Source organism: Oncorhynchus nerka, linkage group LG7 (genome assembly GCF_034236695.1).
Source record: "Oncorhynchus nerka isolate Pitt River linkage group LG7, Oner_Uvic_2.0, whole genome shotgun sequence".
In the NCBI taxonomy this organism is placed as follows: Eukaryota; Metazoa; Chordata; class Actinopteri; order Salmoniformes; family Salmonidae; genus Oncorhynchus; species Oncorhynchus nerka.
Window position 1 is genome coordinate 31,744,495 of NC_088402.1, and position 144,179 is coordinate 31,888,673.

The 144,179-nt window shown below is 44.6% G+C and overlaps 3 protein-coding genes, 1 long non-coding RNA gene and 1 pseudogene across 4 annotated transcripts in view; 1 reads left to right on the forward strand and 4 right to left on the reverse strand.

Annotated features, from left to right (window-relative positions):
• Positions 1 to 8,136: 8,136 nt before the first annotated feature.
• On the reverse strand, positions 8,137 to 20,770 carry LOC115131464 (palmitoyltransferase ZDHHC18-B-like). The gene is made up of 10 exons (XM_065020429.1): positions 19,582 to 20,770; positions 18,084 to 18,244; positions 16,594 to 16,743; positions 16,089 to 16,226; positions 15,914 to 15,965; positions 15,584 to 15,686; positions 14,805 to 14,917; positions 14,479 to 14,572; positions 12,665 to 12,775; positions 8,137 to 10,978 (listed from the first exon to the last, which is right to left on the reverse strand). Exons 1-10 carry the CDS (start codon positions 19,827 to 19,829, stop codon positions 10,556 to 10,558), a joined length of 1,593 nt encoding a protein of 530 aa, XP_064876501.1. The 5' UTR covers positions 19,830 to 20,770; the 3' UTR covers positions 8,137 to 10,555.
• On the forward strand, positions 19,931 to 29,285 carry LOC135572441 (uncharacterized). The gene is made up of 2 exons (XR_010464301.1): positions 19,931 to 20,006; positions 28,934 to 29,285. It is a non-coding gene; the product is annotated as an uncharacterized LOC135572441 (long non-coding RNA).
• Positions 29,286 to 31,512: 2,227 nt separating this feature from the next.
• LOC115131465 (AT-rich interactive domain-containing protein 1A-like) lies at positions 31,513 to 84,280 on the reverse strand (annotated as a pseudogene).
• A 35,460-nt stretch (positions 84,281 to 119,740) lies between these two features.
• LOC115132719 (T-box transcription factor T-A) lies at positions 119,741 to 123,453 on the reverse strand. Its single transcript, XM_029665444.1, has 8 exons — positions 123,272 to 123,453; positions 122,558 to 122,822; positions 122,095 to 122,229; positions 121,908 to 121,969; positions 121,747 to 121,808; positions 121,292 to 121,465; positions 120,939 to 121,062; positions 119,741 to 120,480 (listed from the first exon to the last, which is right to left on the reverse strand). Exons 1-8 carry the CDS (start codon positions 123,451 to 123,453, stop codon positions 120,216 to 120,218), a joined length of 1,269 nt encoding a protein of 422 aa, XP_029521304.1. The 3' UTR covers positions 119,741 to 120,215.
• Positions 123,454 to 137,489: 14,036 nt separating this feature from the next.
• Positions 137,490 to 144,179, reverse strand: part of LOC115131466 (nuclear migration protein nudC-like) — a 9,319-nt gene continuing 2,629 nt past the window's right edge. Inside the window, exons 4-9 of the mRNA XM_029663213.2 lie at positions 143,849 to 143,947; positions 143,531 to 143,644; positions 142,924 to 143,118; positions 140,489 to 140,572; positions 139,839 to 139,957; positions 137,490 to 137,923 (exon numbers count right to left, since the gene is read on the reverse strand). Of these exons, the coding sequence (XP_029519073.1) occupies positions 137,872 to 137,923; positions 139,839 to 139,957; positions 140,489 to 140,572; positions 142,924 to 143,118; positions 143,531 to 143,644; positions 143,849 to 143,947 (663 nt within the window). The 3' untranslated portion in view covers positions 137,490 to 137,871. The remainder of the gene's footprint in view (positions 137,924 to 139,838; positions 139,958 to 140,488; positions 140,573 to 142,923; positions 143,119 to 143,530; positions 143,645 to 143,848; positions 143,948 to 144,179) is intronic.

Here is a 144,179-nt window from a genome sequence, read left to right on the forward strand (position 1 = left end):
GAAGCAACACCTTTACCACTTACATGGTAAAACAGGAGAGTCAAATATTATTTCATCTTTCTCTTACTGTACCTTGTGACCGGTCTTTCATAGCAGAGCAGACGTTGGAAGCCTCTCTTAACAGACAAACATGAAATCAGTCAACTACCCCCCATAGACGACATGCTCGCAGTCAAACCCCTTTCTTTACTGCCCTCCCTGGTACCAGACCACACAACCAACACATGATAAATGTTATCGATAAAAAGTCCTGCTCTTGGTTTCCTGCTTTATTATAGACTGGATATAAAATCTCAGCTTCCATTTTGGTATTTACTGTAAATAAAATGGGAAAAGAGTAATGATTTTTGGAGCTGAATCAAGACATGGCAGGCATTGCACGGTATTGATATTTTCTGAAATGCTATTGCTTTCACTGGCTTTCTTCGCTGTTATAAGTTTTAGGAGAGCTGACTACTGTTGGGCTAACCAGTAGGACAGGCAGCAAGGCATCGCAAACAGCTGAAATGACAACTGGACACTTTGGTATCGAACGCAGTTTGGGTTGTACTGCGTCCTCTAATTGAGTAGTGTTATCTGACACGTCAAATAGTGGAACAGGTACAACCCAAATGTCGTTTGATACTTGGACAGGTCGTTTGATACTTGGACGGGTCATTTGATACTTGGACAGGTCGTTTGATACTTGGACGGGTCGTTTGATACTTGAACAGGTCGTTTGATACTTGGACGGGTCCTCGTGGACGGGAGCTGTCCCTCCTAGTCTACATGTGTATGACCATGACTAACTCTAACCTCCAGGCCTACATGTATAAGATTACTGTACAATTAAGATACAGTGTATACAGTAGGCAGATGAGCAGGGGTCTATACTAGCCTATTTCCCCTCCATCCGATAGCAGGGACTGACTGGCTAGTCTCGTCATCTCCTTACTCCTCCATGCACCCTCTGGGACTTCCAGGAAGATTTTAACCCACTTAACCACAATTTGTTTCCAAGTTGTCACCGTAAAGCCCTAATTATTTTCATTTCTGATGATTCCAATTTATTTCATGTGATTAGTGATTCATTTATGACCCTTGTTTTAAGGTCAACTCTGTTACATGAACTGAACTATCGTTTTAATCAAAAGAAACATTGGACATCTGATAGTCAAATCATAGTGTAAAAGCAGGTGATCTGGTTCCACTCTTTTTGGTCATCTTCTGGTGTTTAGTGGTGGGAAACGGGCAGAAGACGTCAACCTCGTTACCAATAGATAGAATGGATAGAAATGTTGAATATTCTCCCTGTCACAAGGGGATTTATTTCTGATTTAAGATGAAATTGTCAACCCTGTTACTTTATTTGGCACTTGATAGGCATTTACTAGTCTTTTTTTCTCCCCACTTTTTATGAATAAAAAAATGCTTTAAGTGGAACATTGGCTCTTTATGACAGAATGTTAAAATGAGTGAAATAAAAATCTGCAAGTTACACATCTCAAAAGGCACCGAAGTGGTGGAAGGACCCTAATGTATGTGATACTGTGTGATTCTGTAGCAGCGGAGGCTGTGACTTCCTACAAAACTCTCAAGCTGGTGTTCACGAAACATTCGCTGCTGTGTGATTAACATTGTCTCTGCTTTTGTTCTGGAGGTGTCTCTCTGTTGCAACTTATAATAAACCGGATAGATCCCCTTTACAATGCTCCATGCATGTTTAGTACACAAACACAGGCCTTGTCTAGACTTGACAGTTCATGCAGCTTTTGTATTCTGATCATGGAGTTCTGATCACGGAATTCCTCAAACATAATGCTTCTACACCTACATTTAAATGTGTCTACCATGTCCATATTGTGTTTACGACTCCCTTTTCAGTGCTATATTCAAATGCCAGAATGCATTCTGATGGTGGAACACGCCAAATCTGATAATAACACAACAACAACTTGGTGGCAGTTGCCTAACTAACCAGCTTACCTCTGTAACTAGCCAGAGTTTTTCTTCATAAGCTATCGTGCTAGCTAGCATTTATGAAGCCAGCAAACACATTCCTCACACGGTAGGAACATAGTTCCTCCAAGTTTAATGAAAAAAGGTGCCTCGCTCACAAAACACAAGTTTTCTTGAGACTTGTAGGCAGAGTGCTGATGACATCGCCCATTGTATGCGCATTCGGTGCCACTTCATTTGTGTGCATATTCATTTGTGCCATTCTGTTGGCTGGTTTCTTGAAAACTACCCTACAGGGCGCACTACCTAAGTGTAGTGATGATGAATTGTCCCATTGTCAGTCTTACAGGAGACACATTTCCAGTCGTTCAGCCGGTATCATCTTGTCTCCAACTATACAATAGTTATTATCATTTGGCCTCTGTATGGTGAGCTTCTGTTTATACCACCACACGGTAATGCAGCACAAATTTTAAATATTGAACATAAGCGGTACACAGAACACACCAGAGCCTAGTGTGGCATCCTAACCATAGCGTTGCGGAATGCTCTCCATTGACAATGCATGACTTCCGCCAGAACGCTAAGAGTTTGATGCAGCTGGTGGACATAAAGCTTCAAGAGGAGAAATCTGCACACAATGTGTCCCTGGCTGGGTGTACGCTTGACACTTACATGCGACTTCTGCAACCAGAATAAGAAGATCGCATTAAAAAGACAGGTCACATTGAAATCCACACACAATACATCCCTGACCACCTCCTGAAGTGGTCAGCCAGATCTGAAGACAATGCGGCCTGTCTTTTCAATGTGATCTTCCTATTCTGATAACGCATGTAAGTGTCAAGTGTAGACACAGCCAGGGACACGTGCAGATTTTTCCTCAGTCTGGATGGATTTCACTCAGTCTGGATGGATTTCTCCTCAGTCTGGATGGATTTCCCCTCAGTCTGGATGGATTTCTCCTCAGTCTGGATGGATTTCTCCTCAGTCTGGATGGATTTCTCCTCAGTCTGGATGGATTTCCCCTCAGTCTGGATGGATTTCCCCTCAGTCTGGATGGATTTCTCCTCAGTCTGGATGGATTTCCCCTCAGTCTGGATGGATTTCCCCTCAGTCTGGATGGATTTCTCCTCAGTCTGGATGGATTTCTCTTCAGTCTGGATAGATTTCTCCTCAGTCTGGATGGATTTCACTCAGTCTGGATGGATTTCCCCTCAGTCTGGATGGATTTCTCCTCAGTCTGGATGGATTTCTCCTCAGTCTGGATGGATTTCTCCTCAGTCTGGATGGATTTCTCCTCAGTCTGGATGGATTTCCTCTCAGTCTGGATGGATTTCTCCTCAGTCTGGATGGATTTCTCCTCAGTCTAGATAGATTTCTCCTCAGTCTGGATAGATTTCTCCTCAGTCTGGATAGATTTCTCCTCAGTCTGGATGGGTTTCTCCTCAGTCTGGATGGGTTTCTCCTCAGTCTGGACACAGGCTACTGAAAGCACATACAATGGGCGATGTCATCAGGCCACAAGTCTCCAGAAAATCTGTGTTTTGAGAGCGAGAGGAACATTTTTTATTAAGGAAATATGTTCCTAGCGTGTGAGGAACGTGTTTGCTGCCTTTATAAATGCTAGCCAGTTAGCTGGCTTATTTAGATGACTTATGCTAACCTGTTTGCAATCCCTTTAGCTTTGCTAGCTAGCTTGGTGACTAGTTACAGAGGTTAGCTGGCTAGTTAGGCTACTGCCATTAAGTTGTTGTTTTATCAGATTTAGCGTGTTCCAGAGTTTGCAGAATGCATACTAGCATGAATAAAAAATAATAATACATTTGAATATAGCGCGGGAAAGGGGAATCCAGAAACAATGTGGACACGATAGATTTAGGTGTAGAAGCATTACATGTTCGGAATTCCATGATCAGAAAAAAAAGCTATATGAAGTGCCAAGTCTAGGCCCCTGATGACCTGAAGTAATCAGACAGATCATCTGAACAGATCCGACCACAATGCGATCTTCCTATTCTAATAACAGAAGTTGTATGTACAGTGTAGACACAGATGTGTCTATGTAGAAGTTGCTGGTCACAATCCCATCAATATTCCCCATTGTGCTTGTGGACATGATAACCAGCCTCACTTTGTAAACAAACAAAATAAAATACAAAATTAGTTGTGGCAAGTATTTTGAAAAAAATGGTCAAACTGAAATCATACTCAAAGACGCCTGTTTCCAATGAGCTTTTATCTTTCTCAACAAAATCAAATTGTTTAGTTTTCAATGAGCTACAATTAATAAAGGACTGGGAGTAAATCAAAGAAAATGGCCGTGTAATCAATGATCCAACTCCTTGTGACTTGGCAACCATACAGGAAGTACTATTTGAGGAACAAGAAATAGGGTAAGTAGAATCAGCGTTAAGCTCTTGATCTGCAGTGAAGGAAAGTGACGACAGGACAAGAGCAGGTTCCTCAGGGGACTAAGTGGATCACAGACACTTTCTTCTTTGGTGGATTAGCTACTCATCCTGCTGGGCCGCCCTGGCGAAACCAGACCAAGTAGGTATTAACACAGTGACACAGTTCCTCTCAGCTCTTCTCCACTCAGCCTGTCTCCACTGGCTTACCAGTAGATAAACTATACACACTCCTGCTCACAAAAACAGCACTTGGTCTCCACGAGTCCATGAGTGAGTTTTAATAAACATTGTGAACAAGTCAACAGCCTACAGCTGTTATTTTGCTCTGTGTTTACTTTACATATCTGCATGTGTATTAGTTTGTCAGTGTGTGAAAGGTACTGAGCCCCTGTGTGTGTGTGTGTGTGCATGCGTGTGTTCCAACACCCCACACAATGGAACTGTAAACATTAGGCAGTATTTTATGACTGGCAGTGGTTCATGCAATGCAGAAATGCAGAATAGTGTGCAGAAGTACAAGAATGGCCATGCATGGTTCTTCCAGCAGTACTACTCTTCTCTTGGCTGTGGGCTAGAAGTGAATATGGCCAAGCAGGCTTTTGTGTCCTTGCACTGGAAAGGCCTTGTCCCTGTCCCCTCTCTACTCTGCTCTGTAAATCCTTGGCACTGGGTTCCCAGCACTTATCAATGTGCTACGAGTACTAGGGAAAGGAGTGGAGAAGGTCAAATAGGGAGCTTGCAAAGAACCGCAGTTTGTTCACAGACAGGCCTAGAGACAGAGACAGAAACAGAGAGTGAGCGAGGGAGAGCGACAGAGAGAGAGAACATTGTGGCCATGCAGGGACTGGTGAAGGGAGAGACAGAGGGATGTGGGTCAGAGAAAGGACCAGGAGACGACGGAGGAGGAAGAATGGAAGAGAGAGAAAGGAAAAGAGAAGAGTGAGCCATGCTGGACAGTGAGGTAAAGAGTTCCTGCCAACAAGAAATAAGGACGATGGAGAGGTGTATAATTTTACAGCACCGAGCACAAAAAAACAAAGATGAAAAGACAAAACAAAGTACAACTCCTCCTAGTTTCCACACTAACCGTTTGTGGACACATGAACAGTATATGTTTACGCTGTATGCGTTTGTATATACAGGGTGTGTGCATGTGTCTGTCTGACAAGCACTTGCTTAATAGGGATTAATCCATTGAGTAGACAGAACATGGGTGGGGTACATAACTTTTATCCCTAACATGGCCGCTATAGCCACTACATCTCTGAGAGACAAATACATTCATTCATATTTCTGAATGATGTCATCTCTGCCATCCAAAACGCTTTGCCCTGTAATTAACAATTTTCTGGCTATATTACAGTAGTTGGCTGCAGTAAATGCTGGGGGAAAAGATGGCAGCGTGGAGAGGTAACACAAGGTCTATATGGCCACAGGAGCTGACTGGTTTATAGTTCATCTCAGCCCAAATCAGTTTAAAAGGACAGCTGGATGAACCGATTATACGGCCATTAAAAAGGCATGTTGCTCAAGTCATATTCAGTTGCCAATTCATTGGCATGGTATAACATGGCAAACACTGTAAGACTGACAGCTACAGTGTCAGAGTCATTTGGATACAAGCAGGTTCGTTCCATTCATGTGGAAATGGTTTGGTGAACCACACTTGCGTGATGAGTAACCTTGCTTGAGAGTAAAGTCCCCAAGCTCATACTTAGGCTTCAGCTCAACAGGCTAGCACAGTCTTGTGTAATGCAGGAGACCTGGGTTCAGGTCCTTTAATGATAATGATACTATAGCGAACCCAGGTCGCTGGAGTGAAAGGCAAACACCATACACATCGTGCCAATAGGGTTAACCCACTTGGTGGGAATTGTAACATGGTTCATATAACCAGGATCAGTACATTTCCCTCTCCGAATGTCAAGGCACGTCCCCGTGCTTCAACTAACCTCAGCCCCCTCACACGTCCCCATGCTTCAACAAACCTCAGCCCCCTCACACGTCCCCATGCTTCAACAAACCTCAGCCCCCTCACACGTCCCCGTGCTTCAACTAACCTCAGCCCCCTCACACGTCCCCGTGCTTCAACTAACCTCAGCCCCCTCACACGTCCCCGTGCTTCAACTAACCTCAGCCCCCTCACACGTCCCCGTGCTTCAACAAACCTCAGCCCCCTCACACGTCCCCGTGCTTCAACTAACCTCAGCCCCCTCACACGTCCCCGTGCTTCAACTAACTTCAGCCCCCTCACACGTCTCGGACTGTATTTTCCGATTGGCCCCACGGCCGCCATCCCACTTCTGACACCAATGTGGCGTTAGAGGGTCCACTCCTCAGCCAGTTAGCTAACTAGAAGAATGAGGAGATGATAGCTCAAGATGAACCGGGGAACCAGGTTTAAACGGCTTCGAAATACAGGCTAACAGAGGGTTAGAAGGGTCGCCCAAAACAATAAACTTATCTGGCTCACTGTATAACTTGGTGGAACTCAGAGATGTTATTGCGATCCATACAGTCTCGGTCTGTCTCGCTCTGACCCCCTTCAACCCCCAAAACTTGTGGCCTATCAGCTATCTGAACTATGGGTAACTCCTCCCCCCATACTCTTGTGTTATCAGGTGTGCGTGTGTGTGAGAGAGAGAGAGATCAGGAGTGGATAATTAGAGTGTTTTGCCAATAATCACCCATCAGGATCCTCCAGTGAAGAGGCACTTATTTACTGCTATGCTTGAAATAGGACAGCAGCACTGAATGGTACTCTGTATTTGTAGCATGGTCCATCATGGGAATCACTGTGATTGTCTGCAATCATTCTCTCCAGAACCAATTGACGTGGCCACATCATCACTGAAATAGGAGAGAGATTATCATCGTCGTTACAGACACAGTAACCTGTTATTAGGCTTGGTCGGCAATAACCTGTCATCAAAAGTTGTCCCTTTATGCATATCCTGATTGAAAATCAGACCTATTTGACCAAATAATTGATTGTATAATATCAAACCCGAGGCATGACCCCATGCCAGAGAGATTTTATATGAAATAGTTTGAAGTTGTGACCTGCAGCCAAACACTAAGATAAAGACCCTCTCATCATCAGCTGGAGTGGGGATCTCCCTGCCTACATCCCTGACAACTCTTTCTTTATGTCATGGTACTGTAATATATGGACTGGGGATGAAAATAAGCCATTATGGTGCTAGGGTTTGGGTTCAATTCCCTCAGGAATCACATACAAATGTATACACTCCCTGTGCTGCAGGACGCTTAGGAAGAAAGTGTGTATTAAGCAGTACATATTGTATCTGATCCTAGCTGCTGTCTTTCTTTAAAACGTCTGTTCTTCTTAAACAAGACAGACTTCCATGGCTTTAGGCTACTAACTCAACACTACCTGATATTCCAAGGGATACACACCGTGGACACACACCGTGGACACACAGGGAGAGGGTAAGGGTAGCCTCAATCATACGCACAGCACCTGCCCTGTGTAACCCTCAACATCATTCAGACAGCACAGGCAAGCTACAATTAAGGGACATGCAGGGGCCTGTTGATGAAGGAAGAAGAAATATCATTGAGTTCATCTTTTATTGTGCAATATTCCCCACGATTCAGTTGGCCTACATTAGATGTATTTATTTTTTACGAATATAAGCACTGACCATCTGTTTGAATTGCTTAATAATGGCAAAACCCTGTTATACTATAAACATCTAAAGGGAGACTCGTCCACATGTTTGGGCCATTTTTGTCAGTAAATAAAAACAAACACAAAAGATAAACATATTGCCTGAGAGCCTTTGTTTATGTAACTACTTGACTGAACAAACATTGGATTATTTCTGGGAAGAGAGCTCTTTTGAAAGTGTGTGAACATGGTGTGAAAATCTCCATTTAGTTGTAACCATCGCCATCTGGTGGCCTTGGTGTGTAATACGCAGACAGAGAGCATCAATTCCAGTTACTGTGCGGAGACAAGCGTATCAGTCAGGTTATAAACACACAACTGTTGTTATGGTTTTTCCATAAAGAATCAACAATGTTGAACATAAATAAGCACAGAGGTCAACAGACCAATCATTCTGGATCCATGACTGACATGAAATAGACCATTATAAAGTCAGTGCTTTTCATTTTGAGGAATATTGGCTGAAATAACAGGAAATGCCCTTTAGAATCTAATTTGAAATGCATTGTGGATGACCACTGATCTACAGTATGTCCAAGTTGTTGTGATGAAGGGAAACACTTTTTGAAATACAAAATGTGCAGTGAATTCACTTCTCTGCTCTAGTGAATGCGAATGCCGTAGGTCCAAGTGGACAATAAGGAATATCATTTTATTTGTATGAAACGGACTGTCAAGTGTTAAGTGATCTTTGTGTGTCCCTACGACTCAGTGTGCTCACGTTTCATGCTCAGTGGCAGTTCATTGCGTTTTCTGTGCAAATGACTGCAGGGGTAGGCGTAACGAAGTAGATCAACGTGAACTTTCACAGTTATCTTGTATATCAAATAACTAAGCCTATAACACAAAGACTGGTTTCAGATTGAGAACCTCACTGAATTCTTCCTATTCAGATGCCCTGGTTCAGTGGGCCTTCTCATATCACACAGTACCTTATTAGATTTGTCAAACCGCACAAAGAACAAAAAGGTTCAAATGAACAAGAGGCTAATTTTGGTCTAGTATCACTGCTCAAAATCAAGGAAGGGATCAGATTCACACATCTAATATGTGGATTATGGAATAGCAATTAGTGCTGGGGATCCTGTCTGGACTAATAGTGCAAGCGACTCAAGGAGGAAGGAGTATTTGGACATGGCATGAGGCAACCACATGCGACGCAAGATACTGCTAACATGTCTCAGGTACATAGCAGTATTATAGAGGTGTATATGAATCATGGGAAACACTGCTTTAGTAAGAACACATTCCTGTGTGAGGTGAAGCATTTCTGAGGTATGCTGTAAGGGTGTCTTGGGTCGTTACTGTTGAATGAATGGTTGGTTTTGAACCGTAAAATAGCAGTTAGGATTTTCAAGACGTCCTCATCTGCCAGTGCATTTCAGTCATGTCCGTGTTGTGCATACTAGTCACTCTTACTACTGTCCTTGGGTCTAGGGCTAAGTACGAGAGCTACTCTTATCGATGTGGGGGGGGGGGGGGGGTCTCTTCAAGTTCAGAGACCTTGATATATAGAAAGCTCTATGTACTAATGCTAGCCTATCACATACTAACTCAAGCTCATCCATCCGGTTCTGCTTTTAGATAAAAAAAAGGATTTGGGTTGTTTGGCACTCACACAGCCAGGTTTTTGGGCCTCAAGCCAACTACTCTAATAATCTGAGCCATCCCAAATCAGTAGGTAGGTATCCCCAAAGTGTATCAAGCCTTAAGCCAGACTGAACGCTGCACTCATAGCGACATCAGTTTGGATGCTAGGCTAGTTTTTGGCCACCCAGAAAAATAACAGTCTGTATGAGGCCCTGTAGTGCTGGCTAGGTCTCTTCAGCTGGAGTGTGTCAACAGAAGAATGTATGGTTCACTGAGTAGCTACACAAGTTTGCCCCACAAAATACCAGCTCTTTTGTTGTGCTTTTCGCTGTAAACAAAGGGGCTATTCAGTTCAATTACATTTGGAGGTTTGTCTGTGTGTCCTATAAGTGTTCACATGTACCACTCTCACTGCAGGTAGTGCCCTCTTCTGATAGGAAGCTGTAATGTATCTCTAGAAGGGCTCTCCATTCATTTGCAGTCTAATAAAGGCCCAAGCAGGCTATACAAATTGGTAGTAGATGTGATAGGCCTAGCTAGTGAAAGCTGGCCACCGTGCAATGACTTCTCCAGACGGTCACACCCCCCCACAGCTATCCTCAGTAATACATCCTTAAGCTCCAAAGTAACAGTCACACATCCTTGTCCCCAACCACCACATAGGCCCAGGATGTAAAGAGGGTGCTGGTGATGCTTCAGTCATGTCCCACCTCTCCCAGAGGACTTGTGGACTTACATAGATTATAAAAGCTACCACCTGACTGCATCCAGTGTGATTGACTGTAGTCTCTTCCTATAGCCGTGCGCCATGAGTCTGGCAAGTAGGACTAAACTGTTGTACAGCATGCAGAGCGTAGAGCTGTGGAAGGCAGCAAGGCGCAGGTCCATTCACTCAGAGGAAGTGAAGAGTTTGCTTGACTCAGTGCAATGTGGCAAAGCGGTCCCTTACGTGCTCCTCTGCCCCTGTGCCATGACTAGGCCCAAGGCCTGGAGAGGTGGGGGGGCTGAGGCTGACGTTGTATGCCGGGTTGGAGATGTGGAGAGCAGCCCGCTTGCTGCTGCTCCGTGCCGACCGCGTCTTGTGGTGCCGGTTATGGTGGTGGTGCAGCTGGCGGGGTTCGTCCGGAGGACTGGTGGTGTGGCTGTGGTGGCGGCCTCCGCATTTCAGAGAGGGCACCGCAACAGGGTCAGGGTCAGAGGTTACATCAGGGTTAAAGGTCACCGCCGGGTCAGCTGGGTCGATGCTTTCGGGACAGGAAGTAGAGACGGTCTGGGGTTTCCCTGTCTGGGGACAGGGAGAGCGAGATGCCGACTCCAACAGATCTTTAGTTCCCTGTGTGCACTGGGTGGGAGAAGGAGAGAGGGAGGGTGGCGGAGAGAAAGAGATGAGACAAGGGCAGCAGAAAAGAACCACCAAGAACAGTTAGCCCAGCTGAAAATAAAACAGAAGTCCCCCAGGGGAGAAGAGAGATCACTCAGACAGCTATGCAGAACAAAACTATGGGTCAACGGTCAAGCTATAAGTAATTGAGGTGGTGCAAGGACATGCAGGTATTCTGATGCGTGGTAGCAGACAGTCATTTTGGTGAGGGGTAACCATGCAGATGATAAAAATGCAACTTGGAAGCACAAAGTAACACAGTGCTGTTGTATCAATCTTGCCACGGTATTTCCACAGCACCAGAGATCACATCAAATTCTCGTTGGAGTAATGTAAGACCCATACACGGTAAGGGGACAAGGCTATTGCTTTAAAGAATGGTCCTTTGAGGGTTTTATTCTCGCTTGCAAAAGTGACAGATAAATTAAAGTTACTTGAAAGATGAAGTAACAAAGGTCAACAAAAACCCACCAGAGCATAAACATTGTAGTGTGGAGATGATTGCATGTCTGACTGCTTAAGTAGAGAAGAGAGAGATGCTCTTATGATGTTATATAAAGGACTGGCGTAGCTGTCAGCGCACATTTAGCACATGCAGAACCTGACCACCGATGGGAATTTAGAAGTGTTTGCATTTTCGCCTCTGTGGAACAATTTTCATTTATGCTTCCAAAGAGAAAATAAGAAGCAGTTGTAAAGACTGAAGGGATATAAACTATTAACAAGTCTACTGCTTGAAAAGGTTTTGATCATTGTCTGGTGTGTACATATACCGTGAGCTCAAAGTATTGGGACAGTGATATTTCTTGTTATGCCTCTGTACTCCAGCACTAGATTTGAAATGAAACGATGGCTATGAAGTAGGTTAAAGTGCAGACTAAACTTTCATCCATAAATCATTTAGAAAAATACTGCACTTTCCACCCCATTTCAGGGGACCAAAACAAACAGCAAATGCTGTAATCATTGTGTACTAGGAATATGGGTCCAAATACTCAACTTTTGACTACTTTAATACACAAGTGAATTTGTCCCAATACTTTTATTCCACTAAAGCTGACAGTCTGCACTTTTACCTCCATCATTGTATCATTTCATCCAAAGCGCTGGAGTACAGAGCCAAAACAAAACACTCACAGTCCCAATACTTTTGGGGGTCACTATCTGTGCATTTAAGCATGCATGAGTGTATCTGAGGCATAGCTGACAAGAAAACACAAATATATTAAAGTACAACAAATGTGCCATTATCCTTTCCTCGGTTTGACGGTCTGATATTCCAAACCTCACAGGTCTGGACCTTGAGTTTAGAGAGGCTGACTGTGTGTGATGGGATCCAGCCTGACGTGGTTGAAATCAGCCATGTTAAAGGAAAAGCATAGTAGCACTGGGAGAGAAGCCAGCCAGGCAGGCAGAAAAATAAAGCAGACAGCAACCAGCCACAGAGAGGGGGCCCCCTAGAAAACCTTCCTTCTGCACCAGGGTTGGCCTCTATTGAGTTTTCAACTCAGTACTTCCAAATAAGTGAATTGGCATTCAATTGACGAAGATGTAGACACAGTAGCCACAGAGACGGGTAAGGCCAGCCAAACACTCTTACTGCACTCTACCTGGGGTCATCTCACCAACCTGTCTGTCTCCACTAACCTTGCTCATCAGCCAGCACAGGACAGAGCAAAGTCCAGACAGCTGTCCTCCTAGTGGGGGGTGGTGATGGGCCATACACACAAATACGGAGAGACACAATACCAGTTGACACTACGGAATAGGCACACAGGGGTAAGGCTTAGTGACAATGATGACATCGGGACTGTTCACACGTATGATTATGCTACATCTTAACTGTAACACACAGGTGAGAATTAAAAAAGGAATGCACGTCTATTAAACTCATTTGGAAATAAAAACGTATTTATTTCATTGTTAAAATGGAATATTTATTACTGTACATTTCAGATTAACATAATTTATTCCAAAATGACGTATAAATATTTAGATGACCAAAATAAACAAAAAGACAAAATAATAAGATTGTAATATAAAACATATTTTAAAAAGCATAAGAAAACAGTAAGAGGGAGATGATTTGGACTGTCTTGAGGCAGGCAGGTAGCCTAGTGTCAGGCCAGCATCGGATTCGCTGGTTCGAATCGCCGAGCCGGCTAGGTGAAAAATCTGCCAATGTGATATTGAGCAAGGCACTGAACCCTAATCGCTCCTGTAAGTCGCTCTGTATAAGAGTGTCTGCTAAATTACTGAAAACATTTCAAAATGTAAATGCAGGTAGCTTTTATGTCACGTTTAACATGACCATTACATTATGGTATGACACACAAAACTCAACACACACACACGCCAATACACAGAGTCACGTCAGAGACAAATGCAGACAACAAGAACATTGAGGGAAGACAAATAAGTGTTTTCACACTCTGTAAACAAAGATAATTCCATGTGCATAAATAGAATACCTCTTCCATGCTTTCTCAGCAGACCCACTGAATATCAGTGAGGGAGGGTGTCCAGATTGAGACAAATGAAAACAGCACTTGGGTACAGATGTATTTGTGACCGGTAAATTCCCAGCAGTAACCGCTTCCATTACCAGCATGTGGTTGCTAAAAGTATAAATACTGAACCAATACTGTGCTTGGTCTCTCTCTCTGATCTAACTCCTTATGTGCAAATACATTCTAATCCGCAAACTTCCAGCAGACATGACAGTGCCCTTGTATCCTTAAAGTAAACCGAGGTTAGGTTAGCTTGTCCCTATTGCTTGAATGTAAACAGAAGGTCTAGTCTGAACGGTTGGAGAGTGCCACTGCGGTCAGACTGAACTAAAAACCCAGTGGCAGTCGTACTTTGTAAACAAACATATTTTAAAGAAAACTCCTAGCACCGACATTTCTCCTCAACTGCAAAACAAGGGCAAAACATTTAACCCAGCTGGGAAGCAGATGAATCATATGTAGGCTGTTCCCTTTTTCACTGAAATGAAATACATAAATGACACTGAGTTGCCTGATTATAAGATTAGGGAATGGAATGGCGTGAGTAACTAACGGTTGAGCTACACCCAGGTCAAACATGGCCTAGCAGACAGTTTCACTTCCTCTTTCCAGCCAGAGACAGTCTTTTACTGTCAACTGTAAACAATGAACAGTCTGGTGTAGACTGGATTACCAGGACCAGACAACAACATATTTAATGACCACACCAGGATCCTGGACCCTTAGCAATAGTACTACAGTACTCTGGTATGAGGGACTAAGTCATGAGGGGGTGACCCCATACACAACAGCCAGTCAGGCAACAGTCAAAGGGGGTTCGGTTGGAAAAGGCAACTAAACTGGAGTCTGCAAGTCAGGCTGATGGTGGTTTGGGGTTGCAGGTAGCGGTATAGGGGAGGGGGGAACCTGCAATGCACAAGGGGGCAGCTGGGACGGCGTGGGCCCTCCTACCACGTTTATCTCGTTCTTAGCGGCCAGCTCTATCTCCGTGGCAACTGTCTGGGACGACTCCTCCACTGGCATGAAGCCTCGCCTGTCAATCAAACTGAACACGGGACAACATGGAGGAAACAGGTTAGTCAAATAGTTCAGGCTTCAGGTCAATTCAGTTTCCTTCTTAGTCAAATCAAGGAGTGATTAGAAATTAAATTCATGCATTGGAGAAAATCCTCGGAAAACAATGGGGCATTTTTAAACACTTCCTAAATAGACGGATTTGGAGAAAGAACTGACTCAACCCCTATCAAAGATCCATTATAAACCAGGCTGAGTCTCACCTGGGAGGCATGGGTCCACAGAGTACAGAGCAGCAGTTAGTAATGATGTTGTTATAGCTGTAGGGGTTACCGGTGTCCTCCGTCCCACTCTTCCCCGACCACGAGCCTTTGATCTGGGACCAAGAGAGATTGACCATCAGTCCTTGTCCAAGACTAGTTTTAGTTTATTTGTCAGGGACCAGGCACAACAAACATGACACCATGTTAAGCTACATGGCTACTTTCCTACTGCAGTCTGCACATACCGGAAGGGTCACTTAACTGTTTAAAGCGTAAAATCTGCAGTCAGTCAAACATTTGATTTTCCTGGGTTTTATATACATTTCCACACTATAAGGTTGGAGTAATAATATGACATTTTGAAAATGCCCTCATAGTGTAAGAGCCGTTTGAAAAGCCCATCTGAAATGTTTCCATTTTGGTGGGATGGGGTTTTGGCCTTCCATGGTAGCATCAATATGTGGTAAATTAGTTTATAATCCAATAAGAGCTCCAAACCTCTTTGCTATTAACAGATAATTGTCCATTTCCCCCTCACCACTCAGACCACTCCCAGACAGTCCTAGCTAAACTCTTACTTGAGAAATTGCCCTTTGCTAAGATGCCTTTGTTTCTTTTTGACCATTTTAATTGAAAAACAATCATAGTAAAGATACTTAATGATTTGATATTGAGATAAAAAGAGCTGCATTGAACCTTTAAAGTGTATAATACCTATATGTATATTATACATATCCCAGAAGAGACAAGAGATATCACACTCATTGGCATTTACTCACATCTTCATTTGTTGTCAGGTTAGAAGCAACCAGATAGGTATGGAAGCCTGAGAGGCCCAAGATGGACCAAACTGAAAAGAAGCAAATCACCAGCTCCACAGCAGTGCAGGAAGAAAAGTCAAGGACAACAGGTATGGTTTGAGTATCTAAATACCACCAGAGATGTCAGCTGGACAGATTGAGAGACCCATTCGTATTCTGCAATATGGCCAATAAGCTGAAGTGAATGACAGTTTAGGTGCCCTAACACCAGACTACTCGAGGCAGGGAGTGGTATTATGAGGAGATCTGATTGGTTACACTAGACACACAGTATTGGTAAAAGGATATCTGGCTGGACTCTCCTGAAGAGCAAACATCAGGCCTCTCCCTCCTTGTGCCCCTGAGGACAGAACCATTGAAAGTTGATACAGAAAACCATGACAGGATGATAAATCAGGATCTACGCAAAGGTTCCATACAAAAATCACAAGCCCGGACAGTGTCTTCTGCGTAGACTACGTACTCAGTGCTAGATGTGTGGCGACACAGCCAAAGATGAAGACTGTCAGGAAGGACAGAGAGACGATGAAGGTGTAGAAGAAACGATAGTTCCTCTTCCCAACACAGTTCCCCACCCAGGGACAATGGTGGTCGAATCGCTCTGGAGGACAGGAAGAAAGATTGAGGAAGAAGAACATTTACAAATATCTACATCTCATTGACACGAAGGCCAAGCTCTCAAGCCCCTTTCAACAGTCAAATAAATGTGAATTAAATGTAGAAAAGTCAAAAAAAAAAAAAAAATTAAAGAAGGTCTGCTTTCAAAGTTGATCAACATCTTTACGGAGGAGACCAACACTAATAAATACTCTTTATAAGACTGTTTTGTATGAACAGTCTTTATTTATCAATCTCAGTAACAGGCTGTGTAGTATAGTCTAAATCACTCAGTCTCAGTCTAATAAATGGCAGTGTGTCCCTCTGTCTACGTTCCGTGTTGAACGGCCACCTCTGTCACCAGTCCTTACCCACACAGTTGTCACAGAGGGAGCAGTGGGAGGTGCGCGGTGGCCGGAACATCTTGCAGGTGAAACAGTACTTGAGCTTCACTACCTGCTGGTTGATCATCACCTCCTTGGTGCGGGGAGGGGGTCGGTAGGTGGAAGAGCCAGAGTTATCTGAGGAGGAGAGAAAGACAGGGAGGACATATCAGGAGATATAGTACACAAGGTGTGTGTGTGTATATTACTATTCTCTTGGGTACCGGAAATTCCCCACAAGGATAGTAAAAACAAGGGAAATTCTCTTATTTCAGGCTTAGGTATTAGGGTTAGAATTAGAGGTCAGGGAAAATAGGATTTTGAATGGAAATCTATTTTTGGCCCCCCACTAGGGTAGTAAAACCTATGCTTTGTGTGCATGTGTCCATGTTGTGATCCAGGCAGTAGTAGCTTTAGGCCTAATTGCTGGCGGAGTGGTGTCCATTAAGGCGGCTTCATGGGGGAGGCAATCAATCAACACAGGCTCTGTGTAATGTATGAAAGTGTGCTGCCTGCCTGGCAGTCCCATATGCTGAGTTTAGACAGGCAGTCGGATTCTGATCTTTTTGTTTCAGTTGAGTATCAGGTTTCAGTTGAGTGATGATTTGATGTATTAGACTGGCTCTATCACTACATGGCATGAGCTCATTAATAAATAGTAAAGTGTAAGGTACGTTCAAGATAACAACGGAGTCACAATGTTTGATAGACAGCTGAATATTTGGCAGCTAGTCAGAACTAAGCAGGATACTGTTGATATCTTTCTGGAAGTATTCATCTGGTTTAGGGAAATAGGACTAACCAGCAGATATGCACAACTTAGGCCTAAACCATGTTGCAGAAAGCTGAGTGGACATCACGCTCTGTCATCCTAACAGAGACACGTCACAAGAGCATGAGAATATCACTCAATAACTTATTTTTATACTTTTGGTGCCACACAATGAAATTACTCCATTTAAAACCACAACTCCCTCGACGTGAAGTGAGTTTCCACTCTACAAAAAAACAGAGAGAGAGATGAAGAGAAAATGAGGGAGGGGGAGCGAGAGAGAGATGTTAGTGGCAACCCACTGCAATGGGGCCAGTGTCTTAATTTTTCACAAAATTAAACAGCAGAGTTAACTACCCACACAGTAGACTGACCACCCACACAGAAACAAGCAGTGCCACTAACAGTTCAAAGACCTCTATCCATCCATCCCTCCCTCCCTACATGCCCGGTCAGAAGAGACTGTGTGTGTGGTTCAACCATTTGTTGGCTGAATAATGCATTGCTTCAAACAAAAAAGGCAGGAAACTACCATATATGTTGCTACTACTGTGTCTCAAAAACCAGTGCAAACAAACTGGTGATAAAAGCTCAAAAGGAGACCAGAATATGGAGCAGGAAAACAAATGGTGAACGTCTACACAAAGCTGTGAAAGTGAGTGGGAAAGGAAGAATGTTCTTTCAGGTGTGTATGTGTTGCCCTTACCGATCTGCTTCTCAATGTCTGCGGCCTCGTCCGGTGTAGCCCGGGGAAGGATGCCAGGGTCAGTGAAGCTGGTCTGCAGGAGGGAGATGACTACAAACACAAACAGCACTCCTCCAATTGCTGGGATGAACACGGTCAGGTGCTTCAACAGGAAGGGACAGCTGTGGTGACAGGACAAAGAAAAAAAAGAGGACTATATTCAGCAACAATTAAAGTGGACTGTCTTATATGTTAAAACTAAGGGTGTGTTTATACTGGAAGCCCAATTCTGATATTTTGCCCAATTAAAGAGCTGACCTGATGAATCAAAAGACCAATGACCCCTTTTCTGCGTTTGCAAACTGCCACAAGAGGGCGATGTGCGTGCAATTTGCAGAATCCCCTCCCTGCTAATATGTAAACTGCTAGTTACAAATGCAGTAAATCCGTGTGGAGCGCAAATGGTGATCTTAAGCATTCGTTTTTCACAATCTATTCAGAATATTACTGTGCATTATCTGCATACGATCGGGAGCGCTTCTTCAGGAAAATCTCATGAAGCAATACTCGCTTAAAAAGCCTTATTTACATGTTGTTTATGAGTGTATTTCACAATACTTTTGGATTATAAATTGAATTGTGAGTCGTGCATAAATGCTCTGCTTAATATAAAGTTTGTGTCATCCTCGCCAATCAAATTCATTATACTTCAAAAACACGCAAACCAGTAAAATGGCTCTTTGGCTAGCTTTGCTACAAGCCTGTCAATGAGCGTTAGCATTCTAACTAACAACTGCTGAATCCAAAACAGGTATTTTGCAAATATCACAACCAAATATAATCTTAGTGACTGTTCAAGCAATAATCAAAACAACATTGTAAGCCTAGGAGAACCCCCCAAAAAATGATAATATCTTATTTCAGTGGGTGATAATACATGCGCGCTGACTGACAATGTGTGGTTATTCCAGCTTCATTTCTGCAACCACAAATCATGCGCATAACGTAACGTTCGTGTGTCGGGTACTGAAAATAAAAATCAGAATTTGGCTGACTGTTAAATGCAGCCTAAAGTGTTTGGTGTAGCCTGGCTTCATTAAGGTCTTTTTTTGTTAAATCACCAGGACAACTAAAGAGGACAAGATTGATTGCAGAGCACTGCAGCGACAATCAGGACCCTGACTAACCACATGAAGGACTAGTTCTCATTTTCAACAGTTTCTCACCCACCAGGATCTGGTTTTAATCAACTTTCACTTTTTAATTACTACTGGTAGCATAGTCTCAGGAGATGTAACACACATTTCAGCAAGACACTTGTAAGAATATGTAATGACATGTTCTGGTATTAAAACTATTCCTCTATTGTTGTTACCAGAATCTACTGTATTGGTTAAACTGCTAGACACACAAGCAAACTTACCATGGTTTGTTGAAACCTGTGTGGCATAATTTTAATGGCTAGGGCAAACATTTTTGTGTCAAAGCAATGCAAAAGAAAACGAGAACTTGTACTTACTCGAAAACAAAGAACAGTACAGTGGTGACCAAAATGAGGCCGAGGGTGAGTGGTAGGACACCACTTTGCTGAGCCACTATGATCCGTCCATCACAGTAGAAGCGATTCTTGCCGGGGAAAACTTCCCATTTTCTCCGTGCGGTTTCCCCCTTCTTCTCTTCCTGAACAGCAGCGTGTTGCGGCGGCAGGGTCGGTGTTGGCGTTGAAAGTGCCTGCGGGTCGATTTGCTGGTATTCGCAATGTTTCATGATTTACGAAATTTTGGCGCTTCCCGAATAGAAGAGCTGTCTTGTGCTTGCCACCGCTATCTACATAGGCAGCAACTTGCTAATTCTCTAGCTAATGTTTGCTAACTAACGTTACCTAACAATAACATCGACTAGCGTGTTGCCAGGAACGTCAGCTACAAACATGTTCCAGTACCGGTAAGTTAGTGGTGCATGTCGTCATTGAATCAACGTCACCAAGCGTATCCAGTGTATGCAAACAGTGTCCCCAAAAATCTACACTCCATGAGGAGAACAATTCGACTATGATATTATCCATCATATCCGTATATCAACCTGAAGAACAGCAGTGTGTGTGACCCATTGCATTCGTATGACCGCTTAGCTGGCTAGGCTAACGCTCTAGCTAGGCTAACGCTACCTAGTTAGCCCAAAAATCAGTGAACAGACTAACGTTAGTGAATAGTAGCTAGGTAGAAAGCATATCCTATGCACAGCATAAAAATAGGTATCAATACCATACCAGGGTTCTGTTTGATACGGACGGTTCAATATGATCCTATTTGAAACCACCAACTCCTACACTTTCAGCCAGGCAGAAACAAAGTGATGTTGGAATTTCCCGGTGGTGATGTAGAGGAGGGCTTTCGTCGGGAGTTTTCGTAGCTACAAATCGACGCTAACCAACTGCAGTCCGTCTGTTATACTAATAAACATCATAATCGAAATTCTCATTTATGTTAATCTCGTGTAGTCTATTACATTCAGGAAAGCGTACAGGTCAGGCGCACTTCTCTCTATCATCCAGCGTTATGACCGAGAGGAAGCGGCGAAGCGAGAGGATTTACTCCACCCAAAATCTATCCGCGTGAAAATAAGCCCCTTTTTTTTCCAACTGACATCACATGTATTTCCATTTCTATTGTAAAAGCGGTCCCTTGTCAATATAATATATAATATTTGGTTATGTTCACTATGGAATGTTTACGACACATTAAAATGTTGTACGGCGTTCATGATTTGCTGGCAAGGAATTACGACAAACGTGGAAACCTTTAGTGGGTTAGTCAACAATTTTTCTCCTTCCCCCTTCTGACACCCAGGTGGCGACACGCATCTCTGCTTCCTTAAGCTCAACCCCGATAAGACCGAACTGCTCTTCTTCCCCAGGAAAGTCTGCCTGCTAACATACCTCTCCATCGGGGTTGACAACTCCACAGTGTCACCCTCCCAGAGTGCAAAGACCCTTGGCTTGACCCTGGACAACACCCTGTCTTTCTATGCAAACATCAAAGCGGTGACCCGCTCCTGCAGCAGGTTCATGCTCTACAACATCTGTAGAGTACAACCCTACCTCACACAGGAAGCGGTGCAGGTCCTAATCCAAGCACTTGTCCTCTCCTGTCTGGACTACTGCAACTCGCTGTTGGCTGGGCTTCCCGCTTTTGCCGAACCCCTGCAATTTATCCAGAATGCAGCAGCCCGTCTGGTTTTCAACCTTCCCAAGTTCTCTCATGTCACCCCACTCCTCTGCACACTCCACTGGCTTCCAGTAGCTTGCATCCACTATAAGACCATGGTGCTTACCTACGGAACTGCCCCTCCCTACCTTCAGTCTATGCTCAAACCCTACACCCCAACCCGAGCACTCCGTTCTGCCACCTCAAATCTCTTGGCCTTCCCACCGCTACACTCAACCCAGTCCAAGCTCTTCTCTGTCCTGGCACCGCAATGGTGGAACCAGGTTCAGAGTCCCTGCCCATCTTCCAAAGACATCTAAAACCCTACCTCTTCAAACATTATCTTAAATAATCCTCCTCACCTTGACACACCCCCCTTCTAGCTCTGACTCAGCTACGTTATTGAGGGAAAAAATGTACTTTTTATGCCTGTGATACGTGGTTGTCCCCCCTTGCTATCTTAAGATGAATGCACTAACTGTATGTCGCTCTGGATAACAGCATCTGCTAAATGACTAAAATGTAAATTAAGTTACCAGTATCTTTGCTTACACCTCAAAAGGCAAAATCCAGATAGTCTACTTTGTTTTATGATCATATTAACCATATTAAATCATGAACAAGTGACCCAATAATGTCAATGCAAAATTACTTTTATTAAACATAGATATTTAGAAGACTAAGTTTCTGCATTTCCATTAGTTGACTGTTGTCACTACTGTTCCTTTGGGGGGTGGGGGGGGCTTGGGCTGGTGTTGCTACTGGATGACATGAAGTCTGGGGAATCCCGCTGGAAGAGTTTACACAAGAGTTTAATCTCAGAGGCTGCCAGGGATGTGTTTGAGGTGGCTGCAGAGGGGCTTGGAGGCTCGCTGAACAAACTGTTGTTGCTCTTGACTGGACAACCCAGCAGAGCCACCATCCCACTGCTTCTACTAGTGGTCCTGGAAATGTCCAAGTCCATGGAGTTGACCACCCTTTTAGAGAATAAGGGAAGAAAATATAACTTTATTCGTCCATTTTGCACAGGACATTCAAAATGTTCTCTGAAACCACCAGCCCTTTAGTTGCAATTTCAGTTCCCACGTTTTCATTGCCCTGCCCGGGATTTGAACCAGTGACCTTCTGGCTATAGGTCTGTCTCTAACCTTTGGGATACTTTCCTCTTGGCAGCCTGGAGAAGTTTGATTTTCCTCCTGCTGTCCTCTTGGACAGGCTTATTATCCGTCTGGCTGTTAGTGTGGGTGGGGCGAGGAGGGGATTGGCACCAGTGTTCTGGTATTCCTACCAAACTTCACAGCCGAAGCTCTGCTTTCCTTTGTATCCGTGGAAAGAAAAATACATCAGGATTTTATGAAATAATATACGGTAGTCTATAGCATATTTAGCACCAAATTCAATCTAATATGAGGTGTTATGAATATCATACAGGATCGATAAAGGTATTCAGGACTCCTACCCGAGACTGCATCAACTGGAACCTGAAAAGCTCTATCCAGAGACAAGGAGCTAATGATGGATTTGGTCATCAGTATACACAGCATACTAATCAGCTCCACCCATTTCAGTTTGCTTCACGGCAAGAGCTCGGAAGGACTCAGCAGTGAATCTCCTCTGAATACTGTGGCCTATGCAGGTTCTCTGTAATAGAAGAGAGAGTGATTTTATTTACAATTAGGAAACATTGCATAGTATCAATAGCGCCAAAGGCTGAATTATTTGTTTTATTATACATTTCATAATAAAAATACCATGGACTATATGGTAATTGTACTTCAAGTACAATTGATAGGACTGGATTAAACTCTTTAAAGTATTATTGTGGTAGAAGTTTAAAAAGTTTGACTTTAAATCCGTTTTAAAGTACGTATGGTTTGGGAAAACGTTATAGTAGTGGTAGTGTCTGCAGTAGTAACGGTGGTGACTGGTTATAGTTGAGAAATGTAGAATGGCCTGAACATATGAAAGTTGGTACGGTGTATCTAGCTTGAACACTTCAAGAGTTACTGTTGGTGGGTTAGGTTATGCAAACGTGTGCACATTGGTTGGGTGTATGTAGCTGGAATGGTTTGAGAGTTACTGTTGGTGGGTTAGGTTATGCAAACGTGTGCACATTGGTTGGGTGTATGTAGCTGGAATGGTTTGAGAGTTACTGTTGGTGGGTTAGGTTATGCAAACGTGTGCACATTTATATACTTATTAGTTAATACAATTTTCATTTGATTTACACAACATGCCTACCACTTTGAAGATGCAAAATATTTTTTATTGTAAAACAAACAAGAGATAACACAAAAAAACGGAACACTTGAGCGTGAATAACTATTCACCCCCCCCCAAAAGTCAATACTTTGTAGAGACACCTTTTGCTGAAATTACAGCTACACGTCTCTTGGGGTATGTCTCTATAAGCTTGGCACATCTAACCACTGGGATTTTTGACCATTATTCAAGGCAAAACTGCTCCAGCTCCTTCAAGTTGGATGGGTTCTGCTGGTGTACAGCAATATTTAAGTCATACCACACATTCTCAATTGGATTGAGGTCTGGGCTTTTAGGCCATTCCAAGACATTTAAATGTTTCCCCTTAAACCACTTGAGTGTTGCTTTAGCAGTATGATGAGATCATGTGACAGATCATATAACACTTTATTTAACTAATTATGTGACTTCTGAAGGTAATTGGTTGCACCATATCTTATTTAGGGGCTTCATAGCAAAATGGGTGAATACATATGCATGGCCCACTTTTCCATTTTATTTTGTGTATGTCCATTACATGAAATCCAAATAAAAATCATTTTAAATTACAGGTTGTAATGCAACAAAATAGGAAAAACGCCAAAGGGGATGAATACTTTTCCAAGGCACTGTATCTGCCCCTTTATTTATCCTAAGGCTCTGACTTGGTGTACACGGCCCATGTTCTGAATTCTGTTGGTGTACATTTCAAAAGTGCCAAACAAATAGTTATATTCACTATGTCCGTCCTAGCTCGCTCATTAATGTCTTAATCAAAATTACGGATTGCCTCTTATACGCTTGTCGTCCCCTTATGCCATAGTTTGTACATCTCAATTGTCATTAGAAACCACATTTGTTTAAGCAAGTCAGCCATATCAGGTGTGTTTTTTTAAAGCGCAGTAAATAAGGCTGAATGAACTGTTTCACTGCCAGACAAGGCTTCGCTGATAGCCAGGTGTAGCAGTGGTAAGATGTTGGGACTCTGCTGTTGGGACAGCTTTATGTCGGCCCTAATAGTTTGTGGGCACCCTTGTCACCGTTATAGTGCAATGTATTGTTTAGTGTTGTGTTGTGTAGCTGCTTTGCTGGCATGCATCCCACTTCTTCTTTTTTTTTGTCCCACCAAGATTTACATGCTAAAATCGCCACTGATAATAATACTGTTTCATTATTTCTCATGGATCAGAAAAGTTTATGTCTCGTTTGTGCACAGCATTCTCTGTAAAGGAGCGAGGTCGAATTTCAAAAGTGAAACATTGTTTGCGAGGTCAGACAGGCTGACAGCAAGGGTTATACAAACCATCACTGTTGGAAATCAAATGCAAGTTTAGAAGCTAGATTAAATAATGTGTTAATAAATGTCTTATTGCTTATAACATTGGTTGCGTGTCAGAGATAGAATGTTGGTTGCATGTTGTGTTTGGCCTTAAGATGTACAATCACTCCATGCATCTATTAGCCTCTAACTGTGGCTGAGCTCCCTGCCATCCAAGACCTCTATATCAGGTGGTATTTTGCATCTTCAAAGTGGTAGACATGTTGTGTAAATTAAATCTAATTTTATTTTTCACATACACATGGTTAGCAGATGTTAATGCGAGTGTAGCGAAATGCTTGTGCTTCTACTTCCGATAATGCAGTAATAACCAACGAGTAATCTAACCTAACAATTCCAGAACAACTACCTTATACACACAAGTGTAAAGGGATGAAGAATATGTACATACAAATATATGAATGAGTGATGGTACAGAACGGCATAGGCAAGATGCAGTAGATGGTATAGAGTACAGTATATACATATGAGATGAGTAATGTAGGGTATGTAAACATAAAAGTGGCATTGTTTAAAGTGGCTAGTGATACATGTATTACATAAAGATGGCAAGATGCAGTAGATGGTATAGGGTACAGTATATACATATGAGATGAGTAATGTAGGGTATGTAAACATTATATTAAATGGCATTGTTTAAAGTGGCTAGTGATACATTTTTACATCAATTTGTCCATTATTAAAGTGGCTGGAGTTGAGTGAGTATGTTGGTAGCATCCACTCAATGTTAGTGTTGGCTGTTTAACAGTCTAATGGCCTTGAGATAGAAACTATTTTTCAGTCACTCGGTCCCTACTTTGATGCACCTGTACTGACCTCAACTTCTGGATGATAGGGGGTGAACAGGCAGTGGCTTGGGTGGTTGTTGTCCTTGATTATCATTATGGCCTTCCTGTGACATCGGGTGGTGTAGGTGTCCTGGAGGGCAGGTAGTTTGCCCCTGGTGATGCGTTGTGCAGACCTCACTACCCTCTGGAGAGCCTTACGGTTGTGGGCGGAGCAGTTGCCGTACCAGACGGTGATGCAGCCCGACAGGATGCTCTCGATTGTGCATCTGTAGAAGTTTGTGAGTGCTTTTGGTGACATGCCGAATTTCTTCAGCCTCCTGAGGTTGAAGAGGCGCTGCTGCGCCTTCTTCACGACGCTGTCTGTGTGGGTGGACCAATTCAGTTTGTCTGTGATGTGTACGCCGAGGAACTTAAAACTTACTACTCAGTGGGTTTTGTCCAACATGTCTCTGGACCTACTCACTGTCACAGTCATACTCTGAACCTAGTTTTGTCCCATGGATCTTAATGTTTTTCCTCATAATCCTGGACTATCGGACCACCATTTTATTACGTTTGCAATCGCAACAAATAATCTGCTCTGAACCCAACAAAGGAGCATCAAAAGTTGTGCTATAAATTCTCAATCAAAATATTCCTTTATGCACTTCCAGACTCCCTCTGCCTACCCAAGGACGTCAGAGGACAAAAATCAGTTAACCACCTAACTGAGGAACTCAATTTAACCTTGCGCAATACCCTAGATGCAGTTGCACCCCTAAAAACTAAAAACATTTGTCATAAGAAACTAGCTCCCTGGTATACAGAAAATACCCGAGCTCTGAAGCAAGCTTCCAGAAAATTGGAACGTAAATGGCGCCACACCAAACTGGAAGTCTTCCGACTAACTTGGAAGGACAGTACCGTGCAGTATCGAAGAGCCCTCACTACTGCTCGATCAACCTATTTTTCCAACTTAATTGAGGAAATTAAGAACAATCCTACATTTCTTTTTGATACTGTCGCAGAGCTAACTAAAAAGCAGCATCCCCAAGAGAGGATGGCTTTCACTTCAGCAGTAATAAATTCATTAACTTCTTTGAGGAAAAGATCATGATCATTAGAAAGCAAATTACAGACTCCTCTTTAAATCTGCGTATTCCTCCAAAGCTCAGTTGTCCTGAGTCTTCACACCTCTGCCAGGACCTAGGATAAAGAGAGACACTCAACTGTTTTTATCTCTTGACACAATGATGAAAATAATCATGGCCTCTAAACCTTCAAGCTGCATACTGGACCTTATTCCAACTAAACTACTGAAAGAGCTGCTTCCTGTGCTTGGCCCTCCTATGTTGAACATAATAAATGGCTCTCTATCCACCGGATGTGTAACAAACTCACTAAAAGTGGCAGTAATTAAAGCCTCTCTTGAAAAAGCCAAACCTTGACCCAGAAAATATTTTAAAAACTAATCGGCCTATATCGAATCTTCCATTCCTCTCACAAATTTTAGAAAAAGCTGTTGCGTCTTCCTGAAGACAAACAGTGTATACGAAGTGCTTCAGTCTGGTTTTAGACCCCATCATAGCACTGAGACTGCACTTGTGAAGGTGGTAAATGACCTTTTAATGGCATCAGACCGAGGCTCTGCATCTATCCTCGTGCTCCTAGACCTTAGTGCTGCTTTTGATACCATCGATCACCACATTCTTTTGGAGAGATTGGAAACCCAAACTGGTCTTCACGGACGTGTTCTGGCCTGGTTTAGATCTTATCTGTCAGAAAGATATCAGTTTGTCTCTGTGAATGGTTTGTCCTCTGACAAATCAACTGTACATTTCAGTGTTCCTCAAGGTTCCGTTTTAGGACCACTATTGTTTTCACTATATGTTTTACCTCTTGGGGATGTCATTCGAAAACATAATGTTAACTTTCACTGCTATGCGGATGACAAACAGCTGTACATTTCAATGAAACATGGTGAAGCCCCAAAATTGCCCTCACTAGAAGCATGTGTTTCAGACATAAGGAAGTGGATGGCTACAAACTTTCTACTTTTAAACTCAGACAAAACAGAGATGCTTGTTATAGGTCCCAAGAAACAAAGAGATCTTCTGTTGAATCTGACAATTAATCTTGATGGTTGTACAGTCGTCTCAAATAAAACTGTGAAGGACCTCGGCGTTACTCTGGACCCTGATCTCTCTTTTGACAAACATATCAAGACTGTTTCAAGGACATCTTTTTTCCATCTACGTAACATTGAACAAATCAGAAACTTTCTGTCCAAAAATGATGCAGAAAAATGTATACATTTTTATCTATTTATCCATAAAGCACTAAATAAACTTCAGTTAGTGCTAAATACGGCTGCTAGATTCCTGACTATAACCAAAAGATTTGATCATATTACTCCAGTGCTAGCCTCCCTACACTGGCTTCCTGTTAAGGCAAGGGCTGATTTCAAGGTTTTACTGCTAACCTACAAAGCATCACATGGGCTTGCTCCTACCTATCTTTCCGATTTGGTCCTGCCATACATACCTACACGTACCCTACGGTCACAAGACGCAGGCCTCCTAATTTTCCCTAGAATTTCTAAGCAAACAGCTGTAGGCAGGGCTTTCTCCTATAGAGCTCCATTTATATGGAATGGTCTGCCTACCCATGTGAGAGACGCAGACTCGGTCTCAACCTTTTAAGTCATTACTGAAGACTCATCTCTTCAGTGGGTCATATGATTGAGTGTAGTCTGGCCCAGGAGTGTGAAGGTGAACGGAAAGGCTCTGGAGCAACGAACCACCCTTGCTGTCTCTGCCTGGCTGGTTCCCCTCTCTCCACTGTGATTCTCTGCCTCTAACCCTATTACAGGGGCTGAGTCACTGGCTTACTGGTGCTCTTCCATGCCGTCCCTAGGAAGGGTGCCTCACTTGAGTGGGTTGAGTCACTGATGTGATCTTACTGTCTGGGTTGGGTCCCCGCTTGGGTTGTGCCGTGGCAGAGATCTTTGTGGGCTATACTTGGCCTTGTCTCAGGATGGTAAGTTGGTGGTTGAAGATATCCCTCTAGTGGTGTGGGTGGGGGCTGTGCTTTGGCAAAGTGGGTGGGGTTATATCCTGCCTGTCTGGGGGTATCATCAGATGGGGCCACAGTGTCTCCTGACCCCTCCTGTCTCAGCCTCCAGTATTTATGCTGCAGTAGTTTGTGTCGGCGGGGGCCTAATTATATCTGGAGTACTTCTTATACTGTCTTATCCGGTGTCCTGTGTGAATTTAAGTATGCTCTCTCTAATTCTCTCTTTCTTTCTCTCTCTCGGAGGACCTGAGCCCTAGGACCATGCCTCAGGACTACCTGGCATAATGACTCCTTGCTGTCCGCAGTCCACCTGGCCGTGCTGCTGCTCCAGTTTCAACTGTTCTGCCTGCGGCTATGTTCTGTTATAATCTCCACCCGGCACAGTCAGGAGAGGACTGGCCACCCCTCATAGCCTGGTTCCTCTCTAGATTTCTTCCTAGGTTTTGGCCTTTCTAGGGAGTTTTTCCTAGCCACCGTGCTTCTACACCTTCATTGCTTGCTGTTTGGGGTTTTAGGCTGGGTTTCTGTACAGCACTTTGAGATATCAGCTGATGTAAGAAGGGCTGTATAAATAAATTTGATTTGAAGCATGGGGCTCAACTTCTCTTCTTTTTTGGTCCCCTGGCTACAACGCTGTGAAGCAAACCTGTGAAGCACATGCGCAGATACCATGTGAGAGTGAAGTCACACTACAGTATGAAGATAGGCAGAAACTGCTTCTCCAATAGAAATCCCCAATCACACTTGTCGGCGATATCATGGAGATGTTGGCTAATCTAAACTCATGCGTAGGAACACGTCATCGACTCTAACTGTTAAGATAAATAACACATTTGAAGACAATCATGGTAGCAATAATGTATTCTAATACACCAGATGTGTCCTTGAACCGATTATTTTAAATCACACACAGAAGAGGTTATAAGAATAGTTTAGTTGCTAATGGCAGCCTGCAATACCCCAGTTGGCATTGAACTTACATTTGTCAATGAGAGGGGGCAGCACTGAGCAAGCCTGCAATGTCACTTCCTGGAGTAGTTCAAACTGCAAAAGTTGTCTCCATGAGACACCATCTTAACCAACTTCATTTGGCTTCAATATGCTGTTGAGTCTTCACATAGGAATGGTGTCACGTGATCAATGGTCCATTCATATACATAGTTATTGCTCTTCATCCTGCATCCATCTCCTGCATTGTGGGAGGCTCTATTGTCAACCAATCATTAGGGTGTTGTTTGACCCACGCAAATGTGACCAAAGACCTGATTGAAACTGGAACCAACTGTGGAATGCTGTGTTTGGTTTTCACCAGGCATAATGGGACCCATGTCATGCAAAAAGTTATTTTGACCAGGGGCACAACTTTGGTTTAGAAGTGGGAAGGATATATCTAATGTTTGTTTTTCTTCAGTCAGATAAACACTCCAAACAGCAGTCAAGCATGGTGGTGGTAGTGTGATGGTTTGGGGATGTTTTGCTGCCTCAGGACCTGGACGACTTGCCTTAATAGAAGGAACCATGCATTCTGCTCTGTATCAGAGAATTCTACAGGAGATTGTCAGGCCATCGGTCTGAGCTGAAGCTGAAGCGCAGCTGGATCATGCAGCAAAGACAATGATACAAAACACACAATCAAGTGTACATGAAAATGGTTCAAGTCCAGACCTAATCCCAATTGAGATGTGGCAGGCCTTGAAATGAACAGTTCCTGCTTGAAAACCCACAGATGTCGCTAAGTAAGAGCAGTTCTGCACACAAGAGCGGGCCAAAATTCCTCCACAGCGATGTGAGACTGATCAACAACTACAGGAAACATTTGGTTGCAGTCATTACCGCTAAAGGTGGCACAACCAGTTGAGTGTAAGGGGGGGAATTACTTCTTTTTTTTTTACACAGGGAAATTTGGCATTTCATAACTTTAATTAAATTAAAATAAGTATTTTTTGTTATTTGTAAACTCAGGTTCACTATCTAATATTATGTTTTGGTTGAAGATCTTAACATTCAGTATCAAGACTAAAATCAGAAAGGGGGCAAATACTTCTCCCCGGCACAGTATATGTATAAATTAATGTGATACTGGAGGCGCTCTCACTAATTCATTGTACAATGTACACACATGTATTCAGTTTGTGAGTGTGATATGTGGAGACATGTTAATTTCGACAATATAAAGAACAACTTTTATAAACAATGTCAACACTGCCATGTTGCACTGAGCCTTGCTATTGGAAAATCACATCAGTGTCCGATTTTCAGCTGTCGCAGATGCACTTCCCCCGATTTCAGTGCTCGACTTTTGTCTAGTCAGTTGCACAGATTTACCACTCAATAACAAGCTCAATATCGCCGGTGCTGCTCATGGAAACGTCAGTTCAGTCTACTTTTAAGCAATGTACTGGCCTCTACGGTACTAGAACCTGGCTGAACCCAATTTGAGGTAGCTAACAAAAGCCTTATGAGTTGAAGGTAGATAGAACTGTACATACAGGAAGTGTGCTATGCTCAATCTCATAACACACTATCAGCAACCTCTAGGAGATTATCAACTATACACATGGTAGAGATCAGTAGCATTGTAAAAATATATATATATATATGCCTCAACTTGACTACAGCAGAGATCCTAACATCCAAAAGACGTGTGGCACACTGTAGCAAAATGCTTTGTAACGGAAAACGCTTTGTACAAAATGAGAGTTTCTGCCCTGTTCCGGCCCGTTCGGATCCTAGTGAATACACCTGTGGTGTATGACTGCAGGGCCACCAATAACAGACACATTCAAAAGCCCATAGTAAATAAAACCATCAAACGTCTTACGAAGATTTAATGTACATTTATTCGTAACACGTGGAACATATAGTATAAAGATTTCATAATGAAGAAATTATATTCATTAAGCCAAGAAAAGGGAAAAAAATAGGAATTTACATCAAGTCTTTAGCTACATCGTCTGAAATACAAATATGCAGAATCCATATCACTGGAAAAACAAATGAACAAAATTCAAACGGTTTATTTCTTCATCAGGGGTCTTGCTTTGCTTTGATGTAGGAGCTGAAATGGAACTGTAGCAGACATGGTTTCTGTCATGTTAGACTCAGCGGTACTGGAGACAAACCTGATCAGTGTGTGTCGTGGGGGTGTGTGTGGGAGTGGGATGAGACGTTGCGAGGGAGTCGCAGCAGCGGAGTCCCTGTAGCGAGAGACAGGCGGGTGGTTCAGGGGTGAGGGTTCAAAGGTAATTCCATGGCGAACTTGATGCAGGGAATTTCACTTGAGTGTAACCTTTAATTCATCTAAGATTAAAAATGGTGAAGAGCAACAGAAAGGTTAGAGAGAAAGAGAGAGGTGTAATGTACAACATCATATATACACAGCAGTCGGGACTGAGTCTAAAGTAGAGGAGCAGTCCTAAAAGGTGACTTATTTTATAAGGGTCAAGTCATACAATCGAGGGACAAAGAAGAGGTCGGGGTGTTGTAAGGTTCACGATACTTTGGGGGGAAAGCCTTTTGTCATCTCTCTCAGTTCAACATTTAACTAAAATCATTTTTAAAAACTACAGTTTGCTGCCAAGCCAGCGTATCTCAGTGTGAAACAGTATTATTACAGTATGTTTACAGTTGTTTTTAAGGTGTACAGTACAGGGGGGGAAAAGTCCTACAATCTACTGCACAGGCCTCCCCGTTGAAGATGTCCGTCTGTCTGTTCACAGCTGATAACCTGGGTCGTGTAGGGCTGAATAGAGAGCGTCCAAGTTACAGCAGTATACCAAACCAGAGTCCAGGAGTCTGTTTCACCGTACATTAACCAAAAACAGCTTTTCCCTGTCCATGCCCGCCCTGCTCACCACCAACTCCAAGGGAGGAGAACCCGGGCACATATATCCCCCAAACTCACTGTAAACGAGACAGCAACTTTGGTTACAGTTTTTATGTTTTATTTTTTTGTGTCAATTTTTTAAAATCTTTTCATTAAAAAAGTTGTTTCCCGCCGGGCAGCGCTCTCCCTCCCTCCCAAGCCAGGGTCCCATTTAATCTGTTTTATCACATATCCACGTTAGTTTCTCAGTTTCCGTGTTCCAGAATGTTTAACTCCACCGCTACTTCAGTAAATCTGTCCTTTAAGTGAGAACCAGGGGGGTAGAAAGGACAGACAGTGGAATCCGAGGTGATTTTGCATAAATTAAAACTAGGACAGTCAGTTTTGCTCTTAGTTCTCCCACTCGACACACAAAAAAAATAAGGGTGGGGTGAAGAACGGGGTGGGGGAACAGAAAGAGAAAGCGAAGCTGAAACCCCCACGGCTGTCATGACTGGCCAATCAGAAAGAGTACGTCACAGATCACATGGGACACCAAAGAGTTCATGAGTGGTGAGACAGAGATGTCCAGTAGGCGGGACTCGTACAGGGTGAACTCTGAGTGGTTCTCCTCCACCTTAGCCATGGCGTGCAGGGCACGGGCCGCTCGCCGCATCATGTCCACACTGGTGGGCTCAAAGTGAGCCCCCTGTAGGTGCATCAGGGAACTCTGGCTCTGCTGGTACTGCGTGGCTGCTAGACTGTCCTCCAGGAAGCCCAGGAGGTTACCAACGCTGGCCTTCTGCACGGCGATGGCCCTGGCCGCCATGCTGTCTCCCTGGGCCAGGTTGGCCAGTAAGACCACAGACATCTCCCTGCAGACAGCCACCTTCCTCTCCCCGACCAGACGCACCAGCGTCCCGTACAGCTTCTCCAGCCGGCTGAATGGAGGCGTGGCCAGGATAAGGTCCACGTTGTTGTCCTGGATGCTCAGCTTGCTGAGGGTCTCCAGCACCAGTCTCTGGGGGGATAGGGCCCCGTGGGGCCCCAGCATGGGGAAGGGGTCCAAGGCCTCAGCTGAGGGACAAACAGCCCAGTGGAGCAGGCCATCCAGCAGGGGCAGACAGATGCTCTCTGGGTAGATGGACAGGTCCAGCTGGCCGGAGATGTTAGCCAGAGTGACCAGGCAGTTCTCCCTGAGGACCTCCAGACAGTCCCACCACCATTCGTCCCTCTCACAGCTCACCCCCTCGTCCTCCTCCTTCTCGTAGGTGACGGGGGCCTGTTTCCTCTCTGGGTGACGGTGGTGGAGCAGGACCAGACGGCCCAGCAGCAGCAGCAGCCCTGGGTGTTTGGACATCTCCAGATCGTTGCCGGGGATGAAGGAGAGCGATCGAACAATGTTGGAGACGCAGATGCAGCGGCGAGCCAGGGCATCCTGCCAGTCCGACAGCGTGCTCAGTGGGGTCTCGTCCTTGCTGTGAGGCTCGTCCTCCAGGATGGTGATGTTGCGTCGGCTCTGCTGCGCCTGGCGGATGGAGAACAGGAACTGTCCCCCGCTCTCCTTCTGCTCCTCGGCTGCTCCTCGCACCGCCTCCTCCGTCACCGAGCCCGGCCGGGCCGACAGCACGTCGTCAATGGTGGCGGTGACCGGGGCAGGTGTGGTTGGGGCGGAGGTCTTGGTGGTCTTCTCTGCAGGGGAGGTGGTCTGCTCCTTGCCAGGCTTGGTCTTCTCAGGGTGTTCCGACACAGTCACGGCAACCTTCTTCCTGCTCTCGGTGACTGACGGCGGCACCCGTTTCCGCTGCTTGAGGAGGTCGGACCGGCTCTCGAAGTGGGTCTGGATGTGTTCCGTGGTGTCCCCCCCGCCGATACTCCAGTGGATCAGTCCGCTGTCAAAGCTCTGCCGCCGGCCTAGTTTACTGGAACGGCAACCGGGGAAGGGGTCTTTCTTACGCACCATCTTGATGGGCAGCTTGTCGAACTTACTGGCCTGTTTGGGTTTCTCCTGGGAGAGGCTAGAGTCCTGAGGGGCTGGGGAGGAGGAGGAAGACTCTCCTCCTTCCCTTTCCTCCTCTGCTGTCAACTTCTCCGTTGTGGATTTCTCCTCTTTCCCCACCCCCTCCTGTTTCACCTGGACCTGCTGCGACGAGGTGGTGGTGTCTGTGTTGCTTTTCCTCTCCTCCTCCTCCTCTTCGTCATCCTCTTCTTCTTCCTCGTCCTCCTCCATGTCCTCCTGCTCAGGTAACTCTTCATCAGAGCAGTCTTCGTCGGCAGTATGCGGGTCGATGAGCATCCTCTGGCCAGGGTCTCCCACCTCATACTCCTTCAGGATGCCAAAGATCTCGATGAGGCAGCGTCTGAAATACTCCACTACCAGCTCCAGGAACCCAGGCAGCTGAGAGGAGACAGGATATGACAGGACAGGCTGTAATCATGCATGAATTCTTTATTCAGAGATGTGACAACCTAGAAAATCTGATTGGAGGATAATGTCAGACAATACATAGATATTTGAAAGTTTTATTAGAATGCTTCTTAAAGAAAAACACTATCATCTGGTAAAATGTTATATTTTTTAAGTATAATATTAATATAATAAAAGTATTATGGGTGTTTCATTCTAAGGCCTGTTGTTGTAACTCACCTGGCAGAGGTTGAAAGTAGAAATGCTGTTGTCATCATACAGTAGAATATTAATGGTGTCCAAGGCCCAAGTGCTCTCAGCTAGTAAGCCTGACTTCAGTGACATCATCACTCTCCAGGCCTCTGGGGTGCCTGAGAGAACACAGCAGAAAATACATCAGTGACTGATACAGGAGGATGGCACCACTTTACTAGTATTACAGACCTTTTTTTATCCATTAAAGTAACATAAAATTGATCAGAAATACAGTGTAGACATTGTTAATGTTGTAAATGACTATTGTAGCTGGAAACTGCTGATTTTTAATGGTATATCTATAGAGGCCCAATATCAGCAACTATCACTCCTGTGTTCCAATGGCACATGTTAGCGAATCCAAGTTTATCATTTTAAAAATCTAATTGATCATTAGAAAACCCTTTTAACAATGTTAGCAGCACAGCTGAAAACTGTTGTTCTGATTAAAGAAGCAATAAAACTGGCCTTTTTTTGAAGTAAATGAGTATCTGGAGCGTCAGCATTTGTGGGTTCGATTACAGGCTCAAACGGCCAGAAACAAAGAACTTACTTCTGAAACTTGTCAGTCTATTCTTGTTCTGAAAAATGAAGGCTATTCCATGCGAGAAACTGTCAAGAAACTGAAGATCTCATACAACACTGTGTACTACTCCCTTCACAGAACAGCGCAAACTGTCTCCAACTAGAACAGAATGAGTGGGAGGCCCCGGTGCACAAATGAGCAAGAGGACAAGTACATGAGTGTCTAGTTTGAGCAACAGACGCCTTCACAAGTCCTCAACTGGCAGCTTCATTAAATAGTACCCGCAAAACACCAGCCTCAACATCAACAGTGAAGAGGCGAGTTTGCTCTGTTCTGTGAAGTACACAGCGTTGTACGAGATCTTCAGTTTCTTGGCAATTTCTTGCATGGAAGCCTTCATTTCTCAGAACAAGAATAGACTGATGAGTTTCAGAAGAAAGTTCTTTGTTTCTGGCAAGTTTGAGCCTGTAATCAAACCCACAAATGCTGATGCTCCAGATACTCAACTAGTCTAAAGAAGGCCAGTTGTATCGCTTCTTTAATCAGTACAACAATTTTCAGCAGTGCTAACATAATTGCAAAAGGGTTTTCTAGTGATCAATTAGCCTTATAAAATTATAAACTTGGATTAGCTAACACAACGTGCCATTGGAACACAGGAGTGATAGTTGCAGAAAATGGGCCTCTGTACGCCTATGTAGATATTCCATAATTATTACTATTATTTTTATTCTACATTTTTTTTTTTTTTAATCAGCCGTTTCCAGCTACAATAGTCATTTACAACATTAACAATGTCTACACTGTATTTCTGATCAATTTGATATTATTTTAAAGGACTTTTCTTTCAAAAACAAGAACATTTCTAAGTGACCCCAATGTAAGTGACTTTGTGCAAAGGGTCTGCTAACATTTAATCTCCTGAAAATGGCAAGTTTGCGTACCGATGTCTTTCATGGTGAGTCTTCCTCTGGGTTTGAGGATGGGTTGGGAGGCCTCCACCGACCCTGGGGGGAAGGATATGTCCCGCCTGATGAGAGGGGGCTGCACAGGGGCCTGGCCTATGTGGGAAGCAGGCACGGGGGGACCCGCCTTCTGCATCTTGATGCCGGAGTGCATGTAGGGAGACTTGGAGGGGGACGTCCGGCTCTCCATGGGGCGGGGCATGGGGGCAGGACTAGACACCTGGGATATGTGGTTCTGGGAGCTCTGATAGTTGGACTGCAGAGGTCTGGACATGGGGGGACCCGAGCCCCCCGGCCCGTAGGGGGGTTGTCTCTGGTTGGGGTGTCCCGGCCACTGGCCCTCGTGGTTAATCCGCTGGTCTGCCCCTGGCATCATCTCCTCAGACCGGTTCATGCCGTGGTACCCCTGGGGGGGCCCCTGGCCAGGTCCCGGAGGCCCCGGGCGGTTGGGGTAGTTGGGGTAGCCCATCTCGTTGCGTCCCTGCCACATGGGGCACTGAGGGCCGTCAGGGGCCGCCTGCATTGGGCTGCCCATCATTTGGGGAGGCATGGGGGACTGGGAGTTTGGGCCACCGCTAGAGGGCCCCCGGTCTCGGCCGAAGGGGAAGGGGAACTGGCCCTGGGGGCCAGGTGGTCGGCGGTCGGAGCCGGGGTAACCTGTGTTGTACTGATTGTACATGTCCTGTTGGCCCTGGGGGGCCCCAGGGGGCTGGGGCCCTGGCTGCTGCTGACCGCTGAAGGGGACATTGTACATCCCATCCCCCTCGTGACGCTTCGCTGGGGGACCATAGGTCCCGTCGCCTGGAGACCGCTTATAGTTCTGAAGACAGTAACATTGTTAGCATCTCAATATCAAAACAATAGTATTGATTATGAATTCAATACATTTCAAGTTAAATATATATATCTCATCCCACATTCATTACATGGAAGTTATACTGATAAATGTAAGTCCATTTTAACTCCACATTTACAAGGCTTCTGAAGCAGATATGGGTATACAAAGAGAGCAGTGGACAAAATGTTCTTACCGGTTGTTGCTGTGGAAACATTCCTGGCTGCTGATTGGGGTAGGGGCCACCAGGTGGCGCTCCTTGGCCAGGATACTGATTACCATAGGAATCATGCCTGAAACAACATTCAACAAGATAAACAAACTAACACTTTGGCTATTGAAATGCAGCAGAACTTAACTCAAATAAACTACACAGAAAACAACACAAAATAAGACAACGTAAACGTTTGAATAGATAACGTAAGCTCACACCGAGAGCCACACCTTGACAAAATACAGTAATTATTTAACATGTATAAGATCCATTATGTGACTTAGCCCAGTTTGAGGTACTGACCGTTGCACCGGTGGGGGTCGGCTGGGGGAGTACATCCCCGAATCGGCCCCTGAAGGCATCAGGTTGGGCTGGGGGGCTCCAGGACCCATACTGCCGTCAGGACCCATCCCTGGTTCCTGTCTCCTGTCATATCCAGGTACATAGGGGTACTGTTGTCTCTGACCCATCTGCATGTTGGGGACCATGGGCCCTGGGGGGCCTCTGTTGAACTGCCCCTCCACACCACTGTTAGGGCCCAACGCTGGAGTCATGAATTGCTCTCCAGCTGCAGAGACACAAAGAGTTCTGGTTAAACACTAAACAGTGTCTCAATATTGAACGGGACAAGTCTGTCTAGGCCACTTAGCAGGTGGTTAGAACCCACCACAACCCACAAAGCCACAGTCTTAACCAGCTGAGCCACGCATGATCACACTGGATGATAGACAATATACTCCAAGTCTTCGTACAGTATTCTTCTACAATTTTCTATGACCTCCAAATAAAATGTCTAAAAACCAGTTAACCCACTGCTCACCTTTCCTCATGCCACCAAAGGGGTCCTTGTTGGGTTCATAGGGCCCCATGCGCCCCATCATCTCCGGACCACCCATCCCAGGCTGGTAGCTGTTAGGGGTCATAGAGTTCCGTCTGGCAAACGCCGGGTCGCCCCCGTCTGCAAACGGGTCCTGCAGCCTATAGGGAAGCAAGAGAGAGTTAATTACCCACACAATAAAAAAAAAGCTAAATAGAGTTTTCAATTGTGTTAATGAGTTTGCTTCCCCTTGAATGGAAAAATCTCTTCTGTTTTTGTTACCAACACTTCTTCCGTGGAAGGAGGAAGGGTAGGAGATTGTTGTCAGGTGTGGTAGAGAGTGATGTTTTGAGAGAGTAGTAGAGAGTATTATAGGTACCTGACTCCTGGCATGGGGGGTATCTGGCTGTGAGGGGTGGAGGCTGGGGTGGGGGGCTTCAGGTCCCCCCCCTCCGCCATGGAACTACTGGTGGACTGGGGGGTCTGGGGGCCCTGCAGAGATCCAGACCCAGCTGCAACACGCAGTAGAAATACACACATTTTAGGCACACGTCACGGGGCTAAATCCCACACAGCCTCAGTGGTAGTAGAGGCTCACAGTGAGAGATAGAGAGACCACCTTAGCAGTGTTGAGGCTAAACCTCTCTCAAATCCCATGCTGCACACACAGTGCACAGAGGAGTCAGGCTGGCTTTGGGAATCCTACATCCCAGCATGCATAGCTGCCGGCATCACCAAGTCACCAGGAAACAATGATCTAAAGTCAGCCTCTGTCAGATTACCACATGGTTCAGTGTGTTTGTGTTGCATGGCATGGGGGGGGCCTCTCATCAGATTACCACATGGTTCAGTGTGTTTGTGTTGCATGGCATAGGGGGGCTCTCATCAGATTACCACATGGTTCAGTGTGTTTGTGTTGCATGGCATGGGGGGGCTCTCATCAGATTACCACATGGCCCAGTGTGTTTGTGTTCATGGCATGGGGGGCTCTCGTCAGATTGCCACATGGCCCAGTGTGTTTGTGTTGCATGGCATGGGGGGGGCTCTCATCCTTTGCCCAGCTCACGCCTTTCTGATGAGTCATGTGTTCCATTCATTAACTGACACAAACACACACACAGGAGGTCATTGGCAGGTCACAGTTATTCACATTTTCTCACTTGTCACATACAGCACTGCTCACATCAGTCAGCTGGAGGGAAATCCCTGCCCCTCTCCCTCCCTCCCCTGGGGCAGGGATTTCCCTCCACTACAGCTGAAGAGAAGGGAAGGAGGAGGGGGGCAGAATCTCAGGGAGGGAAAAAAAGAGCAGTCAAGGGAGGGAGCAAAAAAAAAAGTGTGTCACTTTACACACACACCCACCTCTCTTCCCATTCATCATTTTCTGGCTCAGCACAAAGCTCCAGGGAGGGAGGGAGAGGGTGTCTGAAGCCGTGGGCCAGGAACCAGACACCAGGCACTGTAGTAGTATTAGCAGCAGCAGCTAGTAATGGAGGTATCAACAGACAATCCCCCTTCATCCTCGTCACTTTCCGCCCCCCAACTCCCTGACTCCTCACCCACCATCCCCCCAGCACTGACTCTCTGCCACCAGATATGACTGACTATCCTTGGCTTGGCTAGGCCAGACCAGACCAGCAGAGCAGACTGCTGAGGAGCACGTGGCTAGTTCTGGCATCATGTCATCATGGTGTGTCTGCCAGGCAGGCTGGGGGATACCAGAGACCAGCCTCTCCAAAACAAATAGCATTTAGGGTGAGAACAACAGAACACAACACCCCCCTGAGGAGAGAAGCAGCGTAGGGCAGATGACTGAGGGCAGCCCCTTTAACCTCCAGCATTAGACGATGAGGAACCACAGAACAAAACACACACGGTCTGCGCCTCTCATAGACAACCACAGGACTGCCTCAGCATACCAATATGTTTAGAATAAACTGAATGAGTGTTTATGATCTGAGGGGGCAGAAGGAAGTTGACATCCAGGACAGGACACATACCAGGCTAAAGGACAAGTCGACCCCGCCCCTTGTCTTTACACACACACACTTTGGTAAATGCCAGGAAGTATTCTCCCAGATATGCTCATGAAACTGTCGGAGGACACCACACACACACCCGTGACTTACTACCTTGGCAACGCTATCACTTATCAGCCAAAACAGCGGTGATTTAGAGAAGGCGGCGTCTCATACAGAGATGACAAAACGGTGTTGGAAGATTGCCTTTTAACTTTAAAATGAATAGGATACAGTAACATATGCTAGTTCATGGCCCAGTTATATGGGGCGAGGAGGGAAACGAGAGACCCATGTGATAAATAGAACAGTAACCAACCGCAAGAGACTGGAGAAATGAAACACTTTCATTCATTCCAGTTGAATCAATGCGACTATAAGTCAACCTGAACAGAGTCGGTATGGGAGGGAGGGGACGTAAAGGTTTAGTTTGACTGTCCGGCACTGACCTGGGCTGGGGGGCTGATGCACACACACACACTGACCTGGGCTGGGGGGCTGATGCACACACACACACACACACAACACTGACCTGGGCTGGGGGGCTGATGCATACACACACACACAACACTGACCTGGGCTGGTGCACACACACACACAACACTGACCTGGGCTGGGGGCTGATGCACACACACACACACACACAACACTGACCTGGGCTAGGGGGCTGATGCACACACACACACAACACTGACCTGGGCTAGGGGGCTGATGCACACACACAACACTGACCTGGGCTAGGGGGCTGATGCACACACACACAACACTGACCTGGGCTAGGGGGCTGATGCACACACACAACACTGACCTGGGCTGGGGGGCTGATGCACACACACAACACTGACCTGGGCTGGGGGGCTGATGCACACACACAACACTGACCTGGGCTAGGGGGCTGATGCACACACACAACACTGACCTGGGCTGGGGGGCTGATGCACACACACAACACTGACATGGGCTGGGGGGCTGATGCACACACACTGACCTGGGCTAGGGGGCTGGATCTTGGGCTGGGTGGTCTTTTTGGCGTCGATGAAGAGATCCGGGGGCGGGTCCTCGCCACGTTCGATCTTACACTCGAAGGCGTACAGACACTGGATGTACTGCTTCTTCAGAGAGCTGGCGGCGCTGCTGGACGTGCCCACGTTCAGGTTGGTGGACAACTCCCTCCACTTCTTATTCTTGTTCACCTGGTGGGTGGGCGGAACGAGGAGAGCTTACAACACCACAGAGCTCCCAAACAGTCCAGACTAGGTAACTATGTGTTCATAGAACAACTCTACATTTCTGTAGAAACATTAAGTGACGATAAGACAAGATTATCAGGCAAACACGTCGGTATACTAAAACACACAGATAAAGACACACTAAACACCAAGTACTGCAAAACCGGTATCCCACTGACCTGTGTGAGGCCTCCTATCTCTTTGACCGAGACGTAAAGTCTGAAGAGGTCCAGAGGTTTGCGTCCCACGGCGGGAAGGTTGGTCATGCCCGTGGCCTTCTCCTCAGTGAACGCCAGATACCGGTCTACCCACGTCCTCCTCTCCGGCTCCGGGCCCAGCTCATACAGACGAGTTATCTTCTCATTGGTCGTCGTCGAAGAGTTTGACTTCTGAAAGAGGGAAATGGGAGGAGGAAGAGGTGAGGATTTGGCTTGATGTTCACCATTGACATCAACTTACTTCCACTCACCAAGCCACAGTAGTAGAATCCCAATACTAGGTCAGCCATATTGAGTGTGCCCATGACGTTACCAGCCAAAGTGCCATGGTCAGAGGGGCTTTGACCTTTCTAGGGATTCTATTTCTATGCACAAACACAACCATGCAGCGCTTTCATTCTGACTGTATCATTCAGAACCACAAAGTCGGTGACCACAAACCTTCTTTACCTTCTTGGTTTCAGGTTTGGGCGTGCCGTCCACCTTGTTGTTCATCTTCTGGGCTGGGTTCAGTTTGACATCGATGCCAAACTCAGGGCTAGGAACAATGCCTGGCAGAAGGAGAGCAAATGTTACTTATTAGTTAAGTAACATTTCAATCCAGTTCATTGACAGTTCTATACAATTTCAAATATCACGTCAGATGATATGCCAAAAGCAAAAATGTTGTCCACTTGAGTTTGGTGATAATAAATTGTCAAGACGCAACAGATTGGATATGTCCTCCAGACTCACCAGGTGTGTTGTTGGCCATGTTCCCTCCCATGGGCCCTCCTCCATAGGGTCCTCCTTGGTTCAACATGCCCTGCATGCTGTTGATGGCCCCCGGCCCCGGGCCGTACGGAGACCCTGCTCCCATCATCCCCTGGGGCATGTTGGGGGGATAGCCTGGAGGCCTGAGGGGGGGCAACATAAAACCATTCACAATGGTTACGATACATGACACAGTTAAAAAACATACGCGGAAGAATACCGTCGGATGAAAACCTCATAACGAAAACGGATTCAAAATAGCTTCTGACGTTTCTAAATTGTATGTTCGTCAATGGGGAAATATGGCAGTTTATTCCATTTCCTGACAAGTTTCTGTTTTGGAGATAGGTTTTAATTTGACGATATGAATAATCTTTCACGAACAAAACCAACTAAATGTCTGAATACTGTATTTCTCATCCCTCCCTTTTCTTACAGAGGCCCACATCTGCCTAAAATCCCTTGTTATCTCCGTCCTTTTTTCCCCTTCCCTCTCTACTCAACATCCTCAGTGGACACCTGGGTTGTGTTCAGTAGGGTACACTCTTATAAATAAAAAAAAGTATTAAAAAATAAAGAGTATTTCCCTCTGTTTCAAAACGTCTTACCTCCTGATATACCCGTCTGGGTCTCCAGGCTTCTCCACCTGTCTGTCTGTCTGTCTGTCTCTGGAGCTGTTTCTCTGCTCTGAGCCTCAGCTGACTTCCTGACTGAACAACGGTGTGAGCTTTCCTCTCTGTCCCTGTGTTCTGTGTTACCCTGCCTGACTGGTAGACTGAATGGGCTCACACCGGACCTCACCGACTGGGAGTGGGAAAGATCAAACAATGGGGTTTTCTTTCCAACAAAGAGATGAACCATGTAACACTGAATGGCACGCGAATCTGTCTCCTAAAGCAGCAATACTGTGTCGTTGAGTGCAGACCAGGCGGCCTACCTGTTATGTATAGAGTTCGCTCCGGGGCCACCGTGGTGCATGGCGGAGGCTGCATCCGGAGGGCCCCCGGGGACCTTCCTGTTCATGCCTGGAGGGGGACACATCCCAGAGGTCACCTGTGGGGGCATGCCAGGGCCCATATTGGGGCCCATCCCAGGGCCGTAGGGGCGAGCACCCATCTGACCTGGACCCATCCTGCCGGGGGGCATGCCTGCGTACGGCGCCCCACCAGCCTGGCCTGGCATAGGGTTCATGCCTCCTGGACCTCCAGGATAGTTGGCGTTGGGCATGCCACTGTAGCCAGGCTGTCTGGGGTAGCCTGGAGGGTGGGGAGAGAGAGATACATCAGGTTCTAGAGGGCATATGTCATTTGCCCATGTAGTACCTCCCTATTTCACCATTTCCAAATGTCTTATTTTAATTGAATACAACCCAGGTCTTACTCTAACAGAGTAAGACATTCTAATCCTAAATAAGAAAAGGGACTTAACAGCTGGGCCTACTATTTGAGTTTAAAAAGGAGGTGGTTTGGATTCAAGCAGATATATCGATACCTGTGGTGTATCTTTAGGCCTGTTGTATGCAGCCTGTGGTGAACCCTAGACCTAGTCTGCCTCAGAAACCTTCTAGCCTCCGGCATATAGAAACCTGCCTGGGAGTTTCAGTGGTCCACGTCTAAATTTAACTCCACAGATATGGTCGGTCTCTGTTCTGACAGGCTAGCTGATGAAACATGGTGTAGACGCTGGGCTAGAGTCTGATTCGATGACTAATCTATCTCCATACTTCTTCAAAAACAGTGAAAAAAGCCCTCTGAGGGAGAGAGCTAGAGAAAATTACACGTTTTACATTTTTATTCTACATTTAAAATGCAGCTTCAAAGGGTTCACTGTATCTAAGCTACGAAACGCTGTGATGGTTGTAGGACGACAATTTAAAAAATCTTGTGAAAGATTCGAATGTTCTGATCTTTTTCAACGGTCCAGAAAGCAATGCTAGGCTATAAAAGAGGACAAAAGGAGGGTACAGTGCTCCTACTATCCCGACAATCAATGGCTCTACAATCAGGGCGAGCCACGTGTGTATGTCACAGCAATAGCACTTTAAAGCAAGAAAGGGAGCACGTGGCTCCTACTACCGCGCTAAGATCTAGAACAGGAGGATCGTATGTTCCCTGTTGACACTCATTTCCCCTTTTCTTCTCCCACTCCTTTCACTAAGCCGGGAGAAAAATCATTCAGCAGCTCTTAACGGACATCGTTAAAGGGATACTTCGGGATTTTGGCAATGAAGCCCTTTATCTTCTTCCCCCTGCTGATCCCATTATAACCAAGGTGCTTCAGCATGCAGCCTTCCATCACGCGGAGCGGCAAAACACTTTGCGTAGCTGCCATCGGTTTGTATGAGGTCTACATAGTTGTGAACGTATCTTCCTAACATTCATTTAACCAGGTTAGTCTACTTTTCAAGAGAGACCTGGAATATTTAGGCCGGTCATTAGATTTTTTTGATTGAACTTGGCAAGTCAGGCCAACCTACAAGGTCAGCCATAATAGTGTGCCGCCCCTGGAGCAAGTTAGGGTTAAGTGCCTTGCTCAAGGACACAGACAGGTTTTTCACCTAGTTGGCTCGGGTATTCGAACCAGCGACCTATCGGTTACTGGCCCAACGCTTTAACCACTAGGCTATCTGCCGCCCCATTCAGCGGGACAGAACCAACCTGATGACTTCATTGTGTACGAGCTGTGTGTACGGAGCCTCACCTTGTGGTCCGTACTGTCCACCCTGAGGGCCGTAGTTCCCCATGGAGTTGTTCTGAGGGTAGGGCCCCATCCCAGGATGCATCTGGCCTCCCGACGACTGGCGGGGGGATAAGGCAGAGCCAGGTTGCTGCGGCGACCCGTACGGAGGCATCTGGGGGTTACGCATGTACACTACAAAAGAAAGAGCGTGAGATGGAGGAAAGGAAAAGTTAGCTACACTCTTTCATTCACACACAGCAGCCATAGAAGAGTCGTTTTCGTCTCCTAAAAGCCCATCGAGGGACAGGTGTTGAAAGTCAATCCGTCCTAACAAACTTGAAATAAGCAAGTTTGATTTTTCGATCGTGCAGGCTGCAGTCACCTGCGCCAGGGTAGTCGATCTCAAACACGACCCCTCTCTTAACCTACTCACCCCTGTCCTGGCCCATGGCTGACTGGTTCATGGATGAGTGGATGCTGTCTGAATGGGCGCTGGGTGGCCGGGCAGGCATCTGGTTACCTGCGTGATTATCACCAGAGATTCAGACCCAATGGGCATCATAGCAAACAGATCAAGCCTCCATCTTACAACAAAGTGGTGTTTTACACAGACTTCAGGAAGCTGGACATGTACTATGTGATAGGGTATTACTGCTTCTCTCTGGAAACCAACATCGGTGGCTCTATTGACCACTCGGATGTGCGATCATAAACGCGTGTAGCTCTATTCTCTCTCTCCACCCACCTGGCACGGCAGCAGGCGAGAGGGGTCCAGAGCGGGAGGGGGTGACGCTGGCAGGGGAGCCCACGGGGGAGGGGGAGGGCCCGCGGATGCCAGGCAAGTGTGGCGAGGTGTGAGGTGAGAAGGGTGACTGGGCGGGGTTACTCTGTTCCCCCTGGCTACTGGACACCCCCGACGTGCTGACGCCCGGACTCAGAGCCCCCTCCGTACCAGTCGGCAGGTCATCTATAGAACCAGAGAGGTCCTGGAACGAGAGAAGGCGAGAGAGAAGAGAGTAAGTACCATAGAATGACATAGAACACTAGGAAGTATGAATCGAGAAACAGTATTTATTTATTTATTTGGAAGACATGGTTTTGGTTATGCAATAGAACGCGTGAAGTTCACTTGGATATTGTGGGTTGTAGGTTCAAACATATTGGGCAGCAAAAGTCAAGTCATCTCATCTGTCCAAAGTCTATAGAGGGGATCCACATGAACAGATCCCAGGGACGAAGACAACAAAACCCACCAGCTGTGTGATCCATCTCAGAAGAAACACTGCAGTCCTGTGTCCAATTCAGAGACATAAGCGTCACCATTTATCCATCTGGCTACTCACAATACATTGTGGGGGTGACACATTTTCCCCAGATCAGGATTCAGTCTGGCCCTAATGCTATGGTGTGGCAATGACATTGTCAGAAGAGGTGGGCTGATCATTGTGTTCAAGCAGGAAGTTCAGTTGTTTACACGCCCGTGGATCCCATGTGTTCTCCTCTCTAACAGCTAGCTAGTTCATCTGACAGTCACGGAGGGAGGGAGGGAAAAAAAAGAAGTGGAGGGAGGTGGTGGAGAAAGAAAGAGAAAAAAAAAAACTCACTGGAAGGTAGCCAAGTATTCCCACAAAAATCTCACACTCTGTGGCAGGCAGGCAGAGAGGCTGGCTGCGGCCCCGAAGCCGGCGGTTTTCAAGTTGAAACGGAGCCCGGTGCTATTTTTGGGCCGTGACCTGACGGAGGCACCCGAGAGGGGCCGACAGAAGGAGGACGATGATTCAGCAACCCTCGCCTCCCTCGTTCTCGCTCTATGCCAGCAAAGAACTGTGAGTGCCATGACCCACGCAAGAACATGGCATCGTGTACGTGTGTGTGTGTGTGTAACCCACAGGAGAGGTGGGGAGTGTCTGTATGCAACTCCACTCTATAATAGTGGCCTTGCCTTGGACTTCACGAGAATGTGTGTGTGTGTGTGTATATATATATATGTCCCAAGAGTGTCCCCCCTTTTCTGTAAGCAACCCAGGGGGGTGCAAGTGGATAATAAAAGAAAAATGCTCAGATTGGGGGCCAAAAAGTGAAGAGGCATCCCTGGTTAAAGAGCCATGTCAGGATTTGAACCGTGTTAGTTGACCTCCCCCACTCTGGTCACAGAACTCACAAGACCAGTCATCTGACAGCAGGGTTGACAGGAGGCAGGGCGAGAGAGAGGCAGCCCAGGTAAAGCAGTCATTGTAGCATTCTGCCCAGGGCCCAGCCCTGCCTGCCAGCATCCCTGCCCATCTCCCTGCTTGAGGACCCCACTCAGTCTCAGAGAGAGAGCAAGAGAAACTCCATCCCCACCCCACCAAGGCCACAAGGTAGGCGTTAAAGGTCAGAGGTGAGGGGTTAATCATCTAAGGCTGTGTTCATCTCATTAAGGGGTCACATACAGTGAGCTCCAAAAGTATTGGGACAGTGACCATTTGGGGGGGGGGGGGGGGGGCACTGTAGCACTTTGGATTTGAAATGATACAGTAACTATGAGGTTGAAGTGCAGACTGACAGCTTTAATTTGAGGCTATTTTCATCCATATCCATACTTCTGTTTGTTTTGGTTGTGTTTCAGATTATTTTATGACCAATAGAAATTAATGGTAAATAATGTAGTGTGATTTTGGAGTCACTTTTACTGTAAATAAGAATATAATATATGTCCCTAAACACTTCTACATGAATGTGGATTCTACCATGATTATGGATAATCCTGAATGAATCTTGAATAATGATGAGTGAGAAAGTTAGAGGCACAAACATCATGTCCACACGACATGCTAACCTCTCACCAATACAATTGCTCCTGAAGTTAAGCAGGGTTGGTTCTGGTCGGTTCCTGGATGGGAGACCAGGTGCTGCTGGAAGTGGTGTTGGAGGGCCAGTAGGAGGCACCCTTTCCTCTGGTCTAAAAAAAAAATATCCCAATGCCTCAAGGCAGTGATTGGGGACATTGCCCTGTGTAGGGTGCCGTCTTTCGGATGGGACATTAAATGGGTGTCCTGAATCTCTCTGTGGTCACTAAAGATCCCATGGCACCCATCTTAAAAGTTGGGGTGTTAACCCTGGCGTCCTGACTAAATTCCCAATCTGGCCATCATACCATCATGGTCACTTAATCATCCCCAGTTTACAATTGGCTCATTCATCCACCCCTCTCCCCTGTAACTATTCCCCAGGTTGTTACTGTAAATGATCATGTGTTCTCAGTCAACTTACCTGGTAATATAAGGGATAAAAAAATGATATCAAAAACAGTAGGAGGTTAGCATTTTTGGGTGGGTATGATATGTATGAGTCTAACTTTCTCACTCATGTTTATACACCATTCAGTCAATGATTATCCGTAATCACGGTAGCATCCACAGTCATGTAGAAGTGCTCAGACACGTATTCTATTCTTATTTACAATAAAAAGTGACTCCAAAATGAGACAATACTGTATGTACCATTCATTTCGATTTGGCACAAAATAATCGGAGAAACAACCAAATCAAATCAAATGCATTTACAAAGCCCTTTTTTACATCAGCTGATATCTCAAAGTGCTGTACAGAAACCCAGCCTAAAACCCCAAACAGCAAGCAATGCAGGTGTAGAAGCACGGTGGCTAGGAAAAACTCCCTAGAAAACCAAAACCTAGGAAGAAACATAGAGAGGAACCAGGCTATGTGGGGTGGCCAGTCCTCTTCTGGCTGTGCCGGGTGGAGATTATAACAGAACATGGCCAAGATGTTCAAATGCTCAGAGGACCAGCAGGGTCAAATAATAATAATCACAGTGGATGTCGAGGGTGCAACAGGTCAGCACCTCAGGAGTAAATGTCACCAAAACCAAAACAAACAGCAAATGTATCCAACACATTTGTAGAGTCACAAGCTTGATGTAGTCATTGCATGCAATGAATATGGGACTAAATACTAAACTTATTAGTACTTTAATACACAAATTAAATTGTCCCAATTTTTTAGTCCTCTAAAATGGGGGGCTATGTACAAAAAGGGCTGTAATTTCTAAACGGTTTACCAGATATAGATGAAAATACCTCAAATGTAAAGCTGACAGTCTGCACGTTAACCACATAGTCATTGTATAATTTCAAATCCAAAGTTCTGGAGTACAGAGCCAAAACAACAAAAAATGTGTCACAGTCCCAATACTTTTGGAGCTCACTCTAAATAGACAGGCATCAGGACTATAGAGAAACTCAGTAAGACCAGGAAACAGTGGTCGGGTTAGAGTTTAGAAATCAGCATTTTAAACCATTTCACCTGGGTTTTATATTGAAAGTCAACAGTGTTTATCTTCTTCAGGATGATCAGGGATGTGCAACTATAGTTTTCCTTCACAGAAAATACATTAGTGCAACACATTCGGCACAAAATAGCTTCATTTCCATCAAATGACAACAGAAGTGCAACACTATTTGGCTAGCAGCCACACAACTAAATGATCTTACAATGAAACAGCAAGGTCTTGCTCACTAAAATAATGCACGGCCTTCATATGTCTAAATTTTTAACATAGAAAGAATGCTACATTTCCTAACGTCTTGCATTTTACCAGAGAAAATTAGGCTACACCAAGAAAAGTACCTGGGAAAATGGGAAGGGAGACACTGAATGTGACACAAGGTATGGTCCTACCAGTGTGGAGCTTAGCGAGAGAACTGAATAACCAGTTATTGTGCACGACGCGCAAACAACCTCTTTAAAATTCCCCAATAATCTCCCCCAACCAAAACTGTCAGCTGTGATCCCTGGATACAGCCAGTGCTGTGTACACACACACACAGAACCTCTGCCTAGCTATACTACTCCCACTCCGCAGCCAGTCATTGATTTTTTCCCCCCTAACTCGATATTAGCAGCAGCAGCGAGAGCGAGAGAGAGCGAGAGCCAGGCTCTGCTCTGTCCTGTTCAGTTGTGCTGACTGCACAGATCTGCTGGCTGCCTGGACACACAGAGAGAGAGAGAGAGAGAGCTTAACAGGGGGGTGGCAGCACTACCTACTGCTGCCATTCACCAGATGGCTACTCATCACAGAGAAAGATAGAGAGAGGGATGGAGAATGAGGGAGAGTAGAGAGAGGATGGTGCAGTACAGAAGGGCTGGGGGAAAAGACTATTGAATAGAAATGACCCAGAAATAGAAAACAGACCCCTATCAGAGCCCTGACAACAATCCACATATGTTACGTACTAAGGCTAAGCTAGCGCAACGTGGGTGAGAGAGAGAGAGTGGAAGCCAGTGCTGCAGCTCCTCTATAGCACCATCTCCCCCTCTGCTCGGTGGCAGCCATTTTGTGTTTCCAGCTAACATGGGAACTTCCATAGAGCTCGATTCCATCTTTTAAAACAAGAAAACACCCCGACTAAAATAGAAAAGCACTTGTAAAACAAAATCTAAAATTCTAGAGATAAAAATGTAAAATAAAAATATATAAAATAATGAATTCCTAAGGTCCAGTCTTAGAAGATCATTTGACCCAGTCTTATAGTAAGTATCCATGTTGTTTCTAAAGCAGCCACTAGCATAGCCATACAGCTCGTCTCCTGTTCCATCCACTCTACAGTCTAATGTATTCCATTTGCAAATTACTTCAGTGAATCAATCAGGCTAAACTCCAGAACATTAGTCTACACTACAGTCCAAAATGGCACGTTATTCCTTATTTAGTGCACTACTTTTGACCAGAGCGCTATGGGGCCCAGTTCAAAAGTAGTGTATTTTCGACACAGCCCATGAGAAGCAGAAAGTAGGGGAAGGACAGTGGTTAGTGTGAGTGTGCTGTGACATCACCAGTCAGTCAGTAACCTAGCTGCTATCTGGAGGCTAGGCTGTGACCGGGTCAGGGACAGCAGTGTAACATGATCTGGGGACTAGTGGGCTGGTGGTCCTGGAAGACTTCAGCTCACAGTCACCCACTCTCAATAACACCCCCCTCTCTCTATTTCCCTCTGGCTTGCTTGCTCACCCACTCACTGCCTGCCAGGTTCTGTTCTCAGACCTCAGTACACACAGAAACACACAGACAAACAGGCTTTGGGGATAAAAACACAGAGACAGTAGATAGGGCATAGGAACACGTACGTCTGCACATATGCTCTGTCAGCCTCTCCAGAGAGGTGAGGGGGTGGGTGAGGGGAGGGGGATGGGTGAGGGGAGGGGAGGGGGATGGGTGGGGGGATGGGTGAGGAGATGGGTGAGGGGTGAGGGGGGGGAGAAAGAAGAAGGAAAAAAAGCTTGCTGCATCTCTGAGGCTGCCATGGTAACCATACTCCACGTGTGTTGACACATTAACACATTAGTGCAGACACCGCCCCTCCCCTCTGGCCTCCCTGTGAGCCTATAGGGGTCACGCTGCAGTCAGCTACTACAAGAAGTGGTGTCATTGTTACAAGAAGCTCAAATAAGCCAAAGCCATCCTCTTCCTCCCAGCTTTGCATTATGTTTTCATCATTTATAGTACTGCTCTACTAACTGAACACTAAATCGTAACTTACCTCCGGTTACTATGGGTAATGCCTGCTTGCTATGGTACTGTGCGTCTCTGATCTTCTCAGAAGAGATTCAATTATTTTTCCAAAGACCCCATTTCACTATCAAAACAACATCTCACCTGATTTCACTTCCAGTGTTTTCTCCCCACTGCTTCAGTGCATATCCACTACCTGGACTCAGATGCATGGTATTCAAATGACGACTGCACTGCAGCCATTTTATAGGTTTAATATGACAACAAATACCTATTTTCATATTTGCCTTTCGTTCAGTAGTTGTTGGGGACCATTTTGCATTCTGTGAGTATGTGGCTCCACCATAGACCCTCGTAACATCTGAACATACACAGTTGAATACAGTTGAACAGGAGAGTTGAACAGGAGAAGTGGGGGAGGGGAGATGACCATCCATGGTCAGAGGAGAGGGTTAGGAATGTTCCCTACATGCAGGGCCAGGGTAGGTTAGAGTGTTCTGGGTTACTCAGTGTGGGTGTAGAGATGGAGAACCACAGCCCCAGCTCCCCAGCTCTGGGTTGGCTAGGCAGAGCTCAACCATAAGGGGGCACTCCCATCCCACAGTGGAGAAACAGAGGGAGAGAGGAGTAGAAGAGAAGAGAGAGGAGAAGAGGCAGGCCCCAGCCTCATAGAGCACAGCAGCCATTACAGTTTCAGAAACACAAGGCTGCAGAATGAGAAGCTCACTACCACCAATGGTACCTTATACAACATAAAGCCAACCATACACACAGCGCTATAGAATCGACTACAACACATTACTGCGGTCTTAGACTGAAACCATCGTAGAATATCCTAATATCCAAGCAATGTAAGAGCGTGGGGGATAATTGATTACATTTAAATTAAAATCATTCCACCCGCTAGTCTCTGCCCTGACGGCAGGTAGGGCAGCAGAGCCAAATGCAAGGCAGTATACCCCAAACCTAGATGCTGTTCTCTCCCCTAGCACACGCCACTCGGAACCCCTCCTAATCTAAAAGGTATGTTCCCTCTACAGACCTAGTCCCTTCCCAGTCCCATCTCCCCCGAGAGCAACATTAGCCTGCTACTTAATACAGAACACCATATGGGGATTGTAATTAATGGAAAAGGTAGAGGAGGCAACGTGGGAAGGGGACATGTATAAAAAGGTAACAGACTGCTATCCAGTTTATTTAACAGCATAATAAACTAAATCAATATTGCTCAGGTGTTCTTTTCAGAAATCTAGATGATTATGCTTAAGAGCACGGATGGGTCAAATGTTTAGTCATGAAAAAAATTGCCTACCTGACTAGATGGGTTTGTAAACATTGAACACCTGAACATTGAGGTTATCTACTGGTAGTAACACACACTGCAGCAGCCTGTGTGCAATACAGAGCGGGGGGTCTAACTGCTGTGAATAATGGGGCTAGGGTGTTTGTGGGGGGGGCTTTTGTACATATCACAATGGTAGAGGAGAATCCCAAAGCTCTGCACAGATGCCCCAGTGAGGCAGGCAGCTGCCCTGTCCTGGGTGATGGGTGCTGGGATAGGAGGGGCTGGGAGGGAGGGACCAGGGTCTGCCTAGCCTGCCTGATACCAGGGGCTGATCTGGGGGCTGGGGGGGAGGAACCACAGCCTGTCTGATACCAGGGGCTGATCGGGGGGCTGGGGGCGAGGAACCACAGCCTGTCTGATACCAGGGGCTGAGAGGGAGGAATGACAGCCTGTCTGATACCAGGGGTTGATCTGGGGGCTGGGAGGGAGGAACAACAGCCTGTCTGATACCAGGGGCTGATCTGGGGGCTGGGAGGGAGGAACCACAGCCTGTCTGATACCAGGGGCTGATCTGGGGGCTGGGAGGGAGGAACCACAGCCTGTCTGATACCAGGGGCTGATCTGGGGGCTGGGAGGGAGGAACAACAGCCTGTCTGATCCAGGGGCTGATCTGGGGCTGGGAGGGAGGAACCACAGCCTGTCTGATACCAGGGGCTGATCTGGGGGCTGGGAGGGAGGAACCACAGCCTGTCTGATCTGATCTGGGGCTGGGAGGGAGGAACAACAGCCTGTCTGATACCAGGGGCTGATCTAGGGGCTGGGAGGGAGGAACAACAGCCTGTCTGATACCAGGGGCTGATCTGGGGGCTGGGAGGGAGGAACAACAGCCTGTCTGATACCAGGGGCGGATCTGGGGGCTGGGAGGGAGGAACAACAGCCTGTCTGAAACCAGGGGCGGATTTGGGGGCTGGGAGGGAGGAACAACAGTCTGTCTGATACCAGGGGCGGATCTGGGGGCTGGGAGGGAGGAACAACAGCCTGTCTGATACCAGGGGCTGAGCATCTTGACTGGCTGCATCACTGCTTGGTATGGCAATTGCACCACCCTTGAGAGCAAAGCACTACAGAGGGTGGTGCGGACTGCCCAGTACATCACTGGGGCAGGGCTCCCTGCCATCCAGAAACTCTATATCAGGCGGTGTCAGAGGAAGGCCCGAAAATTTACCAAAGACTCTAGCCACCCAGACTGGTCACTCTGCTACCATATGGTAAACGGCACCGGAGCATCAGCTCTCGGACCAACAGGCTCCGAGACAGCTTGTAAATCATTTTTTCCCATTAACAATCTACACAATACCAAAGCAAAAACGGGTTAAGAAATGTTAGCAAATTTGTCAAATTAAAAAAAGAACTGAAATATTACATTTACATAAGTATTCAGACCTCTTACCCAGCACTTACATTAGCGATTACAGCCTAAAGGTATGACGCTACAAGCTTGGCACACCTGTATTTGGGGGAGTTTCTCCCATTCTTCTCGACAGATCCTCTCAAGCTTGGTCAGGTTGGATGGGGAGCGTCGCTGCACAGCTTTTTTCAGGTCTCTCCAAAGATGTCTGGGCTCTGGCTAGCCCACTCAAGGACATGGCACGATGCCTTCGCCCCAGTCTGAGGTCCTGAGCGCTCTGGAACAGGTGTTCATCAAGGATCTCTGTACTTTGCTCCTTTCATTTTTCCCTCAATCCTGACTAGTCTCCCAGTCCCTGCCACTGAAAAACATCCCCAAGGCATGATGCTGCCATCCCCATGCTTCACCATAGGAATGGTGCATGGTTTCCTCCATGCATGACGCTTGGTAATCAGGCCAAAGAGTTCAATCTTGGATTCATCAGACCAGAGAATCTTGTTTCTCATAGTCAGAGTCTTAAGGTTTCTTTTGGCAAACTCCAAGCGGTCTGTCATGTGCCTTTTACTGAGGAGTGGCTTCCGTCTGGCCACTCTACCATAAAGGCCTGATTGGTGGAGTGCTGCAGAGATGGGGGGACCTTCCAGAAGGACAACCATCTCCACAGAGGAACTCAGGAGCTCTGTCAGAGTGACCATCGGGTTATTGGTCACCTCCAATCAATTGACTTTACCACAGGTGGACTCCAATCAAGTTGTAGAAACATCAAGGATGATCAATGGAAATAGGATGCACCTGAGCTCAATTTCAAGTTTTATAGCAAAGGGTCTGAATACTTAAGGTAATTCCATTCTTTTTCTTTTTTTTGCAGGCCAGCATCCCGGAGTCACCTCTTCACTGTTGAAGTTGAGACTGGTGTTTTGCGGGTACTATTTAATGAAACTGCCAGTTGAGGACTTGGGAGGCGTCCGTTTCTCAAACTAGACACAAATGTACTTGTCCTCTTGCTCAGTTGTGCACCAGGGCCTCCCACTCATTCTGTTCTAGTTAGAGACAGTTGGTGCTGTTCTGTGAAGGGAGTAGTACACAGCGTTGTACAAGATTTTCAGTTTCTTGGCAAATTCTCACATGGAATAGCCTTCATTTCTCAGAACAAGAATAGACTGATGAGTTTCAGAAGTAAGTTCTTTGTTTCTGGCCATTTTGAGCCTGTAATCAAACCCACAAATGCTGATGCTCCAGATACGCAACTAGTCTAAAGAAGGACAGTTTTATTGCTTCTTTAACTTCTTTGGGACTGGGGGGCAGTATTGAGTAGCTTGGATGAATAAGGTGCCCAGAGTAAACTGCCTGCTACTCAGGCCCAGTTGCTAATATGCATATGATTCGTAGATTTGGATAGAAAACACTAAAGTTTCTAAAACTGTTTGAATGATGTCTGTGAGTATAACAGAACTCGTACGGCAGGCAAAAACCTGAGAAAAAATCCAACCAGGAAGTAGGAAATCTAAGGTTTGTAGTGTTTCAAGTCATTGCCTATCAAATATACAGCGTCTATGGGGTCACATTGCACTTCCTAAGGCTTCCACTAGATGTCAACAGTCTTTAGAACCTTGTTTGATGCTTCTACTGTGAAGGAGGGGGGGAATAAGAGCTGATTGAGTCAGGGCTCTGCCAGAGTGGCATGAGCTGATCACGCGTGCTCACGTGAGAGCGACCTGCGTTCCATCACATTTCTACAGACAAAGGAATTCTTCAGTTGGAACGTCATTGAAGATTTATTTTTAAAACATCCTAAAGATTTATTCTATACATCGTTTGACATGTTTCTACGAACTGTAATATGACATTTCGTCTGAACTTGCCTGCGCCTCGTGAGTTTGGATTGTGCACTAAACGCGCAAACAAAAAGGAGGTATTTGGACATAAAAGATGGACTTTATTGAACAAATCAAACATTTATTGTGGAACTGGGATTCCTGATTACTTTTATCTCTATTTCTGCTTTTTGTGACTCCTCTCTTTGGCTGGATAAATGGCGGTGTTTTTCAGTGACTAGATACTGACCTAACATTATCGTTTGGTGTGCTTTCGTCGTAAAGCCTTAAGAAATCGGACACTGTGGCTGGATTTACAACAAGTTTATCTTTAAAATGGTGTAAAATACTTCTGTGTTTGAGGAATTTTAATTATGGGATTTCTGTTTTGAATTTGGCGCCCTACAATTTCACTGGCTGTTGGCGAGGTGGGACGCTACTGTCCCACATATCCCAGAGAGGTTAAATCAGCACAACACATTTCAACTGTGCTAACATAATTGCAAAAGCGTTTCCTAATGATCAATTAGCCTTTTGAAATGATAAACTTGGATTAGCTAACAACGTGCCATTGGAACACAGGAGTGATGGTTGCTGATAGTGGGCCTCTGTAGGCCTATGTAGATATTCATTTATTTACTTTTAAAAAATTAATCTGCCGTTTCAAGCTACAATAGTCATTTACAACATTAACCATATTTGTGATCAAATTGATTTTATTTTAAATGGACAATTTTTTAAAAATTTTCTTTCAAAAACAAGGACATTTCTAAGTGACCCCAAATGTTTAACGGTAGTGTGTGTTATACACACACATACATTTATACACACTACCAGTCAAAAGTTTGGACACACCTACTCACTCAAGAGTTTGTCTTTGTTTTTACTATTTTCTACATTGTAGTGAAGACATCAAAACTATGAAATAACACCATAACCAAAAAAAAAAAAAGTGTTAAACAAATAAAAATATATTTTATTTTTGAGATACTTCAAAGTAGCCACCATTTGCCTTGATGACAGCTTTGCACACTCTTGGCATTCTTTCAACCAGCTTCATGAGGCAGTCACCTGGAATGCATTTCAATAACAGGTGTGCCTTAAGTTAATATGTGGAATTTCTTTCCTGCTTAATGCTTTTGAGCTATTAAGTTGCGTTGCGACAAGGTAGGGGTGGTATACAGAAGATAACCTTATTTGGTAAAAGACCAAGTCCATATTATGGCAAGAACAGCTCAAATATGCAAAGAGAAATGACAGTCCATCATTAGTTTAAGACATGAAGGGCAGTCAATTCGGAAAATTAAGAACTATGAAAGTTTCTTCAAGTGCAGTCGCAAAAACCATCAAGCATTATGATGAACCTGGATTTTATGAGGAAGGCCAAAGGAATGGAAGACCCAGAGATACCTCTGCTGCAGATAATAAGTTAATTAATGTTAACTGCACAGATTGGAGCCCAAATAAATGCTTCAGAGTGTTCAAGTAACAGACATGTCTCACCATCACCTGTTCAGAAACTGTGTGAATCAGGCCTTCATGGTCGAATTACTGCAAAGAAACCACTACTAAAGGACACCAATAAGAAGAGACTTGCTTGGGCCAAGAAACATGAGCAACGGACATTAGACTGGTGGAAATCTGTCCTTTGGTCTGATGAGTCCAAATTTGAGATTTTTGGTTCCAGCGCCGTGTCTTTGTGAGACGTAGAGTAGGTGAACGGATGATCTCTGCATGTGTGGTTCCCACCATGAAGCATGGAGGAGGAGGTATGATGGTGCTTTGCTGGTTTTTATCTAGAATTCAAGGCACACTTAACCAGCATGGCTACCAAAGCATTCTCCAGCGATACACCATCCCATCTGGTTTGCGCTTAGTGGGACTATCAATTGTTTTTCAACAGGACAATGACCCAACACACCTCCAGGCTGTGTAAGGGCTATTTGACCAAGAAGGAGAGTGATGGAGTGCTGCGTCAGATGACCTGGCCTACACAATCACCCTACCTCAACCAAATTGAGATGGTTTGGGATGAGTTGGAAAAGCAGCCAACAAGTGGTCAGCATATGTGGGAACTCCTTCAAGACTGTTGGAAAAGCATTCCTCATGAAGCTGGTTGAGAGAATGCAAAGACTGTGCAAAGCAGTCAAGGCAAAGGGTGGCTACTTTGAAGAATCTAAAATATATATTTGGATTTGTTTAACTGGTACACATACATACCTACCTACTCCCACACACATTCACTACATATGCAAATACATACACACACACTTTTAGACTCATCATATGCTGCTGCTACTCTGTTCTTGATTTTACTCTTGTTATCTATCCTGATGCCTAGTCACTTTACTCTGCTTTCATGTACCCATCTACCTCTAAACACTAATATGGTATTCCCTGTATATAGCTTCATTCTTGTGTATTTTTATTTTATTCCATGTGTTACCATTTTATTTTTAAAACTGCATCGTTGGGAAGAGCTCATAAGCAAGCATTTCCCAGTAAAGTCTACACCAGTTGTATTCGGTGCATGTGACAAATAAAATGTGATTTTATTTGATTCAGACTGCTTGCTTCTCTGCCTTGTTCTCCAGAGCAACGCCCCTCCCACCGACGACAGACACCCAGCAACAACCCAAAGTAGACTAGAGGGCGCTGCCAAAGCCCTTCACTAACTGACCCAACCACCGTTTCTCAGAGCAGAACAACAAAAGGTGGTTTAATCTAAAAGAGCATTACTTAAAATTTAATGAGCTGTTTTGGTGCATCTAAAATCCCCCATTCCAAGCAACCACCACAGAGAAAGAGGGAGCAGAGAGGATAGACAGTGCTGCAGTCAGCCACTGCCTTTGTGCTGAAAAACTAGCTCAGCCTAGCAGAAATGGAGGGGGGAGGGGCGTGCTTGTGTGAGAGAGTGTGTGAGAGAGTGTGTGAGAGAGTGTGTGAGAGAGTATGCGCGTATGTGCGCACAAGAGCAAAAAGCAGGCTGGGTTAGCCAGCTCCAAAACAATTCACTGAGGCAAATTCAAACAATACATTATCAGCAGATTGAATTTTCTCAAGTACATTAATTAAAAATCATGTACGTACGAGAGAGAGAGAATGAGAGGGAGCAGAGAGAGGGGTGAGAGAAAAAGAGTAGAGAAACCGAGAGAGGCAGTCAACCCAGGAATCTGAATAAGACACGTGGGCACAGGAAGCTCTGGCCCCAGAATAGCAACAGGAAATACGCCCAGGACACTGAATACTGCAACGATAGGCAGAGCAGAGAGAGAGGTTCGCAAAATAAGGCTGAGCCGAAGCTGATTTATACACACAGAGACAGAGGGTGATTCCTTACAAAACCAGGACAAAAAAGACCATGATCACAACATTTAATCTATAAAATGGTCCTTTGGAGGAAGGATTGTTGACATTTGTATCTAAAAGCATCATATAGAAACAATCAACATTAGCATATTTATGACATTTTGGCATTACCGGGCCTCCTTTAAGACTCCATGTTTTATGGAGTACGTGCTACAAAGCAAACGTGTCATATGAAGCTTTATATGGACTCCTGAGTGGCGCAGGTGTCACTACAGACCCTGGTTCGATCCTGGGCTGTATCACAAACGGCCGTGATCGGAGTCCCATAGGGTGGCGCACAATTGGCCCAGCATCGTCCGGGTTAGGGGAGGGTTTGGCCGTCATTGTAAAATAATCATTTGTTCTGTAATAAGAGTAGTATTTTGATTTCAATTTTTATTAAATAATAATAATAATTTATTGAAAATATGGACATTCTGAATGGGTAAATATTTCAACATCTTGATGGACATAATATAATCTACGGGCTAATTGAAGTTCCATAGTAGGCTCTCTACTACCTTTAGAGTTATGATCGGATTTGTCTGCATTACCAACAGAGTGAATGTGTATAATCGATATGCAGGACTTGCAATGATGTAAAAGGAGGGTTGTGATTGGTTACATTGCCTACTATTCATATTTTTAAAATTGGCCAAACCAACAAAAGCCAAAAGAAAGGTTGGGGCTGAGTAGGGTGAGAGAGAAAAAGTGGTCCGGCCTAGCTAGGCAAAATGCGCCAGAGCTGTGTCGCACAAACAAGCTGTACTGCTGCAGAGGAGTAGAGAGAACTTGGAACATACACTATAGGTCATGGGGGCTGTTTGGGAGATGGGGTTGGTCCGCTAACAGTGATGCAAGCCACAAGTTCCTGTGTGAAGGAATCTAAGGGTGGGGCCCAATTGGGCTTTCCTCTTGCACAAAAACACGCTGGACAACACAGACCCTGAATCGTATAAGTTCTGAATCAACTACTTCAGATGAAACGCTGGTTAATGAGAAAAGGGGAAAAGCGGAAGGGAGGGATGAAAAGAGAGGGCGTAAAAACAACAGAGAGCGAGTGTGTGACCAACATGTGACCTTCCCCTCTCTCACTCCTCCTCTCTCTAGTCCAGAGCTCTTTCAGTCAGTCAGTGCCCACACACCGAGTCCTTAGGATCCTTAGCAGCGGGGGCAAAAGACCAAGACCAGTGGGAGTGTCAGTGGGATTAGCCCCACGTTGGGAGAGGGGTACAAAAGAAACTCAGAGGGCAAGGAGAAGATTAAAAAAGAGAGAGGGGGGACTTTCCCATTCCCACAGAGGGCTGACATGGAGAGGAAGTGTCACTTCCAGGGAAAGTGAAAGAACTGCCTGACATTGACAACACTGAGACCGCTACCCTCCCCCTCTACACAGTGACAGGCACACACACACAGTAACAGACACACAGTGACAGACACACACACACACAGTGACAGACACACAGTGACAGACACACAGACACACAGTGACAGACACACAGTGACAGACACACACACACACAGTGACAGACACACACACACACACAGTGACAGACACACACACACACACACAGTGACACACACACACAGTGACAGACACACACACACACAGTGACAGACACAGACACACACACACAGTGACAGACACAGACACACACACACACAGTGACAGACACAGACACACACACACACAGTGACAGACACACACACACACACACACACAGTGACAGACACACACACACACAGTGACAGACACACACACACAGTGACAGACACACACACACACACACAGTGACAGACACACACACACACACAGTGACAGACACACACACACACACACAGTGACAGACACACACACAGTGACAGACACACACACACACACAGTGACAGACACACACACACACACACACAGACACACACAGTGACAGACACACACACACACACAGTGACAGACACACACAGTGACAGACACACACAGTGACAGACACACACACAGTGACAGACACACACACAGTGACAGACACACACACAGTGACAGACACACACACAGTGACAGACACACACAGTGACAGACACACACACAGTGACAGACACACACACAGTGACAGACACACACACAGTGACAGACACACACAGTGACAGACACACACAGTGACAGACACACATAGTGTTGTGTGTAGGTCTGGGGTTTTATGTGTCAACTATGGGCCTTGTAAATGATATTACAATATCCATATAACCCAGAGGACTTCAATTTATGCTCCTACAGTAGTGACCCCCTGACCCCTGTATGTCTCTGCCTGGAGCCAACCCGAGGCCAAGCCGATGCCTAGACGACCCAGGGTCAGAGCCACCTAAGCAGGGTTAAATCCTCTCCCTCGCGGCCTGGAAAGAGTCCCCAGACGACCTCACCTCGTGGTCATCTTGGGTTTACGTCAGGACTTTGGCTAGGCCATTATAAAACTAAAATTTAGTTGCTTTTATGACATTTGCATGTAGACTTGCTTGTGTTTTGGATCATGGTCTTGATGCATGACAGGACCCAAGTAGTCCAAAAAGTCACCTGAAGTTTGCCAAAAAGCACCTGGGAGCACCTGGATGATCGTCAAGACTCCTGGAAGTCAAAAGTGGAACTATTGGACGACATGGTTCCCGTTATGTCTGGTGAAAACCAAAAATTGCATTCCACAGAAATGAACTCATACCAACAGTCAGGCATGGTGGTGGTAGTGTGATGGTTTTGGGGATGCTTTGCTGCCTGTGGGCCTGGACGACTTGCCATCACTGAAAGAACCATGAATTCTGCTCTGCATCAGAGAATGTCAGGCCATCAGTCTTAGCTGAAGTGAAGACAATGATACAAAACACACAAAGAAGTCTACATAAGAATGGCTGAAATGCAAACAAAAGTTTTGGAATGGCCTAGTCAAAATCCAGACCTGTTGCGGCAGGACCTGCAACAAGCATTTCCTGCTTGAAAAGCCACATGTCGCCGTGTTAAAGCAGTTCTGCATGGAAAAGCCACATGTCGCCGTGTTAAAGCAGTTCTGCATGGAAAAGCCACATGTCGCCGTGTTAAAGCAGTTCTGCATGGAAAAGCCACATGTCGCCGTGTTAAAGCAGTTCTGCATGGAAAAGCCACATGTCGCCGTGTTAAAGCAGTTCTGCATGGAAAAGCCACATGTCGCCGTGTTAAAGCAGTTCTGCATGGAAAAGCGGACCAAAATTCCTCCACAGCGATGTGAGACTGATCAACAACTACAGGAAGCATTTGGTTGCAGTCATTGCCAGCTAAAAGGTAACACAACCAGTTATTGGGTATAAGGAGGAAATTACTTTTCACACTGGGGCATTGGGTGGTGCACAACTTTGTTAATGAAATAAGTATCAACAGTGTTATTTGTTCACAAATGTTCCCTTAATCTAATATTAGGTTTTGGTTGAAGGTCTGATAACACTGTGTCAAATAAAAACCTTATTAAAAGAAGAGTGCGGTATGTGTAACAACACAGTATGTTGAACACAGAGCGAGCGAGAGAGAGTGAGTGTTTGCAGTTCCGTTAGCAACCTGGCTGAAAACAAACGAGGAACCAGCTCAACTCGTCCATCTGGTTTCAACCTCGCTGCCTGGCTGTTTTTACATTTTCTCATGCTGGTTGTTGTTGTGCTACCAGGGCTTGACTACCGTCTGTCAGTTAGTCTTGTGAATTCCCACAGGTATATGCAGCAGACAGAAACACTGGTTGTCAGCACCTGGATCAAGCAGACCAGTCTGCTTGTACAATAGCTGAGGAGGTGTTGCCTTGCTAAAGTTTAATCAATTCACCATAAATGTTATGGTGAAACCAAATGGAAATTTCCACATTGTGTGAACAATGAAGTTTTTCAAAAGTTTCATTTTAAAAAGGCAGTAGACCTAAGCTGTCCTAAAGCTACCTACCTGACATTGGTGGTTTATAATTATGCAATGTGCTCTGTTCTGGTTGGGCTATCATTTGGCATTGGCTAAGGCAACACTGGCTTTATGATATAGCTGAGGCGATCAGTGTTGTATCTCCACTGTTCTGGCTGAGGTGTTAGCCAGCCGTGTGTGTGTGTGTGTGTGTGTGTGTGTGTGTGTGTGTCAGGCTGAAAGGCAGCATGGCTAAAGTTGGCGGGACTAATCTGCACACTCTGTCATGTGCACTCCACGGGGAAGGTAGGGGGAGGAGGGGGCGGCAGGCAATGTGGAATCTGCTTGTCCAGACCTCTGCCAGATGAATGGCTCTCATAGCCAATCACACACAGCCGATGGGGGGAATCCCCAGGAAACACAACCTCCTTGGCCAATGGCTGAGTCCCGAGATAAATAAATAGGATAAATAAGAGAGGGAAACACATCCTTAGCGCGTGTTGCTCAATCGCTCCCCCTCACTTTCATTATATCTCATTAACGATCTAATTTTTCACCTTCTATCCCTGCCGCCTTGAATGAGGTCATATGTGTTCTCTGCCTCAACCTATAAACAACCACAGATACTGACTTCAACTGGAGTGTTACGCTTTTTCACACAGAGAGAGAAGTAGTGAAAGTTCAAAACCCTTTCCTTTCATAATCCGGTATCTTTGAATTAGCATTTGCTAATTAATTAGGGGTGAAATAAAAGGTCAATTTCAAAGTGAAAAATATCAAATATAAATCACTTTTTATTTACCTCATGAACATGTTTTCACCTGCTTCTCGAGACAGGTTAATTGTGCTTCAGTAAATGTGGCCTTTTACTCAACTCAACTCCTCTGTTCGTCCCACAGCTCCACCAACCTGCCCTTTCGCCTTACCTCTCCTCTCAGAGACCTGATTCACCACTCCTCCCTGCAGTGTGAAGGGAACGCTCACGTCAGAATAACTGTCAACCCAGGAGAGAGTCTATGAAGACCGTGACGTGTGTGTGTGTTTGTGTTCCAGCTTATTACCATGTGAACAGTCAAGGTCAACTCAGCCAGCAGCCAGTCCAACAGAGGGGGCTGGGCCGGAGGAGGTGGATATGCTAAAATAAGGTGCTGGGAAAGAGGTCTGCTGAGTTGACAGTCAGGGAGGTAGTGTTTGTTGTAGTGGTAGAATGATAGAATGTGTGTACGTGTGTGTTGAGTGACAGACCGTTAATGTCTTGGGAGGGCTCACCGGTAAGCTAGAAGGCCGTCCCTGCATGCTGTCCTCTGCTCCACTCTTTGTGGAAGTCATGGGCTGGTTGGAGGGGGGAGCACTGGACTGGGAGCTGAACGAGTCCTGGGAGAGCTCCTGAAGACAGAGGGAGGAAAAGGGGTGAGGAAAAACAGATGACCGCCTGTAGACTGAGGAGCCTACACTTCCTTTTTCCATATCAAAAGACATCGTCCTGACGTGGAACCCTGCCTAGCTCCCCAAGCTATGCCTAGGTCTTAGTTCAACGGGGGTGTGGTGATTTACCTGCGGTGGAGGTGGAAACCGCTGGAAGGGCGACTGCTGCAGGGGTGGGGTCTGGGAGTAGGGTGAGGGCTGGCCCTGCTGAGACTGACCCTGCTGCTGGGGGGGTCCACCGTGACCTGGAGAGGGGTGGTGGCCCTGGGGGCCTGGGGAGGGCTGATGGCCTGTGGGTGGCTGCTGCCCACCATGGCTAGGGGGTGGCTGGTGGCCTGGAGAGGGCTGGTGGCCTGGGGGTTGTTGATGGCCCGGGGGTGGCTGGGCCTGTGGAGGGGCCACCCTTTCTTGCTGCTGGGGGGGTCCTTGCTGCTGCGAGGAGCTGCTGCTGTGGAGGCTGCTGCCCTTGCCCTTGGGGTCCTTGCTGCTGAGGGTAGCTGGGCTGGGGGCCCTGACCCTGAGGCACGGCCTGGCCCTGCTGCTGCGGTCCCTGGTTGTAGGGCGGCTGGATCTGAGGTGGACCCACCTGCGGAGGGCCTTGGCCCTGGGGATAGGGGCCGGGGGCCCCAGGCTGGCTGTGTTGGGCTGAGGGCTGACCCTGGGAGGTGTGGACCTGCTGGGGGTAGGGGGACTGCTGCTGACCAGCGTGTGGTGGGGGGCCATGCTGGCCGTAGTAGCCCTGGCTCTGCTGACCGTAGCCCCCTGGACCCTGCTGCCCATAGCCGGCCATCTAGAGAGGACAAACAGCAATGTAATCACAGATTTAGAGTCTTTACAATCTATATCAGGGGTCGCTGTATACACATACAGCTGAAGTAGGAAGTTTACACTCACCTTAGCTGAATACATTTCAACTCAGTTCAATTCTGACATTTAATCCTAGTAAAAATTCCATCTTAGGTCAGTTAGGATCACCACTTCATTTTAAGAATGTAAAATGTCAGAATAATAGTAGAGAGAATGATTTATTTCAGCTATAATTTCTTTCATCACATTCCCAGTGGGTCAGCAGTTTACATACACTCAATTAGTATTTGGTAGCATTGCCTTTAAATTCTTTAACTTGGGTCAAACGTTTCAGGTAGCCTTTTCACAAGCTTCCCACAATAAGTTGGGTGAATTTTGGCCCATTCCTCCTGACAGAGCTGGTGTAACTAAGTCAGGTTTGTAGGCCTCCATGCTAGCACACGCTTTTTCAGTTCTGCCCACACATTTCCTATAGGATTGAGGTCAGGGCTTTGTGAAGTATGCTTGGGGTCATTGTCCATTTTGGAAGATCCATTCGCGACCAAGCTTTAACTTCCTGACTTCCTGTCTTGAGATGTTGCTTCAATATATACACATAATTTTCTTCCTCATGATGTCATCTATTTTATGAAGTGCACCAGTCCCTCCTGCAGCTAAGCACCCTCACAACATGATGCTGCCACCCCTGAGCTTCACGGTTGGGATGGTGTTCTTCGGCTTGCAAGCCTCCCCCTTTTTTCTCCAAACATAATTGTCATTATGGCCAAACAGTTCTATTTTTGTTTCATCAGACCAGAGGACATTTCTCCAAAAAGTACAATGTTTATCCCCATGTGCAGTTGCAAACCGAGAGTCTGGCTTTTTATGGCAGTTTTGGAGCAGTGGCTTCTTCCTTGCTGAGCGGTCTTTCAGGTTATGTCGATATAGGACTCGTTTTACTGTGGATATAGATACTTTTGTAACGGTTTCCTCCAGCATCTTCACAGGGTCCTTTGCGGTTGTTCTGGGATTGATTTGCTCTTTTCGCACCAAAGTACGTTCATCTTTAAAAGACAGAACGCGTCTCCTTCCTGAGTGGTATGATGGCTGCGTGGTCCCATGGTGTTTATACTTGCGTACTATTGTTTGTACAGATGAACGTGGTACCTTCAGGCGTTTGGAAATTGCTCCCAAGGATGAACCAGACTTGAGGTCTACAATGTTTTTCTGAGGTCTTGGCTGATTTCTTTTGATTTTCCCATGATGTCAAGCAAAGAGCCACTGAGTTTGAAGGTATGCCTTGAAATACATCCACAGGTACATGTCCAATTGACTCAAATGATGTTAACTAGCCTATCAGAAACTTCTAAAGCCATGACATAATTTTCTGTAATTTTCCAAACTGTTTAAAAGGCACAGTCAACTTAGTGGAATTGTGATACAGTGAATTAAGTGAAATAATCTGTCTGTAAACAATTGTTGGAAAAATGTATTGTGTCATGCACAAAGTAGATTTCCTAACCGACTGGCCAAAACTATAGTTTAACAAGACATTTGTGGAGTGGTTGAAAAAGAGGTTTTAATGACTCCAACATAAGTGTGTGTAAACTTCCGACTTCAACTGTAATTAACAAAATACAATAAATTGATTTAAGAAAAACAATCAAATTCGGCAGTTAACATATAACATGTATTTTTATACATTAGGCTATATTAAATAAGATTAAATAAAAACTCTAATAGCTGCCCCTTTACAAAGTCACATGGTAGTCTTGCGAGGCTTTCCTGTACGTAAAAACACTTACAACTAGAGGTCGACCGATTAAATCGGAATGGCCGATCAATTAGGGCCGATTTCTAGTTTTCATAACAACCGGAAATCGGTATTTTAGGACACCGATTTGGACGTTTTTTTATTTAAAAAATGTTTTTTAACGCCTTTATTTAACTAAGCAAGTCAGTTAAGAACATTTTTATTTTCAAAGATGGCCTAGGAACGGTGGGTTAACTGCCTTGTTCAGGGGCAGAACGACAGATTTATACCTTGTCGGCTCGGGGGGATTCAATCTTGCAACCTTACAGTTAACTAGTCCAACGCTCTAACCAACTGCCTCTCATTGCACTCCACAAGGAGCCTGCCTGTTACGTAAATGCAGTAAGAAGCCAGGGTAAGTTGCTAGCTAGCATTAAACTTATTTTGTAAAAAAACAATCAATCATAATCACTAGTTAACTACACATGGTTGATGATATTACTAGTTTATCTAGTGTGTCCTGTGTTGCATATAATCGATGCGGTGCACATTTGCAAAAAAGGACAATCTTTGCTCCAACGTGTACCTAACCATAAACATCAATGCCTTTCTTAAAATCAATACACAAGTATATATTTTTAAACCTGCATATTTAGGTAATATTGCCTGCTAACATGAATTTATTTTAACTAGGTAAATTGTGTCACTTCTCTGCAACAGTGTCAGGGTATATGCAGCAGTTTGGGCCGCCTGACTCGTTGCGAACTAATTTGCCAGAACGTTACGTAATTATGACATAACATTGAAGGTTGTACAATGTAACAGCAATATTTAGACTTAGGGATGCCACCCATTAGATAAAATACGGAACGGTTCTGTATTTCACTGAAATAATAAACGTTTCGTTTTCGAAATGATAGTTTCCGGATTCAACCAACTTAATGACCAAAGGCTTGTATTTCTGTGTGTTAATATGTTATAATTAAGTCTATGATTTGATATTTAGTAGAGCAGTCTGACTGAGCGATGGTTGGCAGCAGCAGGCTCGTAAGCATTCATTCAAACAGCACTTTCGTGCGTTTTGCCAGCAGCTCTTCACAATGCTTCAAGCATTGAGCTGTTTATGACTTCAAGCCTATCAACTCCCGAGATTAGGCTGGTGTAACCAATGTGAAATGGCTAGCTAGTTAGAGGGGTGCACGCTAATAGCGTTTGGAGTAGTTGTTCCCCTTGCTCAGCAAGGGCCGTGGATTTTGTGGAGTGATGGGTAACTTCGAGGGTGGCGGTTGTTGATGTGTTCCTGGTTTGAGCCCAGGTAGGGGCTAGGAGAGGGACGGAAGCTATACTGTTACACTGGCAATACTAAAGTGCCTATAAGAACATCCAATAGTCAAAGGTTTATGAAATACAAATGGTATAGAGAAATAGTCCTATAAATAGTATATTAACTACAACCTAAAACCTCTTACCTTGGAATATTGAAGTCTCATGTTAAAAGCAACCACCAGCTTACATATGTTCTCATGTTCTGAGCAGGGAACTTAAACGTTAGCTTTTTTTACATGGCACATATAGCACTTTTACTTTCTTCTCCAACACTTTGTTTTTGCATGATTTAAACAAAATTGAACATGTTTCATTATTTATTTGAGGCTAAATTGATTTTATTGGTGTATTATATTGAGTTAAAATAAGTGTTCATTCAGTATTGTTGTATTTGTCATTATTACAAATAATTTTTTTTAAATTTAAATCGGCCGATTAAATGGTATTGTTTTTTTTTGGTTCCTCCAATAAATCGTTATCGGCGTTGAAAAATCATAATCGGTCGACCTCTACTTACAACACAGCACATTGGTGTTGTATTGTTCTCTGGTAACTCGAAAGAGCAGCTGACCTTGCCTAGCAAGTCCGGTGAGGGGAAAATGAAAACAAAAGCTGTGTGGTGTCTAGCAGGGCACTTACCCTCTCAAGGATTCAAAGAAAACACGAGGAGTTGCAGAAAAGACCTGCATCAAACCCACCTGAAGTGGCGGTTGTGTGAGAGGTAACAATGAGACAGGACTTGTCTTCTCTACAGGGTGCTTAGAACACCCAACAGGCCTGTGACTGTCTATCAAACTAACAGACCCATTTTAGCCGTGACTGCATGGAAGTGTGATGACAGAGGGTATGATGATCTAGAAAGAGAGCGAGCGAAAGCGTGAGAGAGAGCGAGCGAAAGAGCAGGATCAACAGAAAAACGTTACCAACCTGTTGTCCGTATTGCATGCCACCCATGCCGCCGGGGGTGCGTCCCTGCATGCCCATGGGGTATCTCTGAGACCCTGGGGGTCCGTAGCCCTGGCCTGGGTAGGAGGCACCCTGTTGAGCCCCTGGAGGAGGAGGGCCCTGCCCCTGGCCTTGCTGCTGAGAGTAGGGGTTGACTCCACCATACCCCTGGCCTCTCATCTTCCCTGCCTGGTCCATAGGGCTGGGGGGCTGGAGAGAGGGGGAGAGGGCTAGTAAGAAACCAAACTTAAGACATTCATATGTTTATTTCCAACAAACATTGTGATAACCTTATCCCTGAATAAAATAATTTGAAATAACTGAACTCATTAAAATGTGACATTGTGATGAATTGTACACAAGCTAAGTTAGAATTTTTTTAAATAAAATAAAAAACAAACTGCACGAGATCTCACTCCGGGGTCCCATAACAAGGCCATGCCACCGGTGGGAAAAGTGAAACCTATGAGGGTATAGCTAAAGAATGCTAACAAAACAGGATTAGTTTCCCACAAAAAAAAAACTTGGCCATGAATGAATGAGCCCAGTCTATCCTCCCTCCATCCCTCCGCCAGGAGCATTTGACTGCCCAGGAGATCAGAATGCCAGCGGGAGGATAAAGTTACGTTCCGACGTTGGGGAGTGTTAAAGTTCCTAGGAAAATCATCTGGAGGAAATGGAAGTGTCCGTCTGTTTGTGGTGGCTGGAGGCCTGCCCACCTCTCAGCTGGAGGGAAGAGAGACATCATGGGAGAGGAGCCTGACCTTGGCTGCACCTGGGGTGGAGTGGCGGGGGGAGCCACATGGCTGGGGCAGCGTCTCACACACACACATAAACACACACAGTCGCCTCAGTAATGCGTTGAACACACCGACAGCGCCATAGTGCAAAATAGTAAGCAGCATCATCTGGATATGTGTGCAACAAAAGTTCAACATTCACCTTCTGCTACCATTTCTGTCAAGCCGTCTTCGCATACAGTTTGACGCCTACCTTCTATAAATCCAACGTTATGCACCACACCCCGAACGTACTGCAACCGCCTCTGCAACGCAATGCTGCAAGGCAAACGCAGCGTTTCATTGGAAATGAATGTAATTCTGGTGTACCAAAATGCAATGGAGCGGTCGGTGTGTTTGAAGCGTCAGTTTGACAACTGGTGGAATACCACCAGCAGTGTTTCCCCTACTACTGAGAGCTGAGGGCGGCTAGTTGGTATTGCTCCACTCTTATCTGCATTGTTGGAAAAGGACCCGTATGAAAGCATTGCACTCTTAGTCTACACCTGTTGTCTACGCTAGTGACATAACACTTGATTTGACTTCAATGCCTGTTGTTTTCTTATACATCTAAAGCCAGTCTCTTTTCATGTAAATGCCACTGGCGGTGACCGCCAGCATACAATCAGAGAGGGGATGCTAGTAGAGAGAGAGGATGCTTTGAAGTACCAGGCAGCAACACCTTGAGCCTCTTGGACACCAAGACAGGTGGGCAACACAGACACAAGGCCTTCTCACTGCTTCCCACGGTTATTCATCCATCATGTTTTCCCCTGCCAAATCAAACCTCAGTCCCTGGTTATAGGAAGACAACCATAATGTATTTATAGCCCAGACCAGAGAGGAGGGAGAGGGCAGTGAGCCTGAAACATAACAGGTCCCAGCTGTATAACGTTTGAACCTGGGCCAGAGACTGGCTCCTCTCCTCTCTTCTTTTCCTGCTTTAATAACGCCGTTTTGGCACCGTATGAATGACACTGGCGGTATGTGGGAGAGGCTAGGGAACTGGTCCCATGGGGGGTGGGGTCAGCATAAGGAGATAACACATTCATCCACTCCACATTTTACCTCCAGCCAGCCCAGTCACCCACAGGGCAGGCCTCTCTCTCCAGAGCTACCCCAGGTTCACAGACAGAGTATGTGTGTTACTATACTCCCTAGGGTCATTACAGGACCCCACCACAGGGAGCTATTCTCCTGTGACCGCACTTTTAACCCAGTCTTTCTCGGAGTCTGACTGGATGTGCAGAGGCAGCCAGCCACACGACCCTCTAGCTGTCCTCTGGCTAGAAAAGGTAAATACTGTCTGCAACCACTTTCAGGTTTGACGTTTTATTCGTTCAAATTAGGTAAAAACAAAATCACTGTCATTAGTTTACCAGCCTCACAGGGGTGTCATCCAACCACAGTCAGGTGACTGACCATCATCTATACCATTCTTTCATTGATCGGTTTACTTGCAAGCATTTCCTTATATTGTTGAAGTTGTTCAAATGTCTGACACACACATACATACTGCCCAGTCTGAGTCCGAAGCCCTAGGGGATCCCCTTGCGGCGTGTGCGAGAGAGATACTTGTCTTTTCATTCTCCTGGATGGAGGTCAAGGATTGTTATGGCATTCTGCTCCTTAACTCACCTATGGAGTACTGTACAACTGCGCAACAGTCTAGTGACTGAATGAAACTGTGTTGCTTTGAATAGAATTACAGACACACGAAGGTTGGTATTTCAACGTGTCATAAATCAATTGATGTCCTCTACCTTTTTCGTCATGGTTAATTTGACAATAGCCATTAACGAATCCTACAATTTTCATATTTGTCTCAAACTATTAATTTGCACATAAAAAATTAATGGTGCTACTGTAGGTAGGCCTAGCATTAGCTAGTGCTAGTTGGCGCTACCTGCACCAAAACAGCTTATTTTTCATCCTATAGCTTTTTCTCCATCTTTTTTTTTAAGTGAGCCAACATGTTTTCAGCATTCCCTGACTGATCAAACGTTGTTTTATCATGCTCCCTAGTCTCTCTACAGCAGACATATGGTAAGCAATATGTTGGAAAATGTATACATGGTGTCGGCACCTAAGTATCGTGACATGGTATTGTGAGGTCAGATGAGTTTGCAGAGGCATGTTTGTTGCTGTTGTGTAGCCTGCATTCTGAGATCATGTGCAAGTGTGTTCACTTCTGAACTGACTGGTGAGAACGACAGTAAAAAGATAGTGGCTGGAGACGTTCAAAGGTTTATGACAGTCTAGAGACTCTCTCCCTCCCTCTCTCTACCCCACACGGTTCTCTCCCTCCCTCTCTCTACCCCACACGGTTCTCTCCCTCCCTCTCTCTACCCCACACGGTTCTCTCCCTCCCTCTCTCTCTTCTCTCCCTCCCTCTCTCTCTACCCCACACGGTTCTCTCCCTCCCTCTCTCTACCCCACACGGTTCTCTACCCCCCTCTCTCTACCCCACCACGACCCCAGTCCGCTCTCTCCCTCCCTTCTCTCCCTCCCCCTCTAACCCACACGGTTCTCTCCCCCTCCCTCCCACCCCAGAAGGTCCGCTCTCTCTCGCTCTACCCCACACGGTTCTCTCCCTCCCTCTCTCTCTAACCCACACGGTTCTCTCCCTCCCTCTCTCTACCCCACACGGTTCTCTCCCTCCCTCTACCCCAGAAGGTCCGCTCTCTCTCGCTCTACCCCACACGGTTCTCTCCCTCCCTCTCTCTAACCCACACGGTTCTCTCCCTCCCTCTCTCTACCCCACACGGTTCTCTCCCTCCCTCTACCCCAGAAGGTCCGCTCTCTCTCGCTCTACCCCACACGGTTCTCTCCCTCCCTCTCTCTACCCCACACGGTTCTCTCCCTCCCTCTCTCTACCCCAGAAGGTCCGCTCTCTCTCGCTCTACCCCACACGGTTCTCTCCCTCCCTCCCTCTACCCCAGAAGGTCCGCTCTCTCTCGCTCTACCCCACACGGTTCTCTCCCTCTCTCTCCCCCGCACGGTCCCTCTGAATTTCAATTTCAATTCAAGGCCTTTATTGGCATGGGAAACATATGTTAATATTGCCAAAGCAAGAAGTAGACAAAAATGTACAGTAAACAATGCACTCACAGAAGTTCCAAAAGAATAAAGACATTTCAAATTTCATATGGCTATATACAGCACTCCCCACACTCTGTCCCCCTCTCCACCACACTGTCCCCCTCTCCACCACACTGTCCCCCTCTCCACCACACTGTCCCCCTCTGTCCCTCCCTCTCTACTCCACACTCTCACACACTGTCCCTCCCTTGCTCTCTGCCCAGTCATCTAATCAATCGCTTTAAGGAAACTCCTCCCTCCTTTCTTTCCTCTTTCCCCCTAAAAATAAATAAATGCAATTAGCACATGGCTAATCTGCATAGAGGAAAGCCAGAACACTCTTGGCCTTTGAGGGTGGTGGAGGGACTGATGATACTGGTGCTGTGTGGTGTGTGTGTGTGTGTGTGTGTGTGTGTGTGTGTGTGTGTGTGTGACTCAAACAGATGGGCTTGGGGCAGGGAATAAACAAGTCCTGCTAATTTAATCCTCCACATGGCCTAGGATCTCCACAGACTATTGTTCTGTTGTAAAGCCCTGCACACACCGACACACTCACTCAGGGGCCCCCGCACTCAGGGGCCCCCTTAGACGGCCGTCACTGTCACTTACACCCCATGACTTCATGGTTGGCTTTGAGTATATCAATCAAACACGGACGTTAAGGTACTTAGAACAGCTACTTCGAGCCTAAGAAATAACTTGCAAACCTACTGAACAGGCCTAATCCAATGAGTGTTCACACATGCTAAGGAAAAATAATACTCTTTGCTTTCACAAAAGTGTATGAAGAGAGGAGCAAGAACAAACATAAGAACACTTTCTATACCAGTATGTCAGTCCCCATCCCTGTTCCCCTGACTATCACAGGCCTAAAGCAAGAGTTGGTGAAACACTTTACAAACTAACGCAACCGCTAAGAAAAACAATGTCTATTAACAGTCGATTACCCGTTGATTTTTAAAAGAAAATATTATGTCTGGTGGGCCAAATAGTAATTTCACTGAGCGGGTCTGCAACCATCCATATCAGTCAAAGAGCTAAATGTAAACAAAAGGAAAGTTAAACCCATGCCATGTTCTGGCCTGCCACACAACAGCAGTGGTTAGAACTTCAAGCTGACTGCCACATGACTCTGGAATAAAACAAGAAAAACCTCTCCTGCTTACTCTCCTATGGTCTGAGCACACACACGTGGACAGAGAGTCTGAGGCACCACACAGCTAATACAGCAGTACACACACACAGATATTCCTCCAGCTGTTCGCAAGAATTCTAAAAGATCTACAGAACAAAACAAAACTACAACAGGTCACACACCCCACAGATTAAAAACGCTTCATTTCAACCCCGTTGGAAGCGAACGGGAAGAAACAAGGTTACCAGGCCTTAAGTTCTGAGCCTTAAACCTACATAAAAGATGGGAGGCTCTTATGATCACCATTCTCTTCCCTGTGAGCTGATCCAGAGGGGCCTAGTCATTTTCTTCATTCGGGCCGGTTGCTTTCACTTGGCACCGGCCCAGAGGGCCACAGGACAAACCACCTGGATGTTGAACTCTGCTATTAGACTAGATAGGCTACCCTTCTTCAAATGTAGTATTAACCAAATATGGTCTGCAAAGTACTTTCTGGCTTAGGTTGAGAGAAGAACAAAGCGGTCGCCGTCACACACTAAACACAATATTACAGATCAAATTGTCTGACTTTCTTCTATCTATTCAGCGACAACAAATAATTCTCCCATTTGACAGAGGAAATGGGGCGGCAGGTAGCCTAGTGGTTAGAGCGTTGGACTAGTAACCGAAAGGTTGCAAAATCTAACCCCCAAGCTGACAAGGTAAAAATCTGTCGTTCTGCCCCTGAACAGTCATTGAAAATAAGAATTTGTTCTTAACTGACTTGCCTAGTTAAAAAGTTAAATAAATCTAATTATTTATTTTTTTAATGGTATTTGTTCTGACTTTTTCCTTCTTCTATAGGAAGCATGGTATTAGGTCAATGATAGAAGATATTGAACAAGACCCTCCACTGCAGAACATTAACCTGTTACTGTCAGACCCATCTTCTAGCCAGATCACCATTCCTGACCTGAAGTGAAGCTGGGGGTGCTGGTGGTTGGACTGAGGAAGAAATGAAACAGGCTCACGCCATAGAGTACAACCTAAGTTTAGAATAATTCTGCTTTTTGATTGGTCAACCAACGTCCCACCTCTGCTCGAATTTCATTGGCCACGCCATTGTCACCAACCCAAAAGTGAAAACATATAAGCAGCTAATAAGGAATTATTTTGGCTTAGTTTTAGGGATAATGTCATGATTAGGGTTAGTGGTTAAAATCAATGTGGCACATTAGGCTATACTTTATTTTAACCCGTAGAGTGGGCCTGTTTTATGCATCAGCAAAAGAGGTAAGACAATACCATGACGTCCCAGCCATATGGCCAAGGTCAGAAGATGTCCTCGGTGTTTATACCAGCCTGACTATCAGCCACGATGACCACAGTGGCCTGGCATGGATGACACCTTACGATAATAAGTGTGTCATTCAGTCACTATACTACCATTTACATGCCTGAAATAACCATCTGAACAAAGCCAGCGGGGCCAAGCCAGGCAGGCAGAGAGGAACAGAAGGTGCTTATAAGGAACTGGCTGGGTCACAAGCCTAACCCACTAACACTCTTAGTCACACAACACCTGACTGACAGGGATGTCATTCCCCCTAGTCTCAACTGACTCAAGTACCGGATGTTGGTCGCCGGTGTAGGTAAGCCTGCCTCAGAGGGGGAGTAGAACCGTTGGACTGGTGAATTTGCACATCCAGTGCTTCAATGGAACGAAGCACCAACAGTTAGCGATACACACACTTCGTTAAGCCATAGTTAGGCCTGAGGCATGCAAATTCTGGGGTCGTGGAGAGGTTGGTGCATGGCAGGAGAGAAACGCTGAAGCCTGCCACACCTACACCTGGACTACATGCTGGTGGAGGCCGAGACCCAAGGAGAAACGGTACTAACAGGTTTCAGAAGAAAATGGTAGTTGCCTTGCCCTACCAGTAACTGTACCATTGAACTTTAACCTGGTCAATGATGTTATTCCCCAAAATGCATTGCAAGAAAACCCTCCAACATCTGCTTTCCCACCCCTCATGAAGCCAATGGCATTTTAGCACAGAGAGCTAGCCTGAGTCCTGAGCAGAGCTGTGTATGAAAAGATGTGAGGTACAGTAACAATCTACCTACCCCCCCAGAATCAACAACTGAGACGCCATTCCCCCCTCAACACCCACACATTTAAAGGTTAACCTGTTTCTCCATAAAACACACAATACGTTATGCAAATAGAAGTCTGCAGCGCCGCACTAGCTAGGAGAGAAGCATATTCTAATCTAGTGCATTTTGAGAAAAAAAAATTGGGACAATTCGATGCTTTAATTAGCTGTACATTCCAACCTGGACCAGAGTAACAGCCCAAGTTCGACATTTTGTCCAAACATGGCGAGACAAGAGGAATGTGACGACATTTTCAATGAGTTTGCCTTTCTTTTTTGTGCGTAGTCTTAAATAAATGCTAGCATTTATCTTTTAAGCTGCACACCTTGTATGCTTCACCTAGTGGTAGACCACTAGCATGGTCCCAATCCCATACCACTGCTCTAAGGGCAGTGGCTGGTACAAGTACAAGGAGAGTGAATGTTTTGAGGATGGGGAAAAACAGGTACAAAGTGAACTGATGAAGCTAGTTAACAACGGTGGACACAACGTGCGGAATGAGAGAATAATGTAGGGTCACAGTAAATAAATGAAGACGGGAGAGACTATCCTTCGTTCGCGCCACCTCCTAGACTGTTGTTTCAGGGATGGAGAAAGACTTCAGTACCGTGTTACTGAAGAGAAGAGACGGGTGGCTGGTGGCACGTGGAGCAGGTCACTGAGAGAGGATCCTCCTGAGGCTTCTGCCACACAGGAACACACAGACACACACTGCCAAGGACACACACACACACACACACACACACACACACACAGCTGTCACAGGCAGCCAAAGATCATTCACAAAAACACCATCCCCCCCAGGGTATCACTGACACTCTTACTCTTTCTCCCTCACTCACACACACACACACACACACGCACACAAACACCAGCCCGTCACATAGGGCGTGCACACACAAACAGAGTGTTATGAGGCAGCGTGCTGTCCTGGCCGTGTGGCTAATCACTACTCAGCACTGGAGAGGGAGAGAAATTAGCGGAGAGAATCTTTGAATGCACAGCCAGAATACAGTAGAACACACCTCCTGTCCAGTCCACTGGCTACACAGCACACCACAGTCCCCACCACCCCACCGGCTATAGCAGTGTTTCTCAACTCTGGTCCTCTCCAGTACATCTTGGTTGCAGAGATTGACAACATTCACCTTAAAAATCAGTAATCATGCTCCTATCAATATTTACCTATAACATTCCACAAATTGAAGTCATCACCCGTCAGTATGGGCAGGCAAGTTCATAGTGCAGGGAAACAGACAAAAGCCGGTCGAACGGAGACTTCACTTGGACTTTGGTCCACTATCACATCAAGGCCCTCAGTCAAACTTCAATACCACAGACAGACACAACCTTTAACTGAATGTACTGTGTGGATCACTACCATATGTCCACGTTGGTAGATACTATTACTTCAAGGTTTTTATTGTCAAAGTAAATGGACACTAACCAGATTTGATTTCAGCCTGACACGCGGTTCTCTCCCAGAAAACAACTGGGTCTGTTTGTCGGCAGACATCAGAGTCAACCGTTAGGCTAGGTTTTACAACCAAAGGGATTAATTAGCCCACTGATATTAGGTTAGACATCTCTCACAGCTTCATCTTTGCCTCAACCGATCTTAATCAAGCAATTGGCTTCTCCATCAATCAATAAATTAATTAATTATAAGCAACATTTGTCACAAAGTGCTTTGCCGTAATTGAGACGAGACCCCAAAAGAGCAAGCACAGCGGAAAGGAAAAACTATTTTGCCATCTACTCCAAGTCCCACAGTCTCAGCACCACCCCCCTAACAACCTGGCCATTGAGCAGGGAAATACAGTGGTGAACTCTGTCCACAGATCTATAGAAATGCATGAACACCAAATACAGAAACAACTTAAATGCATTAAAAGTCAGTAACATAGTGATATTGTAGCCTAGGCAGGCACAGCAAATTAATGAAAAGGCATCTAGGGAGCTGAGGAGAGGCAAAAGCATTTCTATTCTGGTGTATCAACCGTTGGAGCACGAGTTTATGTGAGCAGCACAATTCGAGAATAACATCTGTCAATCACAGATCGGATTTTAACAACATAACTTGATTTAACACAAGTCTCTCAGAGGAGATTGCCACTTGAAACTGCATAATTCTAATTTCTTTGAATTTCCAGCATCTCCACATGCAGAACCGTGGCTGAATGAATCACAAATTGCAGTCCTGGGTATTAAATTGTCCACTACACAGCCTGCATAGAGGAGAATTAACAGGAGTCTGCAAACACCTGAGAGAAAGAACAAACTTTAATGAAGGCTAACTTAAATCCGTTTTACCTCATTTCTACCAGCATGTCACCTGCAACCAGAGGGGAGAGGGGGGAAAAAGGGGGGGGGGAAACCACAACACCTTTACTCCACACACAGAGACGTGTACAAAGCTCTCCCTCTGCCTCCATTTGACAAATCTGACCATAATTCTATCTCCCTGATTCCTGCTTACAAGCAAAAAACTAAAGTGGGAAGTAACTGTAACTCGCTCAATACGACAGTGGTCAGATGATGCACATGCTAAGCTACAGGATTGTTTTGCTAGCACAGACTAGACTATGTTCCACGATTCATGCAATGGCATCGAGTATACCACCGCAGTCACCGGCTTCATCAATAAGTGCATCGACAATGTCATCCCCACAGTACCCGTACGTACATTTCCCAACCAGAAGCCATGGGTTACAGGCAACAGCAGCACCGAGCTAAAGGCTAGAGCTGTCGCTTTCATGGAGCGGGACACTAATCTGGATGCTTATAAGAAATCCCGCTACGCCCTTAGACGAACCATCAAACAGGCAAAAACATCCGCAACACTGGGGCCCCTCTGGGGTGCATGCTTAGTCCCCTCCTGTACTCCCTGTTCACCCACGACTACGTGGCCAAGCACGACTCCAACACCATCATTAGGTTTGATGACGACACAACAGTGGTAGGCCTGATCACCAACAACGAGACAGCCTATAGGGAGGAGGTCAGAGACCTGGCAGTGTGGTGCCAGGACAACAACCACTTCCTCAATGTGAGCACGACAAAAAGGAGCTGATAGTTTACTATAGGAAAAGGAGGGGCGAACAGGCCTCCATTAACATCGACGAAGGCTGATATGGAGCAGGTTGAGAGACAGTTGTGAAGAGGGCACGACAACACCTTTTCCCCTCACGAGACTGAAAAGATCTGGCATGGGTCCCCAGATCCTCAAAAAGTTCTCCATGCACCATGGAGAGCATCCTGACCGGTTGCATCACCGTCTGGTACGACAACTGCTCGGCATCTGACCGTCTAGAGGATAAAATGCCATTTCATTATTGACTGAATTGACACTAGCTGATATGACATTGCCACAATGAGGAGCATTGAAGCTGTATTGTATTGACACTAATGCTACAATAAATGTAACACGCTTCATGATTGGTAGCTAGATGCATGACCTAGCTACCAGGTCTAGGACCAAAAGGCTCATTAACAGCGTCAACCCCCAAGCCATAAGACTGCTGAACAATTAATCAAATGGCCACCCAGACTATTTAAATTGACCCCCCCTCACCCTGTTTTTACACTGCTGCTACTTTCTGTTTATTATCTATGCATAGTCACTTTACAAATTACCTCGACTAACCTATACCCACGCATATTGACTCGGTACCAGTACCCCCTGTATATAGCCTCGTTATTGTTATGTAATTTTCTTGTGTTATGTGATTTGATAATAACAAAAATTATTTCAGTTTATTTAGTAAATATTTTCTTAACTCTATTTCTTTAACTGCTTTGTTTGTTAAGGGCTTGTAAGTAAGAATTTCATGTTAAGGTCTACTACACCTGTTGTATTTGGCGCATATAACAAATTAAATTTGATTTGATAGGTGTCTTTAAGACAGGTATTCCACGAGGCATCATGCAAGTCTCTGTGGGGAGAATAATAGAACTGAACAATTAAAATGGTGGTACAGTAATCGAAAAGGGTAATGAACTACCGAGCTAACCAATAACTTGTTTAAAATGTTGATAATGTTTTATAATGTTGAATATTATATGAACATTTAGGGCTAACAACGGCAAATGACAATTGCCAAGAAACGGAAATCAACCAATTCCATCAAAACTTCAATGGATAGAAATTACAAATAGGCCTAGCTATTCAATACTCAGGAGGTCAACGCTATAGCTAGCCTACACGTGGTTGATGATATTCTAAAACCGGAATACACCATTTGTCTGTTGACATGGTTACACACTGTGTAGCATCACATGTGAAAGTAATCATAGTAACCCAGTGAACAAAGCAGTGACACTTGGCTGACACCTTGGCTGCTTGTAAACACTACAATTACTGCAGCCATCAGATTCTCCTCACAGAACACAAGTCAGATTCTCCTCACAGAACACAAGTCAGATTCTCCTCACAGAACACAAGTCAGATTCTCCTCACAGAACACAGGTCAGATTCTCCTCACAGAACACAGGTCAGATTCTCCTCACAGAACACAGGTCAGATTCTCCTCACAGAACACAGGTCAGATTCTCCTCACAGAACACAAGTCAGATTCTCAAACAGAACCACATAACTCCTGTCTCTCCTCTACAAGATTATCCTAGATCAGCTAGGAACACTATTCTAGCATGGGGAAAACAGCCACACCTACTCCCTCTGATGTTCCAGAATCAGCACTAGAGTTCTGCCACATCTCCAATCTGCCTGTGGAGCTGTACATGCACGTATAAGTATGAACACAGCATTTTTGCATGAAGGATACAGCTGAGATTTTACGTAAATGTACACTAAACAAATTTAGCTGTACAGTATTATTTGAGTGGCAGGTAATACAGTCATCATGCAAATTACTGCAGAGGGACTTACACGACATAATGTGTTCAATGAAACCATCCATAAAGTATATTTTGCACATTGTTATTTTATTTAGCATGCTTGGACACTGAAATGTAGGCCGCTGCACGCTGACCGCAATACAAACATATTTTGCTTGCATATAAAGTAGGCTAAATGTCATGCACAGACGGTTAAACTGGCTAAAGCGCGTGAATAATATGCGTAATGTCATCTTGACACTGCCAGAGTACATGAGCTGATGTGGGTGATTTCTACAGCGTTACATTGGACGCAGTTACAAATGGCCAGGAGCAGGGGATGGGGAGCCAATCAGATCTCAGCTAGCATGTCAACCTAAGACCAACTGTCTCCTGGCTTTGACAGAAGGATTTTACCTCCATAATTCAAATCCCAAAGCAAAGCAATCTGCTCCTTCTCAAATCACTGGCCGTGTTTACTACCGGTACTGAGACCACTCCGGAATACAGGGGCAAAATATAACGTCTCTCTGTCGTTAACTACAATGTAACAATCGGAACAATCATCAGAAGATACAATATAACAAACTGGCGGGGGAAATGTTGCAACTGAAGGATAGTTATTTGCTACATTTACAAACGTCGACCACAGTCAGGTGTACTTTTAGTTATACAATCCGTTCTGCTTGCTTCTAACAAACTATTCCAATATAATCTTACGTCATGTGTCATTTACATCTTGCCGTTTAAAATTGGTGTGAAAGCTTGCAACAAACTTCAGGGCTACATGGAGTGGATATAGATACAAATACATTTTGCAGTGATTCGTTAGCGGCATAGCTAACGTTAGCTGGAGAAATAACTGTCATTGCGCTTTATACAGTACACGCTTTGCTAAGAAAGAAAAATACACATTTAGCCTTCCAATTTCTCCTCTCAAACGTGTCCCCTTTGCCCCTGACCAGGCAGAAGCTACACATCTTTACCAGCTGAGTTTTGTATTTTAGCACAGACATGGCTTGTTTCTGTTTAAATACTCTAAAAGGAGGTGGTGTAAGGAGAAAACAGAGGCAGCCATTTTAGAGAGCTACCTAGCTAAGCTACATGGGCAATGGCTGTTCCATTGCAACCCTTCACTGCTACACAGAGCTATCTGCAACTTGCTCAAAGTGCACCAGTACTGAGAGAAAAGTTTACCTGGTTTCTGTTTAGAGGTCCCGTGTTCCCAGGTCCCGTGTTCCCTGGGCTCATTGGAGGCGGGTGGTGGGTCCTTTGTTGCCAACCCGGATGGCCCCCACCATACTGACTGCTGGCCATATCTGCTGCTCCCTTGCTAGCCCCTTCCTGGTTACTATAGTCTCCTTGTGGGTAATTCTGGTAGGTCCTCGTTGAGCTGGGAGACGTTAGAAGCTGATTTAAAGTCGGGGTAGACGTGGGTTGTAGGTTTCCTATGTTATACCTCTGATTATTGTACGAGGCAGCCATAGCTGTAGTTCCGCCTGCTGGCTGTTGCTTGCCTGGCTGCCCCCCAGCCGCCGGGGGCTGGTTATTACGCGGGGAATTCATGGCGTATCCTTGGCCCTGATAAGAAGTCCGGTTCGGGAAGGGGCTGTAGTTGTTAAAATGGTTGGGGAAGCCGTGCTCGTGTGAGTTGGGCGGGTATGGGTCCATCATGTTACCTGGCTGCACTGCCGGCCCCGCTGCAGCTGCCATGCCAGGGCTTTGTTGTCCGCCATGTTGATGAAAAGGGCCCCGGCTGTAGTGCTGGTTGTAACCGTAAGGAGGTGGAGGGAATGAGCCCTGGTGGTGATGGCCCATCCCGGAGTGGTTATTCCCCTCCGGTCCCCCAGTATCATTCTGGTTATTATTATTCACCCTGGACGAATTCCCGTTCCCGTTCTTCATGTCAGGCTCACCTCCCCCTACATTTCCAGCATCGGCCCCGTCCTGCAGATCCTTCTGTCCAGGAGATCCGTTGTCAGATCCCGGTTCCTTATTTACATGTTGTTTCTCTCCCGGTACCGACTCCTCCAGTGGGTCCCGATCCGGCTTTTTAAGTTCGGATGGCGGGCTAGTGTTGAGAGTGGCGACGCTAGCGACCTGCGCGGCCATGATATCCCTCTCTGCCTCTCACAGCGAGTCACTCACAATCGAGCTCTCTGAATAGCATTGAACATAAATACAATTGTTTATAACAATGTACCCGTGTCCCGGATCATTCCCCCTACCTCCGGACCTAATCCGGCATCCACTCCCGTCTCCGATTCGACTGGAAAGTTACTGGAAGAATATAAATAAGGATCCAGGGAATTAAATTAACCAACAGAGAATGTGGGAAGGCTTCTCTTACAGAACGAGAGTGTGAGCAAGAAACCGACCAAACCAGCACGAGGCTTGGCGAGACACAGCCATTTTACTGAAGCGTTCAGATGAACGCAAAACACGGAGCGGATTCAACCAGTAGGTAGGAGGCGACTAGGCTACAACAAGCAGGGAAAAAAATATGTATTCTGTTTATTTTGAAGGGGTTATAGAGCTAGTCCTAGAGAGACTATAGCAGAACATGATAAATAATGTGACTTATAAATGGAACATAATTCATAACATCCAGCATTTCGGCTATTTTGTGGACAACCACATAATCTGTAAATCATAAATTATTTCCATTACAGGCTATATAGATTTATCTTAAAGCTTCAATCTGCATAGTTATAATCCATTTAGTTTTCATTTTATACAGATTAGACACACATATGAATATGTTACTGGCAGACTATATAATTCTACACACAATATAAGTCTATGTTTATAATTGCATCGTATCAACAATATTTTCACACAGTTACATAGTATTAAGATTGGGATTGACTCCTGCCATGTGCTGAGAGAGAACGAAACAACTAGCAAATGCAGAGGGCTTGATATGTGGAGAGGAAAGCAATAAATTACAGTGTGTGTGAGAGAGAGAGAGTGTGTAATGTTTACTGTACATTTTTATTGTTTATTTCACTTTTGTTTATTATCTATTTCACTTGCTTTCGCAATGTAAACATATGTTTCCCATGCCAATAAAGCCTTTTGAATGGAATTGAGAGACAGAGAGAGAGCTAGAGAAAGAAGGATAGAAAAAGGGAAGAAGGATGGGGGATGGACTGAGCCAGTCACAGAGCAGGAAGTGAAGATAAAAAAAAAGAGAAAAGCAGAGTGAGAGAAAAAACAAAATTGAAATAGAAATTGAGAGAAAACAAAAACGTGTGAGCCACTGAAAAAGCCTACATATAATGCTATATCTAAAGCAAAATTAACCGTTGAAAATGTGTGTGTGGTTTCGTAGAATAGCCTATAGGATAAATCAAGAGGAGATTTTGAGAAAGAATAAAGTAAATAATCAAATGACAACAGCCACGCTCTCCTCTTCCCCACTCTGCTGCTCTCTCCCTCCCCACCCCCTCTCCTCATTCTCTCCGCCCGCCTGCCTGCCTCGTGTTCTCTCCTAGCAGCAGCAGCCTCTCTGCTTGCAAAAGCAGCAGAACTTTGCTATCAGCGCGTGGGGGATGGGCAGCGCAGGCACAGCTCAGCACAGCCCTTTTCTCCTCTACAATGCAGGGCTTTCTGGCGAAGAGTTACAGCGGCCAGGCTCATACTACTGACTAGCATGGGAAAGGGGATCCCCTTAGTTTAAGTTTTGTTTATTTTTTTTCTCTGAAATGTGCATTAAGGGAGGAAGGACAGACAGGCTGTAAAAGGGGGGAGGTGTGGGGGTGGGGGCCAGAAGCCTGACTGACTATATTGGCTAGAGAGGGAGGAGTGTTGCTGTGTGCTGCTAGAATATAGAGAGAGGCAGACAGAGGAGAGGGGGGGTTGGGATCTTTCTTTTTTTCTTTTCAGCATAAACTTGGTGTTTATCATAAGGGGACCCTGTCTATTTTTTACCCCTCCTGTCCTATTTCCCACCCTGCTCCCATTCACTGATATTATAGTCTGTTACACCTGGTTTTAAATATATTTTGTCTGCACACTTCTTTTTAGAATTAGTCCTAATGGAGAGAATCATCTCTGTAGTTGTAGGGACTCATCATTGTCCTCACACTGAGAACTGCTTCTTAGTGGGTCATAGAGCTCACTGTACTTGTTCCTCTGGTTGCACACACACACACACCTTATACTATATTCTGCTACAGTATTATTAGCTCCCGTTAAACAAAATGAAACGTAAATATACTTCTAAATGACAATCATTGATAATGCAAATAATTCATATAGTGATTTGTGGAATCCATGTAAGACAAAGGCACTTTAGACATTATTAGTCTTCATAAAGTATGCTTTAGACATTAGTCTTCATAAAGTATTCTTCAGGCATTATTATACTTCATAAAGTATTCTGCACACATTATTAGTCTTCATAAAGTATTCTTCAGACATTATTCGTCATCATAAAGTATGCTTTAGACATTATTAGTCTTCATAAAGTATGCTTTAGACATTATTAGTCTTCATAAAGTATGCTTTAGAGATTATTAGTCTTCAAAAAGTATGCTTTAAACATTATTAGTCTTCATAAAGTCTGCTTTAGCCATTATTAGTCTTCATAAAGTATGCTTTAGACATTATTAGTCTTCATAAAGTATGCTTTAGACATTATTAGTCTTCATAAAGTATTCTTCAGACATTATTAGTTACATTTTACATTTACATTTAAGAAGTCTTCATAAAGTTTTATTTGGACCATTTGAATATAGAAAGATTCACTCCAGATACCCACTCAACTGTCTTGACCCAGAGGCAAACACTCTGCTTTGGATGGAACTTCTACAACCATCCTCTAGGCTTTATAATCTCAGGTCATCAACCACCTGAAATAACATTGGTTGAATCAGTTGTTAATGACATTATGAAATGTTATGAAGGTGTTATGAAGGCTACTTAGATTGGACTCCTTACACAGTCACATCTGTCCTAGGATGGGGATTTAGGAGTATTTACTCTGTACACCACCGTGTAGCTGACCATGATGCATCACCCCAAGCCTGGTGGCCTGAGTTCCTCCACCATCACCACGGATACAGACCTGGACACATGCGAGGGGAATACAGCCAGGAACTACTTTTTCTTTTGATATTAAGTATTGATTAGAGGCCTCTATGAAAAAACAACAACAAACAAACAATGCATCAAGGAAAAGCATTATTTCAAAATGTTGAGTAAATGGTAGGGCGATTGGAGAAACATAATGCTATGATAACAAAGATGTATAATGTGAAGACATTGGTTGGAATGAATGATAAGAGATGATTCAAATGTATTTATGCAATTGTCAGCAAGAGGGCCTTTACTCAGTATTTCCTCAGTATCACAGGCCTTCACTAGGAGAGTATACAAAAGAAGAAGCACATTGCTGGAGAATGCGCTGTTCTGGCGTCCACTATCCACAGTTACAACCCCTGACCGGGATCCAAAACTTAACAATGCATCCTTCCAACCACATACACTCGACTGAACTGTAAATAATACGTACTCAATATTCATCATCATCAAATGAAATCCAAATTCTTAGGTCTTTTTTATGAGCTTAAAACCCACACCAATCTGAGTGCAACATCGTTGGCCAATAACATTCTGCAGTTCCTTCCAAAGAGTAAGTGATTTAACAAAGTTCACCCAGAGGCCTTGTTGAGGCATTCATAGTTAATTATTTTTCAGTCTGTGTCATAAAGCTATAGAGACGTTTTTGTATAGTACATTTATTTTTCTCTTTTTTGACCCAGGCGTGCGATGGTAAAAGTGTCAGTCTTGAGGAAGTTAATTGATGACAGATCATTGAGAAGTTTTTTTAATCCCCAGAGATCTAATCTGGGAATGGAGCCATTTGATCGCCAAGACAACCCAATTATGTGGAGTGGAATTTCTTAACAAGACTGGAGTTGAGTTTGGAGTGACTGGGAGACACACAAACACACACACACACTTGCATTCATTACTGAAAAAGCAGCCCCGCATGTTCAGCCCGCCAAATATACATACTCCCACAAGCACAAAGAGAGAGAGAGAGAAAAAAACGTACATTCCCTCAACAACATGCTGTCATAGACGCACATGCTCACAGTAAATGTCAGGGACACTCCCACACAAGGCCTGCCACACAGGCTTGCTCACACGTGCACAAACACACACATAGACATAAAATAAGACGCACACAAAGTGCAGTTGGGCTGTGTCCAGTTGGTTGCCAGGCAGCAATAGAACACATAGTCTGGAGTGTGCATGGGAAGGAGGGAAGTACCACTTTGAGAACTGTCCAATGGCTGCCCGGCTTACTCCCTGTAGGATAATGTACATAAGAGCTCAGACCGGCATACGTGTATACCCAATTCAAATACTTAATCTGTTTAAAGAAAGGAATACAATGCATCATGATGATATTAGAAACAGGTTATTATCAATGATATCATCTCTTGGTTAGTATTCTCAATCTCAGCACCAAATAACTCACACCAAAAAGAGTTTGATTTGATACAACTGAATCAAACCATGATACACATTTTACCCTCCAACACACCAGCAGCTTTTATCACCAGATACTAAGCAAACATCAAATCCCTGTCATAGAAAACAGTGTGAGGCTGCTAGTATTCTGTATTCAGTCAGAGATGGAATCCTCTCAGCTCCTAATGTGAAAATAGGCTAGGACACACACACACACACCTCTGTGCATCTTGACAGGCTTTCACAACAAAGCTAATAGGATATATTCAGTTTAGACCAGTGTACTTTTATCTGAGAATGACTTTTTCTCTGAAGTTATCATTTGCTTTGGGGCATTTCTGAAGTATTTTCATTCTTGAAAACCCCTGAATATTCTGTATGAAAACTTCAGTCACACACAGGTTGGAACACAGACAAGCATGCATGCACACACACCTCTCTAAACATTCAATTTCTCTCACTGTGTGTGTGAGAGAGAGAGAGAGGTCTGGGGTCCGCTCACCAACCAAGAATTCACAAAATGGGACAAACACCAAATTGAGATTGTGCATGCAGAATTCTGCTAAAATATCCTCAGTATACAACGTAAAACACAAAAGAATGCATGCAGAGCAGAATTAGGCCGATACTCGCTAATTATCCAAATCAAGAAAAGATCCATTAAATTCTACAACCACCTAAAAGAAAACGATTCCCAAATCGTCCATAAAAAAAGCCATCACCTACAGAGAAATAAACCTGCAGAAGAGCCAATCCCCTTATTGCAACACAATCCCCTTAGTGACTGGTCTGCTGGTGCCATCATGGGTTGGAGGCCGTTCTGCCACTCTCAGTGCCTGAAGTCAGCGCAGCCTGCTCCGGGACGTCTTCCTGGGGGCTCGGAAGTTGCCGCAATTGCCGGTACTCCGTCATTCCTGCGGAGTACCAAGACCTCCGGGAGGTGTTCAGTAAGGCCTGGGCCACTTTGCGGTCACTACAAGTATCTGGTCATGCCATTTGGCCTTACCAATGCCCCTGCTGTGTTCCAGGCTCTGGTTAATGATGTTCTCCGCAACATGTTGAACTGGTTCGTCTTCGTCTACCTCGACGACATCCTTGTCTTCTCCCGCTCCGCCAAAGAACACGTGCTACACGTCCGACAGGCTCTCCAACGCCTCCTGGAGAACCAGCTTTTTGTGAAAGCGGAGAAGTGTGAATTCAATCTCTCCACCATCCCCTTCCTGGGTTACATCATCGCTGCAGGTAGTGTACAGACGGATCCCAGGAAGGTGAGAGTAGTGGTGGATTGGCCCCAGCCTACGTCCAGAGTGCAGCTGCAACGTTTCCTGGGATTCAACTTTTGTCTGCACTTTATCCGAGGTTACAGCACCCTGGCTTCCCCCCTGTCTGCACTCAACTCTCCCAAGGTTCCGTTCATGTGGTCCCCAGCGTTCCAGGATCTCAAACACTGTTTCACCACAGCTCCCATCTTGGTTCATCCTGACCTGTCCCGCCAGTTCGTGGTGGAGGCCGATGCTTCGGATGTCGGATTGGGGGCTGTCCTGTCCCAGTGTTCTGCCCTGGACATCAAGTTACATCCCAGATAACCAGATGTTTGTTCCTGACATGGTCCGCTACCCGGTCCTGGAGTGGGCACACCCGGGCTCCTGTCAGACCCTGGCCTTTGTGCGACAATGCTTTTGGTGGCCGACCATGATTCCCGACGTCTCCGTGTTCGTTGCCGCATGCATGGTCTGTGCGCAGAACAAGACTCCTTGGCTAGCTCCGGCTGGTCTCCTTCAACCTCTGCCTGTCCCTCACCATCCCTGGTCTCACATAGCCCTGGACTTTGTCACGGGTCTCCCCCCATCTGATGGCAACACTGCCATCCTGACAGTAGTGGATCGGTTTTTCAAAGCTGCTCACTTCATTCCTCTCCCCAAGCTACCATCTGCAAAAAAGAGACCGCCCAGCTCATGGTGCAGCACGTCTTCCGGATCCATGTACTCCCAGTAGACATGGTCTCCGACTGGGGTCCTCAGTTCTCTTTCCGGTTCTGGAAGGTGTTCTGCACACTCATTGGGTCATCGGCCAGCCTGTTCTCTAGGTTCCACCCCCAGTCCAACGACCAGTCTGAGCGAGCCAACCAAGACTTGGAAATGACACTTCGCTGCCTGGTCTCCGCCAACCCCACCACCTGGAGCCAGCAACTAGTGTGGGTCGAATACGCCCGCAACACCCTTCCTTGTTCTGCCACTGGTCTTTCGCCCTTTGAGTGTTCCCTGGGTTATCAACCTCCACTCTTCCCTGAGAAAGAGGAAGAGGTTGGCATACCTTCAGCCCAGACATTTGTCCTCCTCTGTATTGTACCTAGAAGAGAGCCCGGTCAGCCCTTCTCAAGACCTCCTCCAGGTATCGACAACAAGCGGACCGTCACCGGACCCCGACTCCCCGGTATCGTCTCGGGCAGAAGGTATTGCTGTCCACCCGGGATCTGCCCCTCCGGTTGGAGTCCCGCAAAATCTCCCCCCGGTTTATCGGCCCTTTCCCCAACTCCAAGGTCATTAGCCCCTCTGTTGTTCGTCCTCTGTTGCCCCGTACCCGCCGTATACATCCCACTTTCCATGTCTCACAGCCCTTTGTCTCCTGTTTTCTGTACCTTGTCACACCGCCCTGGATTACTGACCTCTGCCTGCCCTGACTCTGAGACTGCCTGCCGTTCTGTATCTTTTGACTCTGATCTGGATTACTGACCTCTGCCTGCCCTTGACCTGTCGTTCTGCCTGCCCCATGTTCTAGTAATAAACATTTGATACTTCGACACTGTCTGCATCTGGGTCTTGCTTAAAACGTGATACACATATTTCCCTCAGATTACACAGACCCACAAAGAATTCGAAAACAAATCCAAATTTGAGAAACTCCCATATCTATTGGGTGAACTTTCACAGTGTGCAATCACAGCAGCAAGATTTGTGACCTGTTGCCACAAGAAATCAAAAACAGTGAAGAACAAACACCATTGTAAATACAAACTATATTTGTTTGTACTTGAACTATTTTTACATCATTACAACACTGTATGTAGACATAATATGACATTTGAAATGTCTTTTTCTTTTGTGAATGTAATGTTTACTGTTAATTTTTTATTGTTTATTCACTTTTGTTTATTTCACTTGCTTAGGCAATGTAAACATATGTTTTCCATGACAATATAGCACCTTAAATTTAAATTGAGAGAGAGAGAGAGAGAATGAAGGGTACCCCCAGTCTAAACAAAGCACAGAACAGGGTTAAGAGCACTCACAAAACATGGTGTCCTCCTCACAAGGACAGAGAAGTGCTCCAGACAGACTTTCATCAGGGATTAAAAGAGAGAGAGCAGAGAGAATGGAGAGAATCATCTCTGTAGTTGTAAGGACTCATCATTGTCCTCACACTGAGAACTGCTCCTTAGTGGGTCATAGAGCGCACCATACTCGTTCCTCTGGTTGCACACACGCACACACACACACACATATTGTGCAACTTGTTCCGCTGGTGACAGAGCACTCAGTCGGTCCCTGACAATCACACTGAGCACGCAGTCATGAGAAGGGGACTCTGCAGTACCAAAATAAAGATGAGAGAAGGACTGATGGGCAGCACAGAGGAGTGGCAGGTAAAGAATGAAAACACAGCAACATAAAATGGACCATTTTGTTTGGCTCATGTAAAACAGACATGGCAGTCATTAGACTGCTTGGTTTCTATATGGTACACAGACAGGAAAACTGATTGAGGAGCCAGGACAGTAATCAATGGTAGGGGACTAAGGAGTTGGAGTTTGTTGTGTCGAAGAAAGACCTGTCCATTGAGGGGACGGGCGGCCAGTTGGACTGGTCAGGCCGGGCTGGGCAGTATGAGTGATGTGATGCCAAGCTGGACATATTGACACAGTGCAGATTGAATAATTGAGCTGCCAGTTTTAGAACAGCCCTTGAAGCTGTGCAAATCAATCTGAACCATGACAGACTGAGAAGATGAATCGGACCGCTCGTTGCCCACCAGAGAAAATACAAAGAATCTATTTAGTTTCGGCTTTGATAGTTGTTGAAATTCATCTTAAAATTTGAGTACTTTAGTGTACAAGTCATCATCCGAACAGCTCCGTCTGCTCTACTAGTCATACATTTCTACTGCATTACTATTATTTTTCCCTCAACTGCCTGAGTGACAGCTACTGTGTGACAGTGAGGAGAAACTCAATGAAAATGAGTAGTAGCAGTAGTATTGCAGACACTGAATAGGATCATTCCCTCTTCAACTCTATGTTATAGCCTATTGTTTACAGAGTCTCTTACGGAGTCTCTAATGGAGTCTCTCACGGAGTCTCCCACGGAGTCTCTAACGGAGTCTCTCACGGAGTCTCTCACGGAGTCTCCCACGGAGTCTCTAATGGGGTCTCCCACGGAGTCTCTAACGGAGTCTCTCACGGAGTCTCTCACGGATTCTCCCACGGAGTCTCCCACGGAGTCTCTCACGGAGTCTCCCACGGAGTCTCTAATGGGGTCTCCCACGGAGTCTCTAACGGAGTCTCTCATGGAGTCTCTCACGGAGTCTCCCACGGAGTCTCTAATGGGGTCTCCCACGGAGTCTCTAATGGGGTCTCCCACGGAGTCTCTAACGTACTTTATGGTGTTTGTGTTGTTTGGAGTGTGAGCCGGAGCACCACAACAACTCAGAGGCCACAGATGAAGGGAAATTCTAAACGCTGTGAATATATTAGCAGCAGTGGCTACAGTTTGATCAGAGATATGTGCAGGGGTACATGTTGAAACAGAGACAGATGAGAGAGAGAGATGTATAAGGAAATACATGCATGCATACATTTCCATTTATTTAACTAGGCAAGTCAGTTAAAAACAAATTCTTATTTTCAATGACGGCCTAGGAACAGTGGGTTAACTGCCTGTTCAGGGGCAGAACGACAGATTTGTACCTTGTCAACCTTCCGGTTACTAGTCCAACGCTCTAACCACTAGGCTAACCTGCCGCCCCATACATACTGATACAGAGACCGAGGAGGATAGATTGGGAATAAACCTTGGCGGTTACATTGTCAACATACAGAATGCATGCAATGCTTTCAATGCTGGAGAGGGAGTGTGTCAGACCAGAGGCAGGCTGGTCAGGCCTGTAACAACATCAACCACAAGATCCTCTCTGGATCTAATCGGGTCCTCCACAGGCTCTGTTCCTCATTTTTCTTTGAGACACACTCCCTCCTCTGTGGGCCTGGGGACCATAGCCGTGGCCCCTCCACCATGGGAGAGGTGCAGCTGTGACAGTGTGACAGGACATGCCGACGCGTGGGGTCGACGGCACACTTCAGGAATGAACCCTCGCACCCATGCTGGGGGTTCCATGTTTCCCGTACCACCACACACACAAACACACACACTGTCCGACACCACCCACCAGTCAACTGTGAAAACAAAACTTAGTCCTGGCTTTGTGACGTCTCTGTGGGGGGGACAGCAGATAAAGGAGCACAGAGGCTTTGGAAGGACAACTATTATCTAGACCTGATGATTGGCCCCAAGACCTGGACAATGTGAAGGCTGTGTGTGTATATGTGTCTGTCTGTGTGCGTGTGTCTGTGTCTCTGTGTGTGTTTGTGTCTGTGTGTGTGTGTCTCTGTGTGTGTGTGTGTGTGTGTCTTTGTGTGTGTGTGTCTATGTGTGTGTGTGTGTGTCTGTGTGTGTGTGTGTGTGTCTATGTGTGTGTGTTTGTGTCTGTGTGTGTGTGTGTGTCTCTGTGTGTGTGTGTGTGTGTGTTTGTGTCTGTGTGTGTGTGTCTCTGTGTGTGTGTGTGTGTCTTTGTGTGTGTGTGTCTATGTGTGTGTGTGTAAAGAGGGGTGTAGGATTTGAGATATTTGCATTGAAATGCTGAAAAAAGAGAATGACAGACACTGAGTTGAGAGTGCTCCTTTGTAGGCCTATAGCTGACTGATAGGAGGCGTATCCAGCCAATTAGCTATCTGAAAACCTAGAAATTAGAGAGTAGACACTACAAAGCAAAAGCTGCCATCTCTCTCTATCCATTGAGTGAATCCAATGAGGATAACCAACAAAAAATGGCTATAGTGTTTGATTACTATAATGTATGACAAAGCAAACTTAGTTTACATGTGACCTTGTGTCTGTTGCTGACTATTGCCAGATGAGGTGGCAGAACATTATTCATGGTTTCCTTTAAATATCACCATAACATTTGAAATGCAAACTAGCTTCTAGAATTTGGAACATGTTCACATTTAGAGGAGAGGGTATTTGAACTGGAACCTTGAGAGAGACACTGCTGCCTCGGCAGGGCAGAGCTGAACATGGCTGCTGCCAAATAGGGCATTTATAAAAGGTTGGCACAGACCCCTACAGCATGGAGGCTGGCAAAGGCACGATGCCCACATACTCAAGAGTGCTAACCAAGGGTTTTGTTTGGCATGTGTCACTATAGTGTTCTGCTGCCTAGCCGTGGCTCCAACAGGAGGATAACCTCTGAGAAACAGAGAGAGAGAGATGAATCCTCGGTCTGAGGCGGGAGGTATTCATGAAAAAAAGTGATTGATGAGACTGTTGTTACTCTATTGTTGCTTTGGAGTCCGCGGCCGTGCACAGAACTGGAGGGGTGAGCAAAGGACCCACACATGAATGAATCATATCATTTTAATTACAGTAAGGGTGCAACACTGGTAAGAGTGAAATATGCCGAGTCACGTTGGAAGTGAGTGTCTTCTAAGTGTTATATATGATAAATAGGTGTATGAATGTGAAACCACTAATATCAGTCATGCTACTTCTCTGCTGTGACAGTGCCTTGTCCATGAACCTGTGTCTCCACTGAAGGATTTGGCTGAGTGCTTCTCAAAGAGAGATTTTGATATCTGGTGTCTATGATAGCAGCAGGCGCCTCATTACACAATCCTCAACCGGGCTGTTACAATAAAGTGACTTATAAGAACCCAGACAGTCAGGGACAATAGCTATGTTTAATTTCACACACCAAGGAGAGAGACATTCGTCTGCCTTCCTTCGTGTGTTTCTTTCAGCTAAACCAGTAAAGGAGGAGAAGGATGGGAGAAATACAGCTGTTATCAGAGCCTGTTATAACTATATTCCTTCTTAGAGAATGCAATTTAGAAAGAAAATGAAAAGAAGGGAGGTGGATAATAGATGAAAAGAAGAGGCTCCACCCCCAGTAGACCTCTATCTGTCAGTCACGAGGACTAATGCAAAAACAACATATTAAGGGTGTCTAGAGGGTGGGGGGGTCAAAAACAATGGTGCATTCACAATCACAGTATTATAACACTATTCGTTTTGAAACATTTTATGTCTATTGTTGTGCGAGAGAGAACTGTATGAACACAGAGCAACAGAAACATTGAGCAGGAGGCAAAGGGGAGGCTTGGTTTGGTTTGCCTGTATAAGGCACTTCTTCCACTGCAAGAGAAGGGAGAGAGAGAGAGAGAGAGAGAGAGAGAGGGGGGAGAGAGAGAGAGAGAGGGGGAGAGAGAGAGAGAGAGAGAGAGAGAGAGAGGGGAGAGGAGGCCCAGCAGACTTGAAAAAAATGCACAAGGCCAGTTATGCAGAAACCCAGATTTAATGTAAGGCTTGGCTCCCTGTTATAACCGGGAGAGAGAGGGGAAAGCTGGCCTGGATCGGGCCGAGGTAGGAGCGGGAGGCAGAGACAGAGAGAGCGAGAGACAGAAGGGAGCAGGGATAAAGAGAACGGGCGCCTGCCACAGAGTCACTCTGTCAACCACAAACCCAGACTACTGGTAGAGCTTTCAAAAAGGATTCTGTCCAATCAGAGGAATTGCTGGCCCTGCACCCATGGTGATCCTCCTCTGTGGAAGGGAAGGGACTACTTGTCTGAGAGGAGTTGTTTGCCTATTGAAACTAAACTACTATCTCTTAGCTCTAAAGCTGGGTAAACAATGGCATAATGCATTAAATTAACAAAACCGGCACCAGGGAAATCAGGCCTCAACGCAATAAATTGACCCCCCCCAGACACACATACTGCCCTTGATTTTCATGGTTTCAAGCTCAATAACCCTGCTATTAAACCACGCTTACTTGAATCACATGCATGTCCTTGTCATAGCAATAATACAATGCAGACATGCAACAGTAATAGCTGGATCAAAATAGGTACTGATTTGAACTGTACTTCTGGTGGTGCATTTAAATCTGTTCAAATCTGTTGTGGCTAGCAGAACTACTATATATTTTACAAGAGCTGGAGCTTTGATACTTGTCTCAGGTGAAAATGTGTATGTATATAACGCGTGCTGAAGAAATGAATATCAACTTCATTTCGTAGTAGAGCCTAGCCGTGCCATCATACCCCCAGATGGTATCCCCATTTGGCCATTTATGTCATTTGAAACCTTAATATTCAAGGCTATGAGAAAATGTCATTCATGGGCAGCCCGTGTAATCTCTACTGGTGGTCTTTACTCTGGCAATACATTTAACATCAACCACATAATCAAGACAAGAAATACTGTTTAGCCACACAAAGCACAGTGTGAAAGGAAAGGGGGAACGACTCCAGCCTCTAGCTGGGTCTGTGTGTTTTAAGCTGTAAGCGCGGCGTCCGTCCCCAAATGTGTGACTCTGGATACGTCTCAAATGGCACGCTATACCCTATATGTAGTGCACTACTTTTGACCAGGACCCATAGGGCCAAAGGTAGTGCACTGTATAGGGAATAGGGTGCCATTTGGTACGCAGTCTCTGTTTGGCTTGTTTTCTCTGCTGGAGATCAGGTAGGGAACTCTCAGCAGCAGCTCCTCACCCGCAGCTTAATCTCAGCCACAATCACCCTCAGTGACAGGGGGACAAAGCCATCCGGCAGACCGACAAGGCCCTGCTATTATGTAACCATCGACAGCTGGGCGCTACAGGGAGGGGTAAACCCCAGCCCCATCCCTGTCGCCACGGCAGCACGCTCTCTGTGTCAACCAGACAAACGTGACAATCAAACAGGGGACTGACTGAGGGGCCTGTGTCCCAAAACTAGCCCTGCACCCTAACCCCTAGCCCCTAAGGTTCATGGGTAAATGCAATATGGGGAATGGGTTAGGGTTTTCTCTAGACAGTAGCATGGGGTTTCCGACGGGAGGGGCCATCCAGTCGCAGAGTGATATCAATACAGTCTAAATAAACATAACAGCACGGCCCAGTGCAGAATGCTGAGCTGACCTTTCCTCCAGATCATCCAATGAATGTCATCGAGAGATACAGGAAAACATTCAGAGATACAATTGGTCTACATTATAATTCCACGGCTGTTCTTCCCACTCTCCAAATGTGACCATTACTGACGTTTACACCGGCACTGACTGAAATTCAACCACTATGTTTATTTTGCATGAAATCCTCCTCCTGCTCTGCTTTTTCACAATGATTTTCTGAGGTAAAAAGACTAAGATCAGCTTTCTGGATGAGAAAGAGAGATAGTGAGAGAAAGGGAGCGAGAGAGAGAGAGAGAGAGAGAGAGCAAGAGAGACCCTGTCTGTGATGATAGAGAATCATTTTCTTTGAAGTCCTCCCCAAAAATATTTTGGTTGCATGTCAACTAAATGTACCTCCCTGCTGTCAGCCTCTTTCAGAGACATGGGCAAAGGCAATTTTGTTTAGAGACTCCCAACACTCCAACAGGAGGTGATTTCTCCCTATTGTGTTCCCTAATATGTCATCTCTTTGAAATGGTGTCACATTGACATCGAACACAGTGGCACCCCAATGTTTGATTAAAGTCCTGGCTGAGGCCGCCTCATTCCTTGAAATCGGTCTGTCTTTTCTTTTCTCACATGTGCTGCAGCCTGGCTGCCTGTATCTCTGTCCAACAGCCCCTCTGATGCTCGGCGCACAGAGGAGGACAAACAGATGGGGACAGACAGAGGCATCAGCCAGAGGAGAACAGAGGAGCAGGGGATAACCAATAGACCAATAGGGAGGTGTGTTGGTTTTGTCACCCATTCCAAATACTTGAGTGTTGTTTGAGGGAAGAATCCCGGCCAGTGGACGCATTCCCGGGCCAGAGGGCAGACAGTGGAGAAAGTTGGCGTGGATAGACTTAGGATCAGGCTAGTTCAGATCGTTGGCTATATAGAGAATCTATGGTCAGGGAGTTCTGGCCATCAAGCATGTATAGCCTATATTAGAAGATTGAGGTCTGGCGGAGATCACCCAAATGAACTAATCCATTTCTATTTTTTTCCCTTCTGCTGTAATACATAAGTTCCCTCTGGAAAAAAAGATGGTATTCTATTCTATCCCAGTATTAATGTTGCCTACCAATGTGACTGGAATATTTGATAAGAATGCATATGGACAAAATAATACAATTGACTTTACTATAGCAAAATATAAAGATTGATACTTAAACATGTATCTTTACCTCACGACTGTGTGTTGCAGGCAGGCTTCCCCGGCGTTGTTTCCATGAGGTAAAATATCAGCTCTAGTCTGGAGTACAGAACACCAGCCCTGCCCTCAATGAACACAAATATGGCATTTATTAACAGTTAAAATGTGGGAATAGAAAAATATATATTTAAATTCTCACATTGAGACACTATTTAAACCGAAGACGTGTGACGCTGGAATTTTGTTTGCATACTTTTTAAATGGTTTTTGGGTTAGATTAAAATCAAACCCCACTCCGGGTTTTCGAAGCGATTCTAGCTTCAATTTACTGTGTGCGCTTTCAGCGGCGAAGCACGCACTGCCAACCTTAAGGATTCCTCCGCGGCTCACTTGTGCGTGTGTGTGTGTGTGTGTGCGTGTGTGTGTGTGACTGTGTTTTTTTTGCCGGAAAACAACAAAATACCCGACCATTTCACCTTGGAAAATGGTGCTGGAAAATAGGATTTCACTCACTATTTTACAGGGGTGTGTGTATCGTGGTTAAAATCTACTAAATGACGATTTTAGTTAACTTATGGACTATTTCGCCTGACTGTCCTGCCTTTCTAACACATACAATGCATTCCTGTGTTGCTCCGCCGGTGATGGGGCCTGCCTGCCTGCTGCTGTTCCTGTAACTCCCGCCTTAGAAGAGAAGAGAAGTGGAGAGAGAGGGTGAAAGGGAGAAAATAAATAGAAGATAAGGGTAACGAAAAGTGGAAAGGCTCGGGTAGAAAATATAGAAGGCAATTTTGGGAAAGATAGTTTATCAACAAAAATATTGAATTGGTACATTAATTGAAAAATATACATAAATCCACAAAGATTGTCTGGGAATAAAATATGTTATTCTACCAGCAATTTAGTGTTTTTACTGCACATTGAGGAAATACTGTTTATAATATTTCCAAAACATATTTCCCCATATTATTTATTGAAATGAGGGAAATATCTATTTTACACATATATGACTATCTGTTATCTTGTATGTAGGCCCAGTACACAGAGCTATTCATTCAAAACAGTGATTGTAAGGCAAATTCTCTCCCCTCTTTCATATTCTTAATTTCCAATATCTTTAAAGGGGACTTCCCTCCCACTCCCTTGGCTTAATATCATATCTAACCCGTCAATTCATTTTGAGTCAGCTTCTGTTTTGCGTAGAGGTTTGTGTCTGGGAGGCGAATAGAGCCGAGGCTCCTTGGTTTGTGAGGGATGCCTGACATTTTCACAGCCGGACTAGTGTGGAAAACCAGATTCCACTGGCCGTAAGTGACACTTTATGGTCTCTGATTTGGTTTTGGGAGAGATTGCCAGGCAACAAAACTAGCCTGAGTCCTGAATGAAATAGCCATCTGTTCCGTGGGCCGGTAAAACTGAATTAATTTCACATCATCCTGGAATTCAGCTGTAGATTGATGTCTCAGGGTAAAAACTCCACATCGTGGATGGTGCCCCTGACCTCTCTGGTGATAAAATAAATAAATAAGCAATAGCAATTTTGTTATTTTTCTTCAGCTATAAGTATTAAACAATGTTTTATGTTGTCCATACTGTATGGTTGTACATATTTCCTTCTTATAGCCTGTACTGAGAGCATATAAAATGATGAAAGCAGTTTAGCAGTCTGTTATGGCCTAATTGAAATGGGACACACAGTGTCACACTGCAAAAACAAAGGACACAGGCCGTGTTTGTATTCCCATACAGTAAACCAGGTCAAAGTGGAATAATCCCTTTATCTATAGGCTGTGATATGCTGTACATTTCCTTATTCCCTCCTATATACTTCCTATTCATACATCTAGCCTGGGCCAAGATGATTTGGAAGGAGATTGAGTTTCCTGGGTTATAGACAAATAACAAATACCTTAAAGACTTAATTTTTTAAACAGGACTCAGACATTTCTGTGTGATTCTAAGGATTTTCTTCTGGTAACAGCAACGTAGGCAAAGCAGTCCTACGTACAAAGAGCATGGTTTGAGTGAGGGAGGGAGGGAGTCCGGGGTTGACGATACTGCAGTGCTAGACTATCCAGGTGAACACACACACGCCTGCTGACAGCTGACCCTTAACCCCTGGGAGGAGGAGGGCAGAGGCAACATTTCCTGACCTAGCCTCTCCGGTCTTTCTGCGTATTAGACACAGACTGGTTTAGCTCCTGATCCACCGTGGTGGCTGGTGTTGAGTTGGGACATAATGCCTTTTCAGAGGAATGGATGAGGGGTCAGCACCGCGACCCCACCACAGGGCTTTTATATGGAGGAAACTTTGTTTCTCACTCTGTGGTCTCACTGACAACCACCTTCCCAACCTATGCTTTGTACGTTTGCATACATTTAATCAGCAGATTACTTACAGTAATGAGTACTATTGTATGGAGTATATAAACAGAAAACTTGGATCCCATTGTGTTCAAACGTTCACAACCCATGCACAACCCCATGCTTTACAATCCATTTCCTGTGCACATTAAATCATTGCTTTTCATTAGCACATTAGATATAAATCAAATCAAATTGTATTTGCGCTGAATACAACAGGTGTCGACCTTACGGTGAAATGCTTACTTACAAGCCCTTAACCGACAATGCAGTTTTAAGAAGAATACCAAAATAAGAAATAAAAGTAACAAATAATTAGCAGCAGTAAAATAACAATAGCGCCGCTATATAAAGACGGTACCGGTACAGAGTCAATGTGCGGGGGCACGGGTTAGTCGGGGTAATTGAGGTAATCTGTACATGTAGGTAGAGTTATCAAAGTGGCTATGAGATGCGGTTTGAATAATTGCGCCGCTCTTTTGGTCTCTGCTACGGTCACACATGTCCCTCTCTCCCAGTTCTCATAGGCACCGATGATCACATTTACTGTAACTACACTGTGACTGACTATGACTCCATCAGTCTGAGTCCATGTAACAAGACTCTGACACTAGCTAATCCCAATGCCATTGTGGCTGTGGTGTTAGACTGGGGTGCAGTGGCATCATGATGATGTGTGCTTTACTTCATAGACTGAGAACCTGCACACAGCGCAGATCCTCTTTCGTTGTCTTTTTAAAATTGTTGATGCAGGTTCCATTAGTGTAAAAAGACAAATTCACTTTGACTATGCAGATTATGGTAATGAGGGATATGGTAATGTGATGTATTTCAGAATCACGGTTAAGCTCGATTAATCAATCCAAGAATACACTTTGAATAAAGCCCATATACAGTATTATTGTGGAAAATGAACTGTGAGGTAATATTTTTGTTGACACACTTCTGGATATTAAAACGTGGGTGGTAGCAGATATGTTGGATTTTGTTCCCCTGTTTGTTCTAGAACCTTTTCATAATAGCATTATCTCTTTGACGGAAATGGATTTGAACAAGAAAAGAACAAAAGAAAGAAAGGACACATCTGTGAGGAGGGGGTTGGGAGTGTATAGGAAGGGGGCAGCTGCTATTTTTAGTGTTGCTATATTGCAGGCTCATTTGAATGAATAACCACCAGTCTATTCTTAATCTGAGGAAAGCTTCGACAGTAATACAGGAGCGTGCATCGGTCTACGCAGTTAAGCAGAGCAATGAAGCTGGTCCGTAATGGATCTAACTAACTACTCCCTTTTATTCACAGTAATTACATCTGTGAAGGGGAAGAGTGTGGGACACAGAATCAGGCCCTTTGAAACAGAACAGCAACCCAGGACTCCCATCTAGTGACAAAAAGTATGTAGCACAAGTTTGGAAATACATCCATTCCACAAGCTGCATTGCTTCACAGAAAATGGCCACATAAAAACATCTGAGGTTCTTGATTATTTTTTTTTTTTTTTATTTTTAAGGTATAAGATACCAACATCATGCAAACAAACAATTCATTTTATGTATTGTGTGTGTGTGTGGGGGGGAGGGGGGCAGGGCCCAAGTGCCACTTAGGAATATTGCCTGAAGGACTGCTCTTCTTGTTAAACTCATTGCTGTGGGCATAAATAAAGCCACGTCACATGATTTACCGACACACGATCCCTCTCTTTATGCTTCCTCCTAACAGGCTGTCAGACAAATGAATGTTCCAGCTATGGGAATTCTGCCTTGATTTAAAACCTGCTTCCGCATGGCCGGGGGAAATGCTGTGAAAGGGGAGGACTGTTTGTGTGTGTGTGTGTGTGTGTGTGTGTGTGTGTGTGTGTGTGTGTGTGTGTGTGTGTGTGTGTTTTAACTATACTTGTGGGGAGCACAAGAATAGTAAACAAACAAACATTTTACCAACTGGGGTCATTTTGTTGGTCCCTACAAGGTCAAATGCTATTCATAGAGGGTTTAGGGTTAAGGTTAGAATTAGTGCTAGGGTTGGAATTAGGGTTAGGGTTAGGAACTAGGGTTCGTTTTAGGGTTAGGGTTATTAGCTAGGGTTAGGTTTAGGGTTAAGGTTTTTGGATTAGGGTTAGGGTACGTGTGTGTGTGTGTGTGTGTGTTTTTACGTACGTGCGTGCGTTAGAGAGAGAGACACACATTTGACCCTTTTCAGTGTTTCAATGGGTCGTTCTTGAATTACGGTGACATTTGCGATCCTCTTTTATTTAAATGTATTTGGGTACTAAATCAAATAATATGGTAGCTTAATGACTAAATCATTTGTACCTTTATGATAACATTGTGCCTAGAGTAGGAGTATTATTTAAAAAACATGACCTGGCACACACCTAGAACGATTATTTTGTGTGGAGGTGCTGACTAACGGCGAATAAACTATAAACTATAAAAATAAAGAGAGTCGCAACACCCAATAAATTACTGGAAGTTTATATATGGAGTGTGCAACTCTCTTCATTTGTACTAGTAGGAGTATTAACATCAATGATGGTAACACCAATGAGACATTTTTGGTTATTGAGGAATTTCTTAAAGGCCACGGCTGCTTCAATAATTTACTTAAGTGATATGATTAAATATTTGTCTCACAATGTTATTTCCCTTCATTTAAATAGAGTAACACCAAGTGACACTTTGAATTTAGACCGCATTTACACAGGCAGCTCAATTCTGATCTTTCTCCCAAATTATTGGCAAAAGAGCTGATCTGAATGGTCAAAGACCAATTAGTGGGAGGTACCTTTTCAGAATTGGGCTGCCTCTATAAACGCAGCCATAGACACACCAAATTATCAATGGAATCCTAAAATGTATGACATGCGAACAAGGTGCAATTAGCTAATAATGTTCTTTAATGTAGACAAGTCCCCCGATAACGGTTTGCCATTGAAGGGAATGCTCAAGGTCCTTGTATATCTTTGTAATGAGTGATTTGCAAGGCAGTAACACCGATTACATAAACTGAGCAGACAGGCATACTAGTAAAAAAAATGTATTTTATTCAACTTTATTTATTGATTCTACAATATATTATATTAAATCATTTTGTTCACTTTCTAATATTCAAAATAATTGATAGATATCACAAAATCTCCAAAACATGTCACTACAACTCTACACACCACTACTGGGACAAGCCAATTGACCTACCTTAAAAGTACTTAAAGCAATTCATAAACATAAGGTTTTGCAGTATAAAGGACTTACACTATGTTTTATCATTGGTAAACAGTTCAATATAAACAAAGCATGTATGATGTGTAACTATTTGTCATTTTAAAGTGTCTTTCACCTCAATTCAAGAACGACCCCCAACGTATCTCTTATACTGTATGCTGCATATTCATGACATAAAATTACACTTCACTTGGTGTCACAATCATTCACTTCAAAAGCCTCTCACCAGCGAACTGACCAATATAGCAGCGTGAAGGGAACAGCAACAGCCATGGCCAATGCAACTCTTGGACTGAATGGAATGGATTATTTAATTGTTCATGGCTGTCTCATGTCACCATCCCCTATACTCACATGCAATTTATCTCCATCTCTCAACTCCTTTCCTCCTCCCTCTCTTTCTATCTATGTGTCTGTCTGTCATTATTGCTCCCTGATCTAAGTGTCTCCTTCTATCCTTCAACACTCGTAGCTTCCAGGTTGCTGGTGACGCATCCATATTTATCAGTTCTGACAATGAGCTACTCACGCTAATTTACTAATTTAGATTAATATGATTGACATTTCATTTCAGCACGCATCACTCCTCACTCCCCTTCTCCCACCCTTCCTCTCCCCCCTCTTTGTATGTCTGACAGCTGATTGGCTGAGCAAGGTGGTAATCACTGACAGCCCATTAGAAGAGTCTGCCACAATTATCTCACTAATTCAGAGGCTTCTTTTTTAATTCGGCAGCATAAAATTGTCAATCTTGGAAGGGTAATCAGCCTCATTCCCTATTCCAGACCAGGACTAAAATAAACAAGAGAGAGTTGGAGAGAGAGAAAGAGAAAGAGAAAGTGAGAAAGGTAGATAAAGAGGGAGAAGGCAGACACAGAGAGAGAGACAGGGACAGAGAGGAGAGAGAGAGAGATGGCAGACAGAAAGAGAGACAGGGACAGAGAGGAGAGAGAGAGAGATGGCAGACAGAGAGAGAGAGAGAGAGAGACAGGGACAGAGAGGAGAGAGAGAGAGATGGCAGACAGAGAGAGAGACAGGGACAGAGAGGAGAGAGAGAGAGATGGCAGACAGAGAGAGACACAGAGAGAGAGACAGGGACAGAGAGGAGAGAGAGAGAGATGGCAGACAGAGAGAGACAGGGACAGAGAGGAGAGAGAGAGAGATGGCAGACAGAGAGAGAGATAGAGCTAGACAAGGTAGACAGAGAGAGAGAGAGAGATGGCAGACACAGAGAGAGACAGGGACAGAGAGGAGAGAGAGAGAGATGGCAGACAGAGAGAGACAGGGACAGAGAGGAGAGAGAGAGCGATGGCAGAGTGAGAGAGAGAGAGAGAGAGACAGAGAGGAGAGATAGAGCTAGACAAGGTAGACAGAGAGAGAGAGAGCAAGACAGAGTGAGGAGAGAGAAAGAAAGAGAGAGAGAGAGACAGAGAGAGACAGAGAGGAGAGAAAGAGCTAGACAAGGTAGACAGAGAGAGAGAGAGCGAGAGCGAGACAGAGTGAGGAGAGAGAAAGAGAGAGAGAGAGAGAGAGAGAGAGAGAGAGACAGAGAGAGACAGAGAGGAGAGAGAGAGCTAGACAAGGTAGACAGAGAGAGAGAGAGAGAGAGAAGGCAGACAGAGAGAGAGAGAGAGAGAGAGCGAGAGAGAAAGAGCAAGAAAGAGCGAGTGAGAGAGAGAGAGAGAGTAAGTCACTACAGCCAGGCAAGCAGGGGGCATGCTGTTTCAATGGACTTCTGACAAAGGGAAGGCAAAGACACACTTTTCCTTATTTTATCTTCAAACTCAAACTGATCTGTTACGCGTGTGTGCATGCGAGCGTGCGTTTGTGCATGCGAGCGTGTTTGTGTGTGTGTCTGTTTGAGTGAGTATGTCAGACAGACAAAATATTAATATTTATGTCTCTCAGAGAGGTTTGAACTCTCGCACTGCTACCCCTGTCATTCAGAATAACGTGCATTAGAAGACTCTACTGACGAGTTCCTGTCTTGATATGTGTGTCATGTTGAGTGTAACCTTTAGGAGAAACAGAGGGAAGATGCTGTGATGTTGATCGCCCTTACCTCCCAGTGGGCTGCCGTTCTTTCATTTTGCTAGGTCTTAAACTAACTATTTTGCTATGTTAACATCCATCACTTACTGTCTAACAAATGGTAAACACACAGATCCAGGACCAGACTGTACAGGTTTCACATGTTCGCATGGGCTGAAGTCCCTCTTCTCTTCCTACAGTGGCTGTGTGTAATGACCTATGAGTTTGGAAAAGTAAGTCTACCCCTTCACTTCACAGACCCACCACTCATAGAATGGATTCAGAGCCACCTGCTTTACCATGCAGGAGGAGTACACAGCTACCACTCCAATCTAGCATCTCTCACACTGGGCTTTTCTCCTCTTTTTTCATGATTGATGCTCGGCTTTAGAGTGGTAGTAGGGGTAATTTCATCAGCACCCAGAAGAGGGCCTCCAACCCAGCTAACTCAAGGGCCAACGAGGGACTGAAGTTTGAAGACAAAATAGGAGAGTGGATCTGAGAGGGGGGTGGAAAAAATGAGAGTGAAAAAGAAAGATGGGGATACTTTACATGAATGAGAGAGAACAAACCCATGGCATTCTGAGCTCGGAATTGGCTTTTCAATTCTACGCTCTTAGAACCAGAGAAGATAATTGGCTGTAATGTGCAACACATCACCCTCCCTCCCTCCCTCCCTCCCTCCCTCACTCACTGTTCTCCCGGGGGTAAAATAAATCAATAAACTTTCTCACGTGCATTAATGGATACAACTTTATAAGATAAAGCATTTTATTATCAAAGGCTCAACAGTTCAATGTTTCCAATATTTACAACATTTTAACAATGACAATCCCTCTACCGGTCCGATATGATGCAAGGTCACGTGGTACCGACAAAACTCCATGAAGCCAAAACGTCTGCCTCTGAAATGTAGCCTACATTTGAATTCAAATCGGTGCTTTGATTGCGTATTATCATGTTCAAAACAACACAGAGCCATCTGAATTCTTTGGTTGTTCAACCATAAGAAAACCTCATTTCTGGGAATCTATCTATAGGATTATCTGACTGTGTTTGGGAGTACTCGTCTTTTTGCCACTGAACCTTTGAGAGTTTACAGACTCATGAATAAAGTATCCTGTCGTAATCCTTGAGTAGTAGTGTTGCATTATTTGATTCATTCACAAGCCTTGTTTTCATTTGATTCACACTGTTAATATTCATGACTTGACACAGTTGGCAGGCAGGGTGAAAGGAAAGAGATTTGTCTGAATGGGAGGAGGGCAACTGGGCACCTCCATCCTACCAGAAGTGGGCATCCAAGCATCGCATGAGGACACTGGTGAGCAAGCAATCATCAATGGGATTGTTGATCTAAAAATCATGTAACTTCCATTCATATTGGAATTGAAAGGATGCCTAGAAACTGGATATATATGGGAATTATCTAGAAATCAGCTTGATAAGGATGACAACAGAAAATAAACATACTATCCTTTGAACAAGCCCCTCGTATGCCTATCAGATTCAGAGTGAGTCTACGTTACTGACGCAGCAAATACATCTAAGCATCTGTGCCACAGTAACCCCTTGTTTACTTCAGCTGTTGTACACACAACATTGCTCTGATGTAGTCCACCTCTAAGATGGACCCTTCCTATTTAAACCCTTCATCTCTTCCTGGTTTGTACAGATGTGTTCCTCCTGGGTTCCTCCAGGTCTGGGCAGTGAGTCAGTAGTAAACAAAGAGGGGCGGAGGGGGCCGTTTGGGTTTGGACAGGGAGAATTCAATGAAAATGTCACCAAACCTTGAAACAGAGTGGGCAGCTGTGGGTTTTTCCAATAAAACAAATGATCAAATGCCAGCCAGTCCACGGTAAACCGTATAGTTGAATAAAACTAAAACATTTTATTTGTCCTATGTTGAAGTGTTTGCAAGACTTCGGTATACACAGAACAATTTTCAGGGCATCACAGAGAAGTACTGGTATTGATACCCCTGTAAGAACTTAGAAAGTGGAAAGAAGAGCGGCGGACATTGGTTTTTATGCCTCACATGTTCGTTGTACTCTCCTCAGCACCTAGTAGTACCATCATGGTTTACAATTATCAACATGATAGTACATGTTTTTACCAACATATCATTCACCCACATGCTATTATCAATGGGTGGAGAAAGGGTCTTTCTCACATAGGCCGTAGCATCGGACATTTTACACCTCTGCTAGATGTTATTTCAACAGGGGCAGACCAGTTTGTTTACAAGTCTGTTCTACTTGGTGAAACTATCCACAGCTAAGTTGACAGGCCCTGTCAGGATGGTGAGAGTGTGTCACCATCTTAGTGATGACTTGTGGAGACATACATTAGCTTATGCTAGCTAGCAACTCTTCTTGATGTGTGAAACTGACACATATGTATTATAAAAGCTTTCAGACAACATCCGATTCACCTTGAAAATGATCCTTTATTCTGATTATATCAGAAAGTGGGAGTAGAATTTCTGAGGCTGATTTGTGTGATGATTTGCCCCCCCCCCCAAAAAAAAACATATGGTTCTCCACAGAATAACCCAACATCTGTGATTCCAACCAAGTGACTACAGACATTTTCTGTTATATTCCTCCAAAGGATGCAGGTTTTTGTTGTGCCTGAGCCGGTGCTGTTTCACGAGTGAGGTAGCTAAACTGTTCACTAGCGTGGTAGATGACCAGATTTCACAGTATGACAGTAGAAGGCCCACCTTCTATTGACCAGAGGCTCTCTGTTCCAGAATTAGCTGCCTGCGTATCTTCAAGACTTTCTTTCCTAAATGTTATATCCACACATTTTTCAGAGTTGTGTTTTTTTCATCAGAAATGAATGCTTATGGGTACCATCATGTGTGTGTAAAATATTACTGTTCCCAGATGTTTTTATTCATAGATTTTTGTTGTTGATGCAAAACGCTATATATCTATTGTTTAGCTGGAATGGGATGTCCGTACCTTGTATATTTGACTGTAATATGTAGTTGCCTCACCAAGCTATTTTAAGATGAATGCACTTTCTGTAAGTCCCCCTGGATAAGAGCATATGCTAAGTTACTAAAATGTCAAATGTAAAGGTTTTACATACATATCTCATGTTACTTTATTGAATTATAAAAAATACATGTGAGAGAGTCTGAGAGAGTCTCTGTGTGTGTGTGTGTGTGTGTGTGTGTGTGTGTGTGTGTGAGAGAGAGAGAGTCTCTGTGCGTGCGTGTGTGAGAGAGTCTCTGTGCGTGTGTGTGTGTGTGTGTGTGTGTGTGTGTGTGTGAGAGAGAGTCTCTGTGCGTGTGTGTGTGTGTGAGAGTCTCTGTGCGTGCGTGCGTGTGTGTGTGTGTGAGAGAGTCTCTGTGCGAGCGTGTGTGTGTGAGAAAGTCTCTGTGCATGTGTGTGTGTGTGTGTGTGTGTGTGTTTGAGAGAGTCTCTGTGCGTGTGTGTGTGTGTGAGAGAGTCTCTGTGCATGCGTGTGTGTGTGTGAGAGAGAGTCTCTGTGCGTGCGTGTGCGTGTGTGTGAGAGAGTCTCTGTGCGTGCGAGCGTGTGTCAATGGGGCACCTTCTGTTTTGACATCTTCGTGTACTCTAGGGCATCACTCTCTCTCTCTCTCTCTCTCTCTCTCTCTCTCTCTCTCTCTCTCTCTCTCTCTGAATTCAATTTCAATTAAAAGGGCTTTATTGGCAAGGGAAACATATGTTAACAACGGCAAAGCAAGTGACGTAGATAACAAACAAAAGTTAAATAAACAATACAAATTTACATTACATTTCCAAAATAACAAAAACACTTCAAATGTCATATTATGTGCAAATAGTTAAAGTACAAAAGGGAAAATAAATAAACATAAATATGGGTTGTATTTACAATGGTGTTTGTTCTTCACTGGTTGCCCTTTTCCTGTGGCAACAAGTCACAAATCTTGCTGCTGTGATGGCACACTGTGGTATTTCACCCAGTAGATATGGGAGTTTATCAAAAGTGGGTTTGTTTTGGATTTTTTTGTGCATCTGTGTAATCTGAGGGAAACATGTGTCTCTTATATGGTCATATATTTGGCAGGAGGTTAGTGCAGTTCAGTTTCCACCTCATTTTGTGGGCAGTTGTAACGTTTCTCCTCTTCGTCTGTGGAGGAGTAGGAAGGATCGGACCAATATGCAGCGTGGTAAGTGTCCATGTTAATTTATTACAACTGAACACACAAAACAAAATAACAAAGTGAATGAAAGAAACGAAACAGTCCTGTCAGGTGAAACAACGCACTAAACAGAAAATAACTACCCACACCTCATAGTGGGAAAACAGGCTACCTAAGTATGGTTCTCAATCAGAGACAACGATCGACAGCTGCCTCTGATTGGGAACCATACCAGGCCAAACACAGAAATACAAAACCTAGAACCAAAACATAGAATGCCCACCCCAACTCACGCCCTAACCAAACTAAAACAGAGACATAAAAAAGGAACTAAGGTCAAGACGTGACAGTACACCCCCGCCAAAGGTGCGGAATCTGGTCGCAAAACCCAAAACCATAGGGGAGGGTCTGGGTGGGCATCTGTCCGTGGTGGCGGCTCTAGCGCGTGGCGTGGACCCCACTCCACCATAGTCTTGGCCCACTTAAGTGGCGCCTTTGGAGAGGCGACACTCGCCGCCGACCTCGGACTAGGGACCCTTGCAGCGGGCAACGAATAGATGGGAGACCCTGGCAGCGCCGGAGTGAAGGGCGACTCTGGCAGCGTCGGAGTGAAGGGCGACTCTGACAGCGCCGGAGTGAAGGGCGACTCTGGCAGCGCCGGAGTGAAGGGCGACTCTGGCAGCGCCGGAGTGAAGGGCGACTCTGGCAGTGCCGGAGTGAAGGGAGACTCTGGCAGCGCCGGAGTGAAGGGCGACTCTGGCAGCGCCGGAGTGAAGGGTGACTCTGGCAGCGCCGGAGTGATGGGCGTGACAGCAGTGTGCACATAGCCTGTCTTCTCTTGAGAGCCAGGTCTGCCTACAGTGGCCATTCTCAATAGCAAGGATATGCTCACTTAGTCTGTACATAGTAGAGAGCTTTCCTCCAAGTTTGGGTCAGTCCCTTCACAGCTTTGTGGAAGTTACTTTTGACGCTGATGTTTAGGCCGAGGTATGTATAGTTTTTTTGTGTGCTCTAGGGCAACGGTGTCTAGATGGAATTTGTATTTGTGGTCCTGGCAACTGGCAATTATTTTGGTCTTACTGAGATTTACTGTCAGGGCCCTGGTCTGACAGAATCTGTGCAGAAGATCTAGGTGCTGCTGTAGGCCCTCCTTGGTTGGGGACAGAATCACCAGATCATCAGCAAACAGTAGACATTTGACTTCAGATTCTAGTAGGGTGAGGTCGGGTGCTGCAGACTGTTCTAGTGCCCTCACCAATTCGTTGATATATAAATTATGTTGAAGAGGGTGGGGCTTAAGCTGTATCCCTGTCTCACCCCACGGCCCGGTGGAAAGAAATGTGTGTTTTTTTGCCAATTTTAACCGCACACTTGTTGTTTGTGTACATGGATTTTATAATGTTGTATGTTTTCCCCCCAACACCACTTTCCATCAAGTTGTATAGCAGACCAAATTGAGTCAAAAGCTTTTTTGAAATCAACAAAGCATGAGAAGACTTTGCCTTTGTTTTGGTTTTTTTGTTTGTCAATTAGAATGTGTGCAGGGTGAATACGTCTGTCATACGGTAATTTGTTAAAAAGACAGTTTGACATTTTCTCAGTACATTGTTTTCGCTGAGGAAATGTACCAGTCTGCTGTTAATGATAATGCAGAGGATTTTCACAAGGTTGCTGTTGACGCATATCCCACGGTAGTTATTGGGGTCAAATTTTTGTGGATTGTGGTGATCAGTCCTTGGTTCCATATATTGGGGAAGAAGCGAGAGCTAAGGATGATGTTAAAGAGTTTTAGTATAGCCAATTGGAATTTGTGGTCTGTAAATTTGATCATTTCTTTGATACTTTGATACCATCAACACCACAGGCCTTTTTGGGTTGGTGGAATTGTACTTTGTCCTGTAGTTTATTCAACGTAATTGGAGAATCCAGTGTGTTCTGGTAGTCTTTAATAGTTGATTATAAGATTTGTATTTGATCATGTATATGTTTTTGCTGTTAGTTCTTTGTTATAGGGCCAAAAATAATAGAGGAGTGGTTTACCCATACATCTCAGTTTTGGATAGATAACTCTTTGTGTTGTTGTTTGTTTAGTATTTTCCAATTTTCCCATAAGTGGTTAGTCTCTGGATTCTTCAATTACATTGAGCTGATTTATGACGTGCTGTTAATTCTTTTTCCAGTGTATTTCTGTATTGTTTTAGTGATTCACCACCATAGGGAAGGCTACTGTTTTCTGGGTCTCTATGTTTTTGGTTGGGTAGGTTTCTCAATTTCTTTCTCAGGTTTTGCATTCTTCATCAAACCATTTGTCATTGTTGTTCATTTTCTTCAGTTTTCTGTTTGACATTTTTAGATTTGATAGGAAAGCTGAGAGGTCAAGTATACGGTTAAGATTTGCTAATGCCAAGTTTACACCTTCACTGTTACAGTGGAATGTTTTGTTCAGGAAGTTGAATTTGTTGTTGCCTAATTGTTTTCTGGTAGTTTTCCACACTACTTTCCTTCCATCTATAGCATTTCTTAATATTATTCAGTTCCGTTGGTTTTGATGCCTCATGATTGACTATTGCTATGATCAAGTAGACTGTGATTTTGCTGTGATCTGATAGGGGTGTCAGTGGGCTGAATGTGAACGCTCTGAGAGACTCTGGGTTGAGGTCAGGGGTGAAGTAGTATACAGTACTACTACCAAGAGATGAGCTATAGGTGTACCTACCATAGGAGTTCCATCTAAGCCTACCATTGGCTATGTACATACCCATCGTAGTTGTGCCTAGGGGGGTCTATATGGGGGAGGGAATGTTGTCACCTCCAGGTAGGTGTTTGTCCCCCTGTGTGCTGAGGGTGTCAGGTTCTTGTTCAGTTCTGGCATTTATGTCACCACAGACTAGTGTCCTTGGGCCTGGAAATAAGTGATTTCCCCTCCAGGATGGAGAAGCTGTCTTCATTAAAGTATGGGGATTCTAGTGGGGGGACATAGGTAGCACACAGGAGGCCATTTTTCTCTGTTATGATCATTTCCTTTTGAATATCTAGCCAAATGTAAAATGTTCCTGTTTTGATTGATTTAATAGTGTGTTAGGTCTTCTCTATACCAAATTAGCATATCTCTCTCTCTCTCTCCCTCGCCACATGGACACACTACACTCAGGCACGCACACAGTCACACAGTCACACACACAAATACACACACACATTCACTTACAGAAATACAGAAATGCATGCACGCAGGAACACACACTCACACACACACACCTCCCCTTTAACCATTTAAAATCCAATCAAGCCTAATTCACTGCTCGGCAGTAGCAGCATATCACAATATCATTATGACCTACTCAGTCTAACTCATAAAGTGTTTCAGCACTCTCTCTCTCTCTCTCTCTCTCTCTCTCTCTCTCTCTCTCTCTCTCTCTCCCCCCCTCCCCCTCTCTCTCTCTCTCTATCTCTCTCTATCCCTCTCCCCCTCTCTCTCTCTCTCTCTCTCTCTCTCTCTCTCTCTCTATCCCTCTCCCCCTCTCTCTCTCTCTCTCGCTCTCCATATTTCTCTCTCTCATCCCCTCTCTCTCCCCTCTCTCTCCATCTGTCTCTCTTTCTCCCTCTCTCTCTAGCTCTCCCTACCTCTCCCCCTCTCTTTCTCTGTCTCTTCCCCTCTATCTGTCTCTCTTTCTCTCTCTCTCTCTCTCTCTCCATCTTTCTCCCCCCCTTCTCTCTCTCTCTCCACCCTCTCTCTCGTCCCTTCTCTCTCTTTCTCCATCTTTCTCTCTCTCTCCTTCTCTCCCTCTCTCTCCACCCCTCCTCTGCTAAGCTTTCACCCACCTCTCTGCTCTCCAACCCAGATGCCACAAATGTATCATTTGTATAGCTCTTTATAAAAAATAGTGTGAAAACTATCAGTACTACTTCTTTCTCTGAGAGTGTGGCGGATTACAGCATTTAGAAAAAAACATGATTATTTGTCTCTCTGAAATGAATCCATCAAGCAATAGATTTTAAACAAATACATGACTGGCATTGAACATGATTAAAACACACCAATATCTTTCATAATTTCTTTAATTAAACAATAAAATCTCATTTACAAACATTTCTGAAAATGGATATATAGCATTTTGGAATGAAACTATTCACTTTCTACCACTCTGCCTGGACTGTCGTTGGGTGGGGTTGGTTGGGCTCAGGGCTGATGGGTAGAGGTTGAGGGCAGGAAGAGAGGGAGGAAAGGGGCAGAGGAGGAGGTATAGAATTCAGCTGAGAGCAATGTCTCACCCAGGTACGACAATTTCTTCATTAGCGAAGACACACAGACACCAGAAGATGAGGTGGGATGGGAGGGGGAGAGGAGGGGTGAGAGGAGGGGTGAAGGGGGAGAGGGGGAGGTCTGCAAACACACCACCCCCTCCGCTGTGCTGACTAGCTGTTCCAGATTCGACGACTTGTTTTTTGGCGGTGGAACCTCATAAATCACCCAGAATGCTTTGCTTTCTGACTCACCATCATAACCGGCGTGTTTGCACTGCAAAAATATTCCTGGAAACGAAGGAATACATGAGAGAACTCCTAGCCAAGGACAGGATAGGAAAGTAGGCCTCATCCCCAGAAGCTTGTGTACTGAATGTAGAGATTGATAAAGGTCGTCAATCAATTCCCAATCAGAATGTATCTATCTATCTATCTATCTATCTATCTATCTATCTATCTATCTATCTATCTATCTATCTATCTATCTATCTATCTATCTATCTATCTATCTATCTATCTATTCAGTTCTCTATGTGTTTTCAGTATACAAGAGAGGGACCTAGGGCACCACTATGACTAACCATATAGAAATAAATAAACAAGAGGACTTTCTACTGTCTGATTGGGGTTTCCTGACCCCATAGAACACCATCTCTTCTGTTTGGGATACAAATCAAATCAAATGTATTTATATAGCCCTTTGTACATCAGCTGATATCTCAAAGTGCTGTACAGAAACCCAGCCTAAAACCCCAAACAGCAAGCAATGCAGGTGTAGAAGCACGGTGGCTAGGAAAAACTCCCTAGAAAGGCCAAAACCTAGGAAGAAACCTAGAGAGGAACCAGGCTATGTGGGGTGGCCAGTCCTCTTCTGGCTGTGCCGGGTGGAGATTATAACAGAACATGGCCAAGATGTTCAAATGTTCATAAATGACCAGCATGGTCAAATAATAATAATCACAGGCAGAACAGTTGAAACTGGAGCAGCAGATACACAGGCCAGCCCTCCACACCTTAATGCCGGGCAAGTGTGTGTGTGTGTGTGTGAGTGTATTCACACACACACACACACAATTAACGAGGACCAACCGAGACTGCAAGTCATAGCGATTGGAGCAAGCGGAGAGGCTAACATGCTGTGTACTCAGCTCTCTGGAAGGACAAAGACTTCAGTCACTGAACTGTCTGTCTGTCCGTCCGTCCGTCCGTCTGTCTGTCTGTCTGTCTGTCTGTCTGTCTGTCTGTCTGTCTGTCTGTCTGTCTGTCTGTCTGTCTGTCTGTCTGTCTGTCTGTCTGTCTGTCTGTCTGTCTGTCTGTCTGTCTGTCTGTCTGTCTGTCTGTCTGCAGCTACACACACATCCCATAACATAGCAGACAGATGGCCTAACTCAGCAGGACTTATTTACCACTGGAAGACTGAGCAAAGACCAGTATGTGATGCCCAATCAGCAAACATCCTCACTGAGTATCCAGAAACACTCAAACATAAACAAATGCACAGGCACAGGCACAGGCACACACACACACACACACACACACACACACACACACACACACACACACACACACACACACACACACACACACACACACACACACACACACACACAGACACACACACACACACACACATAAATATATATATTCAACACAAAAAACTTGGACATCCCAGTCCTTTCAATCATAAGATGATCCAATGTCAAAGCCGATGCTACTTGAAGCCGCCATAAAGTTTATAGAGTTTGTAGTTATGTGTAAAGGTATGGAGGTATTTTGACTGAGGGGAACCTTTGCTCCTTGCTCCAGCACACAGGGTTGCAGTCCTCCGGCCTGCTGCAGTCCAACCCTAACTCGGCCAGGCCCTGCCAGCTGGATGTCACATTGCTGCTTCATTACTGTTTGCTGGTGTCCCTGTGACCCTGCAGTTTTCATTTACACCCTGGTGTGGAACCCTCCATCACTTTCCAGTCCTGGGACAGGTCCCCCACCCTGCTCTCTGAGCCTTTCAGAGAAAGAACGCAGAGAGAGAACGGTCATCATTCAGTACATATCAACCTTACCTGATGCCTATCATGACAAAGATGGAATATGAGAGTTGAAAGTGTATGTGTATACCTGTGATAGGTGTTCATGGTATTGTAGTGATCCTCGCTATACAGTGCATTCGGAAAGTATTCAGACCCCTTTACTTTTTCCACATTTTATTACGTTACAGCCTTATTCTAAAATTGATTAAATTGTTTTTTCCTTCATAATGACAAAGCAAAACCAGGTTTGTAATCATTTTTGCAAATGTATAAAACATTTTAAAACTGAAATATCACATTTACATAAGTATTCAGACCTGCGAGGCTCCTCCTACACAGGCCTGACCTCCTCCCTGCCCGTATCCTCACCATCCTCCATGTACGACCCCAGCCTTAGCGAGGTGGGTGTAGGCGTGGGCGAGGCCCAGTTCGAAAGTAGGCTGTCATGTGCCTTTTACTGAGGAGTGGCTTCTGTCTGGCCACTCTACCATAAATGCCTGATTTGTGGAGTGATCCACAGAGATGGTTGTCCTTCTGGAAGGTTCTCCCATCTCCACAGAGGAACTCTGGAGCTCTGTCAGAGTGACCGTCGGCCAAGGCCCTTATCCCCCGCTTGCTCAGGTTGACTGGGCGGCCAGCTCTAGGAAGAGTCTCTGTGGTTCCAAACGTCTTTAATTTATGAATGATGGAGGACCTTCAATGCTGCAGCATCTTTTTTGGTACCCTTCCCCAGATCTGTGCCTCCACACAATCCTGAGCTCTACAGACAATTCCTTCGCCCTCATGGCTTGGTTTTTGCTCTGACATGTACTGTCAACACTGGGACCTTATATAGACAGGTGTGTGCCTTTCCAAATCATGTCCAATAGATTGAATTGACCACAGGTGGACTCCAATCAAGTTGTAGAAACATCTCAAGGATGATCAATGGGAACAGGATGCACCAGAGCTAAATTTCGAGTCTCATAGCAAAGGGTCTGTATACTTATGTAAATAAGGTATCTCTGTTTCTTATTTGTAATAAATCTAAAGAAAAAAAACATTTTTTACTTTGTCATTATGGGGTATTAAGTGTAGATTGATGAGAGAAAAAATGTATTTAATCAATTTTAGAACAAGGCAGTAACGTAACAAAATGTGGAAAAGGCAAGGTGTCTAAATACTTTCCGAATGCTCTATATGAGACACATTACAATTCCCACCAAGTGGGTTAACGCTATAAGTGTGACTTCATGCCAGCAACATAGGTTCACTTTCCTGCCCTGCCATTCGCTACATTGGTGTTATTAGTGGGATGGTAGCCATTGGAATGCACGGCCCAGACATGTAAGGGGGCTGATTAGTCGAGGCACGGGGACGTGCCTTGCTGTTCAGAGGGGAGGTGTAGCGATTCTTGCTACATAAGAAACATTACAATTCCCAACATGTGGGTTAACCCTACTGGCAAATCTGCGATGGGTGTTTGCCTTTCACACTAGCGACCCAGGTTTGCTTCCCTGCTCTGCCATTAGCTACAGTATAATACAAATGGTTTATGGTTGGGGAAATGAGGGGATGATATGGTCCAAATTAGATTTACCCTCTTCACCCAATACACTAGAAGACACGATATGAGAAATGTACTTTTCAGGGACACCTAAAGCAAAACAACCATGAAAATGGAGAGTTAAAGTTCTAAATAAAGCCATGTTGCTTTCCATTTGATTTCTCTCCCTGGTGCGAGGCGGTCTGTCCTCCTGGCATACTGCATTTGGGGTTCATCTACTTTTTTAGTTTAATGACAGACAGGGAATTGTAAACGTGTTAGCCGTGTGTCACACCTCCATGAAGATTGTCACAGAGACACGTCAGCGATGGAAGCCCCTCAGAAGGATCCCTCAACCTGAACCGCTCCATCTCTACGTGTCATATCAATTACACAATTCACTTAGCATAGCTGTGTTGTCACTGGTATTTATTCAACACTCTATGCAGCAGCCCCAAAAGAGGGTGGAATTTGGGTGCAGGACACAGTACCTGTGTGACAGGTACTGTGTACGTTATGTGTGATAACCATTGTACTTTGGCTGGGACTTTATTTTCAACAGTTATTTACTCACAATTTGTCTCTACGGGAAAACTGTCTTCTCGTTTGTTTGTGTGGACTGTGTGGGAGTTCTTTTTGAGTTGCGCTGGCAAAGGTTATTCAGCAAGACTTATCGGTGCCAGTTGGAATAGGTTATGTATTCACCTTAGCCCTGAAAAAACATGATTTATTCTTTCATCCCGACATGGGCCTCAGTCTTTGGCTTGCAGTTTTATATTATAAACCTTAATATGACATAGGCTGAAATGTATAGATTCAATCCCTCTTCGCCTTTTAGGAAATGGAAATTATATGATTGTAGACACTGTAATGTGGTAGTTAACGTAGTGCATGCCTAAGTTCCTCAGGTTAGGCTAATTTCATTGACACTGAACGCGACTGTAATTGACACGCTGAAGTCATATTTGAGAAAACAAAGGAACTTTTAATTTATTATTAAAATGACATAAATAAACATAAACTCCCAATGAGTCCAACAAACACAAATAGAATAGATATGTACATATGATTGCCAGGGAGGGAATGTACACAGAGCGAAGGAGAAGAGACATCTGTGCTTTCTCCTGGGCTGCAGTGGGAGGATACAAGGCACTTCTTGCTTTCATTCATTCTTTCCTTCTTTCTTTCTTTCTTTTCCTTCAGGCCACAAAAAGCAACACACTGACTGACACTGGATCCAAAACAGTTCCATGTAAACAGCTAACAAAGGAAATGGACGTTCATTTATTTTATATACACACATATACATGTTTTATGTTAGATCAACAGATTATTTCATCCTATTTATCTATTATAATAATAATCAAACTAATTGTAGCAATAAACAGTTAAACATAAGGATTGGCCCCTTTAATAAAGTTGAGGGGGTTACTTCACAAACTTAGCTTTGTGTAGCTAGTGATCCTGATTGTCTTACGCCAGCGTACGATTGTCTTGGAGTACTCTTGTCTGTACTGAAGGACACAACTACAGTAACACACCAGCAACTGGAACAATTGTAGAGGAAGTATATTCAGATTGTCTTAGGCTTGTAACTGCACCTTGGAGAGAGTGAAGGAAACTCCCAACGGAAAAACACATGCCTCTTCCACTCAGACTAAGCTTAGAATGTCTCGGGTGTTTGGAATGGAAGATCAACCATGTCATGTTGGTAAAACACAAGGCCTGAGAGGACCCTACATCTCTCTGCTTTAGATAGATCTTCTTCTGAGTTGACTGCCTTTCAAAGGCGTTGCTGCTTCAACCCAAACGTTTCCTAGCTGATGGTCAGGCAGTAGAGTGGAGATGGTGGTGATGTGGAATAGGATGGTGGTTGAGGAGAGTCAATGGCTATGGAAGCACTGTGCTCAGTAGCTCTGAGCCACAGGTGCCCAGGAGGCGGTGAGCCTGGCGATGGAGCTTTCGAACTGGGCCTCGCCCACGCCTACACCCACCTCGCTAAGGCTGGGGTCGTACATGGAGGATGGTGAGGATACGGGCAGGGAGGAGGTCAGGCCTGTGTAGGAGGAGCCTCGCAGGAACTGGCTGGTCAGGCCACCAGAGATGGAGCCAGAGGAGGAGCCGGAAGGAGTTAGGGCCGTCCCGGCAACAGACCACAGACTGGGATACTGGCTGTAAGCGAGAGAGAGAGAGAGAGAGATAGAGACAGAGACAGAGACAGAGAGAGAGAGAGAGAGAGAGAGAGAGAGAGAGAGACAGAGAGAGACAGAGAGAGAGAGAGAGAGAGACGGAGAGAGAGAGAGAGAGAGAGAGAGAGAGAGAGAGAGACAGAGAGACAGAGAGAGAGACGGAGAGAGAGACGGAGAGAGAGAGAGAGAGAGAGAGAGAGAGAGAGAGAGACAGAGACAGAGAGAGAGAGAGAGAGAGAGAGAGAGAGAGAGAGAGAAGAGAGAGAGAAAGAAAGAAAGATAGGTTTTTTTCTAACCAAGAAGATATCTGGGCCTAGTAAAGGTCTAAGCCCAGGACCCAGAATTGTTCCTGATAAAATCATGTAGTCAGGAACATACAGAAAAATAAACAGTGATATCAGAAACATATATATGATCAACTATGACCATGTGTTGCCATACCTGGAGTTGGATGTGGAGTTGCTGGTATGGGCCAGGGTTCCCATCCCGGTGGAGTTAGGGATCTGAAGGGCTGACCAGCTGTCATGGGTGGGCAGGGCTCCCGACGAGTTGTCCATGTAGTTGTCTAAACAATAAAGTACATGGAGAAATTACTAACAACAGCATACAAACATTTCTCTGATCAAAACAATGCATTTCCTTCAGGGGTAATTTCTCAAACATATTTTAACCAACATCTTCAAATCCATGAAACCCCCATGCTGTATTCTATACCTATGAGTCTGACTAGTGGTCAGAATAAACAGTAAACAGTGCATTCCCAGAGTGCTGGGTTGGGTAGAGGAGGTTCTTACTTGAGCTGGAGGAGCGGTGTGGGTAGTGGCTGGGGTAGGGAGCGGCCCTGTGGCCCCTCAGGCTGGAGTACCTTTCACAGTAGGACCCTGAGGAGTGGCCAGGGGCCCCGGTGAACGGAGGGGGGCTGCTGCTGGGGCACATGGGACCGTTACCAGGTAGAAACCAACCACCAACTGGAGGGAGAGAAGAGACAAAATGGTTTGGTTAATACACTTCCTTTTTTCATACTGTTCTCTATGTACAGTTTCATTGGGGACATGGAAGGCCTTGAAAATAAAATGTATGATGATGATGATGATGATGATGATGATGATGATTCTGAACATGAATAAAAGTGTGTTGGAAAATGATGTCTCATATAATGACTTGGTTTGATTGTTGGAATTGAAACGGAGAGGTACAGAAAGAGCTTTTCTAATTTGGTTGGTGTTGTGAGACTTAAGAGAAGACTTACGTTGGGAATAACCAGACTGTTGACTGTCTCCACCATGGTCTGGCATGTCTTTATGGTCGCTTCTAAAATTGAAAACATAATATCAAAATTCGCACACAAAATGAAAAATACAGGAAAAGCGTTGTCATATTGCCGACACAATATCAGTCTCTTCCTCTTACCTCTCTTTGGCATCGAGGAAAGCTTTAGCGAATGGATTGTGTTTGATCTTCAACGCAGTGATCTAGACGGTACATAAACATGACAACTAATATTATTTTCTTCCTTCATTGTAAGCAGAACACAATATAATGTTTTTTGATTGTGAACAAGGATGATCTCTGTGACTGTGTAATTAAGGCCACTGACCTCTTCGTTCTGGTAAGCAGTGACAGCGATGAACTGAGTCTCGGGGAAAGACTGGCTACTGATCATCTTCTGGAGCCCTCCAACCTTCACAATGTGTATCCTGGGCTCATACTTGTGCAGAGAGTTCAGCATAATCTAGATCGAAATTAAACATTATTTTAATAATATCACTATTAAGAATCATCAAAAAAACACACACTCAAACTGAATAAGATAGAAATATGAGCCTACAGAGCCCCTAACACAAAATTGTGAAGTTGATTTGCCATGAAATGAATAACGTTTTCCCGCAGAAAATGCCTACTTTTGTAATTCAGCACAGCAGGGCAGAGCATCATTAGCTCTGAGAGAGCAGGGCAATATGACCTAGCCTACCAAGTTGGCTTTTAAATTATTTACATAATAATGAATATGCATACTACAAATACGAACACAGAAGACGACAAAGAAATCAGGGCATTACTTGTCCTCCCCCGTTGAGTTTATTGGACAATTTGACTTTGCTAAATGAGACGGGCGCTTTCATCCAGTGCGCTCCGAAGTTAGGCGAGTCTGGGTGGATGTAGACGCAGCTAGGACTCTGTGGCTCGGGCTTGCCACCGGGAACCCACTCGCCGTTCACGTACTTCCACCGGTTGTTGTCTGCAGCCACGAAGTCCAAGAGAACTGAGTACATAGCGTTCGGGTCCAAGCCGCTCACATTCGCTCTGAGCACTGGAAACATCCGCCTGTAGGTTCAAATAAAGTTGTTAAATAAACATATAGCCTAAGCAAGCCCAAATATTATGTTATGTTGGCTCAGCCGTTGATCTTTATAAATTAATTATTTGACAAACATATATATTTGCATTAATAATAGGGTTTATAAGATTTGACGACCATTGCGCGTTATACCTAATTCTTGACATGGTATTCAAGTTGTAACAGGAAAGCATATATGGCCTATAGATATGGCCTATAGATATGGCCTATAGCCTGGTCAATACCCTACACTATATTCTGAAAGGATGAACATGCCTGTTGCCGATCTAACCTGTGCGCATCAGTTACGTTTAGCTTCGTAGTCGTGCGGGCTACGATCTCTCCAGATAAACTTTGCTTTTAGCTAGGCAGGCCAGTAGGCCTCGAAGGCCTCATTTTGATCCGTAGCTAACAGCAAAAAACAACCATAGCCTACCTGCCAGTCTTGGTGACAATCATTTCGTTGGTTAGTTCTTTAAACTTGGTCCATAATTCTGCATCTTCTAGTCCCAGTTTAATATCCCTCTCTGAGGCGTCTCCTTTCTCGTTGCCCTTTTGAAACTCGCTCTCCACCACGCTCAGAAGGTGGTCCAGCCTCTGGTCGGAGTTTGAAGTCATATTTCCTATAGGATGAGTTCGTGTGGAGTTCCGTGAAATGTACCGTTAGAATAGGATTCACTGTTTCAAGATTAGTTTTGACAGTGAGATAAGTACTACTGGCTTCGGAGCCCAAGGCCTGATCATATAAGGCCCCCCAGGGACCACATGGGGACAAGGGCGTGGCGTTGCGTTCTAGACCACGCCCCGATGGCCTAACGGTCTGGCTTCGAGCGTCTCTGCGATGTCCCCAATGCAAAATGGCCCATCATAACTGCGTCAATGCAAAATGAATAAATGTACCTATAGGCCTATAGGAATCCTTTAAACAGGGTCATGTTTGAATAAGAATAACGTCTTCATTGCCCTTTCCTTTAGGTTTATAGCCTTCATGACCAAGGCCTATACATTTTCTCAAATAGTTTGGATATTCGTTTACTTTTGCATAGCCTAATACATTTTTGGAGCTGTTCATATTTCATACATTCGTTATTTATCTTAAATGACCCTCTAACGAAAAAAATACACGTTAAAATATTATTAGGCCTTATTGCCAAAAACATACAATATGTTTATGGAATTAAAAATAGTTTATTAGTATCCTAGTCTATATCATCTATCTGTCAGATAGGAAAAAACATCGTTGGATGATTAGGCCGAACTAATTTTTTAAATATTGAAATAGAAACCAAAGAAAGGAAGAGACAGGGCAACAGGCTGCAGCCACGGTGCCTTTGAACTAAGTTGTATATTTGCGAATAATGCTAATCTTTTGTTGTCCCAAATACACACGTGAGAAATGTAGTGTTGACTGTGGCCGGGCCATTAGGCTGTTCCTCTGTTCCTGTACTTGGCGAAGTGTGGATAGCCCCGAGGTGACATCGGAGATCTGCATAATGGGGCCGCCTGTCTGTTTCTGATCTCACATCCACTCTCACTAACATCGAGGAAACATTTATTCACACTTCATTGTAAAAGTATTAGAATTCTTTATCATTAAGATCGGGGATTGAGTTTATAGGGAATTAATAATTGTATCATATACCAAATGATCTGCTTATGGACTTTTTTTTCTCTCATTCTGATACCATACTCTTGAGCAATGTCAGTAGCCTAATGTCTTGTATATATAGGCCTACTTTTAAATTCTATACTAATTATCATCATTTCATATTTTGTTCCAGTTTATTATCTTCTTATCCATTTCATTTTTTTTTTACATGTGGTTTCCTGAAGATTACTCCAAATGTTACATGTTCATTTCAAGACAGGTGAGGCCTTGAACCTGTGTCCCTCCCTATAATGTCAGAAGATTTAGGAGGGAACTTGTGTGGCTAAAGTCTTTCCTGATGTATGAAGGTTATATTAGGTCTAACAGTTACCATTGATCCTGAGGGGAGGCAGAATACAGTGGGTCTGTGTGTTTCTGTCTGCTCTGTCTCAGGCTCTGTGATGTACTTGGAATTGAGTGGGTTCTGTGGAGCGTGACTCCAGTTTACTACTCCACTTCCTGCAGCTCTACAGAGGTCATAAATGTAAAGGGGTTCTCTCACACCTTTCCATCCCATATCATTCAACTGCCTCTTCCTTTTCCCCTCTTTATTTTGAGGCCTGAGAAGAGAGAGAATTCCACCACCAGCTACAAAATACAGGACTGTTCTCTATCCCGACCAGTCCCCCTGTCTCAGCCTGAATTTAAAATGTATTATATTTAGATTTTTGGTCACTGGCCTACACACAATAACACATAATGTCAAAGTGGAATTATGTTTTTAGATTTTTTAATACAAATTAATAAAAAATGAAAAGCTGAAATGTATTCAACCCCTTTGTAATGGCAAGCCTAAATAAGTTCAGGAGTAAACATGTGCTTAACAATTCACATAATACATTGCACGTGTGCAATAATAGTGTTTTACATGATTTTTGAATGACTACCTCATCTCTGTACCTCACCCATACAACTATCTGTAAGGTCCCTCAGTTGAGCAGTGCACAGTTTCAACCACAAAGACCAGGGAGGTTAACCAATGCCTCACAAAGAAGGGCACTTATTGGTAGATGGGTATACGTTTTTTTTTTTAAAGCAGACGTTGAATATCCCGTTGAGCATGGTGAAGTTATTAATTACACTTTGGTTGGTGTATCAATACACCCAGTCACTACAAAGATACAGGCATCCTTTCTAATTTAGTTGCCAGAGAGGAAGGAAACCGCGCAGGGATTTCACCATGAGGCCAATGGTGACTTTAAAACAATTACAGAGTTCAATGGGTATGATAGGAGAAAACGTATGATGGATCAACAACATTGTAGCTACTCCACAATACTAACCTAATTGACAGATAAATAAATATTTTTTATCTTTTATTTGAGTGAAAAGAATGAAGCCTGTACAGAATAGAAAATATTCCAAAACCTGCACCCTGTTTGCAGCAAGACACAAGTAATATTTTCAAACATATTGGTGGCTGCAGCAGGTTATGGGTATGTTTGTAATCATTAAGGACTGGGGAGTTTTTCAGGATAAAACAATTAATGGAATGGATTAAGCACAGGCAAAATCCTAGAAGAAAACCTGGTTCAGTCTGCTTTCCACCAGACACTGGGAGATGATTTCACCTTTCAGCAGGACAATAACCTGAAACACAAGGCCAAATCTACACTGGAGTTGCTTACAGTTTTGACTAAAATCTACTTTAAAATCTATGACAAGACCTGAAAATGGTTCTCTGCAATGATCAACAACCAATTTGACAGAACTTGAAGAATTTTGAAAATAATAATGGGCAAATGTTGCACAATCCAGGTGTCAAAACAAAGTATTGACTCAGGGGTGTGAATACTTATATAAATGACATATTTCTGTATTTCATTTTCAACACATTAGCAAACATTTTGAAAAACACGTTTTAACTTATTTTTGGTTCTAGGCCTATGTATGTAAATAACAACTTGGTGTTGAGTTGTACTGTTTGAGTGATGTTCTACTCAACCAATAATACATCTGAAACTAAGATTAATGTAATTCCTTCATTTGTAATGTGTACCTCAATGTTATTTGTCAAATTTTGTTTCCCATAATCTCTTTGGCCTGGTCTGTTGGTGACGTGAGGGTTAAACCATCCAGTCTCCTCAGACATCGACACACGCTCACCTAGGTGAGAAATATTACAGAGGCCTGGTGCTTCACAAAGGGACAGTTATAAGGCCAGGCATATTTTCCAGAGGACTTCGTCTTCATCTTCGCTGGCCTAAATAAGTAAATACAGAGACGAGGATGAGTCAGCCCTGAGAAAGAAGAAACAACACACTAGACACACACACACACACACACACACACACACACACACACACACACACACACCCTTAAGTTTGAGTCTCTTGTGTCCTATGCACATTAACGTCTAATATCCTCAGCATTATTTTCTATTTGAAGACACTTTACCATAAGTTAGTGTAAACACCATTGAATCCATCTCTAACTTATCACAGATTTCAGACTCAGTGGTCCTCTTATCTCCTCATATAGTATATCTGCTGTGACCACAGACTTAATTTTCCCATTTTTGTGTTTCATCCTCCTCTCTTTGTCTGTTTCAGGATATACGGTAACATTCTACCAGTACGGTAATGACATGACAGAACATGTGACTTCCCATGCCCCTGTCATTTCACCAGCCTCTTCAAGCTCCACCATAAAACTATCTGTCTGTGTTTTCCTATTTTGTTTATCACCAATAATTCAAGGTGGGTTTGAGTGGAGCGAGTGTTGGGTTTCTATTGCGGTCATTGTATTGTATTTTAATGGTACTTTATTAGTGGCTGGTGTAACTGTGGCTCTGTGTGAATAAGCAAAGGTGTTGTTGTCCATAGGGACAGATAGTACCTGAGTGAAACACACCAATAGCCACTTCCCTCTCCCTCTCCCAAACCGTAACCCTCCTCCTATCCCTGTCCCTTACCCCCTCCCCTCTCTGATGTGGATTGAGCCCACTGCCCCCCTTATCGCCCCCCACCCCAACCCTACCCCCCTCATTCCTCTATAATCCTTGTGGAGGTGGAGGTGCCATAGAGGAGACCCTGGGACCTTTGGGATGCTAATGCCAGCTCAACTAATGCCAGCTCAACTAATGCCAGCTCAACTAATGCCAGCTCAACTAATGCCATCTCAACTAATACCAACTCAACTAATGCCAGCTCAACTAATGCCAGCTCAACTAATGCCAGCTCAACTAATGCCAGCTCAACTAATACCAGCTCAACTAATGCCAGCTCAACTAATGCCAGCTCAACTAATACCAGCTCAACTAATGCCAGCTCAACTAATAACAGCTCAACTAATGCCAGCTCAACTAATACCAGCTCAACTAATACCAGCTCAACTAATGCCAGCTCAACTAATACCAGCTCAACTAATGCCAGCTCCACTAATACCAGCTCAACTAATGCCAGCTCAACTAATGCCAGCTCAACTAATACCAGCTCAACTAATGCCAGCTCAACTAATGCCAGCTCAACTAATGCCAGCTCAACTAATACCAGCTCAACTAATACCAGCTCAACTAATGCCAGCTCAACTAATACCAGCTCAACTAATGCCAGCTCAACTAATACCAGCTCAACTAATACCAGCTCAACTCAGGCTCAGCTTTGACACGACAGATGATGAACTTTCTCTGTAAAGTGGCTGCTTCTGACTGGGGATACTGTCGTAGACTTTTCATGTTCTGTCATGTTATTGCAGAACTGTTATATCTGTTACCTAATATCCTGAAACAGACAAAGAGAGGAGGGAAAAAAGGGGAAATAAAGTCTGTGGTCACAGCAGATATAATATATGAGATGAGATAAGAGGACCACTGAGTCTGAAATCTGTGATAAAGGTGAGTGTCGTACTGTTACAGAGTTGACACAAACAGAAATGTATTTGAGATGTCTCTTATGCAACACAATGATACATTGACGTGTCTTTATACAATATTTACAGTAACAATGACTTTTCTAGGACTACTGTCCATCCCTTCCCTTCTACAGTAGGCCATTTAAACTGGAACAACCATTTCAGTAAAGGGTCCAAAATGTAACTAAATGACTGGATACATTTAGAAATGTCACGTATTCTCCCTCTCCGGCCTCTAGGTCATCAGGCTGCTGATTATCCCGCACACCTGTCACCATCATCTCACACACCTGCGCCTCATGACACTCACCTGGACTCCATCACCTCCTTGATTATCTTCCGTATATCTGTCCATCCCTTCTGTCAATTGTGCTGAAACACAGTTTCACAGATTGTGGCTTTGGATTGATGATTTAGATGTTGACTTATGAAGTGGATAGCGCCAGGGGCACAGTCTTAGTGTATCTCTGGTTCCTCTAACCTAGAAGGTGTCAGGATCAGCAGGTCAGGTACCCAGGGTGACAACATGACTGATTTACTACTTGTTGTAATGTCAGGTAGCCTAGCAATACACTGCTGTTTCATGAGATGTTTTCATCTCATGTTTAATCAAGAAGTGTTTGATATATAAATAGACTAATATTTTTGAAGTATAGTAGGGCTCCAGATAAACATTTTCCTCCCGGGTGCCACTGGAACTAGTTTGGGACCTGAATACCAGTAAAGTAGTTCACTGCTGGAATGTGAGAGCGAACGTCTCATTATATTTTGATAGCTTCTATACTCTCACAGGCCTGTATACTAGCTCAGAGGGGAAAAGTACAATAATTACAGGTATATGACTAAGGAAAATCCTTGTTCTACTGAGGCTATATCATCAAGCCATTTAGACTCCTCAAACCTGTCTGCTGTCTGTCTCTATGTCTGTCTGTCTGTCTCTATGTCTCTCTCTCTCTCTCTCTCTCTCTCTCTCTCTCTCTCTCTCTCTCTCTCTCTCTCCGGTGTTGCCTGGTGTGAATACAAGCGGCTGTTTTCAGTCTGTTTCAGTGGGTTTTGTGTTGCCTGGTGTAAATACAGTGCATTCGGAAAGTATTCAGATCCCTTCCCCTTTTCCACATTTTGTTAGTTACAGCCTTATTATAAAATGGAAGCAAATCAAACATTTTCTACACACAATACCTCATAATAACAAAGCAAAAATAGGTTTTTAGAATTTTTTGCAAATTTACTAAAAATGAAAAACAGAAATAACTTATTTACATAAGTATTCAGAACCTTTGCAATGACACTCAAAACTGAGTTCAGGTGCATCCTGTTCCCATTGATCATCCTTGAGATGTTTCTACAACTTGATTGGAGTCCACCTGTGGTAAATTCAATTGATTGGACATGATTTGGAAAGGGACACACCTCTCTATTTAAGATCATACAGTTGACAGCGCATGTCAGAGCAAAAACCAAGCCATGAGGTCGAAGGAATTGTCCGTAGACCTCCGAGACAGGATTGTGTCGAGGTACATATCTGGGGAAGGGTACCAAAAATGTTCTGCAGCATTGAAGATCCCCAAGAACACAGTGACCTCCATCATTCTTAAATAGAAGAAGTTTGGAACCACCAAGTTTCTTCCTAGAGCTGGCCGCACGGCCAAACTGAACAATTGGGAGATAAGGGCCTTGGTCAGGGAAGTGACCAAGTACCCGATGGTCACTCTGACAGAGCTCCAGAGTTCCTCCAGAGTTCCAGACAGAAGCCACTCCTCAGTAAAAGGCACATGACAGCCTGCTTGGAGTTTGCCAAAAGACACCTAAAGGACTCTGACCATGAAAACCAAGATGCCTTGATCTGATGAAACCAAGATTAAACTCTTTGGCCTGAATGCCAAGCGTGGAGGAAATCATGATGTTTTTCAACGGCAGGGACTGGGAGACTAGTCAGGATCGAGGGAAAGATGAACGAAGCAAAGTACAGAAAGATCCTTGATGAAAACCTGCTCCAGAGCGCTCAGGATCTCAGACTGGGTCAAAGATTCACCTTCCAACAGGACAGCGACCCTAAGCATACAGCCAAGACAACGCAGGAGTGGCTTCGGGACAAGTTTCTGAATATCCTTGAGTGGCCAAGCCTGAGCCCGGACTTGAATCCAATCAAACATCTTTGGAGAGACCTGAAACTAGCTGTGCATGAGAGGATATGCAGAGAGGAATGGGGAAAACTCCACAAATGTTATCTTTATTTAACTAGGGAAGTCAATTAAGAACAAATTCTTATTTAAAATGACAGCCTAGGAACAGTGGGTTAACCTCCTTGTTCATTTTTACCTTGTCAGCTCAGGGATTTGATCTAGCAACTTTTTGGTTACTGGCCCAACACTCTAACCACTAGCCTACCTGCCACCCGAATACAGATGTGCCAAGCTTGTGGTGTCGGTACCCAATAAGACTCAAGGCTGTAATTACTGCCCAAGGTGCTTCAACAAAGTACTGAGTAAAGGGTCTGAATACTTAAATAAATGTGATATTTACATATGTATAAAAACCTGTTTTTACTTTGTTATTTTTACTTTGTAAGGCTATAACGTAGCAAAATGTGGAAAACGTTAAGGGGTCTGAATACTTTCCGAATGCACTGTATGAGCAGCTGAGGTCAGCAGACACTAGCGTGTGAGAAAACACAGTTAAATCTGCTCAGTCAAGCCCCTAGCTGTGCCATCTCTCTCTCTCTCTCTCTCACACACACACACACACACACACACACACACACACACACACACACACACACACACACACAAATACACACACACACACACACACACAAATACACACACACACACACACACACAATCATTGGTCATGTGTGGGTAAGTCATAGTCTGTATTTCCTGACTGCATTTTCTAAGAACCCAAAAGCCTTTCCACTCTGGATATGAGGTGGCTGCGTTATATACTGTCGGTAAGGAAGGAAGGACATGAGCTGGCAGGGTTAGGTATGGGAGTAGAGAGAGAGTTGGTGCAGAGAGATCAAAAGGACAGAAGCGCAGACACACAGACAGATAGTTCTGACAAACATTCAAATGTGGTAACCACCACCATGCATGTATTAATGGTGGCAGATATCAGGACCCCTGAAGACGTTATTTACCCAGAAGAGTGATGGGGCGTGAGCCCACAGAGCAGACACATCACTGAGCACTCTCCTCCTGTTGCATCACTTCCTCTTCATAAATGCAAAATGACATGTTCACACGATACAGTGTCAGCAACTGATGAATGTTCTATGATCTGTTAGGATTTCTGTTAATCTATTAAGACGCCTTTGTCACCACTGGCATACAACCGACTAACAACACCATTTATTTGTATGGTTTTCTGGTGTTCATCCTGGGACACACATGGTTTAAGATAGTCTGTTTCTGAGTAGTTGAATGGAATCTTTAACTAATCTTTGTTTAAAGAGAAAGTGCTGGAACACACAATGCTGATCAGCTTCCCTATATGTGTTCAAGGTTTTCCACGTAGTAAGGAGCCCCTCTCTGGGTAGCCAGAACCAAAGCCAGGACAAGAGCCAGCCAGGGCACCAGCCCAGCGTCTTGTCTGTCCGGCCAGTCTGAGGGGGCTAACCAGAAGCTGTAGGCCAGCAGACTATAAAATGGGGTAAACAAAGGGGTTGGGCCGAAGCTGGGGGCTTTTTACTGCATTCCCACGCCAGCAGCAGCAGCAACTCACTGAGAAGTGCTACCTGGAAAGGCACGCAGGCAGGCAAGCAGGCAGGCAGGCAGGCAGACAGGGCCTCCCCTCCCCTCCCAGTCTACACCCATCTACCCCCATTCTCTACTACCAGCTGCAGGAGTAGACAACCAATCCAAGGCGAGTGTTGCAGCCCAGGTGTACAAACACTAAACACAGACCCAGATCAAAGGGTCTCATTAAAGGATAATAGATAGACCCCCCCCCCTTCAGGTTTGTACCACAGCAGGAGTCTTCTCTATATCAATCCCCTTCCTTAGGCTACACCTGCTAGAGCTCCCCCTACTGTCTGGTCAATGCAGGGGCAAGACAGTCACTTCGAGTCAGGGAATCTATCAGGATCGCAACACTGCCCCTATTGGCCAGTTACTCAGTTTTGCTGAGATTATAGGTGGTTTGCTTGTGTACAACGGCTATACAACTCTACGTTACTATCACCCAGGACTTTACGTGTTGCATTTGTATACACACAAATAAAGACACACAGCAGTACTGAGCTAAATAGATTGTCCAGAACGATTATTCACTCTATCCAGCAATTTTGGACAGCAAATGCTAACTGGTACTTGGCAACAGTGGATTTCGGCCTATCAATGTATTCACCCACACTTGTGAGTGAGCAGTGGAACTGTATAGGCGTCTTATAATAAGATAAACAAATGGAAAAATATAATCAACCAGATGCTGTGTCACTATTACCCAGATGTGCTGGGTATTACATCAGCTTTACATAGCAATGATAAATATTCACAAGAGGGTAGATACTTCATAGCAGAATCATCCTTAAGAATGTGTGTGTCAACTCAGGCAGGCTCTCAAAAACCAGCTGTAAACAATACAATCAGAACACAAAAGAAAGAGGCACTGTCGCATCGTTTGATTTAGATTCAGAAAGCTTTACTGATAGGTGTCAGTGAGTCAGTCAGGTCAGGCCTGGGAAAGGTCTGTCTGTCTGGACTGAACGGACCTCAGAGGCCCATACCAGCTCCTGTGTGTCTTTGATGGGGAGGCCCTCTCTTTGTAGTCGGCGTGTTAGTCAGTAAAAGTTAAAGGGCTTAAATGGTCCCTAACAGGAAGCAGTTTACATGGTGACGCTCAAGCTGCCTGTGGCCCCTATTGTTCCCGGGCCCCTCACCACTTCATTACTATTTCCATAAGAAAGGAACAGTAATTTACCCTTTTCTTCTGGTCTCCCTTCATCTCGGTGGAGTGCACCTCTCTCTCTCTTTTCTCACTTTTTCCTTCTCTCGTCCAACCTACCCATTTATCGGGTGGAAATCTAAGGGCTGGTTACGTAATCTGTAATCTAATCTAATCTAAAGCATTTCAAAATCACGGAGACCAATAAATCAAACTGTATAATGTAGAAGCATTTGTCTGTTTTGGGATGAGAAGTAGGACTAACTTGTAAAGCACATTGACCTGAGAAAGTCAGCTCTGCCCATTGATGAAAGAGAGGTTATTATGTGAAACTTGATGTCTTCTGAGGAGTTTAGCATAACTGAGCTGTACACAGAGAACAGTTTTAAATCCTGACTGACTGAAGGGACACTGTGACCGACCACTCTGTCCTCTGACCATTCTGTCCTCTCACCTGGATGGAGAGAAGGCTAGTGTAGAGAAGTCTACCAGCGGAGTTACAGAGACCATTGTGGAGAGCGTTCATAGGGTTTCACAGAGAGAGAGAGAGAGAGAGAAGGAAAGATACTTTCAAGACAATATAGAAATATTGGTCATCCACATTATAAGGCATGGATGGTGTTCAAAACCAGAAAAGTTGACTATATAGTGAATCCCAGCTGTGGCAAAGCACACGAAGGAAAGAAACACCCCCACCCCCTCAAACACACAACCCACCCCATACTCCACCCCACCATCCCCTTCCCCTGCCCCTTATCCCACACTTTGAACTCCTGAAGTGAGAAGGGGAGAAATGCAGCGAGAGCAGAATTCATCTATGCGGAGAGAATGATGTGTAACCTCTCCAGTTAATCCCATCAACCTTGGCGCATGGACACATCCTGGGACACATGCAAACACCGATCAAACATGTCCTCTCTCGCTCACGCCTGGTAGGATCCCCCAGGATCCCCATATATCCCACTGGGTGGGCAAATACCCCTGAGTCTCCTATGGTAGCCCTCAGTCCTGTAAACCTGTGAACGACCTTAGTATTACCCACAGATATAATGCATGACACGTCTGGATCACAGAATGACATGTGTTTAGGAGTGTTTGCATGGTTGAATGCGGCAGATTCTGTTTTCAGCCCAACAGTAGCCCTGTCCTGCCCTGCCACTCTATTTACAGGAGTAGGTGGTTCCCCCTCACTATTGAATGTCACTTGTCAACATGAGGTGAAACAGTCTGTCATTATACCATCCAGGGTGGTTCTAATTCCAGCCATAACACCTCTATGGTTCTATCTCTCTATCTCTCCCTGTTCTCCGAGGGTCTTAGCCGGAAGGCTGCTTGTTGTTCCTCCTGTCTGAGAAGGGGAGAGCGGCCGGCAACGGACCCCCTCAGTGAGCCTGGCTGTTTAACCCACGGCCCCATGCAGACCCTGACAATAGAGCCAGGCTGGAATCCTCATCTGACCTATTTGTTGCAGGGGGAGCCAGAGAGGCTGGTTGAGGTCCAGAGTATGTATTCAAAATGTGTCTCAGAGAAGGAGTGCTGATCTAATCATTATGATCTAAAAGGCTTAACAGATCCAAGATCTGCAATCCTACTCTGAGACGCTTTGCCCCCACCCGAGCAGGCCTCCTTATTACTCTGTGACTGCATTTGCTTTGGAGATGATCTCATCCCAGGTGACCCTTTATAGGTTACTGGCTCCTCTTAATGATACTCTATTCCTTTACAAATCCATCCTTTTTGGTTTGACATACTACCTATATACACTACCGTTCAAAAGTTTGGGGTCACTTAGAAATGTCCTTGTTTTTGAAAGAAAAACACATTTTTTTTGTCCATTAAAATAATAACAAATTGATCAGAAATACATTGTAGACATTCTTAATGTTGTAAATGACTATTGTGGCTGGAAACAGCAGATTTTAATGGAATATCTACATAGGCCCATTATCAGCAACCATCATTCCTGTGTTCAAATGGCTCGTTGTGTTAGCTAATCCAAGTTAATCATTTTAAAGGGCTAATTGATCATTAGAAAACCCTTTTGCAATTATGTTAGCATAGCTGAAAAATGTTGTGCTCATTAAAGAAGGAATAAAACTGGCCTTCTTTAGACTAGTTGAGTATCTGGAGCATCAGTATTTGTGGGTTCAATTACAGGCTCAAAATGACCAGAAACAAAGAACTTTCTTCCGAAACTCGTCAGTCTATTCTGGTTAGGGCCAGTTTGCGCTGTTCTGTGTTGTACGAGATCACCAGTTAGCCTTCATTTCTCAGGACAAGAATAGACTGGTGAGTTTCAGAAGAAAGTTATTTGTTTCTGGCTATTGTGAGCCTGCAATTGAACCCACAAATGCTGATGCTCCAGATACTTTTTTTTCTTTTCCCAAATTTGTGGTATCCAATTGTTAGTAGCTAATATCTTGTCTCATCGCTACAACTCCCGTACGGGCTCGGGAGAGACGAAGGTCGAAAGTCATGCGTCCTTCGATACACAACCCAACCAGCCGCACTGCTTAACACAGCGCGCATTCAACCCTTCAACCCGGAAGCCACCCACACCAATGTGTCGAAGGAAACACCGTGCACCTGGCAACCTTGGTTAGCGCACACTGCGCCCGGCCCGCCACAGGAGTCGCTGGTGAGACAAGGATATTCCTACCGGGCAAACCCTCCCTAACCCGGACGACGCTAGGCCAATTGTGCGTCGCCCCACGGACCTCCCGGTCGCGGCCGGTTACGACAGAGCCTGGGCGCGAACCCAGAGTCTCTGGTGGCACAGCCCTTAACAACTGCGCCACCCGGGAGGCCCTGATGCTCCAGATACTCAACTAGTCTAAAGATGGCCAGTTTTATTACTTCTTTAATCAGAACATCAGTTTTCAGCTGTGCTAAAGGGATTTCTAATGATCAATTAGCTTTTTAAAATGATAAACTTGGATTAGCTAACACAACGTGCCATTGGAACACAGGAGTGATGGTTGCTGATAATGGGCTTCTGTAGGTCTATGTAGATATTCCATAAAAAATCTCCAGCTACAATAGTCATTTACAACATTAACAATGCCTACACTGTATTTCTGATCAATTTGATGTTATTTTAATGGACAAAAAAATGTGCTTTTCTTTAACAAACAAGGACATTTCTAAGTGACCCCAAACTTTGAATGGTAGTTTTCCAAAGAACTAATTTGATTGAAAAATATAAACGCAAAGGGTGGATCCCATGTTTCATGATCTGAAATAAAAGATCCCAGCAATTGCAGTCACAAAAAGTGTATTTTTTTATTTTGTGCATGAATTTGTTTATAATACATCAGGGCCCAATGAATGTATTTCAATTGACTGATTTCTTTATATGAACTGTAACTCAGTAAATTCATTAACATTTGTTATATTTTTGTTCAGTATATATATATTTTACTTGTTTATAATGAATACAGATTTCCATTACCTACTTACAATGTAGTCTTATTTCTTTACCTGATCAAATGGATGGTAGAAAACTATACAAAGAAATGCTGCTTTTAGAAGTGAAATACCACTCGTGATGAGATTGTATGAACACCAAGAGCAATATTCCATAAAGAATTGTATCTAAACATACGTAAAATCATTTAAAAACTGAGACTTTTAATCATATTTGTGCAGTTAGTATACCCTTGAGATTTATTTGAAAAATCTCTTCAGCGATGTCGGGTTCTTAATCTAAAATACCATGACCTCATTTAGTAACCTGGTAATATTGACTCAACCATTCCCAACCTATGAACTACAAATATCGATGTCATCCACTCTGTAAACAGATGTCTGCATGCTCTAGCCCTACCTGGTACATGCTCCTGACTCTATATACCTTATTCAATATCAGATCATATTTAAAGCAATTCATAGGAGATCCATACAACCTCTAGTCTCAAAGCCAGGACACGTTACATAATAGCAACACATGGTCACTCAACACCTACAAGTTTCATTTCAAACACAGTGAATATGTCAGTCAGTTGGGAGCCCTTGGGCCTGAGGCTTGGAAGTCCTCCAAATTCAATACAACTACCTGTTAACCTGGCCTTCAACTACAGTTTACAATTGTACACTTTCAATTCATGGGTAATAAAAACATGAGAACAAATAAAAAATGTGACATTTGCTGCATCTCGCAAAGTCTCTGAAAGATCTTGTTACATTTCACAATGAACTAAATGCCTAATCTCACATGTATTTCAGTTATTTTACTTACATTAAAGTACTGATGATGCCAGATTTCAATGAATGTGGTTTGAATTAATTTATTTTAAAAGAAAAAACTCCAAACATTTCTTTAAAACATCCAGAACACAGTAACAAATGCAACACAACAAAGATGGGAGTTATTACAGTCGTCAAGTTTCTGTCAGTCACAGGAATGAGACTAACAAGAACCCATCACTTTAGGACTACAGAAATGGGAAGACAAAAAGAGAGAGAAAGGGTGATGAAGAAAGAGAGAGAAAGGGTGATGAAGAAAGAGAGAGAAAGAGAAGAGAGATTCAATTAAACTGTAAGATCGGCGCTGGAGGTTGGTTTGGATGAGGATTCATAGTCGTCGTTTTCCTGGGCAGAGTAAGAGTGCAGAGGGGTATGGAGGGCTGGCTGGGGAACGACAGTGACGTCTCTTAGCTGAACTTGGCTTTAGAGAAGTCCATCTCTGGGTGCTGCGACATGAACCTGGAACACAATGACAGAGGAGGGGGTCACATCCTAGTTTGAACAGTGAGAGTAGCCTGGTTCCAGGCTAAAAGGGTTTGGCAATGACAACGATCATAGGCGTTTGCAAGACTAGCCATGTTTAATAGTCAGATTACACTGGATAAACTCATCCCAGCATTGAGCCCAGTAAAATGAGTGGAGGAAGCCAAGCTGGTACCAGCACAGTGATGTCCACTTCAGTGCATGTGTAACTGACATTGTGTGATACCGATAGGTCAATATTTTCTTCGCAATATTGACCTCTCCCTTCGTTTTCTCACCTCCACAACAGGCCGATGTAGATATATTTTAAGGCTTTTAAATCGCCCGATACCGACATGGTTAAAAGAACACCTTACAAAGTAACCACATCAGACTCAAACACCCATTTATAAAGGATTTGGATCTCCTCTATTGTGTCACACAGTAATGAACAGAAGTCTAACCATAGTAAGTGTACTAGATCGTTTGAATAGGACACTTTCATAAACAGAGGAAGTGTGAGACGTGGCAGAATGACATACATATAACCAGCCAACCTATCATTGGCCTCACCTCGTCATGACCAGGACAGGGGGTAGAAGGGATTAATAACATGAACTTTGATAAGAGTCTGTCCTCTACATCCACCTTCGATGGCTCCTTCCCTTAAATAGGGTTTCTAGTAAGCCACAGGTGAACAAGGGTAACCTAACGCTGGCCTTGCTCGTGACTGGGACTAGAAGGGGTTAATAACCTCCACAGTGATAAGAGAATGTCCTGTACATCCATCTCCAATGGTTACGGCTCCTTCCCTCTATCCCGTACACACCCCTTATCACTGTGTAATGGTTCTTCTACCTATACTAGTCTAGTGAGTCATACAGAGATCATTCAGGCAGTATTTGCCAACTATCACTAATGCACCTCACATTGCTCAAGTCACGTCACTAGGAAAGAAGGACATGGTCATTGTCTGGTCATGCAATCTGTCGAATACAGAGCATATTCATAAGACGACGCAGTATGTAAAATGCATAGAACGTTGTTATTGAATTTAAAAAAATAAATAACAGGGCACAAACTATGCAATCCACCTGCTCATAACAAAAAGGTCAACAGTGGGAGACATGCACATTGAGACTGACTGTACAATGATGGCCGAGCACTACTCAAAAAACACACTGCATAATCCACCTGCTGAAGAGGAGTGCAGTGGGTGACACGGGGCATTATGATGGTCGAGGAACAAGTAGTGAGGTCAGCTCTAGTCCCGGACTCAGTTGGGAAGCTGGTACAGACGTCTCACTATCTGTTTATGGCTGCAATGATTGTGTGACCTGACCTTGACAGGAAACAGTAGGAGGCAGCCGCTTTTACATTCACCTTTTCCTCGTTTCTATGGCTCTGTTAAACTATCCAGTATATTGGAACATGTTTGACAATAAAAAGAAATGCACCAAGTAAACCTATAGAAAGTAAACAGCAGACAGAACATTGTCTTGTCAGTAGGTATATAACATGAAGTACTTTTCTAATGTTCAATTCTGTCAGTAGATTACCAGTAGTTAAGTCACTGGGATGTTTTCACTGTCTATGTTTTTATTTTCTTTCTTTTTATTATTTAACTAGGCAAGTCAGTTAAAAATAAATGCCAATGATGGCCTACCCCTGCCAAACCCGGACGACGCTGGGCCAATTGTGTGCCGCTCTATTGGACTCCCAATCACGGCCGGATGTGATTCAGCCTGGATTCGAACGAGGGACTGTAGTGATGCCTCCTGCACTGAGATGCAGTGCCTTAGACCACTGTGCCACTCTGGAGCCCAATGTTAAGAAAAGTACTGCACTACTTAAACTATGTCATGATGGACATGCTATATGATGGTGCTATAAGCAATGTGCTGAAAGCTACTTTTTGAGGATGTCTTGTTTCTTCTGCTCTTCGGAGGTGGGTAGACCCATGGACTTCTGTCTCTGATCGTACATCATCTTCTCCACCATACCACGGGTCTCCCCATCCAGATCTGACAGCTGAGACAGCAGGAAGAGAGAGAGGGTGAGAGAGAGGGTGAGAGAGAGGGTGAGAGAGAGGAATATAGAGAGATGGAAGAGGAGCGATAGATGGAGAGAGGAATATAGAGATGGAAGAGGAGTGATAGAGATGGAGAGTGAGGAATATAGATGGAAGAGGAGAGGAGAGTGAGGAATATAGAGATGGAAGAGGAAAACAGAGCGATGGAAGAGGAGTGATAGAGATGGAGAGAATATAGAGATGGAAGAGGAGCGATGGAGAGAGAGGGAGGAATAGAGAGATGGAAGAGGAGCGAGAGAAATGGAAAGAGGGAGGAATATAGAGATGGAAAGAGAGGGAGATGGAAGAGGAGAGATGGAGGGTGAGAGGTTAGGAATATAGAGATGGAGATGGTGAGAGATGGAGAGTAAGGGAAAGAGCTTTAGTAAGTGGGAGATAAATTACCCTTTAATCTTTAAATAAAGGAGAATAATCACATGTTCTCTTGCAATATACAGTGAGCCTCGCATCGGTAGCTTGGCGTTGGTTACCTTAGAGTTCTCTGGACAGATCTTCTTTGTATTGAGTTCTGGATCCGTGGTCACCATCTTATTCCACCACTCCATCTTGTTGATCTGAAACAGACGCAAGGCATGATTTAGTGTATTACAGTTTTTCTCAGTCGCTTTGGTGCATTTTTCACATCATCCCTAACATGTGCAAAATAATAAGTGCATTTCTCAGAACAATTTGTACAAATTGCAATATACAATAGATATGTTTCTAAAGCTAGTCAGTCACTAAAAATCCTTAGTACATCTCTCAAAAGTAAATATTCATGCCAATGATCATGTCAGTGTCATCAGAATGATAAGTCATTGAGTCATTGTTCACGAACAAGGTCGTCAAAATGTTTAGGCATGTTGTCAATGTAACTGTGTACTTTGACAGTATTACCTGATGTAAACTTGGGCTACAGTTTGGATGACAGCTACTGTATTGAAAATGCACAAGGCTGCACTTCTATGGCATATATCAATTTTAACAGTGCTATTTACTTATTACTGTATGTGGGTTATTGATTGAAAGAGACTGGACAACCCAAGAGGCACAAAGGAAAAAAACTAAATTAGAAAAAACACAGGAAACCACCCCTAAGGCACAACTTTGCCCGCAGCACTGTTGTGCTGTCTCTACACATCCAGACGTTCCTGTCTGTCAGCCCACCTATTCTCATCCACATCACACCGGATATTTTCCCTTCCAATGCAACGTGGAAAGAATCTTTTGGAATGCCTTATCCATCCTCTGCAGGCGTCTACTGTGATGTCCTCACATGCTGCATCCATTGCAGCCAGCAGGGTCATCTATGTGTGTGGCTGACGATCGTACACCTTCCACCTCCATGCTGAAAATAACTCCTCATTTTGCTTAAGGAATGGTGAATAAGGTGGGAGGAATTTTATGAGCATCCTCGGGTGGGTCACAAACCATTGCCTTATGTTTGATCGATGGAAACTCACATTATCACAAATGACCACATACTTTGGCAAATCCTCTCTAAACAGACCCCTCCCATCATCAGGGATGAGAGGCCTGTAGAGAGTCTCTAAAAAGTTGAGTAGATGCTGGGTGTTGTATGGCCCAAAAAGGGGGATATGGGTTAGGACACCATGCTCCGAAATAGCAGCACACATGGTGATATTTCCTCCCCGTTGGCCTGGCAAATCCACAGTAGCTCTGTGACCGATGATATTCCGACCCCGTCTTCTGCATTTGGTCAGGTTGAAGCCAGCCTCATCCACGTATACAAAGTTGTGGGAGGGTTAACTTGATTCCAACTCCATTATACGCTATATCCCAGAACACACAGTTGAATTTGTTTTGGTAAGGAAGAGTGACATAACATGTACATATATTGCATGTTCCTTCCACCTTCCACCAGGCTATGAGGGGTGGCCAGTCCTCTTCTGGCTGTGCCGGGTGGAGATTATAAACCTAGAGAGGAACCAGGCTATGAGGGGTGGCCAGTCCTCTTCTGGCTGTGCCGGGTGGAGATTATAAACCTAGAGAGGAACCAGGCTATGTGGGGTGGCCAGTCCTCTTCTGGCTGTGCCGGGTGGAGATTATAAACCTAGAGAGGAACCAGGCTATGTGGGGTGGCCAGTCCTCTTCTGGCTGTGCCGGGTGGAGATTATAAACCTAGAGAGGAACCAGGCTATGTGGGGTGGCCAGTCCTCTTCTGGCTGTGCCAGGTGGAGCCTATGTCCTCTTCTGCCTCTTCCTCTGTTTTGCCTTCCACCATGCATCCTTGCTCCTCTTCTTCCTCCTCCTCCTCCTCCTCTTGGCTGTTGACCCTGTTAATTTCCTGGTCCATCCATTATTGGAAAATTGCAACTCTGTGTTTTTGGTCTGTCTATATATGCTTGCCAATTGATTCTTCATGAGATGCACCTTTGAGAAATTTAGACAACTGGTTGATTGTTGGTTGAACTAACACTTTACATTCCTTCATGAGTGAGGGTCAATTTCACCTGCACGATTCATCAATTCACGTTTTTGTACAAAAGGTCTAATAGAAATGTGTAAAACTATGCTTGACAGTTTATGACAAATAGTTCAACAATTGTGCATGTAATGGCTTATGCAAGGAACTAATGCCTAGATGTTTTGAGGGGTAAGACTATTCAACAGAGAACCATCTACTACATTTTGATCAACATGACATGAGCAATTGATAATGTGGAAAAAAGCTGACACTTGTACATTATCAATTGCAATTTGCTCTAAAGGAATAAGAAATTGCTTTAATGATGTGCACAAGTGACTAGATGATTCGGAATTTGTACAAGTAGTTTCAAGAATTGCACTTTTGATCTAAGAAATGCACCAAAGCGACTGAGAAAAACTGTAAAAGGTTTCAGAGTGAAAGAGATGTTTAATCTCAATGAAACCCCTTGTAATACAAGAGAAATAAAAGCAGTACCTTCTCCAGGTGAATGGTGACCACCTTGCCGTCCTCAATGAGCCAGGAGCTCTCCTCCACCTTGACGTGGTTGTAGAGCTGTCCATCGATCACAGGAGGATGGCCCTTCAGACCCACCTTCAGCATACCACGCTGGATGTCCACCACCACATCCTTCCCCTTCATACGGAACTTCACATCAAAAGGCACCACCAGCTGGGGGGCGGGATAAAGGGGAACAACCAATTAGAATGAAGGCATACCAGCTGGGGGTGGGATAAAGGGGAACAACCAATTAGAATGAAGGCATACCAGCTGGGGGTGGGATAAAGGGGAACAACCAATTAGAATGAAGGCACCATCAGCTAGCAAGATAAAGAAGAACACAGAATGCATGATTACCTTTTCTGCCCAGATTACATCTTGCCCAATACTAACCCAATCCCTAGCAACTGCGGGCAGAAAGATAATCATCCGCTCTGAAATAGAGGAGCTGCCCAGCCCATGCATAATGTGCAAAATGAACAGAGAGCACAAAATACCCCTTCATAGTTAAACAATCATGCTACAGTTAAACTTTAATATCCATGCACTAGGGGATACTAAAACCAAAGGCAAATAAACTCACGTCCACTTCAGACAGGGATTGTGTCCAACGATAGTTGGCCAGGTCAGCTCCATTGCCTGCATTAGGTTTAATCTTGTCCTTGTCTTTCTCATCTTCTTCTCCATCGGAATCAGTCTGGCAGAAATCAACAAGTTATGAATTAGCTTCAATTGCCTTCAACATGCATAAAATACCCTTGTGCTGTTAAGTATATGCATACGTTTTCCCCCCCTAGTTTATTTCCCAAGTGAGATGCCCCGCCTATATGATAGCAGGGGAAACAGTGATGTCTCACTACAGCTCATTTATCTACTGAGGCATCCCAACCAAATCTCTTACCTCCTTCTCTCCCTTCTCTCTCCCTTCCTTCTCAGCTTTCTCAGGTGGAATTTCTGCATTTGTGTTTGTGGCCTCTTTCTTCTCCTCTTGTTTCTTTTGCTGAAACCAAGACAAGAAAAAGACAGACATCAAGCTTCATCAAGACAAAGACTAGGATGGTCCCCGATTTAAAAAAAAATTGGTTTACAGAGAGTTGTCTGTTCTTTACCAAGAGTTGTCTGTGTTTTGTGCTCATGCACATAATTACGTTACCCGACCTTCCCCAGTAAAACTAACCCCGTCTGAATAGGGTACAATAGAGCCTGACCTATAGCATATCATAATAACATCA

Coding starts and splice junctions, on each gene's coding strand:
- LOC115131464 (XM_065020429.1), bottom strand. CDS start 19,829: ATGAAACATTGCGAATACCAGCAAATCGACCCGCAGGCACTTTCAACG. Junction 16,744..18,083: donor AGACATTGAGAAGCAGATCG/GTAAGGGCAACA, acceptor TCTCCTCCTCAG/ATAACTCTGGCTCTTCCACC. Junction 12,776..14,478: donor CTAAGAACGAGATAAACGTG/GTAGGAGGGCCC, acceptor CCTATTCCGTAG/TGTCAACTGGTATTGTGTCT.
- LOC115132719 (XM_029665444.1), bottom strand. CDS start 123,453: ATGACTTCAAACTCCGACCAGAGGCTGGACCACCTTCTGAGCGTGGTG. Junction 122,823..123,271: donor ATTGTCACCAAGACTGGCAG/GTAGGCTATGGT, acceptor TTGAACCTACAG/GCGGATGTTTCCAGTGCTCA. Junction 121,466..121,746: donor ACAGTCTGGTTATTCCCAAC/GTAAGTCTTCTC, acceptor CTCTCCCTCCAG/TTGGTGGTTGGTTTCTACCT.